Genomic DNA, 144,179 nt, shown 5'->3' with positions numbered 1-144,179 from the left:
GGGACTCTATCCCCTGGAGACTGGCCAATTAGTTGAAAGTGAAAGGAGGCCACATTGCACCCCAAGCTGATTTTGGCCTTGGGGATCCCAAGTCCTGGGCCCGGCCACTTGTTGCTTTGTGCCTTGGCCCAACCCAGGGCACCCAGTGTACACGTGGGGGGGAGCATCAATGCCCCCGCAGTCCCTGCTGGCTCCTCATCTCCAGCGGGAGCCAGCATTGCTCCTGCATGCAGGGAACAGCAAACAATGCTGCTCCCTGCCTTCAGGAGTAACTCTTTCATCTGCTTACCTGCCCGCTTGACAGTGGGCAGAATAACAGAAGAAAAGTCCGCTCCCAGTGGGTGGGAGGAGTTTTCTCACTCTCGCCTACTGGGAGCAGACTTACTGTTTGCTGTCGGTTAGCAGGAACGTTCAAAGCTCCCGCCAAGTGAAAGCAAACAACTGTGTCCTGAGTATGGGCACCTGGGGACATAGGGAGCCGGCCCTGAGGGTGACGGTTCCCAGGGCCATTGATGGCTTCAGAAAAGGGGGGCTCACTTTTTTTTTGAAGGCCTGCCCCATGTAAGTGGTGATCTCTGAGCCAAATATAGCCCAGGTTGTGGGGCCAAGGGGGCATTCGGCCCCTGCCCCTTTTCTTAAATCAGCAAGCCCCAGAGAGAGGGTGGTCCCCAGGGCCATAATGGACCTAGGAGGGTGGTACCCATGGCCTGGCTCCACAGATATAAATTAACCTAGCCCCGAAGAAGTGCATTTTGTCTCCTTCAGAACAGTATAGAACACAGCAATCTTTTTCAAATCACTCCTTTATTAATTTTATTCAAAGTAAAGGGGCATTTATATAGTAGCCATTTGCATGTGGTTAGTTATGAATGTATTCAGACGTTTTCTCATATTATGCCTGTATAATGCTGGATTATTATTATTGGATATGGAGATCTTATATTAAGAAAAACGCTGGTACTGCAATTTTGGCATGAATGGAAATGTTAAATGTAATATGGTGGCCACATAATATGGTATTTTCTACTAGAGTGGCATTGTCCTCTTTTGATCTCACTGTGCAACCCTCCTAAGGGAAAGCTTTTCAATACCTTTAAAAGAAACTGTTGAATCAAGTTTATTTCATCCAGCACAAGCATTGATAAAGGCCTGTGGCTGAAACACGTCTGCTTGATATTAATAAACAAAAAAATTCACCCCCCCCACACATATATTCACTAAAAAAATCAGAGGTTACAGGGACGTTATTGTTAGGTTCAGAGTTTACACACACAAAACCATAGAAATTCAGCTGTTATGGTTAGAGTTATTTAAAATAACTATAACACGTGTCCTCACCATGCACAGTTTTCTCATCAATACTTTTTCTGCAAATGTGACAGTGATATTATCAATGATGTCATAGAAGATGTCATGAGTGATGTAATATCTGAGGTAATTAGCAGTGCATGGTGAGGCTGCGAGTTATAGTTACCTTAGGGCACGAGTTACAGTTACTTGAAATAACTTACAGCTGAATTTCTATGGCTTTGTACATGTAAAATCTGAACCTAACTATAACATCCCTGTAACCTATGATTTGTCAGGGAATTTCTAGTTTTTTTTTAACGTTAAGTAAACTGTCTATTGCAATGCACGTTGCAGGGAGATGTTGGATGCAGGGCCTGGCCTGGCATTGTGCCACCCACACTCAAGCTTGCTGCTCCTGCCCCTCTCCTCCTTGCCATTCATTGTCCAAGTCCATGCCCCTGCTCCCTCATTACAGCCCTGTGTGGCTGTTGTCTTGCCATTGCCCTTCCCACCTGCCCAGAACAGTTAGCTTTTTTTCCCATCCACCTCCTCCCTACCCTTTGTTGTCCATGTCCATGCACTAGCCCCCTCCCTCCTCCCCTGCATGGTTCGATGTGCTGCCACTGCCCTCCATTTAGCTTGATGTCCCTGCCCACACCTTCTGCCCTCTGTTGCCCAATTCTATGCCCCATCATTGCCCTCCTGCTTAGCCTGTGGGTTTAGCTTGCTGTCCTGACCCTCCTTCCTTCTGCCCTCCGATGTCTGTGTGCTTGTCCCTGCCCCCTAGTTTTTGCTCACCATGTTTGATGGACCTACCACTGCCCCTCCTCTCTACTCTGAGTGTTCCGTTAAGCTGCCACTGCTCCTCCCACCTGCCTAGCATTGTCAGATGACTGCTGCCTGTCCCTGCTACCTCCACCCTGCCTGTCCAGGTTCCATGCCCCCAGCCCCTCCCGCATGTCCTCCATGGTCCATAGTCAATTAATTTTTCTGCTACTCCCTTCTGCCATCCATGCTCTTTTGTGCTGCAACTGCTCCTCCTGCCTACCCCATGTGGTCTGTTGCAAAGCCCCTTCGCCTGCCCACTCTTGCCTCTGTCCAGCCCCTACCCATCCTTTCTGTCCTTCGTGGTCCTTTGTGCAAGCCACTGCCCCCTCTTTCTTGCCCATCATGGCCGTTGTGCTGCCATTAACCCTCCCGCGTGCCGTGCGTGGCCTTCTGTGCTACCACAGCCCGCCCACCTTCTCTGTGTGGTCCGCATGCTGCCCCTGCCCCCCTCCCAGCTTCCCTCTGTTGTCCGTGTGTATGCCATTTTAGACTCCCTGTTGCCCTCCATAGTGTGTTGTGCTTCCAGTACCCATTCCATCTGCCCTCCATGGTCAGCTTGCTGCTCTAGTCCTGCCCCCTTACCTGCTGTTTTCCATGTGCAGGCCTCTAGCCATTCCCCCCTACCTTGTCTGGTTCATTGTTGGGCGCCTGCCCCCTCCCTTCTGCCCTTCATGGTCTGTTATGCTGTAACTGTCCCTCATGTCTGTGTGGTATGGTCAGGTTGCTTCCCATGCCTCTTTTCCCTCTTCTCTCTGTTGTCCATGTGCATGGCCATGTCCCCTCCCTATTGCTTTCCCTGGTCTTTTGTGCTGCACTGCCGCCCTGCTTGCCTTGTACGGTGTATTGTGCCGCTGCAACCCCTGACACCTGTACTGTATGGTCAGTATGGTTCCCGTGCCCATCTCCCTCCTGCCCTCTGTTATCCGAGTCCATGTTTCTACCCCATTCCTCCTGCCCTCAGTGATCCAATGTACCATGCTTGCCAACATGTTGAACTTAGTAAGAGGGAGATTTTGAAAACAAAACAGGGAATTGATTTTCCCAATTGACTTAAATTGGAAAAATGAGATTTTAGGGAAGAGGCAGATAAAATAAAACCCTTTTGAGCTGAAAAACATTGGGAGTCTCCTGCCTGAATCAGGTCTTTTGGCATCTATGGTTGTGCTGCCACTGCCTCTTCCTTCTGCCCTCAATGGTTTGTTATATCGTCACAACTTCTCTTGCCTGTCCTGCATGGTTGTTTGTTTTGTTGCCCTTCCCCCCCTTTCTCCTGTCCTCCATGATCCCTTGTGCTGCCACTGCCCAACATGATCAACTTGTTACCTCTATACCCTCCTTGATGCCCTCAATTATCTGAGTCCATGTCCCGACATCTGCCTAACCACAGTATTTCAACTAGATTACTAACATTCTATATTTATTACAAAACTGCGGCACGCCTGATGTCATCTTGGTGTAATTAAAACTGTAATACCTAAAGAATTTAATTTAGAAATAAAAAAAGGAGAGGGTATTATTTCCATAACTATTATGGTCAGTGCTCTACAAAACTAAAATGCGGACATATTTTCTGAGTTCTCAGAGAGCCACAAAGCACTTTTAAATTATTTTCTATCTTGATGTTTTTATCCAATTGATCACTTGATTATATGGTGCACCTAGGGGAAAGAATGTGGTGTTACGGCCAAGGCTTCAGACTTTAGAACTGGGGAACCAGGTTAGAGTTTCTGCATTAGCAAGACATCTTGTGCCACATGTACGAAATTTCGGATTTGCGACCCGCAAATTGCAAGTCAGAGCGGCTCGCAATTTGCGAGTCACAAATCCGAATGTAGGATGGTGTCCCTGTCACCATCTGCGATTCGCAAGGGGGTTGCAAATGCCCACCTCATGAATAATCATGGGGTGGGTCGCAATTTGCGGCCCCCTTGTGAATGGCGGCCCTCACAGGGATGGTGGCCTGCTGCGGACAGCAGACCACCATGTCTGTGACTGCTTTTCAATAAAGCAGTATTTTTTTTTTGTAATGCAGCCAATTTCCTTAAAGGAAAACGAGAAGCATTACAAAAACAAAAAATTTAACATTTTCGTTTCATTTTTTCAGAGCAGGCAGTAGTCCGTTGGACCAATGCCTGCTCTGAAAAAATGTTTACAGTGACATTCACTACAGGGAAGGTGTCCCATGGGGACCCATTCCCTTTTGAGAATGAGTTAGCACCCATTTGAAATGGGTGCAAACTGCGATTGGTTTGCGACCGCGTTCGCGGTCACAAAACAATCCTACATTGCACTGCGAGTCGCAATTAGGAAGGGAGCACCCCTTCCTAATTGCAAGTCGCAAACCCGTTTTGCGATTCGGTAACCCCGTTACCGAATCGCAAAACTGGGTTTGTTCTTCGCGAAGTGCTTTTTGCACATCGCAAACAGCAAAAGGGTACCCAATGTAGCCCCATGTGATTCTGGGCAAATCACTTAGGGGCATATTTATACTCTGTTTGCGCCGGATTTGTGGCAATTTGTTTGGCGCAAATCCAGCACAAACTTAACTCCATATTTACACTTTGGCGCTAGACCCGTCTAGCGCCAAGAATATGGAGTTAGAGTTATTTTGGGGATGTGGGAAACTACCTTGCGCTAATGAGATGCAAGGTAGGCATTCCCGTCCAAAAAATGACTCAAACACCTGTGCGCCATATTTATCCATCTGGGTGAAAATAGCGCACTGGAGGGGGAGGGCCTTAAAAAACCCGTTTAGAGTCATTTTTTAGCGCCTGGGTCAGGGCAGGCATTAAGGGTCCTGTGGGCTCACTTCCATGGTCGGAGACCATGCAAGCAGCCACAAGTGCCCTCCCCTGCCCCCAGGGACACCCTCGCCCACCCCTGGAGGACACCCAAGGATGGAGGGACCCAGGCGCAGCAAGTAGAGGTAAGTGGAGGTAAGTCTTTTTTTAAAATATTTTAAAGTGGCATAGGGGGGCCTAACTTGGGCCCCCCTACATGCCACTGTGTCCAGTGGCCATGCCCAGGGGACATGAGTCCCATGGGCATGGCCATTGGGCAGGGGGGCATGACTCCTGTCTTTGCTAAGACAGGAGTCATGTCCAGGGGCTTGTGAGGCAAACAAATGGCGCAAGTCAGGTTAGAGTCATATTTTTGACTCTAATCTGACTTGCTCCATTCTTTGGCGCACAACCCCCATTCTTCCCTACGCCTCCGCTGCCTGTTTAGCATCATTTATTTTGATGCTAACCAGGCCGCTGTGCCGGCTACCGCCATTCCTTAAATAAGGCGCCTGGCTGGTGCGTAGGAATGGCGGTAGCGCAGGTTTGCGGCAAAAAGTATAAATATGGGCCTTAATCTCCCCTTACCTAAAGCCCAAAAGGAATGTGTTCTTGTGAAATGTAACTGATGTCCATGTAAAGCACTCCAGCACCTGCAGATAAAGCCTGCGCTATATAAAACTACAATAAAACATACAAATTAAGGGGGTCATTCTGACTTTGACGGGCGGCGGAGGCCGCCCGCCAAAGTCCCGCCGGCAGAATACCGCTGCGCGGTCAAAAGACCGCTGCAGTAATTCTGAGTTTCCCGCTGGGCTGGCGGGCGACCGCCAGAAGGCCGCCCGCCAGCCCAGCTGGAAACCCCCTTCCATGAGGATGCCGGATCCGAATGGAGCCGGCGGAGTGGAAGGGGTGCGACGGGTGCAGTTGCACCTGTCGCGATTTTCAGTGTCTGCTTGGCAGACACTGAAAATCTTGGTGGAGCCCTGTTAGGGGGCCCCTGCAGTGCCCATGCCATTGGCCCCCAGCGCCCCCACGACACCCGTTACCGCCAGCCAGGTTCTGGCGGTCAAAACCGCCAGAACCAGGCTGGCGGTAAGGGGGTCGGAATCCCCATGGCGGCGCTGCTTGCAGCGCCGCCATGGAGGATTCCCTTGGGCAGCGGGAAACCGGCGGGACAACGCCGGTTTCCCGTTTCTGACCGCGGCTGTACCGCCGCGGTCAGAATGCCCATGGGAGCACCGCCAGCCTGTTGGCGGTGCTCCCGCGGTCGTTGGCCCTGGCGGTCCATGACCGCCAGGGTCAAAATTACCCCCTAAGTGTTTTGCACACTTCTGTCATTGTGCTATACTTGGGCTATATTTGGGTGATATTTGTGCCACTTTTGGGCTCTTTTTTCTCTGGTGGCAATCCTTTATTATGAAGTTCCCTAATCTGAAAAAAATGTTTCTAGCTTACGCACCAACACGGAGGTGAGGATTATGCTTCTCATTCTTTGCTGTTTATTAATGTTCAAACACAGCAGCCAATAAAAACTAAATTTTTCAAAACTACATTACCCATAATTTACGTGTGACCTCAGAACATTAGTACCAATCATGGCACACCATACACTATATAATCATGAGGAACCATAAATTCTCCTCTTTGTTTGCTCTGAGAAGAATAAGTCCTAATATCCAGAAATGTCCCAACAAGAACTTTTCCAACACTGTTCTTCAGTGTGGGCTCGACATTGACCTACGGAACTGATAGACAAGCAGGACTGATGTGAGGAGTTTAAGCGACTCTCTGCTCAATTACCCAGTCTTCTGATCAGGAACTGTGAAAGAAACGGTAATGACAGTGTTGTGACACTCTGTCGTGATCAGTTTAAGACACACAATAACACTCAGTTTTTATATGTGACTCATAATCATATCAATGACAGCATTCCTTACATAGAAAGGTATCATCTATTAATCATAATCACATCAATGAATGTATCTTGCAACATATCATGTCAATAAGGATGTACATCTTGAATAAGCATTTGGGTGGGATAATCAGAATAATTTGGTGGGATAATCCTCACCTCAGTGTCCTTAATAGAATTGAATTTTCTTGGCATGTAAGATAGAATTTTTAAATTCTATGTCAGGACCAGAGGCTTCGGATTATGCTTGTTCAAAACTGTTGTAACACAATAGAAGCTACATCTAAAATAGGTTTAGAATAAAATGCTTTAAATGTAGAGTCTGTTGACCAGTCTCTGGATCTCATTATGTCCTGTGACTGCGACCCTAGAGAAAATGTTTTCGAGGCCATGATACCTAGTAAAGAATGAGCTCCAAATTTTGAAGTATCAATTCCTATTTCAGCCAGAATCGGGCTAGGGTAGCTGAAGACACTGGATGAAAAGGCTTCTGGAGGGAAATCAGGAATGACCTCCGGGAGACTGACGGTATTCTCTGGTTTGATCTTCGTATTGTCTTAAGCATTGGACAATGCATACCTTAGGGTCTTCTGGGAAACTAGTTTAAGTTACGTGCCTAGAAGGTGTTTTGGTTCTTCTTGATATGGAGAAAGTAACACCATCAGAAGAGTAGACTCAGCCTGAAGTATCCAGGGCCCTAATATCGGAGACCATCCTGCAAGATACCAGACATAGTAATATGGTCAATTTAGCTGACAATTGCTTCTTAGACAAATTGAAGTTGCAGGGCCAATGCCGCAGGAAGTTTAGGATGATGTTAACATCCCATAAGTGAGAATAATTTGGTTGAGGAGGGCTGGCTAACTGAATGCCTCTTATCACCCTACTTACCAAAGGGTGTTCTTCCATTGGATTCCCAACTGAGATAGCTGATTGGTAATTATTGACCGATGACAACTCTGCCAGAAAATTGATTATAGAAGTAATGGGGACCCCCAAGGGATCCACGTCCTGTGTGTCGCACCAACCCACCCATCTATGCCACGCAGAGGCATAGCGTTTATGAGTGGAGTCTGACGAGGACGATTGTTCCAAAAGGTTTGACAGGACCCAACGTTGCCAGAAATGTGACAGGCCATTAGCTGCAGTGTAATCTGATAAGGAGGTGAGTCAGACCTGCTGGATTTAAAAAGAGCTCGGGAATTGAGGGAATCTGAACTGGAGGGTCTCAGGACATCGCCAGGAGAACTGGGAACCAAGGCTGAGCTCTCTATACTGGAGTGATCAGGACCAGCTCTGCTCTCTGTTGCAGAGTTTGGGCTGCCACTCTCGGATCATTATGAATGGCGCAAAGGCATACAGAAGTGGCCCGTTCATTGTTGTAGAAAGGCATCTGTGGCCATGGCCATGGGATCTGTTCTCCAAGAAAAGAAAAGGTCCAGTTGGTGCAAGAGATGGGATGCAAATAGGTCTATGAGATACTGGCCCCATCTCATTTGGAGAGCCTAGAATATTGATTGATGGAGCTTCCATTTCTGGTATCCCTGAGATACCTGGTGTTAAACACTGAGGGGCATATTTATACTCCGTTTGCGCCGAATTAGTGTCGTTTTTTTCGACGCAAATTCGGCGCAAATCTAACGCCATATTTATACTTTGGCGTTAGACGCGTCTAGCGCCAAAGTATGAGGAAAGAGCGTAATTTTTTTGCGTGAACGCCTTCCTTGCGTTAATGAGATGCAAGGTAGGCGTTCCCGGCCAAAAAAATGACTGCGACACAAATGCGCCGTATTTATACTCCCGGGCAAAAATCACGCCCGGGAGTAGGCGGGGCAAAAAACCCCGCATTTGCGCCTCTTTTTAACGCCTGGGTCAGGGCAGGCGTTAAGGGACTTGTGGGCTCAAAATGAGCCCACAGCTGCCCTCCCATGCCCCCAGGGACCCCCCCTGCCACCCTTGCCCACCCCAGGAGGACACCCAAGGATGGAGGGACCCATCCCAGGGACATTCAGGTAAGTTCAGGTAAGTATACATTTTTATTTTTTTTATATTTTTTTTTGGCATAGGGGGGCCTGATTTGTGCCCCCCTACATGCCTCAATGCCCAATGACCATGCCCAGGGGACATAAGTCCCCTGGGCATGGCCATTGGGCAAGGGGGCATGACTCCTGTCTTTACTAAGACAGGAGTCATGTAAATGGCGTCTGGGCGTCGTTAAAAATGGCGCAAATCGGGTGGAGGCGATTTTTTAGCGTCAACCTGACTTGCACCATTTTTAAGACGCCCTAACGCCATTTTCCCCAACGCCGGCGCTGCCTGGTGTACGTGGTTTTTTTCCACGCACACCAGGCAGCGCCGGTCTGCTAGCGCCGGCTAACGCCATTCAATAAATACGGCGCCCGCATGGCGCTTCAGAATGGCGTTAGCCGGCGCTAAACTTTTTGACGCTAAACTGCGTTAGCGCAGTTTAGCGTCAAAAAGTATAAATACGGGCCTGAGTGTTCTTTACCACAGGCAATGATTGGTATCACAGAAATGCTACATAAAACTCAATGAAAACAAACATGTTCATAGTACATCATTAAAATAACAATTGTCCAACACGCACTCAAATCTATATTGTCATTGTAAGCTAACAACGAGCGTTATTATTGGAACGACAGCAAGTATTCAACTAATCAAGGACTCTGATAACATGCCTTTCTAGTGCGCGCTTCCTGTCTGAACATCCGGCAATCAACTATACAAGGTAACCGGTAAGAAGCCTTTCAAGCGTATGCAGCGCGTTACTGCCTTTTTTTATGCTAATCTTCTTGATCTCTTCTTTTCTAGGATCGCATCCGCCATGCTGGGCTGTGGAATAGACAATCCAGGAACAAGAGTGGAGGAGCAGAGAATCCCACTCTGCATTGGAAGACCTCTTACAGCAAGCAATCACCTTAAGATTGGTGTGGCTTTAAATACCTGCTGCACTTGGCCACACCCAGTCTGACTCACCTGGCCACACCCAGTTTGAGTCCTTAGGATGCCACAAGCTCAGGCAACAAGTTGACACTTGCCTCAAATTCCTACACGAGTTCTAAAACAAGCATTGGCTCAAGTAAACATTTCTCAAAGGCAACAGCAATCATTGGCCCATGCAAGGGTAGGTGATTTGCTTAGGGGCACACTTTAATAAACACCAGATGTGGGTTCTGGAGCATAATCAGGTTTGCAGGCCCGACACCTGGAGTTCCAATCTGCTACTGCATTCAGCTGGCCCAGCAGATATTCTGCAGTCACTGAAATCTGATTCTGGAGGCAGTATTGCCAGAAGGTCTTTGCTGTCTCTGCTATAACTCATGACCTATCCCCCTCAGTTTGTTGACATAACGGACCGCAGAAATACTGTCCATGCGCAGCAATACCCAATTGGACAGTGGAGCTAGAGCCTTCATCGTAAAGGAGCCTGTTAACAGCTCCAAGCAATTTATGTGGAGTTGAGTCTCGTCACGAGACCAGCTGTCGCCTGTGGAAATGGTGCCACATCTGGCACCCCAACCCCACCTGCTGGCGTCTGATTCCAGAATGACATTTGGCTAAGAGCTGAAGATGGCTCTGCTGTTCCAAGCTGATATGTGATCTAGCCATCACTGCAGTTTGCTGCAAGTCTCTGGAGTGAGGTCTATGAGTTCTGCATATATTAGACCTCTATGTAGATGAAGAATCTTTAGGCGTTGAAGCACCCTGTAATGTAAAGGGTCTGGAAAGATGTCTTTTATGGAAGATGTTAATAAGCCTACTATTCTGTACAGTATCCTGAGGGATATCTTGTCTTTGAGGAGAGTGGAACGGATCTTCTTCTGAATTGAGTGCAACTTCTGGGCTGGAAGAGGTAGAAGTAGAAGAGTAGATCTGGAACCCCAGAAACTCATTCTGATGAGAAGGGTTCAGATCAGATTTCTTTGCTTTGATCAAAAAACCCGAGGCATTGGATAGTCCATTTTAGGTGCTGTGTGAGGGATTGAACTTCTTGGGCCATGAGTAGGATGTTGTCTAGGTAGGTGATCATTTGAACCCCTTTGGAGCGGAGCTTCTCTGTCACTGGGCACATAATCTTGGTGAAGCACCAAGGGGCAAAGGAGAGTCCAAAGGGAGAACCTTGAAGTGGAATCATTGATTATTCCATTTGAATTGTAGGAACTTCCAGTGAGCAGAAAATATCGGGATGGAGAGGGAGGTGTCTTTCAGGTGCAAACGAACCATCCAGTCGCCTTCCCTGATAATGTCTCTAGAGAGATGTATCCCCTCCATCTCGAAATGGCAGTAAAGAATCCAACTGTTGAATTCCTTCAATTTCATTACTAAACGGGAGCCTCCTTCTTTCTTGTTTGCCACAAAAATATTGCTGCAAAACCCGAGGGGTTAACTTGACACAGGGAGATTGCGTCTTTGCTCAACAGCTGGTCTATTTTTTGTTGAATAAAGGAGCAAAAAATTGATTGGTTGTGGTAGGCATGTCTGTTGGGGGTTCCCAAAGAACTCTAGGTGGAAACCTGTTACCGTCTACAGTACCCACTGATCTGAAGTTAACAAGAACTAATTGTGTAGGAAAAATCTGGTTCTGCCCCCCTGTATTACTGATGAGGGAAGGATCAAGTTTACCTTGAGGGTTAGAGCTAGAGTTGTAGTTGCCCCGGAAACCACTTTGGTTGAAAAGGGCACGTCCTGCTCTCACCCTGGTGGGGTAGAAGGTGTCTCTGGTTTGGGGCGTGTATCCCCTGCCTGAGGTGGTGTAGCTTGGAGGAGGGCTGCGTGTGGCGGAGAGGCTGGACAGACGCCCTCTATTTCTGCCGGTCCTGGCAAAAATGCACTGTCGGAACACTCTGTTTAATGAAGTTTGGGCCTTGTCCAGGGCCATGAAAGTATGGACAAACTTGCCCAAATCTTTTACAAATTTGTCCCCAAACAGAAGACTATTAGCCAGGGGTCCCGGGTCAGCATTGGCCAGATCTACTAACTTAGGGTCAATGCACAGCAAAATTGATTGTCTCCTCTCCATGGAGATTGCACAATTTGCATTGCCCAAAATGCACAATGCACTTTATGCCCAGCCTGCTAAGGTTTCGGGATCGATCATGGAACAGGATTCCTTTGCGGTCTCTGCCAGCTCTTAAATTTTGCACGAGGGGGCAGCAAGGTCCAAAATTTTCCCTGGCAAGACCTCCAGGATCTATGCATACCCTTTTTAGTGTCCTTGGAGAAGCGTTTAATGAAGGTCGCTAGATTGGGGTCTAATTCAGATGTTAGTGCCACCTTGCTGGGGATATCAGGCTGGGGGCATTTGGAATGGAGGCAGATCCTGATGTCCATGTCTAAGGCCTTTCTAAGGTGCATTTTGGCATATTCCGCAACTGCGGGCAGGGGGGTCCAGTTTGATGACCTGGGATGAATGATCACATCTGGATCAAAGGTGTAAGCAGATGATGGGTCTAGACCCTTTCTTGTCGCAATGGCAGTCTGTTGGTCGTCAGATGAGTGGTGTTGTCGTTTTTGGGGGTGTATGGTGTCATTGTCTGAGTCCGACTAGGGGGAGTGTGAGTCAGAGACGTCATCTGAGGGGAAAAGGAGAGGTGCTGGTGGAGGGCTGTGCCGAGTACTCGTGCTACAGGACAGTAGTCTGGGACAGCCTCGCCATGGGAGCAGAATGGAGCCATTTGGGAGGAGGGAGAGGCATGGTGCAAGGTTGGCCATAATGGGGGACTGTCAGGGCATATCTCTTCAGCTGCCTGGCAATTGGCTGGAGCGCTACCGCTAGAGCCCTGTTTACTGACTGGGCAACTGAGGCATCTAGGGTGTGCATAATGTCTTCCGCCAGAAGCAGGTTCTCCTGCTCTTGGTAGTATGAGGCCTTGTCAGAGTTCTGCTTGTCTGCCATGGCCAGAGAAAAGTGAAACAGTCACAGGCCTATAATAATTAAGAAATTGGTGTAAAAGAGAATTAATAGGCCTTTTGTAGTGACGCAGATAGGGGGAGCCCCAGAAAATCTTAGACTGTTTGAGGGGGCACAATCAACTTCCTAACCAAGTGGTGAGAGGAAGTTCTCTTATTTCACGTCTCTTCCCCCTCAGAAATAACCTGTAATAGCCCAATTAAGCCCAGACGTAGGGTTGTATGGCTAACGGTATGCTTCACCACTTCTGTCACCATGGGAGCCAACTATGTACTTGCCGAGTCTAGGCATGGGCTCATGCGCCGATGTAAACAAGGAAAATGGCCTGCAAAGTTCGCAGGGGCAGCAAGCCAGAAAGAGGACTGCGGTCCTCACGCTAATGCACTTTGTTCCCTCTGCCACCCTGCACCCCCACCAGGTGCACTCAATAAAAGTGGCCTGCCACCTGCCATAGGAGTGAAGCGCTGTGACTACACGAGGGCGTGTAATCCAACCGCGCGACTCACTCTGTGTAGTGGTGAGTGTGATAGGGGAAGTAGCTTGTGCTGGACAAGTCGCGCGTTGCTGTTTATATGCACTCTGATTGCGCTAACTAAACAATGAGCTAAATACTTCATTAAATGTCCACACAATATAGGCAAATACTTTTCCAGTCTGAATAGAAAGTACTTATCTTCTGCATAAGTAGCAAAGAAAGAGGAGGATTTATGGTTCCTCATGAATACATAGTGTATGGTGTGCTGTGATTTGTCTGATGTTCTGAGGTCACACGTAAATTATAGGTAGTGTAGTTTTGATAACGCGTCCCAGCTTTGATAATCTACTTACAATGGGACTCGTTTTAGGCCAATGAATCTTTTGACCCTGATTGGAGACTCCTCAGGACGAGATATCTCTTTAACATCCCAACTGATTGATCAATAACCAAATCAATATTCGCAATAGCTAATCAATAACACTAATCATTGACATTTAATAAGAATGAAACACACCATGACCTTTCGGCCCTTGAATAACCACACACATCTAGTACGATTTTGGATATTTATTCCCTATTAGTTACAACCTACTAGCATATTCATTAGTCTCAATACCAATAAGCACATCAATAAAACTACAATATGGCAACTCGAATAAGACTTTATCAAAAGCAAAGATCATGAACATTAGGACAAAGCACGAAGTCAGCATGAATCAAACTTTAGCAAAGTATTATTAGTACATTATTCAACAAAGCAAAGATTCAGTCATTTGTCCATTTGCACCCAATTTAGTGAACTCCTTAACTAACCTCTAATTAGCATCAGCATGTTGGGCATCATGCAAAACAATTTAGCAACACAAATTTAGAAAACATCTAACTATGGCCTCTATCAAAGAGCAGTTGGTACCTAGAAAGAAAAGGCAAACAGACAATTACAATTTATCATCAGATAGTTACCCATCCAAATGGGGCGGCATACAGTGACAGTCTTCGTCCTCAGGACAGCAGTTGATTCGCCATCAGCCAGGATAAGGAGGTAAGGCTCAGCAAGGTATAACAAAGGGCTCGTCCCTCATAAGGAGGAGACGTGCAAGTCAGGCAAGGGGTACGGTGGGGATGGTTAAGAGTAAAAGACAAAGGTGGTAATTACAACCCAGGAGGTCGTTGTTAAAGCGGCGGTATGACCGCCAACAGGCCGGCGGTAAAAATGTTGCAATTACGACCGTGGCGGAAACCGCCAACATAGACAGCCACTTTAACACTCCGACCGCCACGGCGGTACAAACAAACAGTGCGGCGGTCACTGCCAACAGACAGGCGGAGGACAAAGTACCACCCACAGTATCACAACCTACCAATCCGCCACCTTTTCCGGGGCGGATTGACCGCGGATAAAAACACGGCGGAAACAAGATTTCGAAGGGAAAACTCTCACCTCTATACACCCCACGAGGAACGAGGACACCATGGACCCGGAACTGAGTGTAACCATTGTAATATATTAAAATCAAGTAGGCGAAAATATATATATACACCATGTACAAAATATATACCAAGCATAGTAGTCCAGGTAGTGCTCCAAATAAGTCCGTGGAACACTGGGCCCACACGGTATGGGCGAGGCCCACACAAGATCCCCGACCATGACGGAGAGAACACTGCAGGGGCATCAGAGAGCAAGAAAACAGGCACCTCAGGGGGAGGGAAAGGGGGGGCACCTCAGCCGGTTAAGTGCACGACGCCAAATCCACGTGAGGGCCACATGCCCACTGTTCCATCCTGGGGAGTGCAAAGCCACAGTCTCTCAAGTCTCTACAGTGGGTGGGTTGCCCACTGTTCCATCCTGGGGAGTGCAAAGCCACAGTCTCTCAAGTCTCTACAGTGGGTGGTTTGCCCACTGTTCAATCCTGGGGAGTGCAAAGCCACAGTATCTCAAGTCTCTACAGTGGGTGGTTTGCCCACTGTTCAATCCTGGAGAGTGCAAAGCCACAGTCTCTCAAGTGGATAACATTCTCCACTGGTTCTGGAGGGGGCTTTGTGCCCAGAGTGCTTTATCCTGCTAAGGACAGAGGTAGTGGATAGATCTCTCCACTGGTTCTGGAGGGGACATGGTGCCCAGAGTGCTTCATCCTGCTAAGGACAGAGGTAGTGGATGGATCTCTCCACTGGTTCTGGAGGGGGCATGGTGCCCAGAGTGCTTCATCCTGCTAAGGACAGAGGTAGTGGATGACAGTCTCCACTGGTTCTGGTAGGGGCATGGTGCCCAGAGTGCTTCATCCTGCTAAGGACAGAGGTAGTGGATGGATCTCTCGACTGGTTCTGGAAGGGGCATGGTGGCCAGAGTGCTTCATCCTGCTAAGGACTGAGGTAGTGGATGGATCTCTCCACTGGTTCTGGAGGGGGCATGGTGCCCAGAGTGCTTCATTCTGCCTGTGATGGACTCAGTAGCGTCAGTGACCTTGGCGCTCATGGGCCAGCGTTGCTTGAGACGGCGGTGTCCTGTTCAGCGGGGCTTGAGAAGGCGGTGTCGTGTTCAGCGGGGCTTGGGACGGCGGTGCCCTGTTCAGCGGTGCTTGAGACGGCGGTGCCCTGTTCAGCGGTGCTTGAGACGGCGGTGCCCTGTTCAGCGGTGCTTGAGATGGCGGTGCCCTGTTCAGCGGTGCTTGAGGCGGCGGTGCTCTGTTCAGCGGTGTTTGGAGCGGCGGTCTCCTTTGCAGTGACTCAGCTGCTGGTGGTCCTTCATGGCCCAGCGGGGCTTTTGCTGGCGGTCCTTCATGGCCCAGCGGAGCTCTTGCTGGCGGTCCTTCATGGCCCAGCGGGGCTCTTGCTGGCGGTCCTTTATGACCCAGCGGGGCTTTTGCTGGCAGTCCTTCACGGCCCAGCGGGGCTCTTGCTGGTGGTCCTTCATGACCCAGCGGGGCTTTTGCTGGCGGTCCTTCATGGCCCAGCGGGGCTTTTGCTGGTGGTCCTTCATGGCCCAGTGGGGCTTGTGCTGGCGGTCCTCTCTGTCCCAGCTGGGCTGGTGCTGGCGGTGGCCTCCTGGGCAGCTGGGCTGGTGGTGGACTCCTGGGCAGCTGGGCTGGTGCTGACGGTGGCCTCCTGGGCAGTTGGGCTGGTGCTGGCGGTGGACTCTTGGGCAGCTGGGCTGGTGCTGGCGGTGGCCTCCTGGGCAGCGGGGATGATGGCGGTGGCCTCCTGGGCAGCGGGGATGCTGGCGGTGGCCTCCTGGGCAGCGGGGATGATGGCGGTCTTCTCCGCCGTGCTGCTCTTCCCAGACTTGCTGACTTTCTTGTGCCCCTTTCCCACCTTGGAAGGTGTCGCAGCTGACTCCACACTACCACCTGTACCCCTGGGAGCGGCTTTGGTGGCTGGAGTCTTCCCCCTCTCCCGCCGGGCACTGGCCAACTTCTGATACTTCACAGGTGGGGGACTGTCTGTGCTGTGGCTCCGTGCCACACTGGCTGCCCTGGTGGCTGGTGAACTCCATATTCCGGTGACTACAGGCACCACTGGTCCCGGAGATGTTGTGGCTGAGGTGCTAGTTCGGGACCTAGGAGACAGACGGGTGGGGGAGGTGTGGGAAAGAGGTCAAGGTTGGACAGGAAATGTTTTTTGGAGACCCTGGGAGGGGTAGCTGGAGGGGATTTGGGAGTGGAGGAAGAGGTTGTGGTTGTAGGAGGTGTCCGTTTGCTGACTTTGGGTGAAGGTGCATGCGCTGGAGGCTGTCGTGAGGTGGATGGCTGATGGGTGGGTGTGTGCCTGCATTTGTGTATCTTGAGAGGGGGCGTCACAGAGACACTGGGAGAGGACCCAGGGGACGTGTGAATGGTAGTGGGGGTGGTGACTGCACGTGAGCGGGGTGTGGTGGTGGGTGTGCTGGTGATGGTTGTAGTGGCTGTAGAGGTAGTGCATGCAGGTGTGAGTGTAGACGAGACAGGGAGGGAGGAGGGAGATGAGGAGGAGGGGGACACAGTGGAGGCAGTGGATGTTGGTGTGCCTGCATGTGTGTGATGCTTGCGTGAGTGCCTGTGGGATGTGTGGTGCTTATGTTTCCCTGAGCTTCCCTTGTGTGTTGACGTGTATGCATGCTGGTCTAGAGGTGTGCTTGGGATAGGCTGGGGTACAGGGGATTGGGTCTGGGTGGAGGAAGGTGGAGGGGGGAGGCTAGACACAGGGACAATGGCTGCCATCAGTGCTGAGGCCAGAGTCTGAAAAGCTCGCTGAAGGGCCGCCTGACCAGAATGAATGCCCTCCAGGAATGCATTTGTTTGTTGCAACTGCCTTTCTACACCCTGGATGGTATTCAAAATGGTAGACTGCCCAACAGCGAGGAACCTGAGGATGTCAATGGCCTCCTCACTGAGGGCAGCAAGGGTGACTGGGGCAGGGCCTGAGGTGCTGGGGGTGAAGGTGATGCTCACCCTCCCGGGTGAGCGGGCACAGGGCAAAGGCTGAGGGACTGCTGGGAGGGCGGTGCTGGAAGGGGGTGGCGGCTGTACCTGTAGATGGGGGGGACACAGATGTTGCCACCACCACAAGGGAGCTCCCATCAGAGGACAAGTCTGTGTCACTGGTCTCAGCTCCTGTCCCCGCCGTGGAGCTCCCCTCGCCCTCCGTCCCACTGGTGAAGTCCGATTCCGTAGTGTGGCCTTCCATGGCCATGTGGGATGCGGCCCCCTCGTGCTCCGGTGCCACTGTTCCTCCGCCTGATGATGCTAATGCACACAAGAACAGGGAGACCACAAAAAGGGGAAAGAAAGACATGTTGAGTGCATGCATTACCGCTACAGTTGGCGGACACGACAGACACAGAAGCCCCCTGCACTACGCCGCGCTCTTGGGCTCCAATGTTCAATTCCTGGGAAATGGCCTACTAGGCTATGGACGACATCTGCACACATGGATGACACAGGGGCATGACTAGGTGTAGTTGGCACTCTACAGAGGTGCGGTGGGGTGCCACATGGCCTGCCTTATGGAGGGACCTTGCCTACGGACCTCGCCCTGGCCTAGGGAAACCCACAGCCCACCTCCCCCACCCAGACACCTCCACTGCGCGCATAATCTGCAGGATGAGAGTGTACTCACCCCCTTGTGGCTGCTGTGATGCTCTCAAGCGCCCATCCAACTCCGGGTACGCCACCGCCAGGATCCTGAACATCAGGGGGGGTCATGGTGCGACGGGCACCCCTCCCACGTTGGGAGGCCATCCCCAGCTGAGCCTCCGCTGTCTTCTTGCTCCAAAGGCGAATGTCCTCCCATCTTTTCCGGCACTGGGTGCTCTGTCTGTGGTAGACCCCCAGGGTCCGGACGTCCTTGGCGATGGCATGCCAAATATATTTTTTCTGGTGGGCGCTGACCTACATGATTTGTACAGGGGGAAGAGAAAGTTATTACCAACTGCACCGTCAAAGTGATTGGCCCCCATCCCTACCCTTGCCATGTGGCACATGCACTCACCGTCGTTTCATGCACGCCGCACTCTCCCCCCTTCCTTCTTACATCCACCCCTCTCCACAGAGGCATAGCCCATACAGCATTCTCCCAGAGTACTCACCTGTTTGTCTGGAGGATCGTAGAGTAGCGTGTACTGGGGGAGGACCCCATCCACGAGTTTCTCCAACTCCTCCGATGTGAAGGCAGGGGCCCTTTCCCCAGACACTCGAGCCATTGTCTCTTCCAGACCGAGGTCACAGCAGCACTTGCAGTGTAGGTCCTCTCCTGTCGAAGATCAGGTATCGAGTGATTGAACAGATAGAAAATGGCGGTCACGTCCGCAGCGGTGCGTACCGTCACCGCCGGCATACATCATCATTGGCTCCTGGGACCCATATGGTCCAATGTTAACCAATGCAGCATTGCGCCATGGTCTTTGACCGCCTACCACGATGGTGTACAACGCCAGCGCAGTTACCTCACATCCCATTGTCCCACTTTAAAGGTCAGGCAGCCGCCATTTCAGGGGCCCACATGGCTACATTTTCAACTGCGTCACACATACCTAGGCCTAGACTCAACACACATACAAGCCACTTTTTAGATTATGAATGGTGTTCTGTGTATGCTCTGGGTACGTACCTCTGAGTTGTTTGACTCTGTGCTGACTGTTGTCCTTCATAGGCACCGTCCGCTGGCAAATGTGAGGAGATGGCGGCATCCTCCGGTGTACCGACCCCTGGTGGACCTGTCGACAATGGAGGAAAGACATGTGATAATCACATACAGGCTTGACCGTGCCACAATCCAGGAACTGTGTACCCAGTTGGAGCCAGACCTGATGTCAGCTATCCACCATCCCACAGGAATCCCCCCTCAAGTGCAGGTGCTGTCAGTGCTCCATTTCCTTGCAAGTGGGTCATTTCAAACAACAGTGGCCATAGCATCAGGGATGTCCCAGCCTATGTTTTCCAACGTGTTGTCCAGAGTGTTGTCTGCCCTGCTGAAACACATGCAGAGCTACATTGTTTTCCCTCAGGTGGAGGATTTGCCTACAGTGAAAGGTGATTTATATGCCCTGGGACATATCCCCAACATCATAGGTGCCATTGATGGGACACATGTGGCTTTGGTACCCCCCCACAGGAGTGAACAGGTGTACAGAAAACGGAAGAGTTATCATTCCATGAATGTACAGATGGTATGTTTGGCAGACCAGTACATCTCCCATGTGAATGCCATGTTCCCTGACTCTGTGCATGACGCCTATATCCTGCGGAGTAGCAGCATCCCTTATGTGATGGGTCAACTCCAGAGGCACCGTGTGTGGCTATTAGGTGAGCACCTGGAAGCAAGACAGTGGGAATGGTTGTCTGGGTCTGGGGATATCTCTCCAGGTTAGTGTGTGTCTAACAGTTGTCCCTCGCCATTTGCAAGTGACTCTGGTTACCCCAACCTGTCGTAGCTACTGAACCCAGTGACGAATCCCAGGAAAAGGGCAGAGGAACGCTACAATGATGCCCATGGGCAAACTAGTTGGGTGATCGAGCGGACCTTCGGCCTCCTGAAGTCCAGGTTCAGGTGCCTCCATATGACAGGTGGATCCCTATTCTACTCACCAAAGAAGGTGTGCCAGATCATTGTGGCCTGCTGTATGCTTCACAACTTGGTTTTGCGATGCCAGGTGCCTTTTCTGCAGGAGGATGGTCCAGATGGCGGTGTTGTTGCAGCTGTAGAGCCTGTGGACAGTGAAGACGAGGAAGCAGAGGAAGAAGACATGGACAACAGGGACTCAGTGATCCAGCAATATTTCCAGTGAAACACAGGTAAGAATACAGAGCTGCCTACTACATGTACTTATACACTACTGCCTCTCTACTGTCTGTCTTTTTCACCCAGTGTATGGTCACTGAGTTGTCACTTTCCCTTACGATTTCACAGATCTGGGTCCCATAGTGTGTCATCTGCTTTGATTCCTCATGGACTAGAGCTGTGGGACATATGTATGTTGACATTACAAATGAAAGAGCTTTTTGCAACAGTTATTGCTAATACAGTATTACGAAATCACAGACTGACTCCAGATTGTTTTGTGCTTTAAGGGTGTTTATTTAAGTGCTCAATATTGGAGGGTGTTGTAAAATGGTGAGGGGTGATGGTGGAGGAATGTCCATGGCAGAGTCCAGTCTATTAGTCTCACAGGTGCATTGCCCAAATGGGCCTAGGAAGTGGAGCTGGGGCAGTTTAAGGATGGACAGGGTGACAAAGTGGGACAGAAGGATGACAATCAGGGTGGTCTCATTTCTTGGCGGGGGTCTTGGCATCGTTCTCTGTCGTGTTCCTGGATCTCAGGGACCGTTTGCGAGGTGGATCTCCCTCTGCAGGGGGTGGGGTGCTGGTGTGGTGGTCCTGTGGTGGTGCCTCCTGTCCACTAGCGCCGGTAGAGGTGGTGGGCAGTTCATCGTCCATGCTAGTGTCAGGGGCCCCTTGTAGTGCCACAGTGTCCCTCCTGGTGTTAAGTACTTCCTTCAGCACCCCTTCGAGGGTGCCCAGGGTGGAATTGATGGTTCTGAGTTTCTCCCTGAAGCCCATATACTGTTCCTCCTGCAGGCGCTGGGTCTCCTGAAACTTGGCCAGTACCGTTGCCATCTTCTCCTGGGAGTGGTGGTAGGCTCCCATGATGGAGGAGAGGGCCTCGTGGAGAGTGGGTTCCCTGGGCCTGTCCGCCCCCTGTCGCACAGCAGCCCTCCCAGTTCCCCTGTGTTCCTGGGCCTCCGTCCCCTGGACCGTGTGCCCACTACCACTGCCCCCAGGTCCCTGTTGTTGTTGGGGTGGTGGGTTAGCCTGGGTTCCTTGTAGTGGTGGACACACTGCTGATTGACGTGTCCTGGGGACGGAGGTATGGGCCCGCTGGGTGGGTGCTGTGCTGGTGTTTCCAGAGGGGGGTAGCTCTGTGGTGGCCTGTGACTGGGTGTGGGGAACCGACTTTCCAGAGGTCCCCGATGGGCCAGGCTGGTCGCCTGGATCCAGTTGGATAGAGGTGCTGTCATCACTGTGGGCCTCTTCTGTTGGTGGTGTGGACATGTGTGGACCCTCCTGTCCGGTGACATTGGGTAGGGGTCCTGCAGGGGTATAAAAGGATGTTTATTTCATCTGTGTGTGGCATGGTGTGCATTGAGTGGGTGACCGTGTATCCCAGTGCTTGCATTCCTATGTGGGACCTTGTGTGACGATGGTTTAGAGGGTGTATGGGTATGTGCAGTGGCCATGCTTTAGTGATGTGTGTCCATGCGTTGTTGTTGCATGCAGGGCTTGGTGTTTGGATGGGTGGGTTGTGATGTTGGGACATTTGTGAGGAGTTAGAGTGATGGGGGTGAGGGTAAGGGTGGGGGTATGTGCTGGCATGCAGGTAGGGTGGGGGATGTAATAGTTAAGATTTGACTTACCAGAGTCCATTCCTCCACCTACTCCTGCGAGGCCCTCAGGATGCAGAATCGCCAAGACCTGCTCCTCCCATGTTGTTAGTTGTGGGGGAGGAGGTCGGGGTCCGCCGCCAGTCCGCTGGACCGCCAGGTGGTGTCTTGATACCACGGAACGCACCTTCCCCCGTAGGTCATTCCACCTCTTCCTGATGTCCTCCGGATTTCTTGGGTGCTGTCCCACTGCGTTGACCCTGTCCACTATTCTTCGCCATAGCTCCATCTTCCTTGCAATTGAGGTGTGCTGCACCTGTGATCCGAATATCTGTGGTTCTACCTGGACGATTTTCTCCACCATGACCCTGAGCTCCTCCTCCGGGAACCTGGGGTGGTGTAGGTGATGTGTGGGGTGGTGTGTGGGGTGATAAGTCTGCTGATATGTAGTGGTGTGTAGTGTGAGGTGCGTGGAAGTTATGTGGGTGATTGTGTTGTGTGCCTGTGGATGCTAGTATTGTTGATGGTGGTGTCTCTCTCTGGCCTTCGTTCGTGAAATTTTGTCATAGGGGTTTGTGGGTGATGTGGGTGTGTGTTTTATATTGTATTGGATGTGTGGGAGTGGTGTGTGTATGTATTAGGGGTGTGTATTTTGAATTGTCCAATGTGGCTGTGTTTTGGAGATGTGTGTGTATTTTGAGCTCGGCGGTGTGTACCCCCAATGGTTTACCACGGTTGAAAGACCGCTGCGTGGATTTGTGGGTCGTGATAGTGTGGGCGTATTTCTGTTGGCGTGACGGTGGAGGTTTTGTTTTCGCCAGTTTATCACTGACCTTTGGTGTGGCGGACTTGTGTGGGTGTCTGAATTTTGGCAGATTCCGTGCTGGTGGTCATAATAGCTGTGGTGGTTTTCCGCTGCCGCAGCGGTGTGTTGGCAGTCTTCTGCACGGCGGTAAGCAGCTTTTACCACCAATGTTGTAATGACCGCCAAAGTCTTGTCAGAAGAGCAAATATGGCAAGGTAACGGGTCTGTGGAATGTCCAGTAATCGCCAATTTCTCCTTGTGTCACGTCGTTATATTAAAGTTGCCGGACAAGTCCCTAATTTCAAATTGGGCAATATTTGGCGCATTATTATCTTTGTCCAATAACCCGTCGCTCACCTTACTAGAACTTTCACCTAAGACAGTTCTCATGCAGCTTATTGGCTTCTGTGATTGACGTCTTCAATGGGTAGAATGTCAGGTAGGAAGAGTTACACTAGTCACTCCAGTCAGTAGTTCCATTGTCTTCCCTTGGTTTAGTCGACCTTGTACCTTTTGCAAATTACATTGTTGCATTCAGCAAGAATGTCTCCTTGAGCAAGTCGGGTCTCATGAGAAAGAATTTACTACGGTTACACACATCTCTCTAGCTTCTGGAAAAGTACAGCTCCATGTCCTTCAGGAAACAGCACATTGCACGTTAGAAAACACAGTTAATATGAGAACAAGCAGGTAGGCCCAGACCATTGCTAACTAAGGCCTAGTGAGAAATTTAGCAAAATCCTAATACATACTCTTAATGCTAATACAAAATCATACATGAATACATAATTAATTCATTATTAGTCAGTTTCATTAGTCATCATATACATTGGTGGCCACACCCCGTGGGCACATTTCAAACGTGTGCATTAGTATTATTCTAACACATTTTCTATGCAGCTTCACTATACATTAATTTGCGAACTTATCATGTTAATATTAATTTTAAAGGTCACACTACAACAATCCCTCCTCTGATGACTCTTGTCATCACACAAATCCCTTTCTTTCACAATTTATTCATCTTCTAGGTTCTTTTATCTCAATTTCTTCCCCCACCTTTGCCTTTCCATATTTTGCTCGGAATATTTTCTCCCTTTTCTTTTCTTCCCTCCTCATGTTATGTTTTGCCAATTTTGCTCTAATTCTTTTACTAATTTTGCATGATAACCATAATCCAAATAAACAAGCTAAAACAATTAATATTCCCTGTCTTATTTTTGCCAATATCCCATGCCAAATGTTACTAAACCAGCTTCCCACCTTAGCAAATCCCTTTCGAACCTTTTCCCAGACACCAGGCTCCTTCAATTCCTTCAAATCTGTACTATCTATTGTCAGGTTAGTAAGCATTCTTCTAATCTCATTACTATTGTAAGGTATGTAGGTACAGCAGTGACGCTCATTAAGCATCTTACAGACTCTGCCATTTTTCGCTAAAAGAATGTCTAAAGCAAGCCTGTTTTGAAGAGTCATAGCCCTCTCCGCAGCCAGTTCAGTATCCATCAGGAGTATAGCTCCTGTAAAATTTGTCAGCATGTTATCCACAATAGTAGACAACTTTCAAATCTTTATCGAATTCAAGATAACTCCCAATGAAGGAATTATTGCTCCAGATATGTCTCCTACTACACCAGCAGCAGTCTCTCTCCTTTGCCTAGTACGATGTAATTCAGGCAATTTCGGAAACTTCTTCAAATCCTCAAACTATCCCCAAATAACATGTCCCATACCATCACTTTGGAAGACGGTAATAAACATTAAGTCCACACACATAATAGATCCCAGGGATTGCCGGGTCCTGTCCATTTAACATGAACGTCCACTTACTCTGAAACAAAAATACATGCTTACATTCACTGTTTCCCACAAACACATTGTCATTATATGACTTAGGTCGCGTTATGCAAAGCTTGCCTACGTGTAGTGCATCTAAAGCTAATTTCCCTTGTTCCCTAACTGCACTAAAGCTCTCACTACTAATAAAGGAACGGTGTTGCAATCCCTTCTCTAACTTCCCCTTCAAAGCCCTTCTTCTATCTTCTGTGTGATCTAAAAAGCTTTTCTCTAGGGGTGTAAGCAAACATGTCAGGTTATTGCGGTGTGCATAAGATGTACTAATAGCTAATGTCGCCTCAAAAAATCCTTTAACTAATTTTATGGCATAGTACTTTGCTACACTATTTAGATCTTCTATTATAGGCACGTAAGTAAACACAAGGTCATGATTAGAGTAAAAGTATTGTATCTCCTCCTGATTATAGAGTCAGGTTAGTAACAGACTACAGCTTATCCCATAGGTTAAAGGTAAACTGTGATAGGTAACTCCCTCTTGCACCGAAACAGGAATCTGTGTACACACATAACAATTTTCAGCATCCATAGTGTCAACATACTCACTCAGCAAGCAATAGAAAACATTAGCAGATAGTTCCCCTTTCGTGTTAGTTCCCTCATGCAAATATCTTGTGTCCTGCTCGAACCTCTCCCAAGCTGTTAGTGAAGCTGTGGTCTCAGGAATTGTAGCATTGTTAGTTTGGTCCTAATCTATCAAAGGCTTACCCACAATCAGAACTATAATGAATATCACACACACAATACCCAGAACAACACCCAAGCATTTACAACGCCTACTTCCCCTGTCATCATCTGTAGTGTTAGCCATGATCTGTAAAGAATCATAAAGTGAAGTAATATTAGTTCAAACAACAACTAACAGAGGATTGTTAAAGGCTCCTTTTTTTTTCTCCTCTCTCCGCAAAGCTAAGCAAAGTCTTTCTTTAGAAAGTATTTACAGCTTTCTCATTCACTCCCCGGATCCTTGTCAATTCAGGTTAGCAGCTTTGTCAAAACCAGTTCTCAAATGTCAATTCAGGTTAACAGTGTCACATCCGGTAATTTATCAGCCTCTTTTCTCAGGTTTCTTTGACTCAAAACGTTCTTATTAGCACAGTCTCTTTTCTTTCTGGCCAAACTCAGGTACCATATTATTGACCTGGGACTTCTCGATCAAAGCAGAACGCCAAGAACTCTTGTTGCCACTCAGCTGATGTTACATATGCCCATTCAGGACCTGCATACCTTCTGTTCGCAACTCTCTTTCTTTTCAACTTGCAATCACCTTGCAGCTCTCCTTCGCTCAGGTCTTCTTTCCTTGCTGTATCAACCTCTTCCTCTATTGTATCATCAACAACCACTTTCCCTTTTGTCACTTGCAATTCTAGCCACTTATCTCCTTTCAGCGTCTCTCTGGTCTTTGATCTTCCTTGGGGCAGCTCGTCACCCTCCTCCGACTCTATGGTGTTTTCTCTTGATGGACCTGCAATTTGCTCAGGAGGAGTCAGGACACTCGGACTTTCTTCTGCCTCAACTCCTTCACCTTCTGGGTCTATCAGGGGCTCTACTTCAAACCCATATCCGTCTGCTTCTGGGAGAACCTCTCTTTGGGTCGGTCCTCCTAGCGCCTCAGTTGAGATAGGCTCACTGTCACCCCTCTGGGTCTCGTCTCTTACTGAAGTGACCAAGCCGTCCTCAACGGGCTCTCCTTCCGTCTCAGTTTCCCTTTGAATTCTCTCCTGCCCTGAGACTTCCTTTTCTGAAGCTGTTATTTTCGACAATTCAATTTCCTCATCAGTTGGACACGTCACCTTTTTCGTGTGACTGGCATGAATCCAATTTGGGATTCTCGCACACTTCACAGCAGTAGTAGTTGTTAATATTACTTCATATGGCCCCTTCCAACGTGGCTCCAAACACGACTTCCTCACGTGTTTCTTGATGACAACCCAGTCACCAGCTTTCAGATTGTGACCTGGATCATTTATCAGTGGCAGGGTGGTAGCTTCCACCTGGTGAGAGAAAGAGCGGACCACGTCAGCCAGACCCTTGCAGTAGTCCAACACCATATCATCTGTGATATTCACAAGAGCATTTGAAGGTATTGTGGGCACTCTCATAGCTCGGCCCATGAGAATTTCATGAGGAGACAGTCCTGTTTTCTTGTTGGGTGTATTTCTCATTGACATTAGCACTAAGGGTAATGCATCAGGCCATTTCAAATTCGTAGCTGCACACATCTTTGCCATTCTCGACTTCAAGCTACCATTCATCTGCTCCACTAGTCCTGAGGCTTCAGGGCGGTAACTACAATGCAACTTCTGCTCAATGTTCAATGCTGCACACAAGAGCTTAACCACCTTGTTGTTGAAGTGACTTCCTCTATCTGATTCTAAAGAGATCGGAAACCCGAAAGGTGGAATCAACTCCCTAAGTGGCAGCTTTGCTACCATAAGGCTGTCATTTCTGCGTGTAGGGTAAGCTTCAATCCAGTGACTAAAGATACACACAATCACCAACACATATCTCAAACCTCCACACACAGGCATTTAGATAAAATCCAATTGCATTCTGCTAAATGGACCTAGTGCTCTCCCAATGTGGCTCAAATTCACCACTGTCCCTTAACCCGCATTCATCTGCTGACAGATGATACACCTGTGACAAATCACTTCTGCGGCTTGTCTGAACTTCGTGTTAAACCAGTCAATTCTAAACAGCCTGATCATGGCATCTCTCCCAATATTTGCTTGTCCATGGTAGAACCTTGCAAACTGTGACAGAAGACTGTTCGGCAAGACCATCTTCCCTTCATCTGAAACCCACAAATCATCTGGTCTCTGTACACATTGCATTTTAACCCAAGTACGTTTCTCATCTCTGCTGGCACGGCCCTGCAACAATTTCAATTCCTCCAACGTGTCAACCACCCTTGATGCATAACCTGTGCATGTCTCATTTTCTGTTTCAGGTAACAATTCCCATTGATCCCTGAATGATATACAGTTCAATGCGCAAAACCTTGCGACTTGATCCACATATCCATTTCCCATTGAAACAAAGTCTTGTGACTTCACATGAGCATTGCATTTTACCATGGCAATTTCCAGAGGTAACTGAATTGCGTGCAACAACTCCTTAATTCTTTCACCATTTTTCACTGGAGAACCAGAAGAGGTTAGGAAACCCCTCTGTGACCATAGCTGGCCAAAATCATGAACAATTCCAAATCCGTATCTGCTATCAGTATAGTCACTTTTAATTCGGCGGCCACATGGCATGCTCTAATAAGAGCAACCAACTCAGCCACTTGAGTAGTGTACACTCTTTCAAGCCAGGAAGCTTCCAAGATACCAGTGATCATACACACAGCGTATCCAGCTCTCAGCAATCCTACTGAGTCTCTCAAGCATGAGCCATCGACAACGATAATGTGGTCATTCTCTTCCAATTGGGTATCTTTAATATCAGGTCTCGGTTTGGTGCACAGTTCTGTTACCTCAAGACAATCATGTTCTACATCATCAGCATCCTCAACTTCTGTATTTTCATTGGGAAGCAAAGTTGCCGGGTTCAGCACTGTACATCTTTTCAAAGTCACATTCGATGACCCCAATATGGTTGTTTCATATTTCGTCAATCTTGCATTTGTCATGTGCTGCGTTTTGGTACAGGTTAACAAAATCTCAACTGAGTGTGGGACCATAACTGTTAAAGGATGTCCCATCACTATGCCTTCACACTGTGTGAGGCTTTGACCAACTGCTGCTACTGCACGCAGACAACCTGGCAAGGCTGCTACGACTGGGTCCAAAGTAGCTGAAAAATATGCTACTGGTCGGTTTGCACCTCCATGGACCTGTGTCAGGACAGACAAAGAACATGCATCACGTTCATGACAAAACCGGACAAAAGGCTTCGTGTAATCAGGCATACCTAAAGGTGGAGCCCTGCACACACACTCCCTTAACTCAATGAACGCCCTCATCTCTTTCTCGGACAAAGTTAAGGTATCTGGGCCATCCTTAACCTCCTTAATCGTCAATTTTACTAATGGCTTGGAGATAACTGAGAAATTCGGGATCCACTGATGATAGTAGCCCACCATTCCCAGAAACATCCTAACGTCTCTCCGTGTCGTTGGAGGACTCATCTGCAATATGGCGGTCACTCACTCCTTGGATATTTTCCTCGACCCCTTCTCAATCAGATGACCTAAGTATTTCACCTCCTTCTGACAATATTGCAGCTTCTTTGGGGACACCTTATGCCCATTCTCTCCCAAGTGGTTTAGTAAGGCAATGGTATTGTACTTGCAATCATCTCTCGTTTTGGATGCAATCAACAAATCGTCAATGTACTGCACTAGAGTAAATTGAAAAGGCGATTCCAATGACTCCAAATCTTTCTTCAATATCTGATTGAAGATGGAAGGTGATTCAGGGGGGCTAGCTAGCTGAGCCAACATGGCGGACGCTTAATTCAAGAGCTCCGTCGAGGCCCTAATTAATCCTACTGTAATTGACTGCCCCGTGGGCCAAGATCGCAATCCAAGGGCGAAGGACCTAGAATACCCGGCGGAGATCACCTGACCGGGCTTATTTGAGCCGATGAAAGATGCCAGGAGGCACCCGGGAGCCCACCTGAGCGAGGACCTAGGCCCGACCGGAACGGGGCTGCACTATGCAAGTAGTAGTCCACCGAGGTGAGGAGGGCCTGGCAGCGGGGAGTGATTCGAGCCCCGGGTCTCCGCCGGCACTGCGGGCTGCCGGAGAGGTGAAGGGCTCCCCCCGCTTCCTTCTGGGAGCGGCGGCCCGCCTTCGTGGGACTCTGGGCGGAGGCCTGTCAGAGCGGCCCGGGCATGGACTGGGCCCTGTGCCGTTCGGGATGGTGGAGTGCCGAAGTACTCTGCGGCCGGGCGGCGCTGCAGCCTTGACGCGTGGGCGTACCTTGTGCTGGGGGCCCCACGGACCGGCCATGAGGAGCTGCCGGGCTGAGGGGGCTCGCCCCACTTACTTAGTTGCCGGCTGGCTGTGACTCCGCCGGAGGCCTGGAGGAGAAGGGCTGAGCCGAGAAGTCAGGCTCAGCAAACGAACAGCGGCGCCCGGCCTGGCGGTGACTACGGAACTGCCTTTCCGCCTATCGGGGGAGCGTGGATTGAGCCAGGGCCTCCTGGCTGAGGAGAAAAATAGCGGCCCAGAGGAGGGTCTCTCACCAGCCCTGCGCGAGGGTCGACGGCGGTAACACTTCAGTTGCTGGGTGAGCAGGATCCAGGCGATGATGGCAGGCCGCTTGAGCTGACCTGGGCAGTGCCGTGTGGCCGCCCCCCGGTTCTAATGGAACTTGCAATTGCAATGACTGGACCGGTGCGCTAGGGCTGGACACCCTGATGCATATACTGGTGACCTGAAGTGAACTAATAGACGTGGTCCTGCTGAGGTTTGCAGCCTGTGAGCACCTGTCACCCCTTGGTGGTCACTTGGTGCTTTTGGATCGGCGTGGGTACTCTGTTGCTCTCAGCGGTGGCAGCAGCTGAAGCCGCTGCGATAGTTACATACCTTACAAACGCCAGGCCTGAGCACAGTCCCCGGGGAGGCCGCTGCACTTAAGGGGGTACCTGCGGGGGAACTAAACACTGCGAATCCTCGGGCATTGAGCATGGTTGAAGCTAAGGGGAACCGTGAGGAATCCTGTGATCGGAGCTTAACGTAGGGACTGCTTGCACTCCAAAACCCTGCTTGGGTTCCACTGCCTGAGTGAGCTGACTAAAACCAAATCTTGCACAACTCAACACAACGCTGTCGACTCCCTCGGATTCATGTCCCTTCCTGGATGCTTGCCCTTGCACAGTACCTCGTCCTATCCGGACCGAAAACGGACCGTGGTAGCAGCACCGACGAGCTGTGCTTAATTAGGATGGCAGCAAGGCTCATGAAGTAGGATCAACCTAACCCAAGACTACTGGGGCAGACGTCATCCTGCAGACAAAACCGTGCTCAGAGGGGAGAATGGACACACCTGCACCGCAACGGTGAATAGCCCACCGCCCTGATCGACACCTAGCTCATAGCGCTGCAGGTCCCGAATATCTTCCAAGGGCAAGACCAGAAGTAAAACACTGCACCGTAACCCTACTAGGGCCATAGGGGATCTCTCGAAGCCAACAGTACAGGCAACCCTTGAGAAGATCCTGGGGGCAATCGAAGACACAAAAAACATTTTAAGGCAGGACATTAATCAAGTGGCAGTGGAGTTGGGGTTGCTGAGGGAGGACCACCACAAACTGGCAGACAGAGTGAAAGAAGCAGAAACAACAATATCAGAACTCACCCCGAAGCAAGAAAGCCTTGCAGCATCGGTCTTGCATCTGTCAGACTGCGTACAGCGCCTGGAACGTCGGGTTGAAGATGCAGAAGGTAGGAACCGCAGGAACAAAATACGGGTGGTGGGCCTCCCTGAGGGCACGGAGGGGTCCGACATGGTGGAGTTCCTTGAAGGATTACTGCGCACAGTCGTGGCACCGGATCACCTTACGCCCTTTTTCTCATTGGAGAGGGCGCACCGAGTCCCCTCAAGACCCTTGGCACCGGGAAGGCCACCTCGGGTAGTGGTGGCGAAGCTAATGCACTATAGGGACAGAGACTCACTGCTCCGGAGAGCCAGAGAGGCTGGGCCCTTTGAGGTGGAGAATGGAACGGTGATGTTGTTTCCCGACTTCACCTTAGAAGTCCAGCTGAAACGCGCCTCATTCCTGGCTGTGAAGAAGACTCTCCGGGAGGCAGTACTCACTCCTCTTTCCGGCTAAATTAAAAGTGATTCTAGATGGCAAAACTATGTTCCTACAGTCTCCGGAGGAAGCATGGGAATGGTTGGAGACGAGAGGCCTAACAGAGTGTCGCCGTAATCAGGGTGGACAGGCTGGTTGGACGGGCCACAGAGGACGGAAGAGGCAACGCAACAGAGACCGATCACCTACGGGGCCAACCATGGCCCAAAAAGAGTTGTCAAAATGGAGGCTCTGGTCGCGGCGGCCTCCGTGTGTGGGAGAGCGCCCTCAACAGACAATAGTGTGAAGGACTCGGATAGAGCATCTGTGTCCTCGGAAGAGGGTTCCAGCTACACCAGAGAAGCCCCTAGGGTGACTCCCCAAACAGCTGATGACCTGGCCTAAATAACTATCAACTTGGCCCCGGGGGAGCTTAGAACTATGCTGGAGAAGCCTTGATGGCCTCGCAAACACCCCCTCTACTGGTTTCTCGACCACTCGAAGCGGAATGGCGAGAACTCTAATTAACTTGTTGTTATTACTGCACTGTTGCAATGTTTACTGGGCAACCTACAGTTTGAGAGGTGCCCTGGGGTTTGGGCGTTGGGGTTTACAATTAAGTCCTTTGATGGTGACACTGGGGTTACAAATTATCCACATGAAGCTCAGCAGGAGAGGGGGGAGTGCCTGGCACTTGAGGGAGTGGGGGATTGGTCTGTTTACCACATCCCGAGATGGCTAACTATTCCTTTCTGACTTGGAACATTAGGGGTGTGCATGTCGCTCTATTGCAGGAAACTCATCTCACTGCTACTGAAATAGATAAACTGAGGCGCAGATGGAAGGGTCAGGTCTTCGCCACCAAATACTCTGCTTATGCCAGGGGAGCACTAGTGTGGGTAAGAGCGGGAGTCCCTTTTGAAGTTAAAACCACAGACATTGACCAAGAGGGCAGATTTGTGATAGTGGGGGGTTGTCTTCATGGAGTCCCAATTACCTTATGCAGTGTATACGCCCCTAACCAGGATCAGATCCCCTTTTTGCAGCGTCTGTCTGGTCATCTTACGCGTCAGTTTGGGGAGGAGCTGTTCATCGGAGGAGATTTTAATAGTATAGTGGATGTGGACCTGGACCGCTTCACTCCGCCACTTAAGGGAGCAGTAACACATAAAATAGCCAATTACTCACTGGAATGGATGCAGGGTTGGGGACTGACAGATGCCTGGCGGGCTCAACATCCAATGGATAGGGACTACTCATATTACTCCAGCCTGCACCGATTACACACCAGGATAGACAGGATTCTTTGCTCCGCAAAGGTGGTACAGAATGTAACGCACACTGAATACTTGGGGCGTTCCCTGTCCGGCCATTATCCCTTATTACTCATATGGAAGGCAACTGAGGACAGGCCCCCCATTCCGTTATGGAGGCTACAACCAGCTGCCTTAGAGGATCAAGCATATAGAGAGACACTCCGTTCCTATCTCACAGACCATATCACTTTCAATACTGGCTCTGCGTTGTCCAGGGGCGTAGAATGGGAAACCCTTAAGGTGGCAGTGAGAGGCCACTGTATGAGTCAGTCAGCCGGAATCAAGCATACACTAGAAAGGGAACTGGTAGAACTAGAAAAGATAATTCACGATGAAGAAAGAAACGGGAATGGTACAGGAACAATGGGGGATAGGCTAAAGGAGGCAAGGACTTCACACTCCCGAATTGAAGAGCAGTTGAAGTTCATTGACATATTGGGCCTCAGTGCAAGCAGAAGAGGGCAGATCTGGGAAAATGCTGGTGTGGTTAGTGAGGCCGGGAGGTGAGGGGTCACCTATTGTGAACGAGCGCGATATGGTGGGGACTCTTAAATGTACACCCAAAGAAGTTAATGGGGCCTTCCAAGAGTACTACACCATTCTTTACAGGCAACCAAATACGATGGGGTTAGAGCAGGTCCAGGCATATTTACACCCACTACCACCGACTACCCTGACGGATAGCGACAGGGACAGTATAGGTGGCCCGGTGACTCTAGAGGAAGTGCAGGACGCCATATCGCAACTAGCGGCCGGGAAAAGCCCAGGCACCGATGGTCTAACGATAGATTTCTATAAAAAGTACTTGACGCTACTAGCCCCCAGACTGGTGGAGATATTCCAACAGGGTCTTCTTCCCAACTCAATGAGGGAGGCTCTAATAGTCCCCCTGCCCAAGCGAGACACAGGCAAGCTCTCTGTGACCGACTATCGGCCATTATCAATGCTGAATTGTGACTTTAACATTCTCAGTAAACTCATGGCCAATTGGATCCTCCGCCATGTCCCCAATCTAATACACCAAGACCAAAACGGATTTATTCCGGCACGGAACACCTCTTTGAACTTAAGACGCCTGTTTGCCATCTTGCACATGCCACACACTGAGAAACCCCCGGGGCAACTCTGCTAGCAATAGACTTCGAGAAGGCATTCGACTCATTGAGGTAGGACTTTTTGCGGACGGTAATGCTCCGGATGGGACTGGGAATGAACTGGGTACGTTGGGTAGATTTGTTATATGCATCTCCCTTGGCGAGAGTGAAGACCGGTAGATCGGTCTCGGAAGCATACCCAGTTCACAGGGGCACTAGACAGGGGTGTCCTCTGTCTCCATTATTATTTGCCCTGGCTATCGAACCCCTTGCTGCCCGGCTCCGTTCAGCCGGGGTGGGCAGAGGGGTAAAGTGGGGACAGACTGAAAATATTATCTCGCTCTACGCAGATGATGTCCTAATATATTTAAGAGATGGTGAGACAGGATTATCCTGGGCCTTGGGGGGGAACTGGACAACTTTGGAACCCTCTCGGGACTCCGCTTGAATAGAGGTAAGACCTTTGTCTTCCCACTGATGGTGGACGGAGCGCGCCCATCTACATGCCCTGAGGATGTGGTGTGGGCTCCGCGCACCTTTAAATATCTGGGCATTCAGATGTACGCTAGGGCAACATAGGTAGAGCACTGCGCGCACTCCGGTCGTCTGTAGGATTTTGGAGATCCCTTAGACTAACCATATCAGCTAGGATATCCCTATCAAAGATGATTATGCTTCCACGCCTCCTTTACTTCTTTACCAACTTACCGGTATCGGTGCCTTCGAGATGGTTCCATGAGTTAAATACGTTACTCAGAGATCTTATATGTGATGGATGTCGCAGACGTACCTCGCTCCCTGTTCTTTGTAGGCCAGTGCTTATGGGGGGTCTCAGTGTTCCAGATCTTTAATTTTATTACTTAGCCTGTCAACTACAGTGGATTGCTAGGTGGTTCACAGGGGAAGGCCGTATGGATAGATACACAGTTAGCGGAGTGACAGATAGAGACTGGATACTCACACGTATGATTACTCGAGTGGGAACGCGTAAGGAGGAAAGTATCCTACTGAAAATTGCAATAGACTGCTGGAAGCAATGCTCACGTCGGGTGGGGGTGGGGCGGGGGTGGCGTACTCCCCGGCTCTTCCTTTAGTGCTGCTAGTACTCCACCCGGTGGATGGGTCAATGTCTAGCTGTGGCCTGGGGACCTGGGCGAGAACGGGGGTGGAGACCCTCTGTGATTTCTTCCAGAACGGAGTATTGAGGTCATTCACAGATTTGGCTGAAAGGAACAGCATACCGACTGGGCAATTCTTGTCTTATCAATATCTGACACACCGTATCAAGACACATTGGGGTATGATTAATGCAGAACCGGAGACGCACAATATCTTGCACCTCCTGTTGACCCTGGGCGAGGATACCCACCTGGTCACTAAGTTGTACAAGGCCCAGAATGAGTGCACAATGACCCCCTTACAGTCATTATGGGAGAGGTGGGAAAAGACACTAGAGAGTGTCCTAACGGAGGCGGAGTGGAGGAGAGTTCTTGCATGCCCTAGGACAGTGTCTAGGAACACACGCTTACGATACATACAGTATAATTACTTGCACAGGACGTAGCTCACACCGCACAGGTTAAACATTATCTACGGAACATGTCCTAGATGCAATGAGACGGATGCAGACCTGGACCACATGCTGTGGCTTTGTCTAGGAATCCGGCGGTCCTGGGAGGGGGTCTTGCACGAATTGGAAAAGCCGTTGGGTGTCAGACTGGCCCAGACCCCCTAGTTGTGCCAGTTGGGTCTCCGCTCGGGATTGGCGGTAGGACGGTAACTGCTCGATTCTTAGATTTGGCATTAGTACTCTACAGGAGACAAATAGCTCTGGGATGGAGGTCTCCTCTGTGCCCCCCCTTGGAGGCATGGAGTCGTGAGGTCACAAGATGGGCTAGGGCCGAGCTACAGGTCTTGGGACGTGAAGAAATGAAGGGACTGCACCAGAAACCCATCGCCCCCCTATGGGAGGAAATCTTAGAAAAGTGGGAACATTGAGATAGCGAAGAGGAACCACACCAAAGTTAGCCTGGATGCCCGCTAGCCAGGGACTGGTAGAGTAGACATGTACACTAAGACACAACACTGGCTGCTGACAGACAGTGCGAGGATCTCCCATGCCAAAGCAGTAAGATGATGAATGAGGCGGTCTCCGCCAATGTGTATTTGACCTTGCCTCAGACTGACCGTGATGATATCTTAGCGCACCCACCCTCACGATTAAAGGTAATCCCCCAACAGGTACAAATTAAAGTGAGGGAGACCACGGGAGGTCCGCACTCGCGGGGCGCCTGGGCTCAGCTCCAACTTACAACCGCCACTTACCCCAAGTTAATCACCATCATGTATATAGTTTTACAGGACACTAGATAGGAATTTATTTAAACTGAAATCATACAGAACACAAACTGTTTAATCATTCCATAGACGTCTAGTACTAATCCCGACTTATTGATTGCTGAAAAATGCATGGAGGCCTCTGAATGTTATAATATCTAATGGAAATAATTAAAGCTCTCAGTTGCGTACTTTTTATTTGCATTATCAATGTATGAGAATAAAATGTTAATAAAATATCTTTAAAAAAAGATGGAAGGTGATTCCGAAAACCCTTGGGGGATTCGACACCAACTGTAGACCTTGTCCAACAATTTAAAACTGAAAAGAAACTGGCTGTCCTCATGAAGAGGTACCGAAAAGAATGCTTGGGACAAATCAACAACTGAGAAACATTCTGCATCGCATGGAACCTGGAACATGATCACAGCTGGATTTGGCACCACTGGGCAACATTTCACAATCTTTCTCAAATCTTGTATAATTCGAACTTTCCCACAAGGCTTTCTCAGTCCCATTATAGGTGAATTACATGGACTGCTCATCACTTCTTTCAAGACCCCTTGTTTCACGAAGTCTGCAATTATCTGCTTTACCTGTTTGAGGACATCTTGTGTCATATGGTACTGCGGTACCTGGGGAAACACAGCATTTGGCTTCACATTGACCCTAACTGGTTCTACTCCTTTTATCAGTCCCACTTCCTTTCCTGTCAAATCCCACACTTTCTCCTTTACTGTCCCCTGCAAATCTGGCAGATCAGTCACTGTGAACATTGGGAAGAAGCTTATCAGGGGGTACTCCTCATCTGTGGTCTCCGTGCCAGGCTCTGAGATCTGTCTGTCATCCCCTTCATTGTCACTGTTTGTCTGCACCTCAATCCCTTCATTGGAGCAGGTGATAGAACACCTAGTTTTGCACAGTAAGGCCCTCATTCTGACCCTGGTGGTCGGTGATAAAGCGGCGGCCAACCCGCCAACAGGCCGGCGGTCCAAAATATGCAATTCTGACCCTGGCGGGAACCGCCAACACAGCCCACCGCATTAACACTCCGCCCGCCACGGCGGAACAAACAAACAGCGCGGCGGTCCCCGCCAACAGCCAGGCGGCAGACAATGTACCGCCCACCCTATCACGACCCACCAATCCGCCACCTTTTCCGGGGCGGGAGCACCGCCGATAAAAACACGGCGGAAACAGACTACGAACGGGAAAACGCTCACCTCCACATACACCACGCGAGATTCCGGCAGTATGGAACCTGAGTTGCAGGTCATCCCCGCACTCCTATACCTGCTCCTGTACCAGGAGCACGCCTGGCGGCGCGGAAGACATCGGTGAGTACTGCACCTACGACACAGGGGAGGGAAAAGATTACCGGCACACACCCACCCACCCACACCCACTACAACACACACATCAATGCATTCCCACAGATCACTGTCACAACCCACAAACCCCCCCCTTCCGAAATAATGCAAAGACCAAAAGAAGAGATCTCAAACGGGCAGATATATTGAAAAATGGACAGCAGTAATCCAAATAAATAAATAAACTATGTACAAAATATATACAGCTACTAAATGTAGTCCAACCACTGTCCGTGGACCACAGGGATCCTGAGCAAAGGGGCAAGGCCCAGTCCCACGACAAGAACTCCACGGAGAGAACACTGCAGGGGCATCAGAAAGAAAAAAGGACAGGCACCTCAGGGGGAAGGGAAGGGGGGGCACCTCAGCCACTTGAGTACACGACGCCAGATCCACGAGGGGACTCCATGACCACTGGCCCATCCTGGGGAGAGCAAAGCCACAGTCCATACAGTCCATACAGTGGGTGGCCTGCCCACTGGGCCATCCTGGGGAGTGCAAAGCCACAGTCCATACAGTCCATACAGTGGGTGGCCTGCCCACTGGGCCATCCTGGGGAGAGCAAAGCCACAGTCCATACAGTCCATACAGTGGGTGGCCTGCCCACTGGGCCATCCTGAGGAGTGCAAAGCCACAGTCCATACAGTCCATACAGTGGGTGGCCTGCCCACTGGGCCATCCTGGGGAGAGCAAAGCCACAGTCCATACAGTCCATACAGTGGGTGGCCTGCCCACTGGGCCATCCTGGGGAGAGCAAAGCCACAGTCCATACAGTCCATACAGTCCATACAGTGGGTGGCCTGCCCACTGGGTCATCCTGGGGAGAGCAAAGCCACAGTCCATACAGTGGGTGGCCTGCCCACTGGGCCATCCTGGGGAGAGCAAAGCCACAGTCCATACAGTCCATACAGTGGGTGGCCTGCCCACTGGGCCATCCTGGGGAGTGCAAAGCCACAGTCCAAACAGTCCATAACAGACTCCACTGCCACTGGAGGAGGCATGTTGGCCAGAGGACATCCTGCAGCCCTGCCCGAGACAGATCCTGCCCTGCCACGTCTGCCAAAGGGCCAGCGGTTCCTGCCTGGAAGGGCCCAGTTCAGCGGTTCTTGCCTTGAAGGGCCAAGTTCAGCGGTTCTTGAGACGGCGGTCCCCAGCGGAGCGGTGCGGGAGACGGCGGGGCCCAGTTCAGCGGTTCTTGCCTTGAAGGGCCCAGTTCAGCGGTTCTTGAGACGGCGGTCCCCAGCGGAGCGGTGCTGGAGACGGCGGGGCCCAGTTCAGCGGTTCTTGCCTTGAAGGGCCCAGTTCAGCGGTTCTTGAGACGGCGGTCCCCAGCGGAGCGGTGCTGGAGACGGCGGCCATTCTATGGCCAGCTGCTCATTGCCTGGTGGTGCCCTCCTGGGCAGCGGGGATGGTGCTCCTTCAATGCCCACCTGGGCTGTGGGTGGTGGGGCCCTCCTGGCCAGCTGGGCTGGGTCCTCCCTGGGCAGTGGCTATGGGGGTGGTGGGCTCTCCCGGGGCAGCTGTGCCGGTTCCTCCCGGGGCAGCGGCTATGGGGGTTGCGGGCTCCTCCTGGGCAGCTGTGACGGGTCCTCCATGGGCAGCAGGCCTGCTGCCTGACTTCTCCGCCTTGCTGCCCTTGCCCTCCTTAGTCGGGAGTCTGTGGCCCTTTCCTCCCTTTGGAGTTGTGGCTGTTGACGGTGGCTGGCTAGTGTCCTGGGGGGATATCGAATCCGGGCTCCGGCGGCGGCCCTTCCGCCTTCTGCTCCTCTTCCCAGGGGGTGGGCTGGCTGTCCCCTTGCTGCTGGGCGAAGATCCAGACCTGCGGGCTGGTGGGCTCCAATACCCCTGCACCCTTGTCAAGGGGGCTGCAGGGCTGGTGGTGGCTGAGGTGCTCTTTTTACCCCGACGAGAAGGAGGGGGGGGCTCAGGGTCAGGAAAGAAGGTAGCAGTAGAGAGATAGATTTTCTTGGGACAATGGAGAGTGGTAGGTACAGTGGGTATGGGAGTGGAGGGAGAGGATGTGGTTGTAGGCGAGACAAGTTTGCTGTCTTTCGGTGCAGGTGCAGGAGCGGGAGGCTGTCGTGAGGTGGATGGCTGTTGGGTGGGTGGGTGGCTGCGTTTGTGTGGTGTGGAAGAGGGGGTGACAGACACAGTGGGAGAGGACACAGGGGACGTGTAAATGGCAGTGGGGGTGGTGACTGCACGTGTGCGGACTGGAGTGGAGGGTATGCTGGTGATGGAAACACTGGCTGATGGTGAGGTGAATGAAGGTGTGAGTGTAGACGTCACAGGGAGGGAGGAGGGAGACGAGGAGGTGGGGGTCACAGAGGTGGTAGTGACTGTTGGCATGTCTGCATCGGAATGTTGCTTGTGTGAATGTCTGCGTGATCTGTGGTGCTTATGTTTGGATGAGCTGCTCTTGGGTGTTGAGGTGTGTGCAGGCTGGTCTGATGGTGTGGGTGGGACAGGCAGAGGAACAGGAGACTGGGAGGAGGGAGTTAGTAGAGGGAGGCAGGAGACAGGGACAATGGCTGCCGTCAGTGCTGAGGCCAGAGCCTGGAACGATCGCTGATGGGCAGCCTGACCCGAATGAATGCCCTCCAGGTACGCATTGCTGCGATGAACCTCCCTCTCCACCCCCTGGATGGCATTCAAAAGGGTAGTCTGCCCAACAATGAGCGTTCGGAGGAGGTCAATGACCTCCTCACTGAGGGCAGCGGGGGTAGCAGGGGCAGGGCCTGAGGTGCCTGGGGCGAAGGAGATGCCCGGCTTCCTGGCAGAGCGGGCACGGGGCGAACGCTGAGGGGCTGCTGGGAGGGCGGAGATGGTGCGCTGGGTGGCGGCTGTACCTGTAATGGCGGGGGGCACGGATGGTGCCACCCCCGCAAGGGAGCTCCCTTCCGAGGACGTGTCCGTGTCGCTGCAGGGTCCAGTCGTCCCCGTTGTGGAGCTCCCCTCGCCCTCCGTCTCACTGGTCCAGTCAGACTCTGTGGCATGGCTCTCCTGGGCCATGTGAGATGCAGCTCCCTCCTGCCCCGATGCCACTTCTCCTCCGCCTGATGATGCTGATGCACACAAGCACAGAAAGACAAACAAAAAGGGGGGGGGGAGAGAGAAATAAAGAGATTTTGAGTACATGGATCACCGGTACAGTTAGCGGACATGACAGACACAGATGCCCCCTGCACTAAGTTGCGCACTTGGGGTACGCTACGCATTCCGTGGAACATGCCCTACACGCCTAGAGTTGACAACTGCACCCATGGATGACACGGCCCAGGGATGGCTGTACTGACACACTACTGAGGGTGGTGGCTGGGGACACAGGGGCTTACGGGGGTGCCCAGCCTACAGATATCGCCCTGGCCTAGGGGGACCCACAGCCCTCCTCCCCCACCCAGACACCTCCACTGCGCGACAACAGAGTAGATGATGCCTGTACTCACCCCCTTGTGTCTGCTGTGCTGCCCTCACGCGCCCATCCAAATCAGGGTAGGCCACCGCCAGGATCCGGATCATCAGGGGGGTCAGTTGACAGCAGGCACCCCGCCTACGTTGGGAGGCCATCCCCAGCAGAGACTCGGCGGTCTTCTTGGTCCCGCGGCGGATGTCCTCCCACCTCTTGCGGCAGTGGGTGCCCCGTCGATGGTGGACCCCCAGGGTCCGGACTTCCTTGGCGATGGCACGCCAAATCCCGATCTTCTCATGGGCGCGGACCTATGTGACACGTACAGGGAGGGAGAAATACCACGTTCAAGTTTGTCTGCATTTTCGTTGCCAGTGGCCCAACGCCCCCCATCCCCGCCAGGCCCCCCGCCAGGCCCCCCGCCAGGCCCAACATGCCCCCCATCCCCGCCAGGCCCCCCGCCAGGCCCCCCGCCAGGCCCAACATGCCCCCCATCCCCGCCAGGCCCCCCGCCAGGCCCCCCGCCAGGCCCAACATGCCCGCCAGGCCCCCCGCCAGGCCCAACATGCCCCCCATCCCCGCCAGGCCCCCCGACAGGCCCCCCGCCAGCCCCAACATGCCCCCCATCCCCGCCAGGCCCCCCGCCAGGCCCCCCGCCAGGCCCAACATGCCCCCCATCCCCGCCAGGCCCCCCGCCAGGCCCCCCGCCAGCCCCAACATGCCCCCCATCCCCGCCAGGCCCCCCGCCAGGCCCAACATGCCCCCCATCCCCGCCAGGCCCCCCGCCAGGCCCAACATGCCCCCCATCCCCGCCAGGCCTCCCGCCAGGCCCCCCGCCAGCCCCAACATGCCCCCCATCCCCGCCAGGCCCCCCGCCAGGCCCCCCGCCAGGCCCCCCGCCAGGCCCAACATGCCCCCCATCCCCGCCAGGCCCCCCGCCAGGCCCAACATGCCCCCCATCCCCGCCAGGCCCCCGCCAGGCCCCCAAGCCAGCCAGTGGCCCCAAATCCATATTGAATTAAACTCACTTGTTGGTCTGGAGGACCGTAGAGTAGCGCATACTGGGGGAGGACCCCATCCACAAGTTTCTCCAACTCCTCTCCAGTGAAGGCAGGGGCCCTTTCCCCAGTCGCAGCAGCCATTGTCCCTTCCAGACCGAGGTCACAGCAACACTTGCAGTATAGGTCCTCTCCTGTGAAAGTTCAAGTCGCAAGTGGATAAGTAGATAGGAAATGGCGGTCACGTCCGCGGCGGTGCGTACCGCGGCGGGGCGTACCGCCACCGCCGGCGCCCTTCGCCATTGGCTCCTGAAACCCATAGGCTTCAATGTTAACCAATGCGGCTTCGCGCCGCGGTCTTCGCCCGCCGACCGCCGCGGTGTGCCACGCCAGCGCATTGACCTCACATCCCATTGTCACACTTCACAGGTCAGGCAGCCGCCATTTCGAGGGTCCACATGGCTCAATTTCAACTGTGTCACACAGGCCTAGGCCTTGCATAGCCACTCAGACACGCCATTCACTGCATAGAGAATCGTTTACTGTGCAAGCTGTGAGTACGTACCTGTGGGTTGCTTGACTCTGTGCTCCATGTTGTCCTTCCTAGGCACCGTCCGCTGGGTTTGGCGAGGAGACGGATGAATCCTCGCGTGTACCGACCGCTGGTGGACCTGTCGACAATGGAAGAACGCCACATTATCCTGACCTACCGGCTTGACCGTGCCACTATACATGAACTGTGTGCCCAGCTGGAGCCCGACCTGATGTCCCCCATCCGCCAACCCACAGGGATTCCCCCTCTGGTGCAGGTCCTGTCAGTACTCCATTTCCTGGCAAGTGGGTCATTTCAGACAACAGTGGGAATTGCTTCTGGGATGTCTCAGCCCATGTTTTCGAAGGTGTTATCCAGAGTGTTGTCTGCCCTGATGAAATACGTGAGGAGCTACATCATTTTCCCTGAGGTGGGCGAATTGGCTACAGTGAAGGGTGATTTCTATGCCCTTGGACATATTCCCAACGTCATTGGTGCCATTGATGGGACCCATGTGGCTTTGGTTCCCCCAAGAGACAGGGAGCAGGTGTACAGGAACAGAAAAAGTTACCATTCCATGAACATCCAGGTGGTGTGTTTGGCTGACCAGTACATCTCGCATGTAAATGCCAAGTTCCCTGGGTCAGTGCATGACGCCTACATCCTGAGGAATAGCAGCATCCCTTCCGTGATGGAACAGCTAGAGAGACACCGTGTATGGCTATTGGGGGACTCTGGGTACCCCAACCTGTCGTGGCTACTGACCCCAGTAAGGAATCCCCGGACCAGGGCAGAGGAACGGTACAATGAGGCCCATGGGCGTACTAGGAGGGTGATCGAACGCACCTTTGGCCTCCTAAAGGCCAGGTTTAGGTGCCTGCATATGACAGGTGGATCCCTAATGTACTCACCTAAGAAGGTGTGTCACATCATCGTGGCCTGCTGCATGCTTCACAACCTGGCTTTGCGCCGCCAGGTGCCTTTCCTGCAGGAGGATGGTCGAGACGGTGGTGTAGTGGCAGCTGTGGAACCTGTGGAGAGTGACGAGGAGGAAGACGACGGGGCTGAAACAGACAACAGGGACAGAATCATTGAACAGTACTTCCAATAGGACACAGGTAACAATTCAAACATAATTTAGTGAATGTGAACTACTCTCCTGCATCTCTGCTGCCTGTCTATTTGCCCCAGTGTATGATGACTGAGTTGTGGCTTTTCCCTCCCTATTTCAGATCTGGGGTCCCCACTACGAGTCCTGTGCTTCGTTTCCCCATGGACTACAGCTTTGTGGCAGCTGTTTGTTGACTTCACTATGTACAAGGACATATTTGCACTGTCATGTCAATTACAATATTTTGAAATCACAGCCAGACTCCAGATGGTTTTGTGCAAAATAGGTGTTTATTTCAGTGCTCAAAATGGGATGGGTGGTTTCAAGTGGGTGGGGGCTATGGTGAAGGAATGTCCATGGCAGAGTCCAGAGTAACAGTCACACAGGTGCATTGTCCAGAGGCCTGTGGAGAGATGGAGCATGGGCAGTTCAAGGATGGACAGGGTGACAATGTGGGACAGTGGGATGACATCAGGTGGTATCCTTTGCTGGCGGGGGTCTTGACATCCTACTCTGTCTTCTTGCGAGATCTCAGGGCCCTCTTGCGGGGTGGTTCTTCTCCTGCAGGAGGTGGGGGTCTGGTGGGCTGCTGTTGTGCGGGGGCCTCCTGACCACTAGCGCCGGCGGAGGTGGTTGGCTGTTCTTGGTCCAGGCTAGTGGCAGGGGCCCTTTGTTGTTGTTGAGTGTCCGTCCTGGTGTTGATGAGGTCCTGCAGCAGCCCGACCATGGTAACCAGGGTGGAGGTGAGGGCTCTGATGTCCTCCCTGTACCCCCGATAGTGTTCCTCCTGCAGTACCTGGATCTCCTGGAACCGGGCCAGTACCGTCGCCATCGTCTCCTGGGAGCGGTTGTATGCTCCCATGATGGTGGTGAGGGCCTCGTGGAGAGTGGGTTCCCTGGGCCCGTCCCCCCCCTGTCGCACAGCTGCCCTCCGAGTTGCCCTGTTTCCCTGGGCCTCTGCCCCCTGGCCGGTGTGCCCACTACCACTGCCCCCAGGTCCCTGTTGTTGTTGGGGTGGTGGGTTATCCTGGGTGCCCTGTAGTGGTAGACACACCGCAGATTGACGCGCCCTGGAGACAGAGGCATGGGCCCGCTGGGTGGGAGCTGTGCTGGTGTTCCCAGAGGGGTTTGGGTCTGTAGTGGCCTGTGGCTGTCTGAGGGGAACCGACTGTCCAGAGGTCCCCGATGGTCCGGGCTGGTCATCGGTGTCCAGGTCGACAGAGCTGCTGTCATCGCTGACGGCCTCTTGGGTGGGGGGTGTGGAGAATTCTGGGCCCTCCGTGGCGGTGTGTTGGCGGTCAGGTCCTGCAGGGGTATAGAGGTATGGTTATAGTTTCAATGTGTGCCATATGGGTGTATCTGTGGGTTCCCGTGTCCCCAAGTGCTGGCATTCGTGTGTGGGGGCTTTGGTGAGGGTGGCTTGTGGGGGGGATGTGTATATGCATTGGGCATGCTTTGGTGATGGGTGTCCATGCTCAGTGGACGCATGCAGGCCTAGGTTTTGGGATGTGTGGGTTGTGATGGTGAGACATTGGCAGGGAATAGGTGTGCTGGGGGTGGGGGTGAGGATGGTGGTGGGGGTGAGGATGGTGGTGGGGGTGAGGATGGTGGTGGGGGTGCGGGTGAGGGTGGGGGTGAGGATGGGGGTGGGGGTGAGGGTGGGGTTCGAGGATGGGGGTGAGGGTTGGGGTATGATTTGGCATGCAGGTGGGGGGGAAGCAGTAGTGAAGCTTCAACTTACCAGTGTCCATTCCTCCGCCGACTCCTGCGAGGCCGTCAGGATGCAGGATGTTCAAGTCTTCCTCCTCCCATGTTGTAAATTGTGGGGGTTGAGGTGGGGGTCCTCCGCCAGTCTTCTGCACGGCGATGTTGTGCCTGGATACCATGGAACGCCTTCCCCCGTAGGTCGTTCCATCGCTTCCTGATGTCTTCCCGATTTCTGTGGTGCTGTCCCACAGCGTTGACCCTGTCGACAATCCTCTGCCATAGCTCCGTCCTCCGGGCAATGCTGGTGTATTGGACCTGTGTGCCGAAGAGCTGGGGCTCTACCCGAACGATTTCCTCCACCATGACCCTGAGTTCTTCGTCTGAGAAGCGGGGCTGTCTTTGGGGTGCCATGGAGTGGTGTGTATGATGTGTGGGGTGGAGTATGTGTAGTTAAGTGTGTTGAGTGTGGTGGTGTGTGTTGTTTTGTGTGTGGATATTGTGTGGGTGATGGTGTAGTGTGCCTCTGTGTGATGGTATTCTGTGATCGCTGATGTGTCTCTCAGTGCTTCTTTCTGAATTTTTTGTCGTAGGGGTTTGTGGGTGATGTGGGTGTGTGTTTTATATTGTATTGTGTGTGTGGGAGTGGTGTGTGTATGTGTATCAGGTGTGTGGAATTCAAATCGGCCAATGTGGCTGAGTTTTGTTCGTTTGTGTGTATTCTGACCGCAGCGGTGTGTACCGCCAATGGAAAACCGCGTTTGAATGACCGCCGCGTGGATCGTAATGGCATTGGCGTATTTCTGTTGGCGTGACGGTGGAGGTTTGGTCACCTCCACTTTTCCGCCGACCGCTGGTCTGGCGGTCTGTTGTGGCTGTCGGATTTTCGGAGGTTTGGCTGCTGCGGGTCAGAATGACCGTGGCGGGTTACCGCGACCGCGGCGGAATTATGGAGGATTTCTGACCGGCGGTAGGCGCCTTTTACCGCCGAGGTCAGAATGACCACCTAAGTCTCTTCCCAGTAGGGACACAGGACTTGAGTCGCAAACCACAAATCTGTGCAATCCCTGAAAGGTACCAATCTCAACCTGAACCGGATCTGTAATCGGGTTAGTCAAAAGCTGATTTGCTACTCCTACCACATTTATTGTACGTCCCGAAAGGGGCAATTTCAGAACCTCTGCACTTCTGACTGTAGAGCGTGTAGCTCCTGTGTCAACCAAAAATTAGACCTTGTGACACATCACCTTCCCTTGCACATAGGGCCCTCTCTGATCTACTTCTAGGGGCGCTGCAAGTCTACACTCCTCACTATCTGAACTCTCATCCGACCATTCATCATTTATTCCATTCTCACCATGCAATGGGAACTGTTGTACTGTGTTACTTTGACTCATTCCTTGACCTGTGACCTGTTGAGGAACCATCACCTGTTGCTGTCCCATTGGTGCTAAGGGCAACTGCATTTGCTGTCTACGTACCACGGGAATCTGCTGTTGCAATTGCTGCATCTGTACTGATTGTACACGTGGCATCTGCACTTGTTGCATGGGTTGGGGACCCTGCATCTGAACCATGTTATTCTTGGTCCTTTAACATTTTGGAATGCATTGACATCATTGCTTTGTTGAACAACACCCTCTTTCACCATCATCGGGCACTCCCGCTTCCAGTGTCCAACGCCCCCACAAGCCTGACACAGTAACACCTTCTTCATCCCCTGCACATCGTTTTGGGCTACTACAGTATTCAAATCTGGACCATGGTTCACAAAACCTCCTCGACCTCTGCCCTTCACTTGCGCCTGGAACATCCTGTTTCCTTGCCGCTGTTGCACCATCTGCTGTAACCTATTTCCCTGCATCCCTGCTTGCGCTGTCTTAAGTTGCATCACCATCACTTTCTCCTTCAACTTTCTCTGCTTCAACTCAATTTTGTCACTACAGTATTTTGCATATTGCAACACCTCATCAATTGGCTTTGCTTGCCAACCGATCAAATGATTCTTAATCATCTGGCTAATCTCTGGTATCAGTCCCTCAACAAACCTGAACACAAGGTGATTCATGTCCTTTGCCTCTATGACCTCTGTACCACTGTAGTGCTTGAACGCTTTCAACAACCTCTCATGTATCGACTCTTTGGCTTCCTGTGCCGTTCGATCAATCTTTTGCCAATCAATAATCTGCGGCGACACCTTCTGTTTTAAAAACTCAATCACCTTATAGTAGTACCTCATTACGTCAGGAGACAGTGCTCCTGTGACTCTATCTCTCGCCTGTTCCGCTGTCGGCCAATCAACACTTCTCTTACATTCAATCCACAAATCGGGCAGGAACTATCATCTCAAACAGGGTATCCAGGTCTTCCCAGAGACACTTTGCAAGCTTCACAAACCTATCTGTCTGCTGATACCACTTTATTGGCTTTTCCCTCAGCCTGGGAAAGTCATTTGTGAATGACAGAATATCACCTCTGGACCATGGACCATGGTACATGAACAAGAACCCCCCCCAGCTGTCTCTCTCATGGGTAACATTTTTATTGTACCGGTATCCGGTGCTGGTTTGGCCTGCTGCTGCTCCGAGCAGTCACTTTTCCTTTTATCTCTTTTCTTTGCCCATCTGCCTTCCCACTTCTCTAAGGCTGCCAAGACCTGTGCGCTCTGCAGAATTTCTTTAGGGTGTGCCTTCATCCCAGTAGATCTCATGTGGTCAAAATCCTTAGGCTCAAAGTCTAACCTGTAACTCCTCTTCAGATGCTTAGTATTGTCTAGGTCTATATCGTATTTATATGCTAGGTTCGCCAACCTCTGGTGCACTTTGCTCACTTCTTTAGTTATCTTTGGGCACAGATACCTCAACTCTGCTTCAGCGTACGACTCTAGTCTGTTCACTCCCATGCTCCCTTCTACTAGCTCAGCTGCTTCCATGCCCAGCCTCTCAAAATTCAGGTATTCCACTCTTTCCGACTACTCTGCTGTCGCCGGAGTAGTCTGTGGTGAATTTAACTTGTCTAACCATTCATTCAGTTGTTGCGCAGTTACTCCCTGCAATGAGATATTACCAGCCTGCATCAGCGGTGTCTGCGATACATTTGCACTTGGGATCTGCGGAGTCAGCAGTCCCAAACCTGAGTGTCTCATGGTATCTGGAGGAACCCCTATCGGACTGAAGTCTAACAGGGATCTAGATCTGTCTATTGTCTGTTCCGCTGGAGTTATCCCTTGAGGGCTTCCTGTGAACCCTCCTCTGGTCACCTCTTGGGTCATGACTCCCTGACCGCATACACCAGGCTTCGCCTGTGCATACAATGGTACTGGTGGACCAACTGTAATAGGTAGGGATATAGCGGCTGGCGACTGCCTGCTTCCCAAACCCTGTGGAGGATTAGCCCCCATATTCTGGTTCATCATCGGTGTTGTAGCTAACTGCGGTCCCGTGCCAGAGGCATAATTCGGAACCATCTGTTGCTGTGCTTGGGGCAGTAAAAGTGAAGTTGGCTCAATCTGCACTAATCTTGGTCTCGTATATGCCAGATCTGACGGCACCATCAGACTCGTAGTTGTCTCTAATATCGGGACATGAAGGTAAAGCCTCTGAACTGGTGGTGGCTGCAACTGTGTCTGCATCTCTGGAGCAGTAGACACACTGACGCTATTTTGTACCAGAGCTGGCGTTGCAACTGTATTTACCTGTGCTGTATTTGTGGTTCCCTGACTCTGTGTCGAATTTACAGGACCTGCACTTGTACTTGGTCTATTATCATCTATGACATATGGTGGTGGTCGATCATGCAGCAACTGATTAAGGAACTCATCATCATCTGAGTCGTCTGCCTCTGCCCAGGACTTTTTAGTCTCCTTTTCTTTGCTAGACCCTTTATCCGTCTTACAAGTGGCTTTTCTTCCTTGCGTGCCGGCTTCTTGAGTTATTGCCGGAAACATCCTTACTCCATCTATTATCTCCCTTCTCCACATCCTGTGCTCACTATCCCACCTAGCCTCCGCTAGTGTCTTTTCTGCCTTCCTCATTCTCCTCTCAAACTTTTGTTGCCGTTGACGTATGGCAATCAGCTCCCAAATTGCTAATGCCTCAAACTGTGCTGGCCTCGGAGGCAGCTTTTGCTCAGTTAACGCCTTCCACAAATTCTCTAAGATCATTATATTGAACGATCCGTTCTCTGGAAATGCCAAACACCCATCCTTTTCTGTTAATTTGTACCATTGCTTCAGCCAAAGACATGGCGCGACTCCCCCCTCCTCCATTACGGCATAAGCCGGAGTATCCTCTGGCAGTGTAGGCTCCCCCACACTCTCAGTAATGTACACATCTCCCCTCAAAGCGCTCCTTAGAGCCTTGAAGAACTTCATTTTTACATCTTTTATTTTGCTTACAATTGGATCAGGAAGCGACTTTAGTTCCCAGAACTCTCTTCGCCCACCTTCTCAACCAATTGCCTCTCATGGACGGCTGCCAATCCGTGCACGACCTGTCTCACTAACCAACCTATCCCAGCGCGTCTCCAATTACGTCCCACTCACACACACTGCAGCTGACAAAGTCTTGCAGCTTGTCTTCCTCACTCTCGATTCACACAAAAACTAATGCAATATATTGCGAGCACTAACAAACTCAAATTTGCCGGTTTACTACAGGAAGGGTAACACAATCGCTTCAGAACTTTACAGAGATTTCACTTTAAGCCTCGGCCGCTACTCTCTCCTTCTCGGCTCCCGCATTCGCAAGCAAAATTTGACCCGCAAATTCTACTCTCGACTTGTCAATGATTCGTCCTAGTGCACTTTAGAACTCCCCGAATCTCCATCGAAGTTTTCATTCACTCACATTGACTCAAACTCAACTCGTCAACCACGCCCGATTGACCTATTAAACTGTGCAAATTTACAACATAAACCAAGTGTCTCATACACTTAGCAATATACTCCGGAGTCTTAGACCACGCAGGGTCCATACATCATAAACAACCACGTGGACAATTTTTTTTAGCACAAAGCGCCACACTCACATGAAGTTCGCCTACTTCCCTACTCTCATACTGCGGAGGATGCACACTCCTACTAAAATAACACCTGGCCTAAAGTTCTCACAAACCTCACAATTCACCTCCGGTATGCATAAGCGGTGCAAGCGCAAACCCTACGTCACTCACACTATCACTAGTACGCCGAGAACATACCCAACTCACTTCGGCAAGCTCTGAGATTCCGGGAAAGTCATTTGGGACTTAGAGCACATCATCTCTCCAATTTGCATTATCTCAGAATCAATTTTCAAACAATGGTCCCTCATCCTAGGGTCCCCAAAGGGCCGAAACCGTCCTCTGCTACCAGAACTGATAATGCGTCCCAGCTTTGATAATTTACTTACAATGGGACTCGTTTTAGGCCAATGAATCTTTTGACCCTGATTGGAGACTCCTCAGGACGAGATATCTATTTAACATCCCAACCGATAGATCAATAACCAAATCAATATTCGCAATAACTAATCAATAACTCTAATCATTGACATTTAATAAGAATGAAACACACCATGACCTTTTGGCCCTTGAATAACCACACACATCTAGTATGATTTTGGATATTTATTCTCCATACCAATAAGCACATCAATAAAACTACAATATGGCAACTCGAATAAGACTTTATCAAAGCAAAGATCATTAACATTAGGACAAAGCATGAAGTCAGCATGAATGAAACTTTAGCAAAGTATTATTAGTAGATTATTCAACAAAGCAAAGATTCAGTCATTTGTCCATTTGCACCCGATTTAGTGAACTCCTTAACTAACCTCTAATTAGCATCAGCATGTTGGGCTTCATGAAAAACAATTTAGCAACACAAATTTAGAAAACATCCAACTATGGCCTCTATCAAAGAGCAGTTGGTACCTAGAAATAAAAGGCAAACAGACAATTACAATTTACCATCAGATAGTTACCCATTCAAATGGGGCGGCATACAGTGACAGTCATCGTCCTCAGGACAGCAGTTGATTCGCCATCAGCCAGGATAAGCAGGTAAGGCTCAACAAGGTATAGCAAAGGGCTATTCCCTCATAAGAGGAGAAGTGCAAGTCAGGCAAGGGGTACGGCGGGGATGGTTAAGAGTAAAAGACAAAGTCTTGTCAGAAGAGCAAAGATGGCAAGGTAACGGGTCTGTGGAATGTCCAGTAATTGACGATTTCTCCTTGTGTCACGTCGTTATATTAAAGTTGCCGGACAAGTCCCTAATTTCCCATTGGGCAATATTTGGTGCATCGTTATCTTTGTCCAATAATCCGTCGCTCACCTTACTAGAGCTTTCACCTAAGACAGTTCTCATGCAGTTTATTGGCTCCTGTGATTGACGTCTTCAACGGGTAGAATGTCAGGTAGGAAAAGTTACACTAGTCACTCCAGTTAGTAGTTCCATTGTCTTCCCTTGGTTTAGGCGACCTTGTACCTTTTGCAAATTACACTGTTGCATTCTGCAAGAATGTCTCCTTGAGCAAGTCGGGTCTCATGAGAAAGAATTTACTACGATTACATACATCTCTCTAGCTTCTGGAAAAGTACAGCTTCATGTCCTTCAGGAAACAGCACATTGCACGTTGGAAAACACAGTTAATATGAGAACAAGCAGCTAGGCCCAGACCCTTGCTAACTAAGGCCTAGTGAGTAATTTAGCAAAACCTTAATACATACTCTTAATGCTAATACAAAATCATACATGAATACATCATTAATTCATTATTAGTCAGTTTTATTAGTCATCATATACATTGGTGGCCACACCCCGTGGGCACATTTCAAACGCGTGCATTAGTATTATTCTAACACATTTTCTATGCAGCTTCATTATACATTAATTTGCAAACTTATCATGTTAATATTAATTTTAAAGGTCACACTCCAACAGTTTTGAAAATGTTTTTTTAATTGGCTGCTGTGTTTGAACGTTAATAAATAGCAAAGAAGGAGAAGCATAATCCGAAGCCTCTGGTCCTTACATAGAATCCCCATTTACTACACTAACCTCAGTACAAAATACTTTCAATTTTCCACTTCAATTCCATCAAGATGGGGGTCAGATGTGCTACACTTTTGGCATAAATTGAGAATTAGCATGATTCTCTCTACATGTCAGAATGCTTTAATGAAATAGAAGAGGAAGATATGTGAGAACTCACTTAACAAGTGTTCTATTTTTTTTTCTACAGCACTGACCATAATTTCTATGACAAAATGAAATCCCCCATTTTGTTACTTTCTAAATTATATGTTGTAAGTTTTGCCAGTTTGATTCAATCAAGATGGTTTCCGGTGTGCCTCACTTTTGTCATAAGTAAGACTGTTAGCTCTCTTGTTGTTCTTCAGAACACTCTGGAAGGCTGCAGTAGAACATAGGGGAATCAAATGAGAGCAGCTCTTGTTGAAGAACAACAGGAAGATATTAGAGGACTCACTTAAAACATGTCCTATTTATTCTTTTTGCAGCACTAACCATAATTTCTATGACAAAATGAAGCCCCTCATTTTGTTCCTTTCTAAATTAACTGCACCCTAAAAGCTAATCAGTAACCAGGTGCTATATCTTTCCCTGCTCTGTAAAAACTAATCAGTAAACCAGTGCAATACCTATCCCTGCACCCTAAAAGCTAATTAGTACCCCGTGCAATACTCACCTCTGAACCTCTTTAAAACTTAAAGAAACAGAACAAAAATAATGTTTAACATTTTAAAAATTGGAAATAAACATTTTAATTTTGTAGTAATGCACTTTAATACTTTAAAAAAAACATATATAAGTACAATTCATGAATATTTATTTTATGTTCTTAAACTGTAACAAACATATAAACACATTTAACATACAGATAAATAATATACAATTAAAATAGAAATAATACATTAATAGCACTTAAAACAATGTTATTCTGCAACAATATTTATGTTTTAGATATTTAAAACTTTGATGTTATTGTATAAAAACAACTATATTACGTACCTTCATAAAATGATACCCTCAACAATCTGTCTTTGATATTTAGTATAACTGATATTCTGACGTTGTTATTAAGGCTGCACACTATGGAAAAGCAATGCTCATGACCTTACTCTTAATCTAACATATGCAATTAGAAATGTCATAAATGATCTTATAAACATGCATTGTCATTTACTGACATTGTGTTCTCATATGTTGTTACTCTGTGGTATAAATAATGTGAGGTGGTCATAAACATTGCTACTTATGCAGGCAGACAGTGAAACATAAAGACAGACTGACTTGCAGGCATGCAAAGATCAACAGATAGATCTACCGAGAGGATAGACAGATAGATAGATAGATAGATAGATAGATAGATAGATAGATAGATAGATAGATAGATAGGTAGGTAGATAGATAGATAGATAGATAGATAGATAGATAGATAGATAGATAGATAGATAGATAGATAGATAGATAGATAGATAGATAGATAGATAGATAGATAGATAGATAGATAGATAGATATGCAAGCAGACAGGGTGTTGGGCAGACAGATGACAGAGTGGTGGACAAGCAGAAAGTCACATGTGGGCAGGAGGGCAGCTAGACAGACAAGTGGACAGACAGACACAGGTGAGCATGCAGACAGACAGGCAGACAGACACATGGGCAGGTAGACATATATACAGACACCCGTGGGCAGGCGGACAGACAGAAGAACAGACAGAACAGAAAGACAGCATGGACGTCATTTAGGGGTTGCCAGCGTTTGCACCTGTGACTCCAAGAATGCAGCTTGCGACCCCTGACAGGCTGCTTGCTACCCCTAATGAGAGGGGGGCCTTCTTGGGTGTCTCACTCAGGGTGGTATAGCTGTCAAACTGTGAGTGTGTAACTGAGAGTTTTTTGAATGTGTGTTTTGCTGTGTGTTTAATGAATGCGCTGGTTGAACACATGCTAGAAAGTATTTGTGTGCACATGTTTTTTTTAGAATTGTGTCCCAAGTTGTATGCATTATGAATATGTGAATGACTGTGAATATGTTAGGAACTCATATCTAACATGGTGTCTGTCATAAACAAATTCTTGATACACAGGACCTGCCACACATTCCTAAAACACATACACACACATAAATATATTCTAACATAGTTACAACCAACACGCATTCCTTAAACATGCAGCAAAGCACACATTAAAAAACACTCAGTTACACCCTCACTGTTTGACAGATATATCATTCAGAGTGAGACACAAACACAAAGTCACTCTTCCCAGAGGCCTGCCAGCTAACGTCCTCAACCTGCAATCTAGGTAGAATAAGTGGAGAATGTGAGTGGGGATGAGTGCCTAAAGTTGGGGAAGGATTACAAGGCACAGATTAGAGGATGCTTTGTGCCTTCCTATTAATGAGCACTCGGTGCATTATTGTGACTGGGGCCTGTTTGCCTGCGTGTGAGAGGGGTCTAGGTGCACCTAGTCAGGGGCCTTGTATGCAAACAAATGAGGTGGTATATGCTGGAGTAGTAGGTGGAAACTGGTCAGAGAAATATTTGTCCATATAAGTTATAAAGCTATATGCACACCGGTATGAATGGTTAAAAGCCCACATATGAGAAGGGGTTATGCGCACTGAGATGAAAGGGAACTACAGGCATATAGGGTTATGTCAAAAATCTCAAACTGTCCAGTTTAAATATGAGTAGCTTTGGTGGTTCTGCTGAAAGACAGTGCACACAGCTTAAAGCGATACAGGAGCACACATATGAGAGGCTCCTGACTTCACACAGATGATGGCTACTATGTGGGTGCAGGTAATGTGTCTAGGTGCACACAGACAAGGGTGGCTAGGTGCACACAGGTAAGTGGGTACTATGCCTACATACAAAAGTGATGTAGCCAGAACATGCACACACGTGGGATGTGACTTAGTGAAGAAAGGTGCTAAAGCACTAGCTGTACTCCAGCGAGACGTGTCTACATGCGCACATGGTGGAGTCACAGGTTTAAAATAAAAAAAAGGTTATATTAAGTACCACCTATTAAAAAAGTTCCAAGAGTCAATTCAATTTGAGACATCAACTGCATATAAGGCTAACATGATCCATGTATGTAATGAGTGTCCAAAGCAAGTCCAGGAAGCCCAGTCTGTACCATTTTTTATTATGCACATAAACTAAAGTGATTACCCTGAAAATATCAATTTAGTTAAAATAAATACAGTTTTAGGATTCAACGGTAGGTAGGTATATTCTACAAAAATGATTTATTAAGCTAAAAGGCTTATCCCGTAATAGACACAAAGAGTTCATGTGCACACAGTCAGTTTTCAATGGTGATAAACCAAGGGATTGGAAATTGTGTGTGAACAGAGTAACAGCGTTTTTTGGGTTGGTGGGTATTTTTGCTCTTTGGGCTGAGCACATACATTCTGTGTGCAGATTGTCTCCTATAAGTAGAGCTTATACATATGTACCAAAGAGGATCAGCCTTTGATTAATAGTTATGTTATGAGTCAGCACATGCATAATGGGTTTTGCCTGCCATCTACTGGTTTTGCCATGACACGTGGAGAATCTGCCTGTGCTTTTGAGTCTGTTTTGGTCTTTGAGGCTATGTCTAAGCTTGTTATGGATTGCATAAGCAAAGTCTGGTTGACATATGAAGGTGGAGGCCAGAGTTTGGCCTGTGTCTGAGCATTTGAAACTATTAAGAGAATGATGGTTGTACTTGGTCTATGAGGAGTGTTCTTTTGGGCTATGATGGCTGTTCTCCTGGTCTATGTTAGCTGCACTCCTAGTCGGTGCTGCTGACTTTTTGTGGGGTAAGACCATGGTACATCTTCACAACAGCTTAGTGAATTTTACTGATAACTAGAGGACACACTTTATCTATTTTGCTATACTTTGGTTGTTTTTATCAATTTCTGTGATGTCACGTTTGTTGATGACACCAGGGTCAGTGATTGAGTAACATCAATTTAAGTGAAATCACTAGGGTCAAAAGTCAAGTAATGTCACTTCCTGAGAGGTCACTAGGGTGAAAAGGTATGTGATGTCACTTCCGCTACCCATGGAATTTTGGAGAATCAACCTCCATGACAGGCATGTTGGCAGACAGACAGACAGACCCACACATGGGTATGCAGACAGGCAGATAAACACACGTGGGAAGGTGGACGGAAACCCTTGGGCAGGGAGACGAACAGAGATACATGGGCAGTCAGACACACGGACAGACAGACGTGGGTATGAGGACAGACTGACAGATGTGCAGGTGAGCTGACACACAGGTGGACAGGCAGGCAGAGCAACAGAATGACAGACAGATACACGTGGAGAGACAGGCAGACGCAAGATAGACGCGGGCAGGTGGACATGTAGGGAGACACGTTGGGGTTTGCGCGACAGACAGACAAGTGGTAAGGTGGGCAGGCAGACAGAAAGACATACGTGGGCAGGCAGACATACCGACATGCAAGCGGACGGACAGAGAAATACACAGACATACTAACACAATATATATAACCAATGCTTTACATTTTATGACTGAAGAGGTTTCAAAAAAACATTGTCTTTATGTGTCATCTGCATCACACGTGAAATTATAAGAATATATGAATAAATGTCGCATTGCAATCTTCAGAGGTTGAGACTGTCGTGAAAAACGAATGACGAGCGGGGTCTAATTAATTGAACGATCTGCTTCAGATCCGCCACAGGCCACTCCCCCGCCCCCCTTCGAGGGCCGTGTGTTCCCAGAGCGCCGGCTCGTTGGAACCAGACACTCGCCTGAAGTTTGTTTGACCCCTTGTGCTTTCGACATTCAGTCCCTTTAAGGCCATTCTTTTAGGCACTAACTGCTAACACGCTGTAGTCACCTTGAAATTTCCTCTGCTATTTTCCAATTAAAAGCTTAATAGCCCTGGAAACGGAGTCCGTGTGGTGAAGTTTACCGCAGCCCCTGCTCCTGAAAGGCTTTCTGCTGCGATCCCATTACGTGCTTGAATAAACCCTTTCTGGGCGCAGAAACCGGGCCGGAGCTTGTCAGGTGCTGGGTTACAATGGGCTCCCAGGCGGGGAACATTTCACCAACATAAATACAGAGCGGGCCCAACAGGGCCATGTTGTCAAATAGTGGGACGTGTAAAATGTTCCCATCACTTATCTGAGAAAGGGATTAGTGCACTCCATCAAACGAGCGCTTCACGCTGCACTCCGATGTGCGCTCATGTGAGAGGGGCCCGGGCCCCTCCACCGACCTAATGTGTGGGAAAAAAAGAGGCCCGGGAGGGCGGGGGGTCCTGAGAGGTGCGGGCCTGGAGCCTGCTGCACGGGGAGAGCGAGGGAGACGGAGAAACGGGGAGCGAGAAAGGGGGGGGGGGGGGCTGCGGTCCTGACGGGGGGGGGGGGGGGGGGGGAGATGGGCAATGGCCTCACGAGGCCTCCTTTCATCCTAAGGCCTAAGAACTTTGTAAGATCCCGTAGTCTCGGGGGCTCCTTACCATACTCTGCAGAGGAACCCCATCATTTTGCTTTAATGATTGACTGCGGGGTAGGACGACCAGACTCCCAGGCTTCCCCGGACAGTTCCGGTTTTCAAAGGAGTGTCCCGGTATCCCGACGCTTTTGTTCATTTTAAATATATGCCCCGGTTTTTGAGACAAAGGTCTACCTGCGAAACATAAGTGAACGGTGTGCTCTCCTTGCACTGGTGCTCTGAAATCCCAAATACTTGAAGTCATTTATCGGTTTCTGCGAGCAGCACAGGGTGAGGTTCGCTGTCTGCACCCAGCAGTAGAGGGACGGGGAGGAGGGCAGTGGGGCACAGGTGGAGGTCTTACTATAGATAATGTTACTGAAGCGTAGCCTCTGACCTGTCCCGGTGTTTGCTTCTCAAAATCTTGTCACCCAACTGAGGTGGGGGGGAGACGGTGAGGTGGTGACTGAGAGTCTGTGGCATAGGGAGTGAGAGAGATGGAGAGGTAGAAAGGTGGTGGTGGTTATGTGTGTGTCTGGGGGCGGGAGGCCTACATCAGAGAAAGTGATATTGAGAGGGGAGCGAAGTGTCGGTGGGGGTGGGTTAGAGAGGCCATGAAGGAGCTGCAGGCAGAGAGAGAATGGGAGAGACAGATGGAATGGAAGGTACAAATGTCCGACAGTCCGACAGGCCCCAGGAGACACAGACTTGCTGCGTAGTTTTCAAAACAAGTGCAAAACTTTTCACCCACAGTGCGGACCCCCCCCTCCTCCAAATACGTGCCAGTTACTTCAAAAAGCCCAATTTGCACGTGGCAGACCAGACGCAAAATTTAGGTGCGTAAAAAATCTGTTGGAAACTATAATTGTCTCCTAAAATTGTGATAGAGCAGAATTGCCAGTGTGAATAATACTAGTCGGGCCTGCAGAGAGCTCCATTTTAACAGCCCTGAGGAAGACGCCTGTGAATGTTGTCCACTATGATAAAGATTGAAACATAGGCATCTCTATGAGGAACAAAGTGAGCATTGTGGTATCATAAATTAGATAATATGAACTTTGCATCAAGCAAACATCTCCAATTCCTGAGCAAAAAAAAAAAAAAACATTAGTGGAAGTACATTTGTTCGTATTGACACCCCATAATATTGATTATGTGATTTGAAAATTTGAATATTGATTTATTCATAAGTTTAGTTGTTGGAAGGCATCAATGTGACCAACATATATCTGTGTACTTGTACCAGAAGTTTGTGTTTACTGTCATTGTGCTTAACTGTGTATATCAGATAACAGATACAATGTAATGTAGTATGTGCTGGAGTTTCAGACAAAATGAAAAGTTTATTTTTATTTCAGAGCACTTTATTAAAATTTAGGAATAACAAAAAGAAACATGTATAAACAAGAAAGGACAGAACAAAAAGTGAATCAAGAGATGAGAGCAGAGATTAGATAAATGAGAGAGGTAGAGGTATAGGGGAGGAGAAAGAGCAGGGATGAGTGAAGTGGTAGGAGACTCAGGGGCCGTGGGGGGGTGGAGGGGGGCATGGGGTGGGCACCAAGATGCTATTTAGGGGGAACAAATAGGGATCGTCTGAAGTCTAGGTGGCAGGAGGTGGGGCCTGCAACGGGCTGCTGGTAACTGCTTGAGGCAGTTAGCTTTGAGGGGAGATAAGGTCAGTGGGGAGTTGTAGTCAGAAGGGAAAGGATCTGGGCCAGAGGAGAGAGAGGGTTGTGTGTAGGGGCGGAGGACGAAGCCTACAGCATAGTGAGACACAAAGGGGTCGATTTTCAAAAACATTTTAGCAAGTGCAGTAATATGGCCCTATTCCAGCTTTAGTGTGTGTGTGGGGGAGGGGGACAGTGAGCAGATTACATTGGTTTGTGTAGCTCTTCTTAACTTTGAACTGTGACTCCAGGTCCCAGACACTAATATATAACAGAAAGAAGATACAAGGACACAGTTGGAGGTTGGGGGCCAAAGGGTGCCAAAGGGATCAAACATGGTGACAGGGAGAAAGAGAAATGAGGGAAATATCAAAGAAAACAATGGAAAAGTGAGTGAGAGTGTGAAAGAAGAGGGAGAAAGAAGACTGAAGGAAAGAAAGAAGGAAGGAAACATAAAGAGAGAAAAGCAGTTCAAGGAAAGGAAACTAGACAGGAGGAAAAAGAAATTGAAAGGAGAAAAGAGAAGGAAGGACATTTTCCATGGGGGGGAAACAATCCTGGGGACCTTCTTTGAAAAGATCGGAATCACATGCTTCACTCACTGACTACAGCCATAGAGTTCAAAGTGTTTTTTTTATTTTCTAATTACTACCTTATACAAGAGTACTCTTGTACGTACTCTTACATGTCTTTGTAATACAGGAGTACTTTTTAAGTACTCGTACATGCCTATGTGCTACAGCAGTACTCTTTTACATACTCTTATATACCTTTGTGCTACAGGAGTACTCCTACATACTCTTACATGCCTATCTTATACATGAGTATTCTTTTACATACTCGTACATGCCTTTGAGATACAGGAGTACTCTTACATACTCGTACATGCCTATGTGATACAGGAGTACTCTTTTAAATACTCTTACATGCCTTTGTGATACAAGAATACTCTTTTACATATTCTTAGATGCCATTGTGATTTGGCCCCAAAATGTTCAATCCCCTATTACTAAAAGTACAAAGACAACCCTTTGTGCATGAATGTTCCCAGAATGCTCCCATTTTACATATTTTGTGGCCATTTGGTGAAGACGCTTGGAAGAGCTCAAAGAGAGTCCTACAGGAGTACTCTTCCATACTCTTGCATGCCTTTGTGATACAGTACTACTCTTGTATGTACTCTTAAATGTCTTTGTAATACAGGAGTACTTTTTAAGTACTCTTACATGCCTATGTGCTACAGCAGTACTCTTTTACGTACTCTTACATACCTTTTTGATCCAGGAGTACTCTTACATGCATATGTGATGCAGGAGTACTCTTTTACATACTCTTACATGCCTTTGTGATACAGGAGTACTCTTACATACTCTTACATGCCTTTGTGATACAGGAGTACTCTTACATACTCTTACATGCCTATGTGATACAGGAGTACTCTTTTACATACTCTTACATGCCTTTTTTATTTGGCCCCAAAATGTTAAATCCCCTATTACTAAAAGTGCAAAGACAATCCTTTGTGTATGTACTTCTTGCATATGAATGTTCCCAAAATGCTCCCATTTTACATATTGTGTGCCCATTTCGTGAAGACGCTTGAAAGAGCGTAATAAGAGTCCTACAGGAGTACTACTTTGTATATTTTAGTTAAAAGGACCCAGAGAGAGGCAAACTGGAAGAAAGCTCATTCTACCACCCAGTTGACAGATAGGACATTGATGGACTCATGAATGAATGAATTACTTTTCAGGTCAGCTGAGTAGATTGAAGGATGGGTAGAAGGACGGGTAGATTTGGTGGGTATGTGGAGATGAATGGATGTATGGGTGGATGAATATCTATGACACGACCTGAGACATAAAAATAACTAACTCTGAAAATTACAGTTTGGAAAATCATGTGTGATTTCAAACAATTAGGAGTATACGGGTTTCAGTTGTTCAGCAAAACACATCGCAAAAAAATCATAAAATCCCTTTGACTGTATATTCTGGTTAAGAATAACAATCTGCCGGTTTATGAGCTATGCGAAGAAAAAATGCTGCAGAGTTTCGGAGTTTGCACGGATGTGGTGGATGCCTCCGACTGCTACTGGTCGTAGACGTAGAGACTGCATGCTTCGAAGCACTACAAAAATAAACTGAAAATAGAAGTAGGTTTAGAGGAGAGGCGCCAGTCGCAGTCAGTGGCCTAATGCAAAAATAATGGGGCCCCCTCACAATGTCTCTGAGATATTCATTAGTCTGGTTAAATGGGGGGCATTCCCAACACCACCCCTCCCCGCGAGCCGCAAAGGCTGCTGGGGACCGTGTTACGCCCCTGCCCGCGGGGAGCTGCGCACACGGCGGCTCCTGGGGGTGCAGAGCCCTGCGGCTTCCGCCCCTTCTCGTACATTTGTTTTCTGTTCTTGAGAGGCGGCACGCTTAGATGTGGCGTCACGCCAATATGCTATGAGACTAAAACTTCGGGCTGCAGCCACATGCGGGCGGGAGCGTCGTGCGGACAGCTGGGCACGGTTTTCTTGGCGCTTGTCTGCACATATGGCGCTCTGACTGTGCAGCACAGCCTTGTCTGCGCCCCGTGGGCTCCTCTGAAAGCTGCGCGGTGCTCAGATGAGCAGGTTAGTATTAGAGATGGTGCCAGTCTGTAGGGGCACCGCTGCAAAATAAAAAATAAAAATCAGTACATTTGTCTGTTAGGGAGAACCACTTTCTTGAGAGGAGAACACGTCACTACTTTTTTATTTTCTAAGTTTGGCGTTCATGGATGACTAAATAACACCCTGCTTTCTTGCACCGCCGTGGAACAACTTTTTGTGAATTTATAGGCAACGTACTCAGTGTGTTGAGCGAAAGAAATAGAAAAAAAATAACAGCGAAACACAGAATTAAAAAACTTAAATAGGTTCTAATGAATTGTTATTTTATGCCACAAGTTTATACCGCGTTGTGTCATTTTGTATTGCCCCGCGGCGCCAAAACTGTGCACCTAGAGTTGTCGGAATCCAAGACAGTATTCACACTAAACCTCACCCTCACTGGGGTCAACCATTGGTAATGGAAATTACTCTGGGAAACACTTTATATTTATTACGCCGTAAATATTGAGAATTTTTTTTTTTAAAATAAAACTGAATGTGCACGTTTTGATAACACTATCAGCAATATGGAGAATATAACCCACGATGTTAACCCAAATGGAAGACGTGTGACTTCCCGGTGCACTCTCAGAGATTCAAATAAGAAAAAACGATTTTTTAACTAAAACTATTTCGATTTTAACTTCTGTAATTGTGATTGGTGGAAAATGCCAACGTGTGAGTGCTGGTTGTTGTGAACCTCTGACTGCCGAACACGGAGTTTTGTCGCCCGAAGACACAATATGTACCTGCAGACAGCGCTGCGAGCCGCTCCCCGGGCGAACTCGGGGCCTGTGCAGCGAGGAGCTCTGGGGCGGCCCTGGTAAGTATTTACCCTCCTCAGAAGGAAAATATTCGAACAAACATCCGGGCCTGCACGTGAACTCGGTTTCTGTCATATAAAACACGTCTCTGGTGAAAATGGAGACACTCGGAATTTGAGAAATTATTTTCTGAAATATCATCTACATCGTCGATATGATCTGAACTCTTGAAACTAAGAAACTCGCGTTATTGAAAAGTGCACAATTTGGTGTTCTCTATAGAATTATAGGATGAAGGATCTGAGGAAAAACGATGAAATGAAATGGCAGTGCGGACCTTAGCAATAAAACGCCAGAATTCTGAGCTGCGCTTCGGAAGTATTATTCGATGTGAACCGAGAAACGCGTCCCGCCCCGTTCGGGTACTTGGTTTCGTTTCGGTGTTTAATCTGACAGGGTAGGATGGGGAGCGGGGGAGGGGCCGCTGTAATACGGGCCGCAGGGGCGAGCGAGACGGGGCAGTAACTACACTGTGGGGTTCATTGGTGCTCGTGTTATCACATGAGTGTGTCCCTGTGGGTGTCACTCGTCCCTTAGTGACCTGGGGCTGGGGTGGGGGGGGAGTGAAATCACCGACGAGACGGATGGCCCTGTTCACATTTACCGAGACCCTCAACTTCAGCGAAGGGAGGGGGTATTCAGATTAATGTCACACCGTCCCACTGGGGTGTGTGTAAAATGAGATAAGGTAGTAGATATAAGTCGGATGTATGCATGACATGGTATGAGTATGTAAATAAAAGTGAGTAAACGGTTGTATGTAATTAAATGTATGAGTATATAGAAATAAGTGGTTATAGGATGTATGTATGTTAAGGGATGATTATGTGGATAGAAGTGGTTAGACAGATGGATGAATACACCTCTCAGTGAGATTCATTTCATATCGAGCTGAGGCGCTGCCGCCTGTTTCCTCGCCCTATTCACTTAATGCCTCTGGAGAAGGGGCGCTGTATGAAAGGAAGCGCTATAGACATGGACTGGGGGCGTCTGCTTGGCAAACAAGGAGTAAAGAATCCAGCGCTTGGGCTCGCCTGGGTGTAATATGCATGTATTACACAGGCAGGGGCGGCGGGCTGAGGGCACGTGCTCTGGCGCGAGGTATAGGAGGACAGAAGGAGTAAAGGAGGCGGCGGGGGGGCAGCTCTCGGGTTGTTTCTCGGGGGAAGGGCCAACCGGGCAAGGGTTAACAAAGGGATGTATATCAGAGAAAGGTGGCAGCAGACACAGCCGGCAGGAGGAGAGGGGAGCGGGGAAGGACATTAAGGGAGGGGGAGGCAGACATAGCAGGTCAGGTTGGCAGAGGAGGGGCAGGGAGAGGAGAGGGCAGGTAGGAGGGGATTGGCCAGGAGGGCTCAGAGCACAAGCGGCGCCCGGAGGCAGCAGGCACCAGTACCTCCCCGCACTGGCAGGCAGAGGAGCGGACAGAAGCAGTGCACCTCAAGGGGGCCCGGGTACCCCTGAAGTGCTCCCCACTTGATCCCCTCTCCCTCCTCCACCTCACTCGGACTCCTCGGACCGCCGCCCAGGGCGCCCTCTCATCCCGGGGCGCCGCTGCAATGAACGGCTATGGACCCCCCTACTTGTACATGGGGGGGCCCGTGGCGCCTCCGAGGCCCCCACTGCAACGGACCCCCAAGTGCGCACGCTGCCGGAACCACGGGGTGCTGTCGTGGCTGAAGGGCCACAAGCGCTACTGCCGCTTCAAGGACTGCACCTGCGACAAGTGCATCCTCATCATCGAGCGCCAACGGGTCATGGCCGCGCAGGTGGCGCTACGTCGACAGCAGGCCACCGAGAGCCTGGACAGCCTGCTGCCCCCCGGGGGCCCGCATCCCGAGCTGGGGCCCGTGCGCTGGGGGGGCCCCGCCGAGACCTCGCCGCCCAAGGCCCCGCCGGCAGGTAAGCGCCGCTGAGGGGGGAGGGAGTAAGGGGTGGTGGGAACGCGGGGTCAACAGCCTGGGGTACGGAGGGAGAGGAGGAGGAGGATGGGGGCACAGGAGAGTAAAGAGGACACCCGGGGGAGCAAGCAGGGCGCACCTGGAGGGCACGGCATGGGATAGAAACTGGACGCCACCCTGAGTACATTACTGTGCACAGCTGCTGGAGGGGTACTGGGGGCAGGGGAGAGCGGCACAGCTCCCCGAGTATGGCATTGGCACAGGGGAGTCATTGCGCTGAGTACTTTATGGGCGCAGCTACGGAGATAATAGCTGGGAATGGGAGGGGGTGTAATAACTGTGGGAGCAGAGAACTGCTGGGTGGCGCGGTCTGTGATATTGCTCACTGGTGCAAATGGCGAGGGGCACAGCTCTGGGGGTAGGACCGTATACACTGCCGGGTCTTGGGCACGGGTTTGTTAAGAAGAGCACAACACAAGGGAGAGGGCAGGACTTGGACTGGGTGGCTGAGCACAAGCGAGCGGCAGCTCTAGACAGAGCTGGGGATGGGCACAGGATGGAGGAAGGACTCCGGGTATGCACAGCTAAGAACAGGGTCGGCCCGGGACAGAAAATAGACCCGAGCGTCAGAATGAAAGTGCCCTCACATATGAACCGATTAACTAAAAAAGTGGCCCAAATGTGTAAATTGGGTCAGTTTTGAACTTGCAAAGAAGCACTGACAGGTATGCACAACATGGGATACCGCATGCATTTGTCCGTGCTCGACAATGTTTGTGGTCATATCAGGGACATTAACACCAAAACCCGGCCCTTTGGGCAGTATAACAGGCCACAAACATCTAAAAAAGCGGCCCATGCACCGACATGCGAGACCAGCCCTCCCGGCACTTGGGCACACCTGAGAGGGAGAGAGATTTGGGAATAGATCGCTGGGCACAGAAACACAGGAGAGGGGACACACCCCGAGGAGATCTCTGCCCGGCTGGCACAGCCCGAGAGGAAGCCCGGCCTGGGAGTAGGGTGCGGTGCACATATGGGGAGAAGGCACGCTAAACAGCCCGAAAGTGGCACCAGTGGCGCTGCCAGGGTTCAGTGGAACCAAATCCAAGCAATGGAAATTCCCCTCTTGCCCCGCTGGGTAATAATAAGACGGCCATAAGGTATAGTGCGCTCTCAACCTCCTGGGCCCGGTGCCACTGCACCTGCTGCTCCATGGATTGCTCTGCCCCAAGGCACTGCTAGAATTACCAGCGGTGCTATTGCTGATGACAGCATGACTTTGAACACACCTCGGTGATGTGGGGTACTGTATAATTTACATAATTCGATTGTGTTAACTTTTCTTAAAATACTTGTGGTTGAAATGAGGCGTCTGCAAAATAAAAATGTCTGCGAGAGACAGGTGCGGGGTCAGCGAGGCGTTTCACCGTTAAAAGCTTAGCTCTGAACTGCTGCACAACCCACTGAGCTGCAGCAAAGCTATGTGTTTGTCCTACCCGCCTCTTCGAGCTGTAGGGTGGCCGGGGAAGGTGTTGCAGGAGGGGAGGGTGGGGCATCTCAGCTACAGGACCAAAGACGCAGTCAGAGATACCAGCGCTATGAAGGAGGTGGCGCTATATTTAGTTGTTGTCGTGGTCACGGTGGGTAAGACTCGACCCCCCACCCCAGACCCAGAGAAGCTCTACCAAGGGCGTCCAGCGCCTCCAGTACTTGTTGATTGACATCATTCCAGCGGGGCTTGTTGGGGCCTTCAAGATTCACCGTAATTGGCGCACTTCACGTTTTCTCGAAAATATTATTTCAACCCCCCAACGTCCACGCCACACTTCCAGTGACGCTCGAGGCCACACATCTCGCAATATTGAAAAGTTGTATTTGCTCTAACTATACTCCAACGTCAGGGGTGTAGCTTTGTGTGTGTAGGGGGGTGTTTTGGACGTTACACCCCTAACAAATATATTCTTTAACAAATAGTTGGTTACAAGAGATTTAAATCGAGTATGGTAAGGTGTCAGTTGGATTTCACCTGGCATTTTTATGTACGGAGAGAAACACACACACACCCGCACACACACACACCCGCACACACACCCACCCGCACACACACACACACACACACAGCCGCACACATACACACGTCTCCATTTTGAAGGTCATGGTTAATTTACAAAACACTACATTCTAAGTGCACTCTCTCAACCGGCACTCCTTTCCCTTTCCACTGGCCCCTAAGACCCTACTTCATGTCCGAGTGACTGTCGGAAAATGTGAAACTCGATCTCCCCCCCAACACACACCTCAGTCAACAGAGTGTGAAGGCCGGTTCCTCTTGTCTATAACATATTTCCACTATGGTGTACGCGACCAACATCTTCACCAATGCTGCTAATAACACAACGAGCATTTTATATTGTAACTTGTACCGAGTTAAGTATTCTCCTTTGTACCCACTGCCAGTTCCAAAAAACATATACATGACTGCATCACTCCCCCCTCTCGGGAGTTAGTAACCACAGGGGCTCGCGGAGTTAGCTGAGTGGGTTGGCTGGTGGCCGCAGCGCGGTGGCACGTGGGTTACGCCGGAAGTGCTCTGCCCGGTCACCATTGGAGCTGGGTCGGGTCAGTGATGCGCTCTCCTCTCCCCCGGGTTTGCTCACAGCTGCAGAGTGACCGTGACTGAAGTTTCTGAGGGGCCAGCATGCGAGCTGTGAACATCCGGTAAACACAAGAGAAGGCGGTAATGCCAAGCTCGAGCATCCAGTGACAGGAAGAGAAGGAGCTGTGTGTGTGTGTGTGTGGCGGGCGGTGTGGTAACCGCAGACTGGCAGAGACTCCCGATGAGAGGAGGAGTATGCTTCCATCCCAATCTTGTGATTGGTGTCCGTGGTTAGGTGAGTATTTGAAGGTCTGGTTGGTGGTTGGTCAGGCGTTAGTTCCCTGCACTGGTCGTTAATACCCTGGTCAGCACCAAACCTTTATCCAGTGCTTTAAATGGACAGGTACTGTCCGGTACTGAGTACCCACTCCTGTTTCATTTGAAAGGCAGAGTAGCCGCACTTCTCAGCATTCCGGCAATACACTTACTGGGAAAGGAACCGTACTTCCCAACGGGTACTCTAAAGCGCCGAGTGCCCGCACGTCTACATTTCCATCTAAAGCACTGCGCTTTGCCCGCACAGACCCTGTGGCGAGGGGCCTCATGGCACAGCCCCTGATCTAAAGCCACTAAACGCATCCAAGCTGGACAGAGTGGCCGAATCATGTTTTATGAAGCGCCAAAACCTGCGCTCCCGGTTTCTAAGAGCTCCAGTTTTACACAGTGATGAAAAAACAGTGCAAGCAAAGCATGTGCCAAGTGTACACTCCATCTTTCGTGGTGCTCTCTCCCTCAACACCAGCAGCGCCTGCCGGCACGGGACGGGCAATTGGTGCTTTTCACAGACTGTTTAGTTGGGGCTGGGTTGCTCCAGAGTGGCACATCTTCAGTCTGAAATGTGGGAAGTTATGGGGCGGGGGCATAGTGCCCTGTTGACGCCTCCAAGTGGGCGCACCTTATGCGCAGGAATCTAGAGGCCTAACCTTGCCGCCCCCCAAAAAAAGTTTAAGCAGGGTGTTGGGACTTCTTGTTTGCTATTCATTGACAGGGTCGCGCTCAGAATGGGCGCTAGCAAAATGCAGGTGAGAACACCGTGGGTAGGAGGAATACTGATGCCACCGGGGCGCCCAGCTCAGACCGGGCGCATATGGACACATCAAGGTGACACTGTAAAATGTAACATTTAATGTGCCGTTGAATTTTTACAAGACTATAAATGTTGTTCAGCAGCATGAATAACAACAATAATAATAAATAGCATGATGGAAATTAATATATAATCATTATTTTTTAAATATACAGTGCCGTGCTTGGACTGTGTGGAGAGGGGACGGGGCGATCGCCTGACAGCTTTCTCTCTCTTTTTTTTGCAATTAGATGATTTGTCCAGAATCACAGGTTGTTGCGCGGCGCCGCCGCAGAGACTCGAACCAGGTTCCCTAGCGCCTAACGCGCCAGCCCTGGCCCTTGCGCCACACGCTGTCCCGCTCTGGGGGACCCTGAGGTCCTTCCCTTTAGCACTCGCTGTCCTCCTCTCCTCGTCCACACAACGGCCCACAGAGCAGAGTCGCTTCTGCGCCCAACCAAGACCATTAGATTTTGTACTGTGGGGCCACAGGACCACCTGACAACCTGTGCCTTTTCTGGTTTAGATGAAAACACCACGCAGGCCCCACTCCGGCCTCGCACCAGAGCCCCATGCAGTGTGAGGCAGCGCCCGACAGTGTTCGTCTCCAGCCTGAGTTACGTCAGAGAACCCCTGATGCCTCACAAGAGCCCCCTGAAGAGCGGGGAGCAGGGCGGCAGAGCCCCTGGTCATCTGTGTGTTCCTGCCTGTTTACTTAAATAACCCTCCAGGCCTCACTTCTGCCTGTCACCGGAACCCTAAACACTGCCGGTGACTTCACTGTCGGATCTCCGCCCTTATTAAATAGGAGGAACGCAGGTGACCCAGCTGAGGAGATAAAGTGGGAATTGGTGGAGGAGAAGAGAGAGGGTATCCACCTGTGGTCCTCTGTCCGAAAACAGGTGCCTTGGTCGTGGATAGAGAGTTGGTTCCAACGAGTAGTCTTCTTGCTGTCGTGACAGTTAAAACTAAGTTGATATTCCAGAGTAAATAACATATTTTTATTTTGTTGCCTCATATATTGTGCAGTCACATAACATCACTGGCGACCGCCAAAAGTTATAGAGAAAAATAGCGCCTCCTCGCAAAGTTTCACGTGGTGTTTGGTGCTAATTAGAATATATATATATATATAACGGACAGGGAAGCTAATCCTTCCTAGATACAAGGATTGATTGCAATATTATATTCAAAAATCTAATTTCCGGTACTGTTTCACCACTATCAAAAACCACCGCCAACATGGTATAAAATTCAGAGAGGACCCTCGAAATAAAAAATAAAAAAATCAGCAACAGATTATCTATGAAGGACTCTTATAAATAAGAGTGATTTTAATATGCGTCTGAGGTGATGTCACAGCAGCCCCTGCGAGTTGTTTAACGAAACCCCAGCAAATAAGTGACCGCTCGCTATTCATTTATTTCGCGCTTTATGCGCTGACATAACCAAGAGGATTTCACGGCGCTTTATGCAGAATATACCGATGTGAGTTATTAAAATGTATTGTTGTAATATGCCCTTCTGTATATTTGTGCTGAAATGCTTGTTGCAAGTATGGAGGATTTCGATTTGATTTCCCTTTTCCTGCACTCGCCACCTATCTTTTACGTGTATTTAATTATATATATACAGAGAGAAAGAGAGCCAGAGAGAGGGAGAGAGATGTATATATAGATATATACGGTGGATGCGAGGTTTCAATGCGACAAACAGGGAAAGGAAAATGTTTAAAGCCTCGAGCGGGCCTGCAATATATATTTAATAGCACCTCTTGTGTGCCAAGCGCACTGCTGTCTTCTGTCGTGGCCAGTTGGAACTCTCCTTAACATATTGTGTATTTACGTTCCACGAATAATTAAAAAACACAATTACCCCGCTCTGGTGTATAAGTGCCTCAGGACTGAGAGGGTTTCTGCAACGAAAGATTACACATGGCAGTACTTTGGGGTATGTTAGAAGGCACAGGAGCGTTGTTTCTCCCCAGGAGAAAGTGACTTACTATAAAACAATGCTGCTGTCCACAATACAAAGCATGTATCTTACGTCGCCCTCTTCAGTTATACAAAGCGCTTTGAGCTCCTTTCTGTGTTCAGCTACTGAAGGAACTGGACTGGATAGGCAGCCTTGAAAGCGCCCCATCTTCCCCAGTCCAGGTGTTTTTTCCAGCAGAACGTTACCCCATTTCTTATGTGGTTGGCTCTGGCCCAGGTTGGTTAGTCAGTTTGAATACGTCACCTTTATTTTTAACGCTTAAGTTGTTATCATTTTGAAGAAACGAAGAATTTTGACAAATACTGTTTTCTGAACCTTTGGCGCACTCGGTGGCCAGCTCTTAGCGCTAGCTCTTGCACCAAAATGAGAGGCGCTACCTCGGGAGCGACCCAGGAGAGCTATTTTAGTTCCTGAGAACTGCTGTGTAGTTAAAACTACCCTGTAGATTAATTCAAGACTGAAGTAAGGGCGCTGTGTCGGCAGGGCACCGGCAGGCACATGACACCTGGCTGCAGTGGGCCGGGGCGCCCTGAAGCTAGGTTGGCCAGATCTTGCGAACAAAAAATTGGGACATTTTGCAAAAAATAGAAGAAGGACTACAATTTAAGTCAACTGAGCACCCCTGAATGACAGCTCTCTCAACGCAGAAGAGGCACTATGGAAAGGAATAAGTAATTTTGAAAACCAGTATCATACCTGTTAATTACATTGCTTACCTATAAAGTATCTGCTAACTACCACATCTTTAGAACATCAAAAAAGGGACTTTCACTGTTTTCAGTCGACCCGCTCCAAAAACCGGGACATAAGCCAAATTTGCCAAAATCTGCCGGGACAGCGAGTGAAAAACCGGGACTGTCCCAGCAAATCCGGGACGCAGGGTCACCCTACCTGAAACCTACTGACCCTTCTTTAAGAGCGGCGACACCCCTCACTCTCCACAGCAAGCACCCCCAGCACGTGTGTTCACAGGGCCCGGACTCGCGTGCCCCCTCCCCCGAGGTGCCCGCAGAGAGCGGTGAGTTCTTCCCGAAGGGCCCGGCTGGCTGGTCGTCGACCCCTCCTATCCCACAACAGGGTCAGCTGCGGCCCCCAAACCGGAGTCAGCTCGGAGCCCCCTAACCCTCGGCAGGGTCTGCTTCCCTCCCTCTCACCTTCTTTGTAAAACTCACAAACCCCGAGTTTTATTTAGTCTGTGGAGCGCAGATCACAGAGGAGGGTGCAGAAGAGCCAGGATTCTGCGGATCGGAGAGCGTAGCTCCTAAAAGCCTCTTCTGGGCGCAGCGCAGCGCACTGCACACTCAAGTGGCCTCATTGTATTGCACAATCGCACCTGGCCCAACCGCACTGAGGCCGGTGGCCTTCACTTGCAAACTGCGACACAAGACGAGGAGTCACGCGTGCGCCAGAGCACAGTCCAGGGCTCACACACATGTCCTTAGACATCATACGTGACAAGGTGCCCACCCTGGGCTGCAGCCCGAGGAGTCCGGACCCCCAGTGCACATCACTTCCGCAACGGGTAACGGGAGGCGGATTTTACCAGGGTTTGCACGCTGTGCTCTCGCCGGCTCTAATAATGTACCCCAAATCACTGTGACATTTGCGACAATCTGCCCCGTGCCTGCGCGAAAGTTGAGTAGCGCCTCCCGGAGGAGCGTGAGAGCCGCGCAGCGCACTGGGAGACGCTTCACCTTCATACACGCTGTCCAGAGCAGCGTGGCTCCCAAGAAACCGCAAGCGAGCAGGATGAAAGGCGGAGTGCAAGGCTAGCGTCTATGCGCTACTCGCTGCTTCAACATTTAAAGCATCTGCGAAAAGGTAGTCTAAAAACCAGTATACGACACGTTGGAGTAATTCTTTATTAAATAAATATATATATATATATACACACACAAACATTTATGCACTTAGCAAATTATTATTTTATAAGCGTTTACGGCCGACGTAAATCAATAAAAAGTGCTAGGTATAACTTTCACATATTTTACCATGCTTTGTGACTTCTGAATGCTTAAACTGCGATATAGGAGTGTTCATTCACTTTCAACTTATTTCAGATAATTTGATTTCATCTTTTTGTAAGCCCCCATGCTTACCAAAAGAAACAATACACGAGCCCAACCAAAAATAACATTGATATCAATTTGGAATAGTTTATATAAACACTATGAAACCACAAAATATTGGTTTTAAAATTACTTGCTAGTTCAAGAAAATACATTAACATACAAGAACCGAAACAACTATGTTTATTTACACTTTAAGAAGAGGAGGGCTTGAAGAAGCCGCCAATTAAGCACCCAGGGACAAATTAATTTGTGGTGAGTGCTATACATAGGGTTATTGTGGTTTTTAGTATGATCATTATTATGACTATTATTATCCCAACTATTTTACTATTTTGATTATAATGATTATAAAATGTAGTATGAGTCCATTAATGATATAGTAATAATAATAATAATATTAACTACAACAGTAACAATAAAAATAATAATACATATTATTATAATAATTATGATTAGTAGTAGTCTTAGTAGTATTAGTACCCGTGATAATAATAAAACAATAATAACAATAATATGAACGAGGATGTTGATGATGATGATTATTATTATTATTATTATTATTATTATTATTATTATTATTATTATTATTATTATTATTATTATTATTATTATTATTATTATCTTTAATAACTCGTCTCATCAGTGCTGCTGTTATCATTCTTCTGGATGCTGCACGCGAGGGAGCCTCTCTCTGCCCTTGTGCCACCTCCCTCTCTCTCGCAGCTTGTTTAAGGCTCACAACCTCGGATGTGAGTGTCCCTGTCCTGACCGTGTGTAGGCTTGGGGCGCTTTATTTCATATAATGCACCACCCAGGCCAACAGCTCTCCTCTAGCCCGCGCCGCCTGGACTTATATATTTATACATTATATTTAGCACTACAGGTGCCTGTTGTGGACTTGGGCTCGTGCATTCATTTTCAGTTTTAGGTGTTGATATAGGAGGGCTGTGAGTTATTCTTGATTTTCATGAGTGCGCAATAAGCGGCCCTGCACATAAGCACAGTGCTGTGGTTACTCGATGAAGCATAACTTACCAGTGAACACCATGCGTAGCCGCCATAGGTGTAGGGTCACCATGAGTCCCGGATTTCCCGGAACAGTCCCGGTCCCAGCTGTTCCGGCAGATTTTGGGAAATTTGCCTCGTGTTTTTTCCCGGTTTTTACAGACGGTGGAGTGAGTTTGTGGTGCGCTTTTATTTTTTTCAAATTAGCTGTTTTAGAATGCAATTTACTAAAAGGGATGATACTAGTTTTAAAAAGTGCAGTTTATTTATTTTCTTAGTGCATGTTCAGTAAATCTCTGCTGACGAGCACCGTCATTCTTGCGCGCTCAGTTGGTGTAAAATTGTAGCCCTTCTTCATTTTTTGCTAATTGTCCCGATTTTAAAAATCTGGTCACCCCATATAGAGGAAAAGGATGGCAGTGCCGGGTCACCCACCTGTCCCTCTCGAGGACCCGCATTCCCAGGCCCACGCATGCGCATCAACGCGGCTGGTGAGCGAGAACTTTCAGCTGTGTCTGCGTCCTTATATCAACTACAAGATGCTCATTTTTAGTCATAAAGTTTAATTAGTACTTTTATGCAGCGCTACCTGTCACGCTCTGGCCTTTTGGCGGTCTTTTGCAGAAGAGCGAGTTAAAGATAGAAGCTCTGATGGGGGTGTGGGCGCTGCTCACAGGGGTATAACGAGCTTGGAAAGGGAATAAAAGAACTGGGTGAGTACATGTGCCTGAAGAAGTTCTCAGATACGATTTATTTTTTTTGGTTGGAAACGAGTGTGTTCATAAAGATCGTTTTTAAGTGTTTGTAATAAGAACGTCCGTACAAAGGCCCGTGAAGACCTTGTTACTCATGTAAACCCCTCGCTGCATTCAGGGTACACTTGATTAGCAAATAGCAATGAGATTGTAATGTACAATGTGCGACTGAAACATGTACAAATCTGTTCTCAAGTATTACTCGGCCTGTGAGAAACAATTAGGTCCATATAGTACGCGAAAGGTGGCACGATGTTAAGCGCTTCGGACCTGGCTGGTGTGGGGAAGCGCTACATAAATAATTACCAGTATACCGTGCAACATCTTTTTTCACTGAGACAAAATCACACCTACATTCTCTACTCTATCAAAGTGCTCATAGAGGGAATCAGTCTATCTATCTATTTTACAAACGTGCGTATGATTGTAAGTATTTATCAGTATTGTTTATGAAGGGTTTTCCGACATCGACCATAAATAGATAATTTTCGTAAGTTGATAGTAATCAGGCAGAGTGGATAAAATGAGCACAGGTTATTGTGTATCAAATGTTTTACGACAATAATTAATTCGAGCATTCCTTAAAACTTTGTGCTGCGGTATCGCATTGGGATGCGCAGCGGGTAGACAGCGGGAGGGTGAGATATAAGAAGACGGGCACTGAAAGGTGAGACTTGGTCAGCGAGACATACTTTTTGGTGTATAAGAGAGAATAGCAAATACCCAGCACGTACGTAGCGCAGCTTATAAAGCCAAACGCACTCATTTATTTGTTTACTTATTTGAACGTATAGTCTTCTAGCACCTGACATATTTACAAAATTGAAAAATCATTGTAGAAAACTCAGTATAGGTAACAAACAACCACAATTTAAAAGCCTCATCCGTGTACGTATGGAGTAGAAGCGGCCTAGCTGTTAAGGGAAGCCATTCAAGGAGAGGAGGCCGGGCGAGGCTAGTCCACAGGAAGAACGCAACATGGCGTCTGTGTCCGGAAACGTGATGTCTCAATCGGAGAAATCATGTGGCCTGGTTTCAGGACCCTCTGACCTCCAGCCACCATTAGCTTCCCAGATTAACACGCAGGGTTTTTAATGTGGGCAGACTTAGACGACATGCCTCCCAGGACTCCTTTTCCCCAGGGTCACAGAAACCCTCTACGCCACACTACTTCCTATTAATTAAATAATTAATCTAGTTATCCATCTAGCGGGAACATTCCGCTAAGAGATGTACTGAACAGCAAAATACAGTAAACCCTCTGGGCCACACTATTCCATAATAATTAAATAATTACTTAAATTATTGATCCATTCAGCGTGAACGTTCCACTATGAGATTACTGGATAGCAAAATACAGTAAACTCTATGTGCCACACTATTCCATATGAATTAAATAATTCATTTATTTATCCATCCAGCGGGAATGTTTCACTAAGAAATGTTTTGAACAGCAAAAATGCAGGCAACAAAATGGCTGAGCGCGGTAAACAAGAGCAAGTTATATGTGTTGTACAAATGCCTGTTTTTTGACCATTAACATATGGTCGAAAAATACTTTAGACTTCAGCAAGATGACAGTCCCACATTGAGACCAACAGTAGGATGAACTGTTTCCTGGACATAAGTGCCAACCTTACATTCCATGACTGATTTTTCCATACATGATCATCTAGTGTGGGAACATGTGATCATACAATGCATATGTGTTAGAAATGACTGTCTCTTTCGTGGTATTTCCTCAGACTTTGTTCTGGGAACTGTTTTTGTTGGCGTTAGAACTCTGCACACTTCACTCCTGTTAACTAGAAAAAAAGTGATGTGCTCTCCCTTAAAACAGGTTGAAATTGGCATACATTAATTGGCACATCTAATTTACTTATACATCCCTAGTATATGGTACTACATATACCCAGGGCCTGGAAATTTACTACTGGGCTGCAGCACTCACTGTCCCACTGACTACTGTAAACCTACACTGTAAACCATGTTCCAGGCCTGCCACTGCAGTCTCTCTGAGCAGTTTTGAAACTGGCTATTCAACCTTTCAAATCACCCTTTTAGCATGCCAAAACATTCGTTTTAAATATTTTAAGTCACCCCTACAGTAGGGTGTATTGCTAAATAGGCAGAGTTCATGGTATTTAAAAGTAGGGCAACCAGACATTGATGTTACACATGTCCTGACAGTGAAAAGACTGTAAACACTCTTTCAGTGCAACAAGGTTAGCTGCCCCACAGGCAGTGCTTACGTTTAGCCTGTGGTGGTTGGTGGGGGCCACCGGCACTTCTTTGGGGGTCGGTGGGTCCTACTGGCAATCAGTTTTTTGGTCTGGAGTAAATTTGTTCTCATCCAAAATTTTCTGAGAGCAAGAGAGGAAACACATAACACAGAAAGAATGAGAAAGCTAAGGAAGGAAAAACTGTAACAAAGGGAAAAAGCAGGAACCTGCAAGAGAGAGATAATAGGGCAGGGGGTGCCTGGAAGTTGATAAAAGAGGCATGAGGATGATTCTAGACAATGCAGGCTTGGTATTATTCTTCAACGAATTAAGCATTGGCCATAGGAATACACTGGATTACATTATAATACCTTATAATGATCATTTCAGGTTGCTAACAGTTAGAAATATAATTCACTTATTCATGTTAAAAGGTATTCAAAATGTAATTTAATGGTGAAGTCAAATTTTGACTATGTTGGAGAAGGTACTTTTAGAAAAGTTACTTCTTCCTGTCTAAACCTCTGAAGGCATTTCTGACAGTATTAAACTATCTTCTGCTTTCTGATGGCTCCCTTGTGGTGATATGTGGATTGTTGCAAGACAGAGGACAAAGAGCTTGGGTGTAGGGCGGTATTGGTCTTCCCTTGACAGGACGGCTTGGGACCTGTGCCTAAGGACTAGTTACACTTCAGAGATGCCTACACTGTCACAAGCAGATGAACCTGACACAATGCATGCCCCCTTCCTGTGTCTCTCTAGTCAGCTTGGCTTCACACCCAGGGGGAGTGGGAGCTGACCCAGACTGGTTTGGAGTGACGACAATGGAGGATTTGCCCATTATCATAACCTCACCTCTGGGTGTGCCCAGGAAGCACTGACTATGGGGAAAAAGACCTGATATCTTGGATTCAGGTAGAGAGGGGGAATTTTGGGATAGTTTACAGTAAAACATGCAAGAAGTGCTGTAACAGTGACTAGTTCCACTTGGGAACACATACGTCATTGGCTAGGGTGTTGCCAGTGGTTGTCCTCACCTACAGGCTGGCACTGGGCATTATTTGGCATCCCCAGTACACCCCTCAGAATACTCCTGGACCTGAGCAGAATCAAAAGAAGGACTGCCCTGCTGCCTGGAGGAAGACTGGACCTGCTTGCCTTGAACCCAGGACCCCAGAAGCAACTCCAAGGGTCAGTTGGCTGACGTCCTCTTTGAGCTACCAGGCTTCAACAAGCTTCCAGACCCTCACCCCTTTTTCAGCTAAACAGTCCCAACCTTTTGCCCTACAAGAGAGTGAGTCCTGAACCCCCAAATACTCTCCCCATGGACCTGGACCCTTGGCTGTGGTCAGAGTATACTCCACACTGCCTAACTGACAGCTTTACTAGGCTCATTGCCGAGCTTCGACACAGACAGCCTTTGTCAACAGCTTTGCTGAATTCGACCCAGAGCAGCACCCAATTGACGGCTTCCCCAGACTCGATAGCAAGCAGCATCTGAGCAATGCTGACAACCTTCATAGGCAGCTTCACCGGCCTTGATGCTGAGTAGCCTTCGATTGACTCCGAGACATTCATCGACTCACTATCACTGTTCAGCTGTTCCTCAGATGCAATCAGCTTCGTGGCCCGCTGAAGTCTTTGTACTTCCACAAAACTTTTTGAGTGAGAAGGTAACTTTGTGGCCGGGATGAACTTTGTCTTTGTACCCACACTCCACTGTAGTCGGCTTCAAAACATACTCTTTTCTGAGTCCAGCACAACTAACACCACATGGTTGGCTCCTAGTGTTTTTGGTGCTATCTTAAAATGTAAACTTTAAAAATTCATAACTCAGGCTCCATAGATTGGATTTTTGTAAGTGTGGTGCCATTTTATTCATTAAAATAATTCTCTATTTTTCTAAATTGTCTTGAGATTCTTCATATGTTCTGTTTTCTCTTTATTACTGTTTAAGTACCACATAACTATTTTATACACTACCTCTAAGTTAAGCTTAGCTGCCCTGAGCCACAACTGCCAAGGGGTTGAACACAGGTTTATTTAGTGCATTTTGTAAGTCACCCTACAAGGTTTGTGATTATTATTTGAGGTGGTTCCTCAACCCCTTCAACTAATGCAGACATTTCCTACAAGATGAAAGAGATGTAATGGATTTTAATTTTACAACCAACAGTATACATTGACGCTTTGGTCTAACTGTGGGCAGAGCCTGGTCTTCTTACCTAAACACTGGAAAAGAGTGAAGGAGTTTGACATAAATAGGCAGGTAAAGAGTTGACTAAGGATACCTTCATGCTGCTGAACTGCCAAGAGGCCACTTTAGAGGAAGAAGAAACAGTGGTAATGGGGGAAGTTACTTTATCACAGCTCTGCAAGCTGTTCCACCCCTACAGACTCTAAGACTGAAAACTGGATCCAGTCTAAAAACCCCAACTCTTATCCATCCTGTTGGATGAAATGTACACATTATACAGGGTGAAATTTCCACCTTGATCCGCAGGTTTCACATACAGAGTGTGCCAAACAGACTAACAATCTTTTAAAGGATGCTCTCTACTTCTGGCCATTAGTGGTTAGTTGGCTACACATCTTTCTAGGATCTTGGAGAGGAACAGGGGTGGTGGGCCTGTTGTTGTAGAGCAGTTCAATGTCAATATTCGGTTTCTTGAGAAGAGTGTGAGCATAGTTCACCTTAAGGGAATCTGGGAACAAGTCCTTGTTCAGGGAGGAGATACTGATTTGTAGCCATGGATGGAAGCATGCACTTGAATGTCTAGCTACAGTGGGTGGGATTGGGATTGGAGTGAAATCTGGTGGGGGCTAGTGATTATATGGCCTTTCACAACATTTCTCTAGTAAAAAGGGATGGAGATGCCCTGGGCATTCATTTTCTTTCTGAAGAGTATATTTCTGCGTCAAAAAGGGCTGTGTGTTTGACAACGTCTTTCCTGATTGTCATTATTTTTGTTGGAAATGTGTTGTGAAAGGTTATAAGGGGACATAGGGGTGGCTATGTAATTCCATCCTTTTAGATATAGAAGAGTTATATGGAATGATTTGTGTTAGAAATGGGATCTTTAGTTGGCAGTGATTTGCACCCTGTCCAAATAGGGACGCTCACTCTAGTCAGGTTAAGGGAGCCACAGAGCTAAGGTAAACCCTGCTCACCCCCTTGGTAGCTTGGCACAAGCAGTTAGGTTTATCTCAGAGGCAATGTGTAAAGTATTTGTACACACACACACACACACACACAGTGTAAAACAGTGAAAACACTGCAAACGTACTCCACACCAGTTTAGAAAAATAGCCAATATTTATCTGAGTAAAACAAGACCAAAACAACAAAAATCCAATATACACAAGCACAATATCACTTTTAAGAGATTAAATGCAAATGTAGTTCCTTGAAATCAATGAAGCGCTTGACTGATGCAAAGTACCTGAGATGCGTGAAAAACAAAGTTGAAGTGGGCTGCAGGGGAGGTGATGCATGGAAAGAGCCATAGATGCGTCAGTTCCTTACTGTCACAGGGGAGGGGATGCGTTGGATCCTTACTGCTAGGTAGGGGAGGTGATGCATCAGTTCCTTACTGCCACACGGGAGGCGATGCATCATTTCTGTCATGAAGCGTTTGTTTCTTACTGCAGTGTAGATGAAAAAATGGTGTCCAGGGACGATGCGTCAGAAGTCAAGCAGCGTTACGTCAATCACACAGCAATGTAGCATGTGCTGCATTGGAGTAGGGTGGTGCGTAACGGACCCCAGTGACGTGGTGGTCGAAACTCTCTCAGCGATGGTTCTTCTTACGCGCTGCAACAGAAAGCTGAGGCCTGCGTGGAAAACAATGGTCATTGCGTCAAGCGGGGACCATGCTCTGGTGCAGGAAGCAGCAATGCATTCAATTCTTGCAGTGATGAGTCGGTTCAGAATGACGCAGTGAGTCAATATGTGGGTTTTCTCCTTGTAGCAACAATAACCTCCTCTAAAGGCCCAGACCGGATTTAGCGCCACTTGACAGTAGAGGGATCTTTGGCAGAGGTGCCCAGGTGCTGACAAATAAAGTCTTCAAAGTCCCGGAGACCTATTAACAGGAGGCAAGCTCAACTCAAGCTCTTGGGGAACCTTGTAAAGCAGGATGTAGAAAGCAAAAGTCCAGTCCTTTTACTCCAAGGACAGAAGCAGCAAACAGCAGGCCAGCACAACAAAGCAACAGGTAGAGTGGCAGTCCCTCCTACAGCATTAATTTCTTTGTCCTAGCAGAATGTCCTCAGTCGAGAAGTGTTCTAACTTTATGGGGTCAGAGGTCCAGTACTTATACCCATTCTGCTTTTGAAGTAGGCAAACGTCAAAGAGAAGTATTTGTAGTGCACAAGACCCTGCCTTTCCTACTCTAGCCCCCCAGACACACTCCAGGGGGTTAGAGACTACTTTGTGTAAGGACTGGTGCAGCCCTATTTAGGTATGAGTGTCAGCTCATTGCACCACTCTATTTCAGGAAGACCCATCAGGAAATGCAGGGCACACCTCAGCTCCCTTTGTGTGACTGTCTTGAGTGAATTAACAAACAGCCAAACTGTTATCCTGACCCAGACGTATATTCCACAGGTAGAGGCACACACTGGTTAAGCAAGAAAATGCCCACATTCTAAAAGTGGCATTTTCAAACTTACAATTCAAAAACCAACTTCAGCAAAAGATGTATTTTTAAATTGTGAGCTCAGAGACCCCACACTCCATATCTCTAACTGTTCTCAACAGGAAATTACACTTAAAAGAAATTTTGAAGGCAATCCCCATGTTATCCTAAGAGAGAGATAGGCTTTGCACTAGTGAAAAACAAATGTTGCAGTATTTCAATATCAGGACATGTACAACACCCCAGTGTATGTCCTACCTTTTAAATACACTGTGCCCTGACCGTGGAGCTGCATTGGGCTTACCTTAGGGATGACCTACATGAAGTAAAAGGGAAGGTTTGGATCTGGCAAGTGGGTGCACTTGCCAGCTCCAAATGGCAGTTTAAAACTGCACACACAGACAGTGCAGTCGCAGGTCTGAGACATGTTTACAGGGCTACTCATGTGGGTAACACAATCAGTGCTGCAGGCCCACCTGTAGCATTTCATTTACCAGCCTTGGGCACACAGGGTGCACTATACTAGGGACTTACTAATAAATCAAATATGCCAATCATGGATGAACCAATCACCAATACCATTTAGACAGAGAACACTGGCACTTTAGCACTGTTCAGCAGCGGTAAAGTGCCCAGAGTCCTAAAGCCAGCAAAAACAAAATTCAGCACAGGATCAAAAACAAAGCAAAAAAGGGGAAAGCACGCCAAGATCTGACAGGTCAAACAATTTGCACTTGTATATGACTCAGTTTCAAGAAGGGGATTTCGTACACTAAACATTCTGCAAGTTCTTCGGACAGTGTAGCAGGACTGAGTATCAGGAGATGGCTTGATTTGGCGATTTTCTCCCTATCTTTTTCATTCTCCTAGCTTTGAACTCATCTTGTTAGCATCATCATTGTACCTGCTATAGCAGTGCTTCCCGAACTTTTTTGAACCACAACCCTTTTGCGACCCACCTAGCGTTAATGGTAATGAGAAGGGCAATTTTTCAATATAACTAAAACATCATGTAGTAGCACATTGCCATTGACAGACAGCACATTTTCCATTGAAATGACTACTAAATTTGCACAGACTTACAGTTATAGTGATACAATTATATTACACAAAATGATAACGTGTGGAAATCAGGTTTCAGTGAATATTTATCAGTTGTGCATCACCAATTAAAGTGTTCTCATTTCTTTTGAGCCTATTAAAATCTTTGATTCCATCACACATCAGAATTACAACAATAAATGTGCTTCATGTTTGCTTTCCTAACTACTGAATGTGTGCAGTTAATTTACAGGTAGTTACTTTTGGTTGTGTGTTACACAAATGATGTTACAGCCTTTCCTTTCACATTCCTTGTACCACAGCAAGATTGTGACATGGTTCACTTACTGACTTTTCTTCCTGTCATTGCAAACTGAGAAGTGTTTGTAAAGAACGATCCGCATGTTAAAAAGAAAGCAGTAATTTGCCAGAAGATATAGGCTGACATTGGACCTCTGTCTTTGAAGCTCAGCAAATGTGACAAGACAAATACAGAATTTAAAGGCATCATAATTAATTGCTTGGCTTTTTGTGACGCTTACTGGAGTGGCAATAGCAAATTCAACCCTTCCTGAGTCCTACACTTTCCCTATCGTTGCACACACTGGAGTGGGAATAGTAAACTTTACCCCTCCTGAGTTGAACACTTTCCCTACTGTTGCACTTACTGGAGTTGGAATTGTAAATTTAACCTCTCATGAGTGCAACAGTTTCCAAAGTGTTTTACACAATGAAATGGGAATAGCAAATAGTGGCTATAGGAAAGTACCATCTTGCCTGGAATGTCACCCCCATTTTTCACTGTATATATGTTGTTTTAGTTGTATGTGTCACTGGGACCCTGGTATCCAGGGCCCCAGTGCTCATAAGTGTGCCTGAATGTGTTACCTGTGTAGTGACTAACTGTCTCACTGAGGCTCTGCTAATCAGAACCTCAGTGGTTATGCTCTCTCATTTCTTTCTAAATTGTCACTAACAGGCTAGTGACCAATTTTACCAATTTACATTGGCTTACTGGAACACCCTTATAATTCCCTAGTATATGGTACTAAGGTACCCAGGGTATTGGGGTTCCAGGAGATCCCTATGGGCTGCAGCATTTCTTTTGCCACCCATAGGGAGCTCTGACAATTCTTACACAGGCCTGCCACTGCAGCCTGAGTGAAATAACGTCCACGTTATTTCACAGCCATTTTACACTGCACTTAAGTAACTTATAAGTCACCTATATGTCTAACCTTTACCTGGTAAAGGTTAGGTGCAAAGTTACTTAGTGTAAGGGCACCCTGGCACTAGCCAAGGTGCCCCCACATTGTTCAGGGCCAATTCCCCGGACTTTGTGAGTGCGGGGACACCATTACACGCGTGCACTACATATAGGTCACTACCTATATGTAGCTTCACAATGGTAACTCCGAATATGGCCATGTAACATGTCTATGATCATGGAATTGCCCCCTCTATGCCATCCTGGCATAGTTGGCACAATCCCATGATCCCAGTGGTCTGTAGCACAGACCCTGGTACTGCCAAACTGCCTTTCCTGGGGTTTCACTGCAGCTGCTGCTGCTGCCAACCCCTCAGACAGGTTTCTGCCCTCCTGGGGTCAAGCCAGGCTTGTCCCAGGATGGCAGAACAAAGGACTTCCTCTGAGAGAGGGTGTTACACCCTCTCCCTTTGGAAAATGGTGTGAAGGCAGGGGAGGAGTAGCCTCCCCCAGCCTCTGGAAATGCTTTCATGGGCACTTTTGGTGCCCATTTCTGCATAAGCCAGTCTACACCGGTTCAGGGACCCCTTAGCCCTGCTCTGGCGCGAAACTGGACAAAGGAAAGGGGAGTGACCACTCCCCTGACCTGCACCTCCCCTGGGAGGTGTCCAGAGCTCCTCCAGTGTGCTCCAGACCTCTGCCATCTTGGAAACAGAGGTGCTGCTGGCACACTGGACTGCTCTGAGTGGCCAGTGCCACCAGGTGACGTCAGAGACTCCTTCTGATAGGCTCCTTCAGGTGTTGCTAGCCTATCCTCTCTCCTAGGTAGCCAAACCCTCTTTTCTGGCTATTTAGGGTCTCTGTCTCTGGGGAAACTTTAGATAACGAATGCAAGAGCTCATCCGAGTTCCTCTGCATCTCTCTCTTCACCTTCTGCCAAGGAATCGACTGCTGACCGCGCTGGAAGCCTGCAAAACTGCAACATAGTAGCAAAGACGACTACTGCAACTCTGTAACGCTGATCCTGCCGCCTTCTCGACGGTTTTCCTGGTGGTGCATGCTGTGGGGGTAGTCTGCCTCCTCTCTGCACTAGAAGATCCGAAGAAATCTCCCGTGGGTCGACGGAATCTTCCCCCTGCAACCGCAGGCACCAAAAAGCTGCATTACCGGTCCCTTGGGTCTCCTCTCAGCACAACGAGCGAGGTCACTCGAATCCAGCAACTGTGTCCAAGTGACCCCCACAGTCCAGTGACTCTTCAGTCCAAGTTTGGTGGAGGTAAGTCCTTGCCTCCCCACGCCAGACTGCATTGCTGGGAACCGCGACTTTTGCAGCTACTCCGGCCTATGTGCACTTCCGGCGGAAATCCTTTGTGCACAGCCAAGCCTGGGTCCACGGCACTCTAACCTGCATTGCACGACTTTCTAAGTTGGTCTCCGGCGACGTGGGACTCCTTTATGCAACTTTGGGTGAGCACCATTTCACGCATCCTTGTAGTGCCTGTTTCTGGCACTTCTCTTGGTGCTACCTGCTGCTGAGAGGGCTCCTTGTCTTGCTCGACGTCCCCTCTGTCTCCTGACGCAATTTGCAACATCCTGGTCCTTCCTGGGCTACAGCAGCATCCAAAAACGCTTACCGCCCGATTTGCAACTAGCAAGGCTTGTTGGCGGTCTTTCGGCGGGAAAACACTTTTGCACGACTCTCCACGGCATGAGGGATTCGTCCTCCAAAGGGGAAGTCTCTAGCCCTTGTCGTTCCTGCAGAAACCTAAGCTTCTCCTGTCCAGCAGAAGATTCTTTGCACCCGCAGCTGGCATTTCCTGGGCATCTGCCCATCTCTGACTTGCTTGTGACTTTTGAACTTGGTCCCCTTGTTCCACAGGTACCCTCGACTGGAAATCCATTGTTGTTGCATTGCTGGTTTGTGTCTTTCCTGCAGTATTCCCCTATCACGACTTCTTTGTCCTTTGGGGAACTTTAGTGCACTTTGCACTCACTTTTCAGGGTCTTGGGGTAGGCTATTTTTCTAAACCTCACTATTTTCTAATAGTCCCAGCGATCCTCTACAAGGTCACATAGGTTTGGGGTCCATTCGTGGTTCGCATTCCACTTTTGGAGTATATGGTTTGTGTTGCCCCTATCCCTATGTGTCCTCATTGCATCCTATTGTAACTATACATTGTTTGCACTGTTTTCTAAGACTATACTGCATATTTTTGGTATTGTGTACATATATCTTGTGTATATTTCCTATCCTCTCACTGAGGGTACACTCTGAGATACTTTGGCATATTGTCATAAAAATAAAGTACGTTTATTTTTAGTATAACTGTGTATTGTGTTTTCTTATGATATTGTGCAAGTGACATTAGTGGTACTGTAGGAGCTTCACTCGTCTCCTAGTTCAGCCTAAGCTGCTCTGCTAAGCTACCATTATCTATCAGCCTATGCTGCTAGACACCTTATACACTAATAAGGGATAACTGGGCCTGGTGCAAGGTGCAAGTACCCCTTGGTACTCACTACAAGCCAGTCCTGCCTCCTACAGTGGCCCACCAGTTAGGGAGTTTTTATGATCTTTTCAGTTTATCGACGGTGCAAGCTGCTTTAATTATGATGGTGGAAACCTTTTCTTCATAAGACTCTACTAAGTTGAGGGATCATCACTCTATTGGGAATAAATGCATGGGTCAAAGAGTCTCCAGGGATATTTATTCTTAGCAGTCTAGGTTTTGTAGCGTTGAATGCTATTGTGAGACACTGAAAGATAGAGGAGTTACATGAGGTGATCACTTTGCATTGAGACTCATTGTGTATGACAGCAACCCCACCACCCAGTTTCCCAGTTTTATTGAGATGGAAAATTATGTACCTGGTAATAGGGTAACATCAAATAGTGTTTTGGGGGATGTGTGAAGTAGTTTTCTGTCAGTACATGACCCTGAGGGAGAGCAGATACGGATTTAGCATTGGAAACTGAGACCTACAGTTTAGGAGGGCAACTCTGATGTGAGGACTACGGTACTGGGTCTGTAGTTTGAGAGGAAGTGATCATTCTGAGATTACTTGGGCAAATTGGTCTCCGAATCTGTTTGGGGCTTCTAGTTGGGAAGTTAGTGAGGATCGGGTGACTTTCTGGTTTGTTGAGCACCCATGAGTGAGGAGTGGGCTTGAGGTTTGTGTGGTGGCTGCATCAGATTTGTCGGAGGTGATGTGGTTAAGCTTTGGGGTAAGTATGTTTAAAGCCCCATGGCGGTGGGGGTCAGCAGAGCACCATTTGAGATGAGAGGGATGTGGAAAAGAAAAATGAAGAGTGTGTGGTGTAGGTTTTGTATTATTTAATAAAAGTGATCCAGTTTCAGTTTCATGTAGTGCAGTTTGATTGACAAACGGTGATGGAGAAGCTGTCATGGAGTTGCATGTCTCAAGATGATCATCAGTCATAGGGTTGTATGAAATTTGTCAGTTTGTGTGCTGCCTGTTAGGGACAGTATATTTGAGCTATCAGTCAAATCTCTCTTGGTGGTCAGTCATGATGACTTGGAGTGTCGTTGCTTGCATCTAGGGCAGCAGAGGGAGTAACACTGAAGTAGGTTATGAACCTGGCAGCAGGGATTCGAACTTGTACCACCTGGACTAGTTTCAGACCCTGCCTCGTGAGTTAGTGATAGGGGAGAGATAGATAGGGTTGTTGGAGGATGGTGAGCTGTGGATGTTCTTATTAGTTTCAATGGTCGAGGTGGTTTGTTGTTGATTTATGTGGCCCTGATAGAGGCTTTCCAGGTCTGGAGAGTACTAAACACTGTGTTGTAGGTGTGTACATAGATATAGAACCCTCAACTTATAACTGCCTTTTGGAGTTAGCTCCATTTTATTGGAAGATCCCAAGACTAGAGCATATTTCCATGCACTGGCTTGCACCGGCTTCCCATTGAAAAAAGGATCTTTTTTAAACTGGCACTTTTAATGCGTGGAGCACTTTATCGATGTGGTCCTGTTTATGAATCACTTTTTTTAAACCTGAGAGAGCTCTACGATCTGCCACTAGTTATCTGGCTAAGATTCCCAGGATACATCGGACTACGGCCTAAGAGGCTGGAAGACCTCACCCCCTGACTTGCGCCAAACAAACTTAGAGCCTGTCTATGAGAAAAAGCTTAAGACCTGGGTTTTCGCATATGTTTGGGGCTTCAGCGCTAGGACACTCTCGAGTAGCCTTGCGCTTTACAAATTCATTCACTTTCACTATCACTACATTAATATCAGTGGATTAGATAACGACCGTCCCATTATAATATATATATTTCTGCATAGATCACATTTCTGGTTACCGTGATGGTTAATTTCCAAAGGGGATTTTAGTGTTTTTGCAACTTTGAAAAAGGAGAAGCCTGTATCCGGCCAGAGGGTGTTGTTGTTGAAACCAATTAAGTCTGTTTTTGGTTCTGAATATGAGACTGTGGCTTTTGTCACTGATAAGATTTTCTGGTTTTGCAATCAGGCTCAATGTTTGTGACATGAGAGGACGTCTTTGGAGCGGCGAGGTGGAAAGGAGATCTCTGAAGTTGTATTATCTGCAGCCTGAAAACTAATCTGGTATAAAGAGCTCTTTGTTTTAGGTCTGGTGGCCATACGGGGCTCAAAATGTAGAGACAAATATACATTAAGCGGGGCAAACAATAATGCTGGGTAAAATCTAAACAACATGCAAAACACATGCATTAATGAAATCACTGTCTGAGACAACATCAAATTACGGAGTACAATCACATTAAGAGGAAAGCAAAGAGTCAAAGAGAGGGAGCAAAATCACAGTGATATTGTGTGTAAACACATGCAGGAGCAAACATTGCAGTGTGGTGCAGAATCACTGTGTGAGGCACTGCCACACTAAAGCGCAAAACACTTGTGCGAGGAAAATCACTAGAGCACAATCACACTAAAGTGCAAAACATGTGGGAGCAAAATCATAGTGTGGAGTAAATATTGGGGCAAAACTAAAGGTCAGCAGTAAACTGAACGGTACAGCATCGCTAATATGCTGATGCTTGACATTTTGGAGCAAAGCTGATGAAAACAAGGACCATTTAGCTCAGTATTACCAACTGAAATGTTGAGGTCCGATTTTTTTGTTTGCACTTATCCATCCTCTTGGCAGCATGTATTGCAGTCTAGGCTAGATGGTATGGGGTACGATTTTCTGCAGAGGAACTTACTCTCTGGCCCTTAACTGGTTCTAACAAGACCAGCAGGATCTCATCTCTAACTGGATGCTCCTCAGCAGACTTCCGGCAAAGGTCATTCTGGGGGGTAAGGCACCCGAGGAAGGGGTCTATTGGCTCAGATGTCCTTCGAACCTGAGGATTCGGGGTCGTATCCAACCTCGGCTGTATGACTAGCATTGTGTGTTTCTTGGCAGATCACTGAACTTGCCTGGGCCTAAAGGTGTGTGAACTGTATTTGTTTAATCCCTACTGCACGTACACGATCTAAGATCCTCTCCTAACCCCTCATATAGCATACAACGCTCCGTTTTTAGTTGGTTAGTTGGAGGTGAGTGGATGGAGAGAAGGATCCAGAGTGAAGAGCATACAATGAAGAACACTGCCCTAGATAGTGGGCCAGTTAAATGTACCTATATACCTGAGTGTTGGCCACAGATAAACTAGAACTTTCTGCCACCGCAGCTCGGCCCTGGTAGAGGGAGGCGCTTTGTCAAGTCTTTTGGGGATGCATACTTTCAAATATATTCATACAGATACCACCCGCTTAAAAACCCATCTCAACCTTATTATGGCCTTGTTTCCCTATTGCCAGTGCAGGAATGTTTGTACTTAATTTCAAAGCAAAAAATCAAATTTGTGTGCTTGACAATTCTATGCAGCATTAAATGCTCCACTGGAAATCCCTCAGAGCTTTTCTTGGGGCTACATCAGAGTTCTCAGTGTCTTTTGATGTAGGAAATTGAGGGATAATATTGGCTTGTCTGAGAGAAGTCAGGGGAGTAGTGAACCCAAGCGGTCTTGGTTCCATTCATCCGGATAGATAGGCGCCGGACAGTGTAACGGGCATTTTATAGTGACGCAAGAGAACTGCATCGAGGTGAACCTCAGGGATTTCAGTTGTACCCTCGTGGTTTTCAAACATTTATATTCGACTCCAGATTTTTCTCAACTGCAGCTCAGAATTGATGGGGAAAACAGTCAGTGTAGGACTTTGCTAGAGCGTTTCACACAAACCAGCTCATTGGCGAGTCCCAGTTAGCTTCAGTTCAACGTGTCCAGGACAGATCATCAAGGCCGGATTGCCAGCGGTGCGTGTCATCTATGCGAAAAAAGTGATCAAGAAGACCAGTTACCTTATTCTTTGCATCTCTGCCACACGGTAGTGGCAGTAATAGTTAGCCCTGGGTAGGACTATTCCAGTTACCCTTGTGATGATGTTGATTTTGTTATGCATATCTTCCTTATCAATAAACTTAAAGTGGCACAAAATGCACAGTTAAGCCACACTTATTGTGAGCCACACAAAAGTGGTGCACAGTCAGTGCAGCTCAGGAGGCGGACCACCGAAAGGGGGTAAAAAGGAGTCCTAATTACCACCCCCGCCCCCAGACACCCTCCTGAATATCTGAATATAATCTCGATGGCATGTACTTGACATATAATGGCAATCATTACTAATGTCCGAGTACTCTCTGTCAAGTGTGCGGGTTCCGGGAAACACTGCAAAGGCCCAGCCACTTGCAAGTCTATGTCAGTAAAGTTTCCACTGATTGACGGGCTACCCAGGAGGGAAGAGACTGCAGCAATCAGCAGGGATGGTGTAACGAATTCCGATGGCAGCAACCTGTGCCCAAGGCCTGACTGTAGTGAAGGGTTACCATTCCGCGGGCCACAGTCGGCATCGCTCTGGAGGAAGCACATCAGCTCACACCCACAAGGTGTCTCTCACCCCAGCCAGGCAGCACTTTCCGTGACAGCTGGACATGAGGCAAGCAAATGGATATTTACATCTTCATCAGTCACAGGCAGCGCTCAGAATGTTGCTGTTTATTCATTTACACCCAGGGCCGGCACAGACACATTATAGCACCCGCAGCAAGATGGCCAGGTCGTATCTCGGAAACAGGCCAGGGGTATAGCTTTTGGGGGAGAGCGTTTGGGGTGTTACACCCCCATAAAATGTGTTCTGGAGTAAGTAGTTGGGTACACGCGCTCTCAGCCGGGTATGATGAAGTGTCTGTTGGATTTACCCTGGGATTTTTACTGGATTGTTTTGAAGGCCTTAAAGGTGGGTTCCTGCCACTCAGTATATTTGTCTGCAGAGGCGCATCTGTCCTCACTTTGAAGTGCTGGCCAAGTGCCACCTTCACTGTGAAAGACAGAGTGGTTGCTGTAAAGAGCTGCTCTGCCTTTCACTAAAGTGGTGCCCCCCTGTGTAGCACAAGTTTGTGGCTGACTTTAGAGCAGTTCATTATACCTAATCGGGTTCACTGTCCCTTTTTGTTGACAGAACACCTCATTAAAAGTGTGCTGTTGTGCAAACAGGGACAGTATTTGGTTTGCATAATGTGGCCTCAGCCTGCACTTCAAATGGTGGACACAGATCCTCTTGCAGGGGTGTGCAATGAGTACTCATCTGCCGGGGGCTATTTGGGGGTGCATGCTACCACTTTTCAGCCTGCCGGAAGCACACTGTATCCCCTTTTCTGTTACACAGTCAATGCACCTCCTGATGTCCTCTTTGCCTTTGTACCTGCATCCTTAATACGACGCAGAGGCACAGTGTTTCCCTCATTGGTATGTACAAATGTGGGACAATCCCTTTTAGATAGTGCCAGTGATATATGTGCACCGGCACTGTCTGTGGTACAGAAGGGGCCCCACATGTCTCTGCAATGCCTTCTGTAATCCCAAAGTGCCCTGAAGGGACAGAAAGTGGGTTCACGCGCTTGTTGTGCCCCCATGTAATACAGCCCGCCCCCATGTAATACAGCCTGCCCCCATGTAATACAGCCCGCCCCCATGTAATACAGCCCGCCCCCATGTAATACAGCCCGCCCCCATGTAATACAGCCCTGGGTGCTTCCTGCACTGTGAAAGATTGAACGGCTGCTTCAAAGTGCTGCTCTGCCTTATACTAATGTGCTGCCATCAGGGCAGGAGAGTTTGCAGCTGCCCTGGAACTAGCACATTTTGCACATCCTTGAAAGTATGCCAGGCACAAACTGGGACAATGTACCCTTTCCACAATGTGTCCCCAAGTGTTTGTACTGCAGCGGCTGTATCTTGATGGGCTCTGCTGCCTCAGCACACAGCTGAGCACCTGTTATTTGCCTGCAGTGCGTAGATTCAGTTTGTGTATCCCAATATTTTCTGACTTAAAACTTCATTCTCAGAGAGTACAGCTTGAGTCAGTAAGAAGGAGTTGCATCCTGTTTCGTAGCTGCATTGTCTAAAGTAATGCACTAACTCAGAACAATAGTGGGTTAAATGAATTGATTATATGCACTATGGGCCAGATTTGCAAGGCCCTTGCGCCAGCAGAGTGTCACTTTTTGCAATGCTCTGGCGGCGCAAACCAGTTTTTTATATTTACAAGGAGGTGTAACACCACTTTTTGTGGCTTTAAGCCTCCTTGTGAATATGGGCCCCTCTGACTCAGTTTCCTGCGTCAGACGGGCGTGCAATGGGTGTTGCAGTGGGCGTTCCATCGCAACACCCATTGCTTTTGACACTGCCCCAGATTCACAAGAATTCATAAACCTGAGGCAGCGCCAAAATTCAACACCACCCTAGCATGGCACAAAGAGGGGGAATTCTTTTATTACTCCTCATTTCTTGCTTTGAGAAGCAAAATATCATTGATGATTGTTTATGGGACACCTTCCTGAGCATAAACAATCACACCCCTCAACGCAGACACTCTTGCACTATGGTGCTTATTTTAGTGTCCGCACAGTGGGAAATGCAGGAGTGCCCCGTATGCTTGTAAATATGGTGCATCCCTGTATTTCAAAACTGGTGCAGCACCGCACTGCTAACTTTGGCTCAGCACTGCGGTGCACCAGTTTCTTTTAAATCTGGCCTGTTTAGTGCATAAAACAGGCGCTCTACTCTGCGTGGAGCAGCAACACCAGAAGGCTCAGCCAGTTGCAAGTCTATGTCAGCAAAGTTTCCACTGATAGACGGGCTACCTTGGCGGGGACAGACTGCAGCAATCAGCAGGGATGGTGTAATGAATTCTGATGGCAATAACTTGTGCACAAGGTCTGACCCCAGTGAAATGTTACCATTCCGTGGGCCACAGTCGGCATCACTCTGGAAGAAACACAATCAGCTCACATCGACAAGATATCTCTCACCGCCAGCCAGTCAGCACTTTCGGAGACAGCTGAATATGGGGCAAGCAAATGGATGTTTAAATCTTCATCAGTCACAGGCAGCTCTCAGAATGTTGCTGCTTATTCATTTACACCCAGGGCTGCAAGAGACACATTATGCTAGCCGCAACAAGATGGCCAGGTTGTGTCTTGGTGACAGGGGCATAGCTTCGGGAGGAGGGGTGTTGAGGTGTTATATCCCCCTAAAAATGTATTCTGTAGTATAGTAGTGTAGTAAGTAGTTGGGTACAAGCGTTCTCAGTCAGATATGTTGAAGTGTCTGTTGGATTTCATCTGGGATTTTTACATGCCCATTGTAACAAAAACACACACCCACGCTCTCTCTCTCTCTGGACTCTGTTTTGAAGGCCCTAAAATGCTGATGAGTTAAAAAAATCTTTTATTTTAAGTGCCCCTAATAATCCACCCTGCTCACTCTTTCCACAGCCCCTTAAGCCTACTTCTCAGATAATATGTTTTAATATGATATCCCATGGTGACTGCTGGGAAATCTGAAGCTCACTCCCCTCCCCAATCTTATTGATCAAGTTACACCCCTGCTTTGGGGGGAGACATGGCTTAATGGCCAGAGCTGCTGACTTTAGAATTGTTCCTGGTGTCAGTTGAATATCCTGTCATTCAGGGCAAATCTTTCTCTCTTTGTCAGCAGCCGCAAATCTCAAGTGGAGGGGTGGGCGAAATAAAATAAAAAAAAAAAAAACTCACCGTTCCCAACGCTGTTGCCTGCCGCTTTGCTCATCTGCTCTTCTGGTTTCCCAGCGGTCCCTGGGACCCCAGCACAGGCTCCCCATGCCATTCTGGCACTGCTGTCAAGGAAAACCTAGTAAACTATCATTTTATTTTACAGCTGCTGGCTTAGCTGGAGGGGCAGGGGCAGCATTCCTTCACCATTGCAAATGAGTCACCCCTGCTCTTTGTGCCTGAAAAAAATAATAAAAAATCTGACCATGTGTAATTCAATCAGTTTCTCATGTAGAGCGCTAATGTTCTTGGGCCAAGTTCGCACTGTAAAACTGCAAAAAAAATAATTTAAATAAATTACAAAAGTATCTTATGAAGGGCGGGTCAGTAAAGACTCCAAAACCACTGGATTCAACAACCTGCATAAAAGAGGGGGTTCATAGCTATCCCTGAAAAGAAATACTTTGCATCAACCTTTGGGATCATGGATTTTTTCAGTAAAACATACAGCTAGTGTGGCGACACCTAGGACTGCAGTTAGACACACAATGCACTCAGCAAGTGAACGTGGTTAACAAGCTTGATGCTTTTTAGGGCAGCATTGATTGGGTCTCTCTCAAGTAATGTTTAGAAAAATCGAGACTAAATGGTACATTTTGCAGCACAGTTGTTGAACTATATGGGCTAAAAAACACAGATATTGAAGGCAGTGATGAAATGAACCTTGAATCTACAAATACTTAAAAGTCTACCACAGTACACAGAACACTATTTTTCAATAGTAGAGAATCACACATGACTGAGAGAAAATAATGCCCCTTATAAGAGAATGTTGGGTACAAATCCGGCACATGTATTTGTCTGACAGAAGAAGCAGTGATTATTACTTGAAAATATTTGCATGAGAATGATAAACCGTCGAAAGTTCGACTTTTAAATATTCCATTACCACAATATCAGCCAAAATATTGACTATTAAAATATCATGATGATAAATATATGTTGGTAAGTGTAGTTTTACTCTACTTAACTCCACATTGACATGCCATGACGATATATCTATCATGGTACAGAGATGTGGGGTTAAGAAGAGGAAATCTATACTTACTTATATTTCAGGTGTCTCCAACCAGTCAATCGCGAGCTAACAGTAGCACCCAGACACCATCAGAGTAGCTCACAGCCTTGAGGTAATTTTTAAATAAGCACAGGGTCACATTTTTCCTTTTAAAGTTAAGGGAAGGCTGTGTTTATTTTACATTATTATCATCAGGTTACAAATAGCAGGGCCTAATAATGAACAGTGCTGGAATCAGATTTAGGACACGATAAGGCACAGAGGTGAAGAATTGAAGCACTAGTATACTCATCTTCACAATATTTTGTAGTCGATATCTGAAATCTTCACACTATTTTTGAAATCAATGTCTAGATTATGACAGATAGGTAGCACAACAACTTTATGTTCTATATTCAGGCATACTACCCTGAGAACTGCCACTGTTCAGAAATATGGAATTCTGCAAAGTGGTAAAATCACTTGAAATAAGATGGTGTTTGAATGATTCTAATTAAACCTTGAGTTTTTTTGTTTTTCAAGCCTAAAAAACTTTTGCATCCCTTTGTTCTAATGGCAATCTTCCCACTTGCTTGTAGTTATATCTGCTAATTACGCCAGTGTAATCCGTGAGCCTTTCCAGTATCTGATTTATGGCTTTATTGGATCTACCAGGGTTATAGGATCTTCTCAACAGCTGATGCCCCCCTCCATGGGTGTGTGAAACCTATACCATTACAAGCTCCTACTGCAGTCTTCTTAAGGGGGCTTTCTTTTGAATCATATTGCTAGAGGAGTAAGGCAGTGTATGTTGGTCAGTGAAATTACTGGGAGAGGGGATGATTCTTGTAAATTTGCAAAACAAAGTGCAGCACCCAGGTAAATGAATGATGAAACGAGGAGGCAGCAGAGAAGGTGGAGCGGAATTACGGGGACTATATTACCGAAAAAAAACATTATTGGTAGCAGCAACACATAGGAAAATAAGCCACAACGTGTTTTATTAATTCGGGATTCAGACTGCCTGTTATATATTTACAAAGTTCAGTTTAATCCGTGCAGGAAGTCGCATTTTTGTGTACTTTAAAGGAGAAGGATTGGAGTTCAAGATAGGTTAACTCGTCCATTTTCAGTTCACAGCTTAAATTAATTTAACGGATTTACCCCTGGCACCGATGCCCAAGTATTGAGTCACCCAGAGAGATCTCATAATGTACATCTATTCTGACCCGCAACATGCAAAGCTGCCCAATACCGAGACGTTAAAGGGGCTCTCTGGATGCACATCTATGCTCTCCTGCACCGTGCCCCACAATCTCACAACGGAGACATCAATAGCAGTCCTATAATCACCATTATGTGTTACCCCATCCCCTGATACTCCACTATAGACATTGGCAAAGCTATCTCAATGCTCATTTCTTCTGACCTTCAAGAAGCACCGCTATCCACCCAAAGAGCTCTGACAATTCACCCCAGTCTTGACATTACATTAGCATTCAAGCACTGAGGCGTCCACAGGCCTCTGTCTATCCTGATTTTCATCATGCTCTTGTTACATGTTTATGTACCCTAAAGGTTATAGGCTCTGATCCTGGTAAGGCAGCTTGACAGCTAAATGCACCTGTGTGCAACCTGCAGGTTGCACCTTCCAGTGCAAATTAAGGTACGAAGGGGGTTTAGATGCCCAGTAGTATCACTGTGTCAGTTTGTTACACAACTTGTTTATTATTTATGTGCAGAACAACAAACTGTGTTGCTTTTTTAGTGGCCTGGCTGGAGGGCCACTTGGCTGGCTCGAACGGATATGGGCTGTGGGTGGACGGGGCGTTTTCAGCTGAAGCCACCTGGGCAAGGGCCACAATGCTCGTTGGACATTCCGTCCCTGAATAACTGGCTTGTGCTTGTCTGATCTCACCCTTGCTTTGTAAGCTAGGCTGAAGTAAAAATAAAGTTCAAGCTGTAAGGTTTTAGTCAGTAATTTATTTTTTTACGCAAAAAGAGCCACTGAAAAGAGGCTTTAACAACAGACGCTGAAATGTATAAATGCGTAATCAAGGTGTCTAGCTTTCATCTTCTTTCTTTAGGGTGACAGGAAGCAAAAATATAATGATGATGAGTTCTTTATGTAATGGTGTGTGAAGGAATGTAATGTAAAGATGTTGCGGAAAATGGATTACTTTCATAGTGGAATGGCAATGATCCAATTGAAATGAAATGAACACACTTATGTACTTGGCAGACCATCTGAAGTGCACTTTACAAGGGCTTTCATATGGTCCCAATTACATAATTTCCATTCCATTATCAATTATACTCAATTCACAGTCAACGTTTATTTAAAATGAGATTAAGGATTTTCACCACGCAAATACAGCTCAATATATTGTAAATATATTGCTAATATTATGTAAAAGCCAAGGTTCTTACAATTCATTTTCTTAACAAAAGATGTGAACGGTAATACAAATCAAAACACAAATCCAGGTTCAGGTATTACAGTCGAGACTCTTAGAGACCCTATTAGTTGTGGGGAGCCTGTACACGTTCAGTTTCACTTTCTCATTTCAGTAATGACTATTCTTGTATCAAACATTACACTTAACAGTTCGTTTTGTACATAAAGTGCACATGCAGAAAAATGAATATACAATGATCATCAGAAAGCTACATTCAGAACACTGAATCTGTTCGTTCATTTGTATCCAAAAAGTTGTCACAAATTATGACTCCTTAAATGTCCAGTCATTTCGGATATAGCTCAGTTTATAATAGACAACACGGATTTCACGGTTAGAAAATCCCACTTCTTCAAGGCTAAGTAAATAAATGGATGAACCAAACTTTATAAAAGTCCACAATTGCATTCTAAATGTTAACATATGCAATAAAGAAATTAGAGTTCTTGTTATAAACAGTTAGAGCCTAGCCTATTCAGTCAGATAAGAATATCACTTTTTGCATCATCTACAGATGGATTTCCAAGACATACCAGTAAACATATTACAGTGAATTCTTGAATGAAATAAGCGTGGGCTGGCAGACTTGAAATAGACAGGAGACACATTTTGCTGTATTGATAAGAGCCCTCAATAAATACAAGATTAATTGATCATCACTGCGTGGACTCTAAAGAGTAGGTTTGTTGCAGTGAAATTATTTTAGATATGATGTAACAACACCAAGCTTTGCCAAAATTGTATGGCTTTTATTAATAAAATGTGTACTTGTTCTCTATTTATGTATTAACAAGTCCAATCAGTGAAGGAACGGCCCTAATCCAATATCCTTAGACGCCCCCCCCCCCCAGCCCCATTGGTTATCTTTCCTTGTACACTGTAATAACTGCGGATGATGAAATTGAGTCACTAGAGGGTGACTTGATGTGTCTGTTCTGGGCTCATTCAGTATTTTTGTGTCCTTCAAAACCAGGCTTGGCACCAAGGTAGATATTCCGCTGCATGTTCTGAGAGCGAGGGACACCCAGTGGATGAAGTAGAAATATTGGCAGGAGGCGCTGTAGTGATGTTACTGAAATCTGCTCCGTTGCAAGCTTTGCACATTTCGCCTGCCTGGGATGGAGATGCGAGTTCCTAACTCCACAACAATACTCTTAGATTCCAGCTGTACCACGAGTTGTTCAAGTGCTGCCTGGGATTCCGCTGTTACATAAGGGCTCAGTCCTTCCTTCTCTATCTTGTGCCTATTGTCTGACTTCTGAAAGCAAGATGAGATGTCATGCTAACATTTTGCTAACCTATCTCGCAGATGTTCTCTCAGTTTCTATAGATGTTCTAATGCGAACACTTTGACAATGTTTTGTAGTCCAATGCGACTCATGAAGTGCTATAATGTACCTTCAGGATTTTTCTTTAGAATTAGGTTTTTGTTCCACGGGGAAACATGGCTTTTCCTTACTTCAGGGCTGCACCCACTGTTGAGCTTTTTGTGTCAAAGATCCAAAGAATGGTTTATGAGGCTTTGGCTCCCTATGTGCAGTCTATTGGCTACTGTCGCAGTAAATTGAATTTCATTTGTCAAACACTGCTCCTGGGCTGGTCGAGTTTCTTTTCTGTCAAATGTGAGAGTTTGCAATCTGAATTATTCTGCTTTTTCCAGAGTTGTGTTTTGACCTTTTAGTGATAGCGGGTTTTCTTTCTTCCAAGCAGAAGACCTGGTTTAGGTCTCACCTATGTACAGCTTTCACAGTAATTTGTTCAAAAGTGTATTGCTTAGAATGGTGATTTTTAGAGTTGGCCTTGGGTCAGCCCATTACTCATGATTGGTTGCCGACCTTCTCTGTATTTTTTGCTTGCTTCTTTATCAATGGTTCTTTCATTTTTTTATGTTTGTCCACCTCTCCTCACTTGGAGCAAAGTTGTGAGCTGTTTCACAGTGTTTCTGACTGGACAAGTTGTATCCTTCCACTCCTTACATGAATGGAGCTATTTTTTGTATTTGTCTTTGATCATTCCATAGGAGTGCAGGTGTTTTCATGTTCTCTCCCCATGTTGCTTCCCCCTGACATCCCTGCCCCTGTGCTTTCCTTGTTGCTCTTCACTCCAGCTCATTCATTGCTTCTGCCACTCCTCCACAGCCCGCTCAGCTTTTTTCTGCTATTTTTAAAAACATTCAACCTCTCAGCATCTTTCGTGCTCCCCCGCCCCTCTCTATCCTCTGTGTTCCACTGTTGCTCCTCATTGGTTGGCAGCATTGAGTTGCTCACTCAACTCCTCCATTGCTCACCATCCCTTCCCCTCCAGTTGTTTTACTTTTTTTTTTTTAATTTTTTTTTTTGCTGTTCATCTGCTCCGTTATCTATATTTCACTCACACTTTATTTTTTTAATTTGCTACTCTAAAATGGGGTTCTGTCACTTTGGAACTGCAAATGAAAGAAAAACGCTTCCACACTGTCATGATGCATAAGCGCAGAGGCATCATGATAATGGGTTTGGCTATTTTGCCTTTTTTTTTGTTTTTCCTGATGTTTTTCTTTTTGGTGCAACAATCACTGGCAAAGCCCAAAGGTTGGATATCACCTTTAAAATGTGAGACCTACTGACGTTACCTATTGATTTCTTATGTTGATCTGTAGCTCTTTTCGTTACTATCATGTCAGATCATCTTGTTTGTTGTGTAGTCTTCCCTTTCGATTTCCCATGGCCATTGAGTGACCTGTTTAGCTCAGATTTCGCTGTGAATTGCCCATGTCTCTTGATGGGACTGAGCCCTTTCTTCAGTGGCCTTCTATGCATGCTGTGCATAGGTTGAATACAATGCAAACTAACCTGGAGCATGGTTTGATTCTTGTAATTGGTCATTGTTATTTTCGTTCTCTGAACACATCTGATTGACACAGTAGTGAGTATGGAGAAAGATATTTCTAGGAGCACATTAATGAAGGACTTACCTTGAACTTTCAGAGTTAAGTCCTATTTAGCCAGTCAAAAGCCAGTATGAGGTTGACAAAAACCTTGGGTACTCTTTTTTCGTAATAATTATTTATTGATTTGCAGGTTTTCAGATCTTTGAATCGACTATTTAACAGTTGCAGTCCCAAGGCTAATGAGCTAAGGACATTTGAATTATCCTGATACATTCATGTCATGCCTTATTTAATTTGACAAAACAATGAGTCGGCCGGTGGAGGGGTGGGGGGGGGGGTTTGTGAGATTTGAGTGGAGGAACCGAGAAGTGCGGGGGAAGATGCCACTTTGATAAAAAAGTGTCCAGCGAGGGTTGATTTCAACATAGATATTTATTTTAGGACAAAGCAGTGGTAAAGGCTGGAATATTCTTTGTGGAACTGTGATTGTGACTTTGGAACTAGCCTCTGCTTTTTTGTCCAGTCTAGGTGGCTGTGTATGTTTTGCATATGGCGACTTCCAGGCATTTAAAACACTTCTGGGTCAATGAGAAGCTGCGACCCTTTATGCCCCTTACTTTACATAGAACTATAATGTTGCTTCACCTAGTTGGTGGTGAATATCCAGTGACCGGCATTATTTTGATTACTGCATTGACAATGGGGCAGTGGGTCGCATGAGTTGCCGCCTTTGGTGATGCCAATGGGATACATAGAGTTTCTGGCTTTCAGTGATTTGGGATACAAATCATGTTCTAGTGCTTAGCATATGGTGAAAATTATCATTGTTTGAGCAGTGTGCAGTTATCATTAGGGTCGCCCATACAGAGCCCTACATTGTTTGTTCTTGATGTTGTTGCTTGACTTCTGCAGTTTTATGGACGTTTTCACAATTTACCAAAATAATTTTCTTTTGTGTTTCCTTGTTGTTTCTTGTATTGATATGTTTTTATTTTTCTACGCCCACGTCTTGCTTTTTCACTGATTATGGTGGCTTGCTTTCGTTGAATTCCTTTTCATATCAAGCATGTGTTTTTTCTTGGCATGCTTTCCCGTTGCTCATCATTTTCATGCTGCTGTTTGGATCTGGTGTGCAGCTGGTCTTTCATCTTGGGAGAGATGTGCTGCTGGGAGATTTCTATAAATGAACTCTGTGATTTACATTCCCCAGATATCTCGATGGTCCAGCGTGGAAACCACGTGGAATTGTGTTTGCTCGCCAGTATTGCTTTTTTTCTTGTTGGTTGGTGTTATGAAGAGACTGGACAAGTAGGAGTTTAGGTGGGTTGAGAGGGTCTCCAACACATCAGTGGGGTAACTTTTAGTAATGAGGTTAACTCGGACCCCAGCTATGGCAGAGGATGTTAGGCTGAAGAATACCGTGTGGCACAATAAACCAAACACTTCAAGGTCGGGAAACGAGTCTCCAGAAAAATATGTTTTCTCTTTTAGCTATTAACTACACATACTCGTAAGTACACCTTTAGTCACTTCTGGAAAGCTCTTTAAAGGGGTAAAAATATATTCGAATTAAAACAGTTTTAAATGGATAGTAAGCTCTTAAACTACTTGACTACAAGTGGGTTGGATTCAGAAAATTCTGAAACAACCATAGACAACTGCTGCTGGAATAAAAAAATCCAATAACCAGTTTGTTTCGATTGAAACGATTGAAAAACAAAAACACAAAAGAGTTTTTAAAATGCAGAATGGGTCGATATTCAGCCCTCTACCTCCAGTGTTCCTAAAACTGGGACACCAGAAACTCTGGGAGAAGTGCGGAGCTGAAATTACTCAGATTATGAGTGGGACCTTGAGAGTTCTCTTAGAAATAAGACATTTCCAGGGTAATCAGGACTACCACAACAAATGATCCTAGTTAGTCCATATTTCTCTTGAGTATTTCATGGGAAATCTCAGAGCAAAATTCACCAGATCTGCAGTGTCTCAGAATTCCAAATTGGGATAGTAGTTTCTGTTACCAGCCCTACTAAAATTGCAGGAGCTCTTGTAATGTGGCCCCAGTGGTCTACCAGATAAGCCAAAATCTTCAGACAGGGCTGAGAGGTCTAGGGAGAAGTCTGTGAACAAGATACTGGAACAAATGGGAACGTTACCTGAGGAGGCCCTCGGGCCCTCTTTGATGACACTGTGACTCCTGTGTGGCAGTGGAGCTACTGAATATTCAGTAGGAAATATCAGGATACAGAATATTGTAGCCAAAATGTGGAGCACCTTAGTAATTCAGGGTAATCATATGCACATCCTTATCTATATCTGTATTCACTTAAAAAAACAAAGGTTACAGAGACGTTATAGTTAGGTTCACATTTTACACACACACAACCATAGAAATTCAGCAGTTATAGTTATACTTTTGTTTTTTCAGTGAATTTCTATATTTTTTTTAGGGTAAAGTAATATTTAGTTACCATAAGTTAATCCAGCCGGGGCGGCACATGGACTTTGGCCGTGCTCGGTGGGGGTGCCACCCCCCCACATGTACCCAGCCCCACACCGTGCATTCATTTTTGATTTGTGTTTGTTTATCATTGGAGCAGTAATTTAACTTGGGGAAACATTGCTGATGTGGGCCGAATTTCTCTGGCCGACATTTTTAAAAATGGCCATTTTTTTTCAATGATGATGTAAAATTTCAGGAACCATGAGACGTATATACATCATTTTGGTGTCAAAAAGTAGGTTTTGGGGCTCAAGTAATCTTATACAGACAGAAAATAACTCCTCAGAGCAACCCTTCCGTCATTTTCCAAAATGGAGGCCATAATGGAGTAAGAAGAGACTTAAATAGAAATGAAACAAATAATAATGGTTTTTAATCCTTTTACATATACACCAAACAATGTTTAAGATTTGAATATGAAAAAAAATTATGTTTATCACTTACTGCTTTAGACACATTTTCATAGTTCACTTTATTTATTTGGTTCGGCAATCACTTGTGGTACATTTGCAGAATGTTGAAAATTTGAGAAGAGCATATCAACAGGGACATCTTTTGGCAGCACAGGTTTGCAAGTACATGTACGTGTAAGTTCTGTGGGTAGAGGCTTTAGAGATTTCATAGGTTTTAGCACCCCATCAATATCTCCCCAACCAAATTCATACTGATCTTTCTCTACATATGCATGATCCAAAACATTTACACATCTTCTGATCAAGTAGAACACCCTTTTAATGTGTCCAAGCACAGAATATGATGTCTGTGGAAGGTCATTTAGCGGTACTGATCTCTTGACCTCGATGTACCACAGATCGTCAAATGTGTAACCATCAGAACTAATTTTCCACATATGCACAAGGTATTTTTCTATGTCTTTAAAGTCACATTATTCTTCTGTCTCAGCAAATCTTTTAGAAACTTCACAAGTTCAGCAGTTAAAGGTCCAAACTTTGTTCCAATTTTGCTTATAGTGCCATCACCTGTAAGAATACATGCCTTGATAAGAGGTGCGTCAAGTTTCTTGTACAGAATATGAAGCGTGATTAAGGGCCACATGTAGGAAACTCCGAGATTGCGACTCGGAAATTGCGAGTCTGTCCGACTCGCAATTTCTGGGTCGCAATCCCAGATACAGAACCGTGTCTTAGACACCGTCTGCAACTCGCTATGGGGTCGCAAAGACCCACCTCATCAATATTCATGAGGTGGGTCGCATTTTGCAAACCCATAGCGAGTCCCTGCACTCACAGGGATGGTGGCCTGCTGAAGTCAGCAGACCTCCATGTCTGTGACTGCTTTTTAAATAAAGCAGGTTATTTTTTTTCATTTTGCAGCCCGTTTTCCTTAAAGGAAAACGAGTTGCAAAATGAAAAAAATACCGAAACCATTTGGTAGGTACCGACTCGCAATTTGGGAATGAGCATCGCGTTAGGCTGTTTGCATGGTGCAAACTGCGATTTTCACAGTTTGCACCATGCAAACGGCTACCTACATCTGGCCCATAGTGTCTTTTCTCACCTGTTCCATAACGTATCCATAACTCTGACAATACGTGACTTATGAACATTGTAACAAATCGAAGTAGCACAATAATAACATCTGTGTCATTTGACAGTACAAAGACTCAATTGGAACAATTTTGAACGGTCCACTCAACATGTGGCACATGAAGGCCAGCTTCCTCCAATTTGCTGCTAAGTTCTTGAACAATATGTCCCATATCGTTTGAATATATCTCTGCAGGCACCAACTCCTCACTGACAATCACTCCACTTGCAATAATTGGAAATCCAGTGTTCACTGAAGCATCAGCAATGTTTTGGCGAGTTCACATCTCCAAGTTAATCTTGTTTAGTGTTGATGACCAGAATGTATCAAGTTGCAGAGGTATAGTTGTCGAATTTTTGATGCAGGCAAGATCAATTGTTCCTCTTGTAGACATTCTTCAGATTCCCTCACATTCTTTGACAGATAGTTCAAGATAACAGTCAAAGACAATGCACAGTTCTTGCAAGGTGAACACTGACTTTGATATCCGTAGAACAGTCTGAACGACCTCTCCGAATTTTTGCATGGATCAAGTCTTGGCCATTCGCAATGTGACATATAGTCTACAACAACAGCAGTTTTGAATGAGGGCACCTTTTCGAATTGAAATTCTTCAGTTGAAAGTTTTTTCTGAGCTCTTGTATGAGTTTGTGCTTCACCAGTTTGGTCGCAGCACCTCCATCAAATAAAGCATTTGTTGGAGGAAGATCAGGCAAGAGAAAGTCCTTGATAAATTCATCCCTTTCTTTTGCTACATCCATCTCTCTATGTGCTTACAAAAGTTGTTTTTTTGCAACCTTGTTTGTAGTGACTGGTTGGACGAAACTCTTACTATGGCAATTAAAGAGTGGAAGTTTAGCTTTAGTGATTATGTCAAACAGCTTTCTCTCTCTCAATACAACTCTCTCCTGCTTCAGGTTTGCATATAGTTTCGATCCATGTTCCAAGCCATCTAATAGATGTGTCTTTATATCGTTATCTACATATTGTTTGGTCACAAAGTTGTGTAGTCGCACAGGCTTAGTCATTTCAAAGGGGTTTCCTTGCTGCTGCATGAAATGAAGAAAGCTGTCAACATGTTTATTAAAATGTTCCCCTCTTTTTCCCACAATTTCGTGGTGAGGAACATTTTCAGGGTGGTCCATTTATTTTTAATTTGTCATCTGTCTGCAAACATTGCTGTTAGACCTGGCATCCTTGGCATGGTCTCCCTTAACTTTTTGTCTCTACTTCCTAAGTTTTTGCTGTGTGCTGGACTCTGTTTTGCTGTTTTTGTTACTCTGGGCACTTTGCCACTGCTGACCAGTGCTAAAGTGCAAGTGCTCCCTATGAGAAATTGTATGTGTAATTGACTTTTCCATACTTGGCATATTTGATTTACTCGTAAGTGCCTAAGAAAATGCACTAGAGTTGCTCAGGGTCTATAAATCAACTGCTACTAGTGGGCCTGCAGCACTGATTGTGCCACCCACATGAGTAGCCCTGAAAACATGGCTCAGACCTGCCACTGCAGTGTCTGAGTGTGTTTTTAAACTGCTAATTTGATTTGGCAAGTGTACCCACTTGCCAGGCCCAAACCTTCCCTTTTTATGCATGTAAGGCACCCCCAAGGTAGGCCCTAGGTAGCACCATGGGCAGGCTGCAGTGTATGTTAAAAGTAGGACATTTATCTGTGTGTTTTTACATGTTCTAACAGTGAAATACTGCCAAATTTGTATTTCAGTGTTGCAAGGCCTATCTCTCTCATAGATTAACATGGGGCTGCCTTCAAATAGCCTTAAAGTACAGTTTCCCTTTGAGAGCAGATAGAAGTATGGAGTTTGGGATCTCTGAACTCACAATCTAAAAATTAATTTTTTAGTGAAGGCGGTTTTTGGATTGTTAGTTTGAAAATGGCACTTTTAGAAAGTGAGCATTTTCTTGCTTAAACCATTTCGTGACTCTGCCTGTTTGTGGATTCCTTGTCTGGGTCAGACTGATAGTTGGGCTGTTAGTGCATCTCCACTAGACAGTAACACAAAGGGTGCTGGGGTGTAACCTGCATATCCTTTTGGGCCATCAGAGCTAGGCTGGAGGGAGGAGTGGTCACTTACACCTGAAAGGGCTGTGCCTGCCCTATCACAAAGCAGTCTCCAACCCCCTGGTGTCCGTCTGGAACCAGGCCTGGGCAAGGCAGGATCTTGTGAACAACAGAGACTTTCCTTTGAAGTTGGGCAACTTCGAAGGCAAAAAGGGGTCTAAGTATTGGATCCCAAACCCCAGACTTTATCTGGGGGTCCGTGTGACTCCGTAAACAGAGCCGTCTGTTGAGGTTTCTGTTAGACTGAGAAAAACTAATTCTGTCATTGTACATTCTCACCAGAAAAATCTTAATTTCATTATTATGGATCAATTCAGTTTCATCAATGTTGACCATTATTTATACAATCTCGCTGAGTGTGAACCCGTAGCCAGCCCTCAAAAGTATCCTTTAAACTTCATTTGCTTTTTCAAAGAGTGCAAACTTAACCAAAGGCTGGCAGTTACGTTGCTGCTGGGCTTGGTTGTCGTCACTTTCTCAGAAGACTCAGATTCTTGTTGTGATTCACTGGTTTGTGCTATTTTTTTACTATTTTTTCCAGGCATTTTTCCATTGTATACATTTGTTGTTACAATGATAAAAAATGTGATCCTCTCCAACCATCAGTTTCAATCATTTGTGAACTTCCTCGTGCCATATTTCTGCTGCAATTTGAACTCTCTTCTGTCCAGCCACAGTTCATGTTAGCTTTCTTTCAGATTAGTTTGGCATATGACACATTTTTCATTGTTGAAGGAGTCCTCCGATTTTGTAGTTAGCAACACTCTATCAGGAGGTAAAGATCCTCTGCAACCACCTGCTTTGCTCATGTTTACGAATTTGAATCAACTGAAAACCTGAAACAAAAACAATATTAAAACAAATTACCAATATGATGGCTAAAACACATCATTACAGAGCTGTTATTTTGGAAAATGGCGGAAAGGTTGCATCGAGGAGTTATTTTCTTTCTCCATAAGACTTCCTGACCTCCAAAACCTATATTTTGACACCAAAATGAAGTATATAGGTCTCATGGTTTGTGAAATATTACATCATCACTGCAACACATTCGCCAGTTTTAAAAATGTAATTCAAAAAAATTTACCTGGATTAGCAATGTCTACCCTAGCTAAATTGCTTCTCTAATGATACAAAAACACAAGTGAAAAATGAAACTCTCTGGACAGCAATTTTGTTATGGAGGTATACTAAAGGGCCAGGACTACTTTGCATGTATGTGTATTAAGTGTGCTTTGCTCCATGCAAATGTTTATTTCCCAATTACATTTCAGGACATATCTTGAAGAGTAATGGTAGCAGGGAGTTTCAACATTTTAATTTAAGATAATTTTATACCTTTCATAGGGGTATTTGAGACACACGTTTTAAGGGAAGTTTTTATATATTCCTTAGCTTCAGAAGTCTAACACAGAGGACAATATTTATGCCATCTTATGAACTGCATTTTCTTCCCAAAAGTTCTCATGTAGGCCGGTATCTTACCAATGCGATCGTATGTTGAGTCTGCCATACCTGGAAGTGGGTGGGTACCTGTGAGTAGTCTTTACATCAGACAAAGTCAGAACGGACTGCACATTACCAACAATGGATTCACAGCTGCATTGGGCATGAAAACCTGGGTGAAGGGATAACTTCAATTAGGAAGGCTTACAAAAAACTCTTTCCCATGCATCGGGGTCTCATACTGTTGCACCCAATAGTGAAAAATCACCCTTGCCCTCCCTTTCATATAAACCTGTAGGTCTATCAGAGACAGCAACGTAGATTGTGGTAGTGCTCAAGAATAGAAGCATGGACTCTATCACAGATATGCCTTCATTAATTCCCCGCTTCAATATAATGGATGCAGTTCTGACATCTTTCATTCTTTTTTTCAAAATGCATTTTAGTAGTCAATACTGATCAATTCTCAATGAAGTAATCTCCTTTCACTAAAATGTCTCCCTTCCTATAAACAGGTACTTTGCTATTTTAACATTTCAAATGTGCTACAGAATTCAGGGTGAACTCCAACTAAGAAGGTGAAGTCCCTCTGAAGAACTTTAATGAAAGCAAAACAAAATGATATCAGTAGATTTACCTTAGTGAAAATATAATTGTACTAACTGTTACGTTAATGCAGCACTTCTTTATTGTTTGATAATGATGTGTACCCTGAAGAAGTGGGGTTTGGAGCTCCTTTTAAAATTGCAGGAGTGAAGGTGAAAGCCTGTTGTGTGGATAATTCTGTAGAACCTTAGTGCATTGATTTACTTCTTGCTTTTAAGATAAGCTATTACCTGACACCTTTGGTGTGTTGGTTGCCAGAAGTGTTTGTCTTTTAATCAGGGTTGCTGGTGCACAGATTCTTGCTTCTTTGTCTGTAATGTTGCAGGTTTTGAAGAAGATGGGGGCTTTACAACAGTGGATGTTTTATTGAAACAATATTTCATTGTATATTTTTTATGTATGCACAGTGAATGAGTATTTTGTAATATACTGCTCGTTAGAAATCAGGAGAAAACATGTTTGTGTTGATATTTGGTCACTTGTGGTCCGATATTAGCTTAAAGGGAAAACAGTCTGTTGGGTGGCTGTTATATCTTGTCCCTTTTGATCCAGAGGGTAGCTCTATTTTCGAATTCAAGTCCTTTCAAATACAGATAGTAGCACTCCAACTACCATCAGTTTCATGGAAGAAATTCAGCTGATACCACAAACTGGATTTGCCAGAGATAGCTCTAGTACAAATAAGTCTTTAAGTGACCATGCTGTGAGTGGACAAAAATTGCCATTGGGAAGCAAGATTCTTCAGGGTAAATTCCTTTCTAAACTAGAGTTCAAATATAGCCACCACGTCCTAATTAATGTTTCTTCTCATTTGGAATGTGACTGTTACTGTGCGGATGCCTTCTTCGTTTGGGAAGGATACACCAGGAAACTCACCATTTCCGCTTCCATCTTAGAAATATAGAATGTTGCTTAAAATTGCATTCTGTATTAATTATGTGAAATCAATATTCAAGATACAAATTGTCTGAATGCCTAAGTGTAAGAAACCATAAATATACCAGATATCTATATCCACCTAATATCAATATCCCTCTAATCTGATTGTCCCTCCAAACCCTCTCCAACTTTGACCAGATGTAATGCATACTTTGTTGATGTTCCTGACACCAACATTACCTAGAAGACACATAAGGCACGATTCACAAAACATTTTCGGAAGGTAACAGTGTCTTTCTGTGGGGTTAGATCTGGATTACTCACGATTTTCTAGATATAAGGCATCTATTCACACACTCTTATTAATTCATTAATTCCTATTATATCATTCATTCATCAGTCATACCTCACACATCTTTATGTTCATATATTAATTCATAATGCTTAAACTTACATCGAATAATCAATTTATCCATCCTCAATCATTTATAATCCATTTGCCTATGAATCCATCCTCGCACTCTCATAACTCCATCCCTTCATCCTCACACTCTAATTCAAGCAATAATTCATTTCTCTACATTACACTCTCATTTGTCCATTTGCCCATCCATCCATCCAGCAAGACAGTGAGCCGGCCAGCCTCCCATCCATCTACCCATCCTTCCTCAAGCTATCATCCATTCAACAATCCATCCTCATACTTATGTCCATTCAGTAATCGAATCTTCCACACACTGTTATTGGTCCGTTCAGCCACCATCACACTTTCACTTATTCATTAATTGACCCATATATCAACTCATCCATTTACCCATCCCATTATTTACCTTCATACTCTGTTTTTCTTTTACCCATCATTGCATTTTCATTTGCTTCTTCATTCTTTCATTATCTAATTCATGCTCTAGTTTTCTCATTCATCCATTCCTAATGACATTCTAATATGATTCTAATGGATGTACAAACACGCACAGTCACACACACACACACACGAACACAAACATATTGTTACAAATAAAAAGAAGCATTGGTAAAACCAGGTGGTTTGACCCTGCCACTGATTAGTTTGTTGCAATTCACTTTCCTAATGCTTTTATTATTGCGACGCAATGATACAGACAATATTGGTAACTGCCCATCTTGAAAGTGTATTTCCTATGCTTTCAAGATGGCTACCATATTGTGTGACACATTTTGACAGCTACATTGAAAATACAGAAAATTATGGTTTTATCCTTTCAAGATGGCTGCAATGTTGTGTCACACTATGTTTTGTGATGGGATGTGATGACCATCTTAAAGGCTTTGAAAAAACATTCTTATACCTTTATATTTGCCACCATGTTGCATCACACAACATGGTGGCCAACTTGAAAGTATAGCAAACATGCTTTCAAGTTAGTTGCCACTCTTGGCTTTGCCAGTGCAAATGACATTTTAAAATACATCCATCACTTAAAAGCAAATAGCTGTGGTCACCATCGAGCAGGGAGGGGAAAGACAGCCAGGGAAGGGGAACAAGAGGTTGAAGAAGGGAAAGAGAAGTGGATTAGGGGAAAGAGAGCACAGCAACACTGCTGCAGTGCTTAATAATGGAGACTTAAAGATATAGGCGGGCAAGCCAACAAATTAATAGAAAGAGACAATCCTAGGTTCTGGCTCAGATCTTAGAGCCTATGCACAAGCCAAGCCCTGAAAATGTTTGCTATGTAAATCATACCATAAACATAATGCAAAATATGATAAAGGCACTTCAAAATCCAAAAGACATTTACTACTTATTATATGTGAAGCTATGACATTAATATTTCACAGTATGGTGTATTAAATCAAATGCAATAGGTGTTTGTACAACTTGTATTCTGAACTCACATATTTGAATGTGCTTTCATAAGCATTAATGAAAAAAATAGAGTTTTGATTAAATAAATTATGTATCTAGGATCACAAAGCTTAAACGGGGAAGTCACAGTTAACTAGGTTTTCTAACTTCTCTTTGCACAAATCAGCCAGGAAATGGGTATCTGTCTTTCCTTATGTTAAAGCTTTGTGTTTACCTCTTTGTGCAGTTTTTTGCACTTTTTATATGGCATGAACTCGATTTCAAAGCATTGGAGTGCTTTACATGAGCACTAATTACATTACTCAAGATCACCATTCATTGGTTACAGGCTTGGTGAGATACACTGAATTTTCAAGGATCACAGGATGTTGAGCCAATGCTGAGACTCAAACCTAGTTCACCCAGTTCCACAGTCAACACCTATGGCCATAAGGCGACAGCCAGAGTACAGGGAGGGAGGCTGGAAGAAGCCACATGAAGGCTCCATTCGTTATGGGCTGAGGTTCCAACAGGACCTCAAGCTGAGCCAGAGCCTGGCTCAACCTTTCAGTGGCTTGCCCACCTTTACTCAAAGGGAGGGTGGTTGTAGAAATTTGGGGTTGGGAATGTTGAAGCAACAAGGGAAAGAATATGCACACTCAGGGGTATATTTACAACTGGTTGTCATAGGTGAGTGTCACAAATCTTTTTGTTATGCTTCCTTACGCCTTATGTGAAAAGGCAGGAATGCGCGATATTTATGAATACGGTGCATTCCTGTCCTTTCACCCAGTGCTGGTGCAAATTTGGTGACTAGCGCCAATGCAGGCACCCTTGTACCATGGTGCAAGGGTGTCTGCGTTGCATGCAGGAATGCTTTTGTGCAGCAAGGCTCACCTTCCTGCACAAAAACAATCCAGAGAGGTGTTTTTCTCTTTCCACGTGTGCTACAGAACGCAGCACACATGGAAAGAGGAAAAAACAAGGAGAAATATAAACATTTCTCCTCATTACGCCACGATGGGCAGGCGTAAGGTTTTGGCGCTGTCCCAAGTTTATAGAATTTAGTAAATCTGGGGCAGTGTCAAAATCCATGGATGTTGCATGGAAAACTCTCTGCAACACCCATGGAAGGCTCCCCTGATGCAGAGTAAGCCATGCAGTGACTTGCGCTGCCTTGCTCCATATCTATGATGCCATGAAAAGCGACGCAAAGTGGCTTTGCATAGCCTCATGTATATGGTTCTGCAGTTTACACCACTGGAGCGTCACAAAAAGTGACACTTCGGTGGCACACCAGGCTTGTAAATATGCCCCTCAAGGTATACCGTGGATGCAACTCATCCAGTCAAAAGCAAATGTGAAGAAGACATACTCCAAGAGTGTGACAAACACAAGTAAAGGTAGGAAAGTCACCCAATCTGGAGCAGGGAACCGAGTTAGTGTAGAAAGCCATCTAACAATGAGCAGAGAACTGACCCAAAGCCCAGTCTATAAGGTATGATAGGGAATGCTATCTTCCACAGACTGAGAAAACTATCTGTGTCGAGACTGGAAACAAACCTATGAGATTTCTCAATGTTTGTTGAATGTAAGTATCAATCCTGTACATTCACCATCCTGTGGTGCTTCACATTCCTATAGGAATGTCTATGAAATCTCTGATAGTGACTTTGCTAATGCATTATGCAGTTCCCTTAACAATATAGGATGTAGCTTATCGGATCTTTTGTACTGGGTCCTTCCAGTAAAAAACCTATGCTTGACAGAACCCACACACACTTGAACTAAAGTGCAGGGATAGGTGCATTGGTGCATGGCAGCCTAAAGTGCACCAGCCCTGAATGAGAGAAAAACAGAGCAATACTTACGGGCATATCTTTGCTCTGTTTGTGCCGGATTTGTGTCATTGTTTTAACGCAAATCCGGCGCAAACTTAACCTCATATTTATATTTTGGTGCTAGACATGTCTAGCACCAAAATATTGGAGTTAAAGTCATTTTTTGCCTGCGGAAAACTACCTTGCGTCAATGAGATGCAAGGTAGGTGTTACCGTGCAAAAAATTACTCCAAGACCCTAGTGCCTTATTTATCCTCCCATGCAAAAATCATGCATGGGAGGAGGAGGGCCTCAAATGGCGCTAAGCCTGCTTAGTGCCATTATTTAACGCCTGTGTATGGGCAGGCATTAGGGGACCTGTGGGCCTTTTTCCATGGTCAGAAACCATGGAAACAGCCCACAGGTGCACTTCTCTGCCCCCAAGGACACCCCCACCCACCTGCACCCACACCTGAAGGACACTTAAGAATGGGGGGACCAATCCCTGGTAAGTCCAGGTAAGTATTTTTAATTTTTTTTTCAAAGTGCATTGGGGGGGCATAACTTGGGCCCCCCTAAAGTGCACTGTGCCCAATGGCCATGCCCAGGGGACAAGTCCCCTGGGCTTGCCCATTGGGCTGGGGGGCATGACTTCTGTCTTAACTGAAACAGGAGTCATGTCCATGGGGTTTTAACGTTAAAAAATGAGGCTTTTTTTTTGCCTCTGCCTGTACTAGCGTCGTCTTCTGACGCTAAACCTCCTGTTCCCCCTATGCCTCCCACACCTGGCTAGCGTCCATTTCTACAATGCTAGCCGGACCTTACCACCGGCTAGCGTCATACCATAAGTATGACACCCAGTCGGCATCTTGGTATGGTGCTAGTCGGCGGTAAACTTTTTGACGCTTCAGTGCCAAAAAGTATAAATATGGGCCCCAGTGTCTGATTTGAGTGTACCAAAGTCTCTCTGTTTAACCCACCTTGAAGCCCCTTTTCCATTTCTCAAAGGTTTTAGGGGTGCCCTTATTAAAGATATCCCCCACTTTAAGATAGTCTCCAGCCCTTCATGCCTAGAACTGGCCTTGGGTGAGTGCCAGTGTGAAAGAGGGATTTGGTATGTAGGGTGACCGGCATATCGCATGATTTGTTTTAAACAAACGTGAAGAAGGCATATTTGTTCAAAATGGGGTGCATTGTCTGGTAACAGTCACTTTCAACATTGAGTTTGGAATGAAGGCATTTGATGACAAATTTGGAATTCTTCAGATGAGGGAGCAGGGATATCATATGCTTCTTAATAGAATGACAAAGTCCCCCTACTTCCATAGCACAACATTAAAAAAAAAATTCAAGCATATGATAAAGAACATTAACCATCAGACTTGGCTAAAATGTCAGTATTTATTCCCAGGGAAAACTCTGTGGTTTGTTCGCCACAGAAACCCTTCCGCCATTACAACATTTGAGGGCATATTTATACTTGGTTTGAGACGAATTTGCGTCATTTTTTTTTACGGTGCAAAACTAACTCCATATTTATACAGTGAAAGTCATTTTTTGGACGTGGAAACCAACCTTGCGTCAATGAGAGGCAAAGTGGGAGTTCCAGTGAAAAAAATGACTCTATGGTCTTAGCGCCATATTTATCCGCCGTGCTAAAATCACACACGGGGAGGAGGGGTCAAATAATGCTGCCAAGCTTGCTTTGCACCATTATTTAACGCCTGTGTCAGGGCAGTTGTTAAGGGACCTGTGGGCTTATTTCCATGATAGAACACCATGGAATAAGCCCACAGGTGCCCTCCCAAGGCCCCAGGAACACCCACACCTACACCAGAGGGACAGCAGAGGATGGGATATCCCATCCCAGGTAAGTATAGGTAAGTACAGGTAAGTATTTTTTTTTTTTTTTAAAGTGCCATTGGGGGCCCTGAAATGGGCCTCCCTACATGGCACTGGGTACAATGGCCATACCCAGGGGACCCTTGTCCCCTGTGCTTGTCATTGGGGTGGTGGGCATGACTCCTATCTTTTCTAAGACAGAAGTCATGTGGTATGGATGGTTTTGCATCAGAAAATGATGCTAGGGTGGTTAGATTCATTCTTTTTACTCTAACCTTCCTAACTTTATTTTTTGGTGCAAACCACCCTTCTCCCATACCGCCAGCCCCTAACGTCATTTTTTTTACGATAGCCTTCCCTTTGTACTGGCTTGCATCATTCCATAAATATGGTGCCCGTCTGACGCTCAGAAATGGTGCAAGCCAGTGCCAAACTTTTTGGTGCAAACTACGTTAGTACAGTTTGCACCAAAAAGTATAAATATGCCCCCTACAGTGCCTCAAAAAGGCTTACAAATGTGCTTGCCAAGACGTGGGAAGAGTTAGAAAGAAGAGGTAACCGGACTGCAGAACAGCCTACTGAAAGACTCTGCTAAAAATGTGTAGAAGAGAACAGAGAGCAAGAGACCAAAAACGACCCAAATCGCCCTTCTTAGATGTAATGCCTTAATATTGCAAATAACACAATGTTACACAAACATGTCGCAAGATAAGGGAATTTGTGAAACCCTATGAAATAGCGTCTCCTGGAAGCTTAACTAGCTACAGCGGTTGTTAGACATCTTTCTTAAGAGTTATAATTTGTGGTATTCTTTTCTAAAAACGGGCATTCCATGATTGAGCAAGATGTGTATGCAATCAAAAGTGGGCAGCTGCATGAGAGCAGAGGCAGAAGCCGCGGTGGCGGTGTTGCCGAAAGATCAAAATAAAAATAGTTTCACTTTTCGGAAGATTTGTATCTTTTAATTTTCCAATTGTGTCTATTTAGTCACATGGCACCAGTGAGGTTGTTTTAAAACTGAAGATCGCGTTTCCCTAGTGTTGACAACTACAATGATGCGTGCTAATTAGTTTTCAACTTCTGCAGAAATGTATGTGCCAGCACCCAAGGTATGTCGCAGGAGTCCACGGCAGCGGGCACCAACCCACAGCTCCTGCTATTGCTGCCAAATGCCAGTGCCAACATTAGCTTTTTAACCACCACACTCTTAAGTGTAACATTTTAGGCTATTCCAGGTCAGCTCAGTCGGTATGGATGGCCTTGGTCTGTCGTATTTTTTTAATATTTTACTGTATTTGGTGTGCTAATAATGACCTTTACTCCAAAATAGGTTTGCCAATGATTAATAGATTCAGGTGTTTAGAAATATGTCTAGGGTCCGGGCACCGGCAAACACTTGATTAAATTAAGTACTGGCTTTCAATTTTCTCCAACATGGAAATGTGTTTCCAGACAGATGGACCTACAAAGAATGTACTTGGTTTGATTTTACTCCTAGAATTGTCCTCACAACAAATTCCAGGTGTTTTTCAAGCAGGAAAAATTAGAGATAGCAAAAAAATATTTTGTAAAAATGTCCACTTTGTAGACATGTGTAACTTAAGACCCGTGGCGTTATTTAGACTTTTGCAGAGTGGGTGAACCATTATTAGTTGATGGTTCTCATGCCTTACGAAACTCACAGTTCCCTCGCCCCATTTAGAAATCTTTCTTAGAAACGCAGTTAATTTTTGACAGTCGACCAACATTACATTGGCTGGGCTGACTATCCCTGAATTATCCTGCCCTGGTCTGCCATGCAAGTCATGGATGGCCCAGGCAGGAAAATCAAACAATGACCCCGATGTGTAAGGAAAACACACTCACAGAGTCCGGCCCATTGTTAGTTACTTTGTTTCCTGAAAACAAACACCCACAAAAACAACATGATAGTGCTCTACCTTCAGGACTACTTCACTCGAAATTGTGAAATTGTGTGAAACATAGAGATCCCTGCCAGTATCCAGGGGAACAAGGGAGCACAAATCATTTATACCCTGGCCGCCTTCCAGTGTAGAAATGTCCCCGCAAGGATGAGGGAGTGTTCGGCATCAGCTACTAATAGAATTTACATGGGGAAATGTTTTTGCTCCCTTGAGGAGTAGAAAAGGTTTAGTAGTGTTAAGACCTATTATAATGTTCAGCTTTTAGTGGGTGAAATTTGTGAAATGTTTAAATGGATGAGCACTAACTGATGTGGGGTTCTTTTTAATCTTGCCCTGAATTAGGGATGGATCATCAGCATACCCGTGGAAAGTGCCCCAAACTGATGGAGACCATGAGCAGCTATATTTTGATGCTATATTTTAATTAAAACTAGTTCAGAAGCATATTTCATTTGTTTCTCTTGTAAAGCTACACCCGGGCCATTGTTTTGCTAGGAGGGCGTACTCTTACAAAGATATCGACACAGTTATTCTACTTTTTGTAATTGACAATCAATGAAAGGTTTTCTCACAGGGCCAACATTTTCAATATTAATTTCTGGATAGCTACTTTTGCTTACAATTAGAGAAGTGGGAATGTGTTAAGCTAATTAAATTGCTGTGTAACTCTTCACAATTAATTTCTAAACCAATAGCAAGAGTTAATGAGCTCATGTTAAAGCCCCACTCTCACTGTAACCAGGAAATTAAGCCAGTGCTTCTTTCTTTGCAGATCTGTCTGAGGAACGAATGGCTGACAGCAGTGGGACCGACAACGTTGATGCCTACAGTGACAAAGAGACTGACCAAAGGAGTTCACCTGACGTGGCCAAAGCTAAGACGTGCTTCAGCCCCGACAGTCCGGATGAAGTTTCAGTGGATGAAAGTGGTTACTCAGGGCCGAAGAGTGGTGGGAGTGCAGAAAGCAGCGCAGAGAGCCCCAAGTACCAACCCGAGCCAAACCACCTCCTGATTGAAGGCCCATCAGGGACGGTGTCTCTACCCTTCAACTTGAAAGCCAATAGACCACCCCTTGAAGTGTTAAAAAAAATATTCCCGAGCCAAAAACCAACAGTTCTTGAGTTGATCTTGAAAGGCTGTGGAGGTGACCTGGTGAGCGCTGTGGAGATCCTCCTCTCCAGCCGATCTTCAATCACTGGTGAGAGAACTTCTGCTGAACAGGATGGCCTGGTACTGCCTTCCAACAGCCATATCTTTGAACATGCTCTCAGCTCCTACCCAATTTCCTCTTCTAAATGGTCTGTAGGATCTGCCTTCAGAGTGCCGGACACGTTGAGGTTCTCTGCAGATTCCAGTAATGTTGTTCCAAATCCTTTGGCAGTTCCTTTGCAGCATCCCTTTCCACAACCACCACGGTATCCCCTGATGTTAAGGAATACTTTAGCAAGAAATCAGACCAGTCCATTTCTTCCCAATGATGTGACCTTGTGGAACACAATGACTTTGCAGCAACAGTACCAGCTGAGATCCCAGTATGTCAGCCCTTTCTCGGGCAACACAGCAAGTGTGTTCAGGAGTTCCCCAGTCCTCCCCACGCGCTCTTCTGAAGATCCAAGGATCTCTGTTCCAGATGATGGATGCCCCATTGGGTCCAAGCAGCCCATTTACACAGAAGATGACTATGATGACCGCTCAGATTCTTCAGACTCCAGAATACTCAATACATCCTCCTAGAATGGACATCATCCCCATTCTTGAGAATGGCTGATACTTGACTTTGTCTTCGAGAATTAGAACCAAATTCACACAAAGCTAAATAAGCAAACATTGTATCATTCAACTTCAAACTATACTGTAGCAATACTACTTAACTTATTTTTTTTCTACACTTTAATTGGAAATGCCTGTTTTCAGTAACTTTATGGCAACGTGAATGTGCCAGAAGGAAAAACGAAATGTGAGAAAATCAGGAAAAAAACAGGCACTGGGATCAAGTGTTAAACGTCTGGATTTTCTCTCGAAGTAGTGTTAGCTGGAGTATTCCAGTAGATGAAAAACTTGACTACATGCTCAACAAATGTGACATAACGGGTGTGTTATCTGTATATGCCCATAAAAAACTACTGCTATACAGTCTTCCTGAACTTGACTCTAACACGACGAGGTGGAAGAATGCATTTGTGTTACTGAAGCCTGGACCTTTAAAGTTTAAATAATTCAGATGGCTCTTCTTTTCAAGTAGCTGGGACATACTTATAAATATTGTCAATGTAAAATTAATGACACTTGTGAATTGCATGTGATGTATTGTGAAATGAACATGCCATGAAACATTGCCGGGTTAATGTAGCATGCCAAGGACTGTAGAAGAAATAAACAAACAAGGATGTGCTCGATTCATGCCAATGATATCTGTAGAAACCAACCTTGTGTAACTATAGCTCTGGGCAGCGTATCTGTTTCTCTATGCCACGGATGTAAGGTCACCGTGTATAGCTTGAGTTTCTTGTAGGGCTGTAGACTTCACTGAAAGGGTGTGAGCGCGTCTGACCTTATTTGGTACTTTATAATTTATTCATAAGGGGACGCGTTCAATAGATCTTTTGACCTTGCTTAGAGGAATCTCACCATCACTACTTTCAGTTTGTTCACATCCAAATCAAGTGACAACAACGTATGCAACAATTATTGTCAAAAATCTTGAGTCAGTAAACTTCACTCACAATGACCCATGTGGCCATGAATAACCACACCTTTGGTAAAAGTTAGAAAGTTTATTCCCCTATATTAACAATGCTAACATCACGTATATTAGTCTCAATACCAAATGATAAACATATATGAATAACACCTACTGACCAAATCTTCTAAAGAATCTCAATTTAACCAATTTATTTACAATTAAGCATTCAAGATTCATGGTACAAATCAATAGCAACAATAACTGCGCAATAGAAATGACATACATCTAGATTCAATAGGTGAACAAGATCAACTCTTAGTTAATAACATTTGTCATCATTGGGATTACTAACTAACCCTCCAGTTAGCACAGCATGTTTGGACTTCATGCAAAAGTAATTTAGTTAAAAGTTAATTTGGTAAACGTCTAACTATGACTCTATCAAAATAGCAGTTGGTACCTAGAAAGCAAAGAACAAAAACTTACAACAAACAATAGCATTTTGTTATACCTCTCCTCAATGGATCTGCATGCTGCGATTCTCTTCATCAGTTGGACATCCGTCTGGTCAGCTTAAGCAATGGGACAGTGAAAGGGAATGGCTCAGGCACGGTGGGCTCTAAGCTATCTGAACCATTTAAGTAGCGATTTCTAAGGGATCAGCATCGACCATTAGCAAGCTAAGCAATAAAGTTAGAAAATAAAAGACATCAGGTACTGTTCAACTCCTCAAACTGAATAAGACAGTGTGCGCAGAAAAGAATGGCAAAATGACACGAAACTTTCTCTGCAGTCAGGCTAAGTTAGAATTTTCTAAAGAATCTTCCCACATCGTCATTGGTCAGGAATTCGCACGTTTACAGTTGGCCCAATAAAAACTAAAACCCAAATCTAAGATATAACTAAACTGTCTTTCACACGTCAATGATTGGGTCCTCTTCTCCATTTCCCATCGTCAGGCTCGTCAGGTAACTCTTTTGTTGTAAACCATACTCCAGTCAGTACATCCATTGTTGGTTCCTGAGAACATCTCTGTCTCAGGCATCAAGTTTACTTTGTTACATTATCTAGTGCAGCATAATTCTACAAGCAGTTCTCACAAGAAAGTTAAAGACATCTTCAAATTGTTTGGTCAGCACAGTGTGAACAATGAAAGCATTAATCCTTTAGTCTTACAATACATTTTCCACCATTTCTTTTTTTTTAACACTGCAGCTTGTCATGAGGTTTTGCAACTAGGCCCAAACCTTTCCAACTTATTGCCTAAAGTTAATAAAACAAATACATAGCATGAAATCGTTAATATGATATATTAATACATTTCTTCTCTAGACGTACACAATAACTAATAATAATATGCATTCACTAAAAGCATTTGCATATTGTATGATGGCCACTCAAGTGGGCACATTTTTCAAGCCGCACATTTTTTTCTGTGTTAGCCTAATTTCATACAAATTCTTAACCCATAATAAATGCAGATCATTACTAATTAATTCAGCTTTCACAAGGGAAATGCTCATAAACAGAGAGATGTCTGGGAAATGTGAAATAGGAACACCTGTACACCCACCTGAACTTCATTCATATTTAATTGTCTGACCTCCGGGCACCTATGTGCACAAAAGTGAGTGTCATCAACTCAGAGAAGCAGGTATGTATTATTGTAGCAAGACACACCAGCTCTATACATTAGGACAGGGACATACAGAACAGGAGCCGTGATGACTGTATGGGGTATATGCAGTCATTTTGTGATTGTTCTTCCACACAGGTCTATATTTAGGGGACAACTATACCTTGGGCAAAGTGGTATCTCTGCAGGGGTTATCCCTCTACCAATTCCGAGTTCGCTCGGTGCAGACTCATCACTGGTAAGTCCAGCTCTTTCGCGGCACAAAGATTCCCTGTGTCGAGTGAAGGGAGTACTTCTGTACAAGAACTGACCTAGAACTGCGACAAAACATGTAGGAAGTTTCCCTGCTATTCTGGAACCAACATGCCATTCCCCATTCTGGTTTCATAAAACAAAAACAAATGCAGAGTATAGGGGCAGGAATACTGGATGGAAACGATGGCATACCAATGGCACCATGGGCCCTGGTGCAAGTATGGTCAATTTGTCCCCCCATCCGAAAGTTGGATAGTTAAATGCAGATGTATTTTGAGTCCAATGGGCCCCAAGAACCCCTAGGCCCCAGGGCCACTGTAAGCGCTGCACTGTTGATAACGACGCCCATCGATTGAAACTTTGATTACAGCTCGGGTATATTTCTGTACTGCCTTTGTAAACAGGCCTTTAGTGGTAAGCCTGTGTCCTTTAACCACTGTTTCTACTAGTTAGGCTAATCCTTTTCTGTATCTTGGTTGCAAATCTATAAAACCAACATATAATTAGTTAAAACCAGTTTTAAGCATGGTTTCAGAAGGTACATTAGAATAACACACGATGTATAACAACCAAATTCAGGATTCCTGCTTGCATAATTCTCAGTCGCATCCAGCATGAAAAATCTAGAAGAAAAGTCAGTAATAGACATATTTATAAAATTAAATTGTGTTTACATTGCCGCTATCTTGCCTTTGCAAAACATGATACCAGGCATCGTTAGTATGGGAGAGTGACCCCTAACCAGAATACACGCTGCTGCTGTGGTACAAGAGGGCAGATTCAAGAAGCAGCATGTGAAGGGGTACATTCACGCAGGTGCCAACTGATGCATAATGGACAATGGGGTGTGCGCACGTCAGAGGGCAGATCTGTCAACATTTCTCCACAGTGCTAAGTCACAAAAATTGATGCAAACTGGCGCAAAGTGTTGGTGAAGTATTTACTTCCAGTGCAAAACATTTTTTGGGAAGTAGCCTTGAAGTAACACAAACAGGACTTTTTCCTACTTTATTCTACTTCGAACTGGCGACCCATGGGTGGTAAATGTTCTCACACTACCACCCATGGTTTTTGACAACAAGCCCTATCTACTAACAGAATATTTTGTCCTAGAAAGACACTCTTCCAGTACAAAACCTACTCTGAACTTCACACATTAACCTTTGCACTGTGATGCAAAGGTATTGTGTGTGGCGTTAAGCCACCTGAAAGACCTCCAGTACTGGGAGCATCTTTGTAGATATGGTTCTGTGATGCTTTCTCACCGAGCATGATACAGCGCACCAACTTGGTTACTGCACTGTGCTATACATTATTAAATGTGCCCTCTTTGTTGTGTATCCACAAATGTGCGAAGGGGAGAGTTGAACTGTATTTTGTAAAGCAGGGTATCGGGTGTCTATGCTGTGCTCCCATAGCAGAACATCCCTGGCAGGTCTTTAAGTCCAGGATAAAGTACTTCAGTGTGCTGTTCCTGCTCTTCGTGGGTACTCTGCAGAAAGATGACAAGTTACCTGCAGACTCTGAACATCTGTGTCTTGAGATTTCAAGAAGGGTTGCTTTGTTCAGCTGAGCAGTGAACTCAGTATCAAATGTTCTACAAATGTATTTACCCACAATCCAACCAGGAAGACACAGCAGGTATTGATCACCAAATTACTGGTTATCTTGTTTTGCATCTATGTACCCCAGGCTGTCCCGTTCACCCTTGCACCATCACTTGAGATTAATCGACTGGGAGCCTGCCTTGTCTGCTCATGTCTCATAAGCTGCAGGGAATGCAGAACGACTACTTCCTGAACAGCAGGAGTAATGGAATAGAGGAGGATGCTTGAATAGAACTGTAGTGTGATAGTGTGGACTTTGCTGGCATCCAGTGCATGAAACAGTCACCGTCCAGGGATCCGTGTTGTAAGCTCCCCATCATGTCCATGGCAATAGGATTCCTAAAAATACAGATGATGCATTCACAATACAAGTCTTAGGCCCATATTTATACTTTTTTAGCGCCGCATTTGCGGCATTTTTTGACACAAAAGCGGCGCAAACGTACAAAATATAGTTGTATTTTGTACGTTTGCGCCGCTTTTGCGTCAAACAATGACGCAAATGTGGCGATAAAAAAGTATAAATATGGGCCTTATGTCGGGTGGGTATGTGCTGCAGTTACTTTAGCAGCACATGGCGACCCTAATGCAGCCAGTCACCTACACTCACAAAGGGCTGGCCAAGTGCAAACTCAAAAGGTGGATTCATACAAGGTATAATGGAGAGGGTTAGCAGAAGGCTAGAATTTTCAAACCGGGTAAGGAGTCCTAGACTGTTCTATACACACAACATACAAGGCAGCCTGAAGTGCTCCACCTTTGCAGATATGTTACTATTCTGCTCTCCCTTTCCCGCAGCACAGCACAGCACATCATCTTTGATTGCTGCACTGAGTTGCGTGATTTCTTTGTAAATGTGCTCCGGTATGTTGTACTGGAAGCGCTTTTAGTACCAAACCTATGCTAGACATTATGCACACACCCTTGCTCTATACTGCAAGGGTGTGTGTGTGTGTGGCACTAGACAGCCTGAGAATGCGCCAGAGCTTGGGAATAGAACAGCAGTTCCAGATCTTAGTTGATATTGTGGTGTGTTGCTCTCTCTCTCATGCTCTCTCTCTCTCTCTCTCTCTCTCTCTCTCTCTCTCTCTCTCTTCTCTCTCTCTCTCTCATGCTCTCTCTCTCTCTCTCTCTCTTTCTCTCTCTCACACACAAAACACTATTTACCAACTTTGGTTGCGAGGCGGCTTTGCATAAAATATTAATAAAATATTAATAAACCTGGTTCTCTGTGCCTTGTGACACTCATAGAAGACTGCTTCTCTCACCTTCCCATTAAGAGTAAAAGAGTCCTCCTGGAATCTATTTGTTTGCTACTGCCGGAGACGTAGTCATCTAAAATAAATAATTACTTTGTCCACAAAGGCAGTGAAAAAAACTACAGTAAGCGTGAACAAACTATCCTGTACCTATTAAGTGGCAAGACTATGCTCCAAATGGGTCCTCGTAGTAGAAGCTGTGGACCTCAAGCGCTATTTCTCAAGCATCCGACATCTCTCATCCTGCATTGTGCTCTCTCGCTCCATGAGTTGTGCAAAGAACACATCTTCATGCCTCATATCCTGCGAGGTTTTGGTCGAGTCTGCTGCCTTCTGTTATAAAAGGATCATGGGGCCTCTCAAGGGGCGCATATGTGTCCAGGGCTAAATTGTTGTTTTATGTGATCTCGGACTAAACCAGCTCTGGCCTGAGCCACACAAACATTCATTACACTAGGGAGCAAGAGACAAAATGGGAATGGAAAGATATGTAACAGGCAGAAAACTGCAAACTCACAAGCTGCTTAGGGAAAAAACCTGTGGCGATGATATCCAGCTCAAGTAGATCCTGGTGCATAGGATTCCTGATTGATGACCCTGCAGGTCCTGTAAACATTTCGTTGCTGGTAAAGGAACTACAAGTCTGCCCATGGGGTCGCTCCTGCAGTGCGTTGCTGCTGTAAGGTGAGTCCTGAGTTTACCAATACACCTTTGATGTAGACTCTGGTATATAGACACTACCAAGCTCACAACCATGGTCAAGCCCCTACATATAGCCACGCAGTGCTGGAGGGAGATACATGTGAGACAGATGCGGGGGCAGATGCAATACTGCAAAGGCGAGTGACCTTGAGCTGCCTATGGTACCTAGAAGAAAAGCAGGCTAGGAGATGAGAGTAGGCGACAGGGTGTGGGGCCGAAATAAGGTGAGCATGTTGGATAGCCAGGGGAATGGGGCAGAAATGTGGTTGAAAGAGATGGTGATTTGAGAAATGTAGGTTACAGCGGTATACTCCACGTATAGCACAAGAAAACATCATAGAAGATGGAGGCAGGAGGAGGTCGATAAGACTTTGGGGGTAGACACTGTGCGATTTTCAAAATCAATAGTCAGTGTGAATGCAACTCACACCAAAGCTTCCTCCTCTGAAAGGGAGAAACCAGACCTATGTAGATTCCACTGAAAAAGGCTGTGGGTGCATCTCCGACCTAAGTGTATCTGAAGAATACCTCTCCTGCTCTACCTTTCCTCAGCATTACTGAATTCTGATTGGTGCATGGTAGCATTTATGCTTTGCATCCCTAATAAGCCTGCAGCTTGAAGAATTTGTCTGATTCAGGCAATATTATTCTTGAAGCGAGGAGTGCATGCATCGTCAGATAATATACTCTTGAGAGCAATGATGATAGTCTTTTGGTGAGGTTTGTGCTACAAAAACATCACATACATGTATACAACATGCTTGTGCTGACCTGACCAAATGCTGACGCTCATGTTAGTCATCCTGAAGGAAGCCAAAGACCTGAATTAGGGCTGGAGGTAATGATAATTTGCATGAGACTTGGAGTGAATGGTAACTGTGGAGGAACGTCCACCATTGCAGCTTACTCCCCTAAACTCTCTCTGTGAGAGAGCCTATTACCCAAACAGATTGTCTTCTGTATTTTGCACTTCCTTTAGAAGTTTGAGAATGTTATCATTTTGATGTGCTCTAATTTAATGTGTCGGTGATTGAATTAAAGTTTGTAGGCAGAAGTTAAATCCATCATAGTATGATGTCTTGCCTACTTCTCGTTGGTGGAGTAACATCACCTGTTTTGAAAAATGTACCTTAGGACTGAGGGCTTTTTCTCCTGTGCTGGAGGCTCCACCACAGGAAGAGCCAAGTGGAGGGAAAACTGCAACAGCAATTTCATAAAGCCAAGGTGTAATGGTGGAATTGCCATCACCATATGCTAGGCACGTAAACAGGGGTTTGTAGTCATTACCCACATTAGAAGGATCTCTGACATTGTCTCCCAGCACACTAGGGATCCTTGAGCACCCCTCTAAGAAAGACAACCGTGGATTTCATGGCAGTCTTCCTTAGTGATTCTTGTATCAAAACTGATGATAGACCAAGCACCCTAAAATGGCAGGCAGATCCACCATCATTTGGCCAGTATTAAATCCCCACTTGTGGAGGCGATAAGGAGGTGGAACATCAAGGAGGGTTGACTGTACTTCCACTTTTTTGGAAGTTCTATTACTGTACTGCTTTAATTCAGTAAATGTGTTAATTTTCTGTGTAAAACAGTTGTAGATATTTTGTAAAGTGAAATCAATCATCTCCGATGAAACAGAGGGTTAATCAGGACTATTCCAATGCCTACTTGAGGAAGAGCTGCTTCAAATGCCCATTGAATGACTATCCACCAGATGATCTAATCAACAGCTCCATGCCACATGACTGGCAGGCACAACTCTTTGGATGGCTTCTCTGCTTAGCTAGAGATATCAGCAGAGAAGCTCAGGGAACAGACCAAATAGAGGCATGGAAAAGATAGTCAAGAATGAATCCCGGATACTACAAGATAAAAGCCCCAGAAGGGCTGTACAGAGAGGCCGGTAAGCATATTTCATAGCATGTGCTGCCATCTCACAATAGTGAACCAACAGAGCAGCGGGGCCTGTGATGATAGTGTGTTTGTGTGGGGTGGGAATTGCGGGGGGGAGGGTCGTTTACACTTCTCTAGGATTCAACTTATGTATGCATCCTATGTATATTGTATGATCTTGTATGTCCTGGCATCTGGAACAATTGTTGGAAAGTGACTGGAAGTCTAATTTTTGAGTGAATAATGCGTGGGGGAAAATGAGAAGTCTGTAAAGCACAAAAAAAAAAAAAAATGCCCCATCCGTTGGTTCCATGATAGACAATTTATAAGATTTGAATATTTCACCACATTGGAAGTGCCACCGGATTCCAAGACATAGCCTTGGCTGGACAATTAACCTCCTGATAGTGCCGCCCAGTTAGCAATGATGCAAGGAATTGTGTAATTGTTCAAGAAAGGCCTGGGAAAAGGTTTTCCAGAGTAGTGGGGAGGTGCTTCGTTAATGGCAGTGATCTTCCGCTGCTCTCACAGGTTGTGACTCCAGGCAGGATGTAGTTAGTTTGAAACGACTCAGGATTACTCCGGCTTGTGTAGTGATTGCTGTAGCTGTGTTTTTCCCTAGAGGAAGGGTATTGGACAGAAGAGGTTATGATTCCTACCTATTTCTGTATGAGATATAAGGCAGTGAATGAAACAATGAGAGGTTCTCTTGAAGACTCAAATGTAAATTTGTGACATGTGGCTGTATGTACATATATTTTCCAAATAAACTCTGCTACATTACTCGTTAATAGTGCGAGGGAGATTGAATTATTAGGCTGTGGACAGCTACTGTATGTGTGGTATGAAAATGCATGGGTGGGGACCTCACACCACTAGGCTTCTGTAAGGACACATCATTTTCAGAAGCAGCTGAAGATGATATCACACTGCCGTGAATCCCTGCTTCTGAACCTCAGACTAGGGTAGGAACTTGAGATTTAAAGACCTGGATGAGGGTGGGGGGTGGCTAGGCTGAGGAAGGTTCTGTTGGGAGAGCGGAATGATTGAGAGGTTTTCTACACATAGATGAAGGTGATCTCAAGTATTCATTCTGCATATCAATGTGTTTTCATGTGGTGTGTTTTATTGATCATTTGTAGAAGGGATGTCTGAATAGTGACAGCCTCATCTCTCCTTGTGAAATAGATTTCAAGACTGTCCAAATGTATGTAATTTATTCTAAAATATTTAAAGAGTGCAATGCTCTTAATACCCAGATGTCTCAAGACTGTTGTGATCTCAACACTATTGTCTTCTTGAGGACCTAGGGCCTCATTTACAATGATTTTGCACCACCTTAGTGTCTTTTTGTTATGCTAAGGTTGCGCAAAACAGTCCTCCACCCATGCCATATTTCCAATCTGGCGCAAAGTCACCAAAGCACCAGTTTGTAAAACCTTGCGCCACAATATAATAGCGTCATTTTTTAACTCCTGCTCAGGGCAGGTGTTAAAGGAGATGCTGTGCTGTTGTCTATGGGGCCCCCTCAACATTGCTGGACTAGCGTCAACATTTTCACGCGAGTCCAGCAATGTTAAGCTTTAGCTCCACAACAGTTTTAGAATTTCTGATGCTGTTGTGGACACTGTGCCATGGAGCACTACACTGTAAATACTGCACTCCCATGATGTCGTTAGGGGGGCGCAGGGCGGAGCAAAAAAACTGGTGCATCGATCATGATTCGCCAGTTTCCAGTAAATGAGGCCCCTATTTCTTTCATTAGTCAATATTCTTTGCAATTTCTCATTGTCTTTGAAATTCTCAAGCTGCTTTTGCCTCCTGATCCTCAAGCCATGAATAGATGTCATCGGACATGTGCGCCCACTCATCACACAGAGCGATTTCTCTGAAGTCCTTTGAGGATCATTGTATTTACTTGGGAAAATGCTTTGGGCCAGATGTACAAGAAACTGGTGCAGTGTGGCGCCAAAATTAGCAGCGTCATGCTGCGCCAGTTTTGAAATGCAGAGATGCGCCAAATTAACAAGAATACGGCACACCCTGCGTTTCCCCGTTTGCCGGCCCTAAATTAAGCAGCCTGTGCCAACGCAGGCGTCCTTGCACCATAGTGCAAGTGTGTCTACGTTAAGGGGTGTGATTGTTTTTGTGCAGGAAGGTGTCCCTTCCTGCACATAAAAATCATCTTTTGCCTTTTGCTTCTTCTAGGTGTGCTGCAGAGTGTGGAATAAAAGTATTTCTCCTCGTTGTGCTACACTAACACCACCCCTGGGGTGGCGTTAGATTTTGGTGGTGCCTCAGATTTACATTTTCTTGTAAATCTGGGGCAGCATCAAAAGCAATGGGTGTTGTGGCCCCCCTGATGCAGAAAACTACATTGGAGGGGCCCATATTTACAAGGAGGCATAAGCCACAAAAAGTGGTGTTACATCTCCTTGTAAATATGGAGAAGTGGTTAGCGCCACCAGAGCATCACAAAAATTAACGCTCCGCTGGCGCAAGGGCCTTGTAAATCTGGACCCTTGTCCTTCTCCTACTTCGTTAAATATGAAATCTGCAATCAAGACCACCTGTACTAATTCACCTTAATCCAGATACTCACAATAAATAGCAATCGAACCTGGGTCGTCCCCTTGTACAGAAGGGATAGTCAGTATCTGGCTTTGAGGCTCAGAGTGTCCAAAGTGAACATAGGAAAAGCAACCACAAGAAAGAGCCCATAGGGGCTTCATGCCAATACCCTGTGAGTCCTTACTGTAAGGTCTTGGAATGAAAGTGACGGTGCCCCGTTATTCCCAAAAGCAGTTGTGAGCCTGAGCAACTGGGGGCTTGCCTGGTACTGCTCCACCTCTGCGCTTGAGTTATTTTCCTGGACAATGGGGTTGAGGTGCGGAATGAACCCCCAAAGGTTCAGCACCAGATATTGTGTATTCCTGGTTCTCATTGGCTAATCAGGCAGGCAGCCATCTTAGGTCAAAAACATGCAAAATAACTTTCTCCAAACAAACTTGTGTGGTCTCAGCCATTCACGTGTGGACTTTTCCTTTGCATGCATTTGATTGATGTAATAGTGTGCGCCTGGCTATAGGATATCTGTGCTACAGCTGAAGAGCATCAGTTGTGGGGTTTCTGTGTGCCCACTGCACCTGGTGTATTTCCACCCGGTAAAAAACAGGTACCATACCTCCAGGGCAAGTAGGTATTTTTCAGTGCTGATAGTGGGAAGTGGGCTCTGTCAGAAAACGTCTTATGCTTGCCGGCCTCTAGATTAAGGGCAACAGTACAGATTCATTAACTCCCTGTTCCGGGTAGAAGACAAGGGGAAAGGGGGCCAGAACCAGACCCCACACAACTCATGAGGCTCTTGGCCACTGCCTACAGCTCAGAGTTGAGGGTCTACATGTTTTTATGGTCTTGGCAGGTTGAGGTTGTTTATGGGGGTCAGCTCACAGATATTGATGTGTCACCAACACTCCCTGCTTCTGTCCAGGCCCACTTATAAGCTCTGTTTGAGCTCTGGTTCTTTCATGTGGAGAGGGAGCCTATCTACTTACAGGGTAGGCCACAGGAGACCCACCACACTAATTTAGATAATGGTGCAAAGTTACAATTAACCAGTGGAGAAGCCTTGACATTTGGATTAGAAATGGAAATGGCCACCCATTTGTTAGTCCAGTAAAGTGCTGGAGCTCCCAGAGATAAGTCACTTCCATTAAATTGAGGACCCCCTACTACCCTGCCACTGTTAGATATCTTTAGGATCACGCATTGTATAATCTGCTAGGTCCTAATGATCAATGTGGGAGGAACTGTAAGGGATAAGCAGGTTCTGCTAGGTTCCTACCATTAGAAGTGGATTCTTTTCCAGATGCTGCAAAGGGTTCTAGGTAGGACTTTCATGGAATGCACCACAACTGCCACTGCAGCCGGTATACTTAGATAGCCTGGGGGCGAGAGTTGTCGACTTACTACATTTATCACTTAATTCATCAGCATGTTGAGGTTATGGTTGCCATATTTCTTAAAAATCAAATACCAGCCACTTATGTTTTGCTATTCTGAAAGAGCCAACAACTGGTAGGTGAAAAATAATTTGTGTAAAATTATCAATATTCATTTGCAATACAGCATTATCCCTATTTTTCATTTAATACTAATTTAGGAATACTTTAGACAACCCTCCAATACTTTTACATGATTTATTGGCATGCTTATTGTTTTTGGTTTATATTTCAAAATGGAAAAATACCTTATGTCACTGCTTTTCCTAATTTTTTAACTGCCATTATGAGAAAGTCATACTTTTTTCCCTGTTCACCCCCATTTTTGTGTGACTGATACTGGTGGTAACTGACTCTTATGGCGCACTGGGCTCTGCTAATAAGGCCATGGGCCAGCGCTCTGATTAAAAAGGTATATGATAATTAGGTATCATTACAATTGGAAGTGACTGGTGGTAACTGACGTTGTAGGTGCCCTGGGCTCTGCTAACCAGGCCCAGGGCCATCACTTTGTTTAAAAAGGTATATGATAATTAGGTATAATTACAATTGGCAGTGACAAACTACCTATAAGCCCCTAATATATAATAGGACAAAGAGGTTTAGAGGCACAGTAGATTTCCTTCACTAGGATGTGCACTGCTGTGTTCCCTGCTGTCATTTGTCAAGGCAGCCTTGCTTTGTAGATTATCTTTAACAAGTAAAATGTATGCAAATTCGACTTTAGAATAAAAGGTACTTCCAAACTGGTAATCTATCTCATTTTAACATTTAAGTAAACTCTAAGGTCTCCCCTAGGTGCCCCCAGTGGTGTGGTGCCATGTAACTAGAAGGAGGGACATTGTAAGAGATGTTTTATATGCCATGGCGAGGGGAAACACTGCACATTTTGTTTTTCCCCATTGTAAATACTTAGGGACAGATGTAGGTAGCCGTTTGCATGGTGCAAACTGCGAAAATCGCAGTTTGCGCCATGCAAGCAGCCTAACGCGATGCTCATTCACAAATTGCGAGTCGGTACCGACTCGCAATTTGTGAATGTGACTCGCAAATAGGAAGGGGTGTTCCCTTCCTATTTGCGACTCGCATCGCAATTCAGAATTGCTTTGTGACCGCGAATGCGGTCGCAAAGCAACTCGCAGTTACCACCAGTATCACACTGGTGGTAACTCATTCGCAAAAGGGAAGGGGTCCCCATGGGACCCCTTCCCCTTTGTGAATGTGGGCATAAAGGTTTGTTCAGAGCAGGCAGTGGTCCTATGGACCACTGCCTACTCTGAAAAAACGAAACCAAATGGTTTCGGTATTTTTTTCATTTTGCAACTCGTTTTCCTTTAAGGAAAACAGGCTGCAAAATGAAAAAAAAAATGCTTTATTTAAAAAGCAGTCACAGACATGGAGGTCTGCTGACTTCAGCAGGCCACCATCCCTGTGAGTGCAGGGACTCGCTATGGGGTCGCAAAATGCGACCCACCTCATTAATATTGATGAGGTGGGTCTTTGCGACCCCATAGCGAGTCGCAGACGGTGTCTGAGAGACCGTTCTGCATTACTGATTGCGACTCGGAAATTGCGAGTCGGACAGACTCGCAATTTCCGAGTCGCAATCTCGGAGTTTGCTACATGTGGCCCTTAGCTCCATAGGCTAACATTGGAATATTTTACTTAAGTATAAATATGGCTAGGAAGAAGCTAGAAATTTCATTCAAGGACTCAAAGATTGCTAATGACAAATCTAGCAACTTGACATTGTTGAATTTATCATAACTAATACAGAAAATAAGTTATAGGACTTTCTTTTCTGTGAGCCAAAATTCAGCCTTCTAGTCGCCTCTCCTGATTGATCAGCTTTAACAGGATTAGCCAGGATGATTTAATGAGGTGAAAAGTGGCCTGCATAGAGCAGAGGTTATCTGACGGGGTGAGCTCTGCAGCTGCAGTGCAGAGGCCAGAAAGGGGGCTGGGCAAATCAAAATGGGCTTCAAAAAGAACAGGATAGAAAGGAATGCCAGCCAGGCCTACCCCCTATTCCTATACCACCAGCCAAATGCCAGACTCAGGAATGGAATTTGCAGGTGGTCTGGAGAGAGAGTGTTAAAGGAAATGAGCCACACCAGTGGGTTGGTTTAGCTAGATCTTACTCCGCTGAAGAGACATCTACCATCTTGGATTTTTAAAGTGCAATGCTTTGTGGGACAAGAATATGCCACATTTTGGAGGCAGCTGTCATGCTTAAGGGTGGCACCCTGCATTTCATTGGATAGGAGTTGCCACCTGCTTGTCTTCCCAGGCCAATGAATAAATATGTGAGATTTGAATAGCAACTCAGATCTGCTGCTGAAATTTCAAAGAGAAGAAGGAATGCCCTGCTGATACCCTGGTATGCACCCTAAAAAACTGCTCCCTGAAGGACTGTTCCTGCTGCACACTGGAACTACAGCCCTGAGGATTGTGCCTTGCTTCCAAAAGAATTAAGGAGTGCACTTCCTGGAAGCAACAGGTTAGCAGAGCTTCCCTGCACCAACTCCCTCAAGAAGTCCCCAGTCTGGAGTGTGTCCAGTGGACTTTTAAGGATTTGGCCAGGAGTATTATGGGAATTGTAGTCCAAACGTCCAAGGAACATCTGAGGCATCTCAGATCCTCTAGACTCTTGGATTTTGTTTTAGTCACTTTGAACACTCAAGGGTAACTTCAGGAAGAAATTCCAGAAGTTTGGAGCAACTTTTGGAAAAAGCTCCATAAGTGGATTGACCTGACGTCTAAAGTCAAGCTGACTACCTTCAACCATGACCTGGACTGAATTTTACATTCATCCTGATGAAAGCTCTGAAGCTCTACACTTCCAGGATTTGACCAGGGCCTCGTGGAGAAGCAATCCGACAACGTTGCATTGAAGTTAGCTTGCTGGAGGGGACCGCACGACGTTGAGAGAAAAATTCCCCAGTAAAATTTCTAAGTTCAAAGGTACAATTTTGACCCAGGCCTCCCGATCAATGTACCCGAGCATGGCTCCATTGCGGACGGACTCAAATTGTCACTTGGTCCTGGTCAAGCGTGACCACATGTCCCCAGTTGCCCCAATTGGTTTTTAGGCAGTAGAAAGCACATTCTTTTATTAAATCTTTAATTGGATTTTTGTCATTTTGGTGTTGTTTTGAAGATACAAATATTACCTAATTTTATAAATTGGTGTGGTATTTTCATTGTGTGTTGCGTCTTACTTATTTAATGTGTTGGTGGATTTAAATGCTTTACATATCTGTATCCTGAGTTCATCCTGCCAGCTCGCAGGGTTGAGATAGGGGCTAATGTATTTAGACCTTGACTGGGCCTAGTGTGGGGCGGTGTCCTGTTACTAAGTATAGGTACATACCTGCCCTTACTAATAATCCACCCTCTAATAGCTGTGGACATAAAAATCTAGTCCAGGCTGGTAAAATACTCGCTAGGCGACAGATATGGTACCTTTTGCGCCTCTTACCATCCAAACTAACAGGAAGCAAACCAGCACTGTCCCCTGTCTCCTACCTTGGTGCTCAGTGAATGTGTACAGTCAGGAACTCAGAACTATGCCAGCTGAGAATGGTCCTGGCTAATTTACCTGCCGTCTGAGCATAGCTGATGAGTAGCAGCAAGACGAGCATTACACTCTGCAAAGACTAGCAGAGGTAAGTATGACACAAAGTACTCACAATCGCGTGTGGAAAAAAACCAAAACAGAATCCTCCATCAAAGGAGTAGCCACCCGTCATGATGTTTGAAGAGTATTGTGCTTTACATGAAGTTTCACCGTCTTGTGATCCTAATGTGATCTTTCATCTGATCTGTCTAAGGGTACATTAAATGTAATTACCAATTTGTTTTCTCCTTTTTTCTCCCATTCTTTGTAAACTCAACATGTAGCTCTAGAATGGGAGGGCTACAGTCCAGAGGTAGAAGAGAGGGGCAATGTCACTGGTGTGGAAATTGTTGCTGGGCTGTATTTTCTGTGGCTGGAGGGTAGACCAAAAGCATTCATCCACAGGCAGTGAAGAGAGAGCATGGGTGGTGGTGTAGCGGGAATATCAGGTCAAAGTCTGGGTAAAGTGGCAGAGTCTAAAAGGGATATTAGAGAGGGCATGAAAGGGTGGTTACTTAGTGATGAGAAGAGCAAAGGCTAATGTGGAAGAAATGAGTGGGTGGGTCCTAGATGAAGGTAGAGGGTAAATTGAGGATTAGGAGGTGGAAATGGGTATGTTGGATGCAAGAAATGGTGAGTGGGACCGTGGATAGGAGATCTTGGCAGAGAGCAGATGGTGTGTTAAGAGGGGATGTAAGGTGACAAAGGGAGAGAGAGAACACGTGGAGGCAGAGGTGGTAAGGAGAGACAGAGTTGGATGTGAAGACTCATTATAGTTGTCAGCAGTACAAGCAGAATTGAAAGGAGAGAGAGGAGGAAATTGGCAGGGGTGCTGTTGGCAGGGAACAGATGGAAGATGATGTGGGAGGAGAAATTAGAGGAAAATAGAGGAAAACATGATGACAGGAGCCAGATTCCATGGGAGCAGACTGCTTCTTTCAAGCCCACTATTCGACAGAAATGACTCTGAGTTGTAACAGGCACAGGTGCCAGAGGCCAGAAAGGTTTGGGGGATGTTACTGCAGGGATGTAAATCTGGTGCTCAGACACATATAGGAAGCTATTACAGCTGTGTGCTGGTGTGCTTGAAATGTATTTGTATGCTTTTCTTGGATACCTCCTCCTGTGCATGTGAAAGGATTTGTAAATATAGTACAATGAACTAGCATGAAAGACCAATATTGATAATCCCGTCTATAACTTCGTAATCTTTGTAGGGTATATACAGGTAAAGTGAGTGCTGCGCCTACTCAGATGGTTGGGTACTGATGAACAAACCCCAGTCCTCTGATTCAAAGTTCTTTCTAAAAATAAGATTCACAGATCAGCCAAGAGTCGTCAGCAACTGTCTAACCTCTGTATTCATGGCATACAGGTACTTTATGGTTTACCGGGTGCATCCTGTAGTCTACTACTATAGTACTTTCAACAGAGAAGTCTCAAAGCTGAACTGTCACAAGTCCTCTCATCAGTGCAAGGGTTGTATGATGGACCCACGCATGCTGGAACCACGCATGCCTTAACAACGCGGTTGGAACCATGCCCGCGTTGTTTCCACGCAGGCCTTTACCACACATGCCTTTACAACAAATTATCATTGTAAAAGCATGACTAGTAAAGGCATGTGTGGAAAAGGCATGCAAAATGGCATGTGTGGTTCTATCATACCACCCCTCACCCGTCCAGAGGCCCCAAACTACTCCCACCCCTAATACCTAAACTACCCGACCCCCCACACATCCTAAAAAAAATACTATTCAAACCCCTCCACCCTCACCCTTATCAACTAAAGTACCCCAACCCCCTCACCTGCCCTAAACCTAAAAAAAGCTACGCCGACCCCCCCACACCTGCCCCATAAAATAAAACTACCCCAACACCTCCACCCACCCTGAGCCCTAAAAAACAAAACTATCCCAGTCCCCACCACTAAAAAGTAAACTACCTTGATCCCCCCACCCTTCCTGAGCCCTAAAAAAATAAAAAAACTACCCCACCCCTAAATATAATGTCAGTCCATGTTCCACAATGTTCTGCTACCAAAGTTGATAAGATGCATTCTTTCTATGCTTAAACAATGGGATCTATTACCAAAATCTAGTCTTCTCATGGGAACCTAACCTGAAAGAAAGTTCACATTAGAAAATGAATCAGCATTTCAAACATAGTCACAAAATGCAAGCTCTGCAGGCTTCACTTATGCTAATGCAAAAAATTATGATATTACATTACATTATCATTTTTGCAACCATTATAAATGTATTAATCTATAGAAATTCAGTATCATTTATATATGCACTTAGTCTGGGGTCTAATTTGCAATATAACATCAGTGTAAGCTTAACGTGATTTTATTCAAACACCACCAAAATTGATCAATGCAAGCAAGTCCACATTCGAACTGCGTGCCAGTGCAGCTTCTACCTTTTACTATTGATACTTTGATTAACATAGGGAATAAACTGTCACATTATGATGACCTTTGTGACACGAGGGACTGTACTAAAATTTAGATTACATCACTACTAACCCATGCTTATCCTCATGTTCTTTGTGTGAGTCTCGTGGCTGCCTATCACCTCCACTTCGTCTGCATTTAGTGTTTGTTTATTATTATAATGTAATGTTCTGTGTACATGTTTGCTTCTCTATTTCACGGTATGGGTGTGAGGAAGGGGTGCAGGGTGAAGGGCAGTGGCAAGAGGACAAATAAAGACAGAAGAGAGAGTTGGGATGGAAGAAAGAGAGGAATGTCACAAAGAAAGAGGATGAAATATGGGTAGATTAGAGAGAGTGAGACATAGAGAGAGAGAAAGATGGAGAGAGAGAAAAGGCAGGATGTAGAGACAGTGGAACGTGGGAGGGAGAGACAATGAGAAGGAAGACAGTAGAAAAGAGATAGTCAGTAGACAAAGAACCCTCACAGTCCCACCTAGTATGTACATCAATGCATGGAGCAAGACATTTCAATGACAGGTGCATTATGCTGGAGAGTAAGGAGGAGCCAGGATGAAAGAAGATCTGCTTCCTCTTGACGTTTCTGCTTCTTCTTGACGTTTTTAACAGTTTTAAATTGAACACAATATAAGTATCATATACTGTTAGGACTTTAGGGTTTGAGGGAATTTACAGTTGTTGATCCAGCCCTTTCTTGGGCAGCCCACCTATATGGAATAGGAAGAATGGCCAGAGTCAGATGAAACTTGGCTACACAGTGTTTAAGGCAGTTCAGGAATTAGCGTCAAGGAAAGCTGGTTGGCGAACGGGGCTCCAGAACACTATCAAGTGAAGTGAAGTTTATTTATTAGCATAATTACTTAAACACATCTCATAATGTAAAAGAAAGATGATCCGTAAAACCCTTACAAAGTAATAGAACATTCTGCATCCATAAGACCATTCCATAAAACCAGTACAAAGTAGTAAATAATCAATGAAATCTGGGGTCTCCAAATGGTTGATCGCGAGCTACCGGTAGCCTGCTGACACCTCGTGAGTAGCTCGCGCCAGGATCTCAAATGTGTAGCCCTTCATTGTCCTTTCAAGTTTGTAGGCATTTTTTTTAATACTCGGTGCCTGACCTCAACCATACCAGCTGCTCCGATTGGCTTTACTGAGCTTAGCTGGGGTGGGGCGGGCCGAAGAGCATGACGTTGTTCCTCATCTCTGCACCATCGGCCTTTCTCAGCCTGGCACTGCGCTTTTGCTCCTGTGCAACCTGTGACGGTGCGGAGCAGCAGGTGTGTTGGAGCGGAGCAGGAAAGCCTGGTAGCATGCACGTGGCGCAAACAGTATTGAACTGCTGTCGGGACCGTACCACCTGCCCTTTGCAGCCAGCAATCGTGTATTTGAGCAGCGCACGGAGCAGATCAATCGGTAAGCCCCCTCCTGGCCTAATTAATAGTGCTGCATACTCATAGTGAGCCCCTGCCCTGGCCTAATAGCTGCATAAGTGGGGCGGCTCAGTTAGTAAGCAGATTTTACATCAGGGCATATAAAACGTTTTTTTTAAAAAAAAAAACCAGTGTGAAACTCTGCCTTATTTTAATGATTACGTTGAAATAAAGCAGCGTTACAGCCTTTTTCTGTTTTTAAAAGCAGCATCTATCTGAGCTGGCTGGTGCTGCTAGGGTGAATTGGAATAAGCATATTATTTTTACTTTGGTATAGGAAGCCAATGATTCGTATGATGCTTTAAGTAGGGCGTGTGTATTGTGGAAATTTTATTTGAATTCAATCCAACCTTCTGTCAAACATCAAAGCATCCGATTATAGTTACATTTATTTATGCAGTGGGTCATGACATTGTGGAATCTAAACCTGGGTTTCCAGCAAAATAGCTAATCAGATGATAAGCCACACGTTAAAACTGGAACAGTGGGGTGTTAAGATACATAGATTGTATGGGGAACTAAATTTACCTATTTTAAAACCTGGGCTTGGAATAAAAGTAATGATGTAGGAAGAATAGGAATACATCACATACAAACAAACATAAATTCCCAAATCCCAATACAAGCATTTTAGGCTAGATAGTTGTAAACCAATGTAAGTAGTGAAAGGCTTAATACATGACATGTTAAAAAAAGACAGACTGTGGGTTCAATAGAAAAGGCAGGTCATATTTAGGACAAACAAACACTTATTAGTTAGGAAACATATATACATGCTGCATTGTTAAGTTAGCTGTGCTGAAACACACAAGAGGCCCCAGCCACATTAGAATGAGAGTTTTTCTTTAAAGCTGCACCAACTGTTGCTTTCATAATGTTCACTCAGCATGAACAGGGTGGAACAGAAGGGATTAGCACAGGGGTCCTAAAAACCACAAGTCATTCATATCGTGTTAAGGGGAATTGTGTAAAGGGTCAGATAAGTATTTGCAAGGCAGGGCTACCATGAGCAGCACGGAACATATACTCTCTTGTTGTGCAGAAAGATAGATATGGTGAATGACGTCAGTGTAACTTACCCACCCATGAGGCCAACAAGTGCATGTGCTTCTTTCCAGAGGCACCTCATTATCTTATCTGTACTGCTTGTAGTTGCTTACGTCAATGGTGAACTCTTCACCACAGTTTTTTGTGGTTTTTACAGTATAAATGCTACTGGTGTTTGAACCAGAACTTTGAACTTCAGTCATGGCCTCTATGTTGAGACTGCCTGTTGTTCCCAGCTGAAAATCGATTAAACCTATATTATTGTGTCAAATTGATCTGTCTCATTTTGTTAACAGATTTCCCTCTAACAGTAAACAGTGTAGATCTTCCAAAATTAAGGAACACCTGGGGACTACGAAGTCAATGAAGCTGTGTTTGGGGGGTTGCTTGGAAAAATACGTCAGTTGCTTGGTCTTTAGTAGCTCACAAGGATTTTCACAGATGAGAAGTAGCTCTCACTGCAGAAAAGGTTGAAGACCCCTGCCTTAAATACATGTAATGTGCAATAGGGCAAAGTATGCAACATTTAAAGAATATCTCTCATTGCGGCACCCCCAGGGTGCAGAATTTGATCAGTCAGCATGTTTAAGGACAGAATTGGATTTGGGAACCAGCCCCAGGGCTGCTCCCTACATACAGGGTACAGGGTGGTCTGCAGCTACACACATATAACCTTTCGGTGATAAAGTCACCAAGCTAATCTAATCCATCTCCAAGAGGGAAAGCCAAAGATCCACAAGGTTTCTTTCCGATATCTTTTTGGCCACCAATCTGAGGGATTGCACTAAATGGCAGTTCAGTTGTGGATCCTCAGGGGAAAAAAGGCGAACACTACCTGCCTATGGGTGCAAATCCCTCTTTGATTGAAATACGTTTTTAGCAGCTGCCTCCGTTCCGCTAACAGTTCTTTGCAAGCACAAAGCAGATGCAACAGATCTTCATTGGCAGGTGCCGCATAAGCGGCAGGCCATCATTGTGGAATCTTTCTGCCAATGCGGGATGTGCTGGGCATACAGTAGCAACCCCAAGCAATATTTCAGGAATTGTTCCTTGATACTTCTTGAATAACCAGTGCGCCATAAGTGTTCAATGTCATCCAACCATGAGCCTTATTTGCTAATGCAGCTTTATCTTCCACCAGTGACAGGGACTTTAGTGATTTCCACACCAGCTTTTTAAACACAGCATGGCTGATAGACGACTCCCAAAGCTAGGACAGCCCGATATTATACAGGCTTTCCTTAAGATACGTCCTGGCTGGTGATGAGTCTCTCTGTTGCAGTTCTTTCCATGAATAGTAGTTAAGAGTATCTGGAGGAGCCTTCTGAATTTTATCCCAGCAAGTTATGAAGGCTTCTTGCCTTGCCAAGGTCTTCCTTTGCAGTCCAAACTCCAGCCTGATCTGGACTGGCGAGGTGTAGTTTGGCAGGCTGAAGATGATTTTATAACCTTACACTATGGTGCTATCCAAAATCTTATCATCCCTGCCCTTCTGGAGTTCGCTGCTGTATGTTATTGTTGGTATAAATTTGGCTTGCATTACACAGACTAGGGGAGATAGTGTAGGCCCCTTCAGTTTTGTCTAGAGGTTCTTTAGTGAAACTGCCACTGCAAGTCCTCTTTATGTTATTGTCTCCCTCTGGCAAACAAATAGGCCTTCCTTGTCAATGATCATCCCTAGGCATTTATATTCTGATGCTGATTGAAGAGTGTCTTGCCCCAAAACTATGCCTGTGGTTTCCTGTGATTTTTGCCAATCGTCATGGTTCATGTCTTCTTAAAGTTGAAGTTTAAACCATTTGCCTCAGAATATTCTTGTGTTGCAGTGAGACGACACCGTAGGCCAACCTGTGTGTGGCAGACCAAGACTGTATCGTTGGCATAAAGGAAGCTCGGCAGCTTTAGGCCTCCTAACCTTGGGGCATGAGCGTTGCAGGCACTAAGTGCCTGAATCAGGTCAGCCAAGACGAGATTTAATATGGTGGGACGCACCCCTGCTTGAGTCCGTTGCTCATCGGTATGCATCTTAATAAAAGCGAGCCATCACTTAGCTTTACCTGTACCCATGTATCAGTATGGAAGGAAATGAGCAAATCCAGCAAAGTCTGAGGGATCCCCCAGCGTGCCAGTTTGCTCCAAAGTATACCATGGTTCACGTAGTCAAAGGCTGCTTTGCAATCAATAAAACATAGATAAAATGGCAGTTTTAGTGCTTTTACCTTATCAATGAGCAGTGACACAGCCAAAATGTTTGTAATTGCACTGAAGAATTTTGAAAACCCAGTTTGATTGAGTAGAATTATCGATCTCTCTGTAGCCCACATCAAGATTTCCTCTAAAAGTGTTCCTGCGAAATATTTAGCCTTATTGTCTATAAGGGGAACTAACTGATATTTTTTTGGTGAGGACTTGTCACCACTTTTGAATATGCGAGAAATTTTTGAGGCCCTCCAACATGGCGGGATTGCCCCAAATTGCCAGATTTCAGAGAAGAGTGGTTCTAATGCCTCCGCCCAGTGCTGTTTGAATATTGCAGGAGGAATCCCATTAGGCCCAGGGTCCTCCTCTTTTCTATCTTTGCTAATATGCTATCTCATTGATGTAATGTTGGCTGTTTGTGGCAAGTGGCATGTCTTACTAGGTTCCGGAGGTGCTAAAGAGTTGCCTTCTTCTAAAGGGCTGACCTGGATGTATCCCATTGGCTGTTTGCTGGTTTCTGGACCTGTTATTTGTGCACAGCAGTCCTGTTAAAAGTGATCCCAGAGATGCCTTACCGAGCTTCTTCGGGTATATGGAAGGTCACACCCCCATCTGATGCATGGATAAACACGTTAATTGTTCCCCAGAACCTAGCACCGTTGTTCTGCTTCATAAATTGGAAAAAAGCTTTGCCCAGACCACTTCTTCTCTTGATCTGTCGGCAGCCCACTTCAGATTTTTTAGTTGGGCTTTTTTCGGTTGTATAAGAATCAGCAGAGCATTATTCTCCAAGCTGTGGCTAAGGGACCCAAACATTTGATTTCTCACTCTTCTAGTGTGCCTTATTTGGATCCCTTGTGCCTTTGGGATGCTTTCCCACCTCATTGCGCTTTGGGTTTGAATGGTGCTGCAAAGATGTCTGCCAGACTGCTAGTGAACTTCTCCCATCTCTCTATTTCACTTGTTGTTAATCTTCTCTGTTCTTGGAAAACATACATTGCTGAATGTGAGAGATCCCTGATAGTTGATGATGCAAATTTGACCCTCTTATAATTAATCGTGGAGATGAGCCAAAGCCAGAGTATGACCTGGGACTGTTCAAAGATGTGCGTAGTTGATTTTAGAGAGATCTCCTGAGGGTGTGAACGCTATCGCCTTTGTCGCCTAGCCGGAAAGAAGCTACCCGATTGAACAATGAAAGGGAGACAAAGGTGTAATCTATTGCCGTACTTGTTGTTGAGGAATAATAGGTGGCCTCCTGAGGGTTGTCTTCTGGGAAACTACCATTGGCAGCCCATAAATTGAGGTGCTCAAGTTCATCCAATAGGCACCTACCAGTTTCGGTTAAACAGCCATGTGAGTTTTTCCCTTGTGTTGGTATGTACCAGAGTGAAGTTTGAGCAACCACTGCATCTTCTGCGGAGGCAATTAGCAGAAATATATTGAAGTCCCCAGTGAGGATAATGTCTGCTGTTTCCCCCCACTGCTTATGCATGTCATAAGCTGGTCCATCGATTGCCATGCCGCTTTCATTTTGTGTTTTGGATGAATGTAAATATTGATAATGGTTATTTCGGATGTCCTGTTCTGTGGTGCGGTGGTTATTTTTATTGCGTTAATGACTGGTGAGACAGAATGAAGGGAGCATGTTGAGGTTGTGCAAGCGATTGAGACATAGGTTACCCATCTGCCTTGTAGATGGGCATACTTTGCCCCCCTAGCTGCTGTGTAAAGAAACATAAATACTCCTGCAGATATATTGGTTCTGCCAGCCAAGTTTCCTGTCAAAAGTGTTTAAATAGTGAAGAAAGTCCAGGTCAGACAGCTTACTGGCAAAGCCATTAATGTTCCAAGAACACAGACAAAGTTGTTTATTGCTTAATTTGATGACTGCTGCTTTTTCCTGGCCATGAATATTCCAAGAGCACACGTGAAGTTGATTATTACTTAGTTTGATAGCTGCTGCTATTCCTGGTCCTGCCATTGGCTGCCCGGTTGGCAAGTGATTGTTCTATAAATTCTCCTGAGGTCATTGTACGAATTGGAAGAGTCAATTGTCTCCTGGTGGCACCTGTGAGCGTGCTGATTGGTCTTTTTCTTATTCAGTGAATGGCCCATTGCTCCTCTGAGCACAGATGTGGTATTATTCAAGCCTGCTAGAAATCTACCTCTGCCTTGTATGAGCAAAAGTGCTGGGTAACCAGGATCGTGGAAGTGAGTGATGCTAATCCCCCAACTTCAAAAGACAGAGCTTTCTGCAAGGACTTTCTGTGCAATGTTGGAAGTTCTCCAGGTTCTCTTGGTGACTTATCCTGTTAATGTGAATTCAATTGACACCAGGGAGCATACTTAAGAACCCCTAGGGGCATTCTAATGCCATGTCAGCATCATTTGTTGATGCTAATGTGACGCTAGAAGGCCAAAAACACAGCCCCATATTTACAAAGTGGTGCAATGCATGCATTGCACCAATTTGTAACACTTTGTGCTACATTACGCCGGCACCAAGCATAATGTATGTAAAGGGGAAGTACTGCCGTTAGGGGGGGCTGAAAAAATGGTGCAAGGAAATCGAACAGATTTCCTTACTTCATTATTTTCTGCACTTTTAAAACCTGCTCAGAGCAGATGTTAAAAGGGGCATGCCATTGAATACAATGGGCCCCTATGTCCTCTGCAAGAGTAGTGCCAAATTTTGGGAGATATTCCTGCAAATACATCAATAGTGTAAAAAAAATTACACTATTGCACTATTTTAAATACGACGCACACATGGTGGTGGTAGAGGGGGGTGCTAAAGGGCGCAAGAAAAGTGCTCTGCACTGTGTGCAGCTCCACTTTTCTTAAATATGCCCCCAGGTCTGCTGAGGATAAACCTGCGTAGGAGGGGATGTTTCCAAGCAGCTGGAG

At 46.3% G+C, this 144,179-nt stretch overlaps 1 protein-coding gene across 1 annotated transcript; it reads left to right on the top strand.

The window, feature by feature from the left end:
• The first annotated feature begins 64,307 nt into the window (after positions 1–64,307).
• Positions 64,308–118,867, top strand: DMRT3 (doublesex and mab-3 related transcription factor 3). The gene is made up of 2 exons (XM_069223897.1): positions 64,308–64,868; positions 117,245–118,867. The coding sequence occupies exons 1-2, from the start codon at positions 64,526–64,528 to the stop codon at positions 118,204–118,206; spliced, it is 1,305 nt and encodes a 434-aa protein (XP_069079998.1). The 5' UTR covers positions 64,308–64,525; the 3' UTR covers positions 118,207–118,867.
• The last annotated feature ends 25,312 nt before the right edge of the window (positions 118,868–144,179 follow it).

The sequence above is a fragment of the Pleurodeles waltl genome, chromosome 1_1 (assembly GCF_031143425.1).
Source record: "Pleurodeles waltl isolate 20211129_DDA chromosome 1_1, aPleWal1.hap1.20221129, whole genome shotgun sequence".
NCBI classification, from domain to species: Eukaryota; Metazoa; Chordata; class Amphibia; order Caudata; family Salamandridae; genus Pleurodeles; species Pleurodeles waltl.
Note: the sequence above shows the minus strand (reverse complement) of the source record. Positions and strands in the feature narration are given on the sequence as shown.

What these genes read in the sequence shown, in the direction of transcription:
- DMRT3 (XM_069223897.1), top strand. Translation starts at nt 64,526, where the DNA reads ATGAACGGCTATGGACCCCCCTACTTGTACATGGGGGGGCCCGTGGCG. An exon ending in GCCCAAGGCCCCGCCGGCAG is followed by an intron (nt 64,869 to 117,244) that starts GTAAGCGCCGCT and finishes CTTTCTTTGCAG; the next exon opens with ATCTGTCTGAGGAACGAATG.